At 45.9% G+C, this 144,179-nt stretch overlaps 2 protein-coding genes across 2 annotated transcripts in view; one reads left to right on the forward strand and one right to left on the reverse strand.

The window, feature by feature from the left end:
• LOC115313480 overlaps nt 1-7,028 on the reverse strand; it is a 9,439-nt gene extending 2,411 nt beyond the window's left edge. Inside the window, exons 1-7 of the mRNA XM_040219886.2 lie at nt 6,402-7,028; nt 4,367-4,538; nt 4,140-4,223; nt 3,720-4,065; nt 3,218-3,629; nt 1,372-1,536; nt 1,001-1,187 (exon numbers count right to left, since the gene is read on the reverse strand). Of these exons, the coding sequence (XP_040075820.2) occupies nt 1,001-1,187; nt 1,372-1,536; nt 3,218-3,629; nt 3,720-4,065; nt 4,140-4,223; nt 4,367-4,538; nt 6,402-6,734 (1,699 nt within the window). The 5' untranslated portion in view covers nt 6,735-7,028. The remainder of the gene's footprint in view (nt 1-1,000; nt 1,188-1,371; nt 1,537-3,217; nt 3,630-3,719; nt 4,066-4,139; nt 4,224-4,366; nt 4,539-6,401) is intronic.
• A 10,935-nt stretch (nt 7,029-17,963) lies between these two features.
• Nucleotides 17,964-75,098, forward strand: LOC120842197. Its single transcript, XM_040213209.2, has 3 exons — nt 17,964-18,071; nt 35,436-35,561; nt 74,880-75,098. Exons 1-3 carry the CDS (start codon nt 17,964-17,966, stop codon nt 75,096-75,098), a joined length of 453 nt encoding a protein of 150 aa, XP_040069143.2.
• The last annotated feature ends 69,081 nt before the right edge of the window (nt 75,099-144,179 follow it).

Raw genomic sequence — 144,179 nt, forward strand, 5'->3', positions numbered from 1 at the left:
TAGGACAATTTACTTTTTAGACGCTTTCGTCGAGTGTAAAGTTTGTGCCTGCTGTCTTCGATGCTGCGCAAATAGTTACGGGACGGAAGAAACATCAAAACCCAAGCAGTTTGGACTCCAAGTCGGCATGCGCATGGCCTGGTGAGCGAGATCGTTCCCAACCGCTCTGGGGACGCCACCTCGCCCAACCTTGCCAACCGCGACCGGACCCTGAGGCCGAAAGGCTCTGGCACAGCCAGGAACGGCACCGAGGTTGGAGCTCCTCTTTCTGCCTAGCATGCAGTACTCAGAGCTATCGGCGTCTGTCCTTGCACTGAAGGCTCTAGGGACTCCTTCGGACACGAAGGTCCTATTTCGCGAGGCCTGGACAAGGGCCGCTTTACCGAGCAGATTTGCTATATGTCGCTCACATAGTTTGACAATAAAAGCTTGCGGTTCTTCTCTGGAGAAAATATTGCGGGCGACCACACGGACTGCTCTCCGCCGCCGCCGAGGGTGGCTGCCGCCATGTTCTCAGCTGTTCGCTTGCTCCCAGAGCGGGTGCCTTCCCATAATCCTCCCCGATCCAAATTGCGATGCAACCTCCATTTACATGTTTTGAATAAATGTGCATTCGCCATCTCAATCCACCTCTGTCTAGCGACTTGAATGCGATGCGCTCTCCTACTGTATTGTTTGTTCACATCACCGCATTGAATGCGACAACTGGATTCGATGCGACTAAGCCGCATTCATATAAACACGGCTTATGTTTCAGCTTATATTGTACTGCAGCGAAAACTAGAAGCGCAAGCTCATGGCCTTGGCAGCTGCTCCTGCTGCACGAGAGCTTGTGCCGCCGAGCAGTTGCCATACAGCAAGGAGCTCCCGCTTGTAGCCTTTCCTGCAGTACAACATACGCAGAAACAAAGTATAGTGACAGGCAAGGGTAGGAGTGTTCTGCAATTAAATTTTTTTTTTGTTTTTGCATAACCTGGAACCCCGATTACTTATGGCTCACCTTTTGCAACGTGCCAGCAGTCGAACATGTGCCGAATCTGGGGGTACCACTTGGCAAGGAATGACTTGATCATGGAGTGGCGATCAGTGATGATTCCTCCCACAGTCAATCCATTGGCTTCACAAATCAGTAGAGTCCTTTTCAGGCCCTCGAGCTCCATTGCCCAGCTGCCCTTCGTTTCGTTGGACTGAAGTGACAAATAAAACATTGCATTATCACACCGAACATGAAGTATCCAGAACGAAGTCAACTAGAGCTGTTGAATGAGACAACCCATGTCTGAAACAAGTTGTTTTCGCCATTCATTTTTAATTAATTACAGAAAGGTTTCATTCCAGAAGAACAGAACATTTATAGCAGGGGAAATTTACCTGCACTGTTTCCACATGGAGAACCTTCTTCGTTGACACGTCGACGACGGTGTACGTTCCATATTTTGCTGAGTGCCCGGGGGAGTCTGACCGCCCATCACCAGCGAGGACCAGTTCTCGTCCACTTGCTTGCTCGAAGAGCTCGTTTTGTTTCCTGTTCCACACCTGGAAGTTTATTTGCAAAGACTTTTGTAAACAAACATAAATCCTGAACATGCTTTTCATTTCACCTATAAGTATACTGCAAGCTTCTTTTCTTTATGCGAACGTCCATGGAAGTTCAGCATTTAAGTTTGAATCCCAGTAAATGCGATCAAAGCATTGACAAATTGTAATTCGTCTTTCTTTCTTTTCAAAATGAGGGGATGAAATGCTCCGAGTCGTGAGTATAAATATTGAAGGCACATATGCACTACTAGGTAGATTGGCAAAACACTTTTTTACTTTCTATTATCTATGCAAGGGCTAGTTGATGAATAGCTTTTGACATTTTCCGTATTGAAACTCAAGAAGCATAGTTTTGCACTTATTTAGGTCGCATACACCCCTGCCTGTTCAGGCCTTGTTCCCCTCGTAGCAATCAACAAGGACAGTTTGGCTGCCGAGGAGCCGCCTTCTCAAGAGCGGGCTCGTTTTTTTAACCTTGAAGAAATGCCACCCCGTATAAAAAATAGAGTACTCGCCGATTAATCTTTACGATCGGCCTGGGAAACATTTATTTTTGATTCTTTTACTTATTCCCCAAATCAAAATCTGCCCTTTACACTGTACACTTATCCAGTAGGTGCAATCAGTCACGAAGCAGGAGAATAAGAACTAATTAAAAACGTTGCCTCCACGTTTAGAAACACATAGGGCGACAATTCACCCACATGGAATGCGGCGAGTCTTCGAGCTTGAAGTATGTGCCATGAACCCTGTATATACTTGCTTTGCCCACACAGTTGGTACCTTTCCACCACAGGAGTGTGGTAAAAATAGGTGCAGAGGAACAGAGGACATCTCAGCTCTCCCTATTTACAATATTTTCCAGCACATAAGTTGTTTCTTTCCTCAAATTCCTGTCACTGCATCTTACACAGAGGTGCGACTTACACCGCTTTTTTTGCAAGTATAAGCCATAGCTGTGCAAGGCCGTATCAAAGTTACAACAAAGGAGAATCGGCAGAGCCTGTAGTTTGTATGGCATCGCACAGACCTAGATCCATTAGATGTAGCCTCAGGTGCTGCAGTGTATTGAATCGTACAGACCTAGATCCATTAGATGTGGCCTTCGGGTCGGCGGATCAGCTTTTCCTTACAATTGGAACCTTGGCAATATGCCGGCTTCCAGCAGAGCTTACAGCCGGCCATATCAGAACAAATTTCCCACGGTAGTTCGCAAGAACATTGAAGCTGGCTCTTACTTGTGCTTATATTACAATATACATATGACAGCTTATCAATGCAGTTTTGCCTTGCGGCCCGTATAAAGATGTGCCACCTATAGACGTTTGCAAGTACGGCCTCGGGGCGCCGCCACCTTGCCCAGTTGGAGTGCACTTGGGCGCATTAAATTCGATTACGATGCCTCACTAAGGTGTCGTAATCAGACTATGGCCGCGCCCAAGCACAACCCAACTCGGCAAGATGGAGGCACCCTGAAGACGCACTTGCAAACATGTATATATCAAGCTTTTTGTAAAAACAGCCGTTTAAAGGAGTGTGTGACTTGTAGACAGAAACATATGGTGCTTTCTACGCATGTACTACACCATTCAGGATCCCATAGGAGTGCTGAGCCTGAAATATTGGCACCTAAAATAAACCTCTCACAGGAAAGGAAAAGCTTGAAAACGTGCCATACCTGTCTGATCGCTGGTAGAAGGAAGGCACCCTGAATCTTAAAGTATGTCTCGTACGATAAACAGGGCACGCCCATCTGGTGGAGGAGCCTTAGCACTTTTTTGACGATGCTCCCAGAGAAGAGCGTTGCTGCAGCTAGGAGCACATCGCCCAGGGCCCTCCTATTCACTGATGGTTGGCTGGTCCAGGTGTGTTGGTGGCCATTGTTGCACATTCTGTGCACCCGGAGACATGTCCCTCTGATCTTCTTCTCTGTGATGCGGCACAGTGCAGTGCACTCGGGACAATTACCTAGTAGCTCGTCCAAACAAGACTCGAAAACAATAAACTTTCGTTCCGAGACGTAGTCGATGCTTTTGCTGCTCTCATGCTGACTGAGTGCGCTGTCAGATGCAGTGTTCTGCTGTGCATCCCTGGAATAAAAAAAGAAAAGAAAAAAGCAACCTCTTACACACCCTCTCATACTCGTCACTAAAGATGACATATATCCGACTGATACCAACCTCAGAAAGCCGGTGTCGGACATCATCATGAGGAAGCTAGCGTCAGAGGGGAGGTATAGGCTGTCTGCTTCCACGTGTGGCTCTGGCAGCTCCGTGGGACACTCTTCAACAGACTCTTCCTGGCCTGCACTGGGCAGCTCATTGTTTATTGTTGGCAGCTGTGGTGGGTCCGGTGGTGGAGCTGGTTGTCTGCGCACTGGCGGCTGCGGCGACAGAGTCAGCCCTTCAGGCAACATCCAATCCAATGGAGCCTGGGGGACATGATTTGGTGAGGAGCATCGTGGTGTCACGAGGACAGGATTCGTTTGGGACTTTCGTGATGAAGTCTTCAAGGTGACTTGTATGCCTGTGCCATCATAACGTGTTACAACGATCTGAACAATGCTGCCTTCTGTGAAATTTCTTCTTGCAGATACATACCTCGATTTCTGTAGATGCCCGAGGTCTGCGTAGCAGCGTTCCGAAGGTCAGGTTGAGCCTGTTTGGCATTACTGATGGAGGGGGCTGTTCACAGCAGAGGAAATAAAGTGTCTTTCAAAACAAAATCATCCTTGGCTCATGTAATCAGCAATAGGCTAGATTACCCTAATTTGGCAGAATTCAGTACTAAAATATGTCAGCCGAGTAGTTTCAATTGGCGCACATACCTGAGCTCGAACAAGGTTCTTCGATGCCAGCATTTGCATCATGCATTGGTTCATGTCCAGAGTCAGGACCTTGCTCAGTGTCGTCACCAGAAGGGGTTGACGATGTGCTGACTTCTTCAGCGATGAGTGTGGCCTTTGCTTGTGCCGGTGCCTCCAGCAATTCAGCAATTATCTATAAATGATAGGCATAAAAACTTACAACATGCAAACAAACACACTGTCAATATGCTGCTAACACCCAGGTTCTGCTCAAATGAGGGTGACTGGCCCAAGCCCTTATCTTCGCTAGGCTCATGTCACTCTGTGTACCCTCCTCATCTTGACTTTGCTTGAACTGGTAAGCAAATCACACCGTCAAGTGCACAGTCATGAACACTAAGATGAAACGGTCGAATGACGACCGAGGTTAATTAGTGGCCTTGCCTCGAGTCGAGAAATTGAACAACACTTGTAATAACCTCTTGATTGGGGTGCAATTGTCATAAATGGCCAGCTGGTGTTCTTAGTGAACTTTATAAATAAACACCACATTCCGCGAGATTAAGACAGAGTAACTCAGCGAAAGATTTCGCAGTGTTTATTTTTGTTTTAAATTGGCACGCGTTTAGCAGCATCTATTTTTGGCACTAGAATTGATTTTTGCTGCAATTTAATTCCATACACCACCAGGTTTTTAGGCATTCTCGGCACTTGTCGACGTGAAGCATTACTGCGAGCATGTATTCAATGTATGGGAAGAACATAGACGAAACAAGATCTTATAAACCGGCACACTGTTTACAAAAAAGCCTGCATTTGCCCACACCAGGTGTGGGGACTGTGCGAACGCAGAAACCGAATTCACGTGAAGTGAAGCCTCTGCGCCTGCGCAGTGCCGTCAAGAGTGCCACCGCAGCTGCGTGACGTCAGGGCCGCGTGTTGGTCTATAACTAAGATATCGTCATAGTAATCAGAAATATAAACAAGGGGTGGAAATATGTACCATAACAAGGTTCTCATTAAAAAAAACTGCAGCGCTCTTTTTCATTTATTTTCCGCAGTTGAGAGAAACTGCCTTCCAGGTTAACACTGAACAGATGAAGCGACAGCAGCTTGACCACCTCATCAGGGAGAGCAGACCAGAGAGGAAAATGAGTTTTCCAAAACAGAATGATGTATACAGGCACACTTTCCTAAATGGCGTGGCACTCATACTGTGAGTACCCTATTCCGAAATTCAACAGCATCTCCTTATGCGCCACAATGAAGAATAGCACATGCTCAAGATGCCGCGGAGTTTGCACATCCTGCTCAAGCTCGGAATATACCCGCTGCAAACCAAAAGGAAGTACGTAGATCATCAATTAACCACATTCTCCCAGGAATGGTTCAGCTCGGTCCTATGTGCCATTTTCAGGTAGCCCAAATCAAAATTCGATATTTATTGGTTTATGCCGAATTTCTCAAATTAAAATTAGCTGGCATTTATCAGTAGTAATAAAGATAAATACCAGCCTTCACAACTGAGCCAAAGGTGCCGGCGCAAGCTCGTAGCTTCAAAGCAAGTTTCTAGCAAATGAGCCCAAAAACCGAGTGCCATCGCCGCAGCTACTATACTCCGTTTCACCTTATGTTGTACCGCAACGAAGGCAAGAATCGCGAGCTCACAGCGTAGGCAGCTGCCTACGCTGTGAGCTCGCAGGAAAGGCTACAAGCTCGAGCTTGTAGCCTTTCCTGCGGTACATCATAAGGTGAAACAGAGTATAGCTGCAGTCTCGCCATGTACACGATACCGACAGTGGAGCACCTGCGATTGGCGGCAACCTTTCGTCCGGCTAAGGGCACGATAGCGAGCACGGATATAGTACACACTTACCCTGCGCGACGCTGCTAGCGAAAACGCGATCTCGGCGTTTCTCCGCGCTCGTCTTCAAAGGCGAGTTAGCAGGCTTGCGCTAACAGCGTCGCGCAATGTACTACGCTAATCTCACGACCACTCGCATTCGTGCTTTCCTCTCAGAAACAAGCAGAAAAATATTTTAGTAACTGCGCTCACCTCTTTCCGTCGCCGTTTTTCCACGGCGCCGCTGTGCCGCTCTCGCTTGCGTTTTCGCGTGAAGAGCGATGGCACCACGTCAGGCTTCAAATAGGCCTGTTTTACAGGCAAGCCCAGACTTTGCAGTAACTTCGGGCTCGTCTTGTAGTCCTCGTCTTCGAAGTGCTCCGTGCAAAGACAATCGCCTTTGGCGGGCTTCCATGTTGGCTGGGAAGGACGGGCCGCGCGAATCCACAGCTTCCGCAACGTGGGCTCACTCGGAAACTTGTGCGCAGGCCTGCCGCTGTAACATACGCTGTTCGAGCAGTCTAGTGCAGCGCAGTACCGCGGCATAATTATTGAAGAAACGGGATCAGAATGAGGAACACTCGGCGCGGTTCTCCATTAGGACTGCAGCGGGACAACCGAGTCTGCCAAGGAGCGAGAGGTCTGTGACGTCAGTTCCGCTAGGGCTCCTCCGCGGTGGCGTCAATCGCACCGGCGGCTTCCGGCCGACGGATTGCTCGAACGCGGCTCTTCAATCAAAGAAATATAATAATCCGATCACCATCCCTTGGTATGGTCTTGATTTTTAGGTATAGTAACGTCCCGGGCAGCTCGTCCGGGGCTTATTTTGAAAAGTTCAGATATCGGTTCAGTATCCCTTTAACTGTTTGGTGGAATGCGCGATTTATGAGCTGAGGAGGAAAGCTCAGGAAAAAGTTGGAAAAGCGTTTCATGACCCCTTTAATGGAAGCCGAACGCTGACAGACTAGGCAAGGCGACAAGGTCACCGGCAGAAGCGGCCTTTCCTTTTATGCGTTGTTGATTCCCCTTCGACCTCGCCTTTTGCAAATCCTCCCCACCTGCTTTTTCGTCTTCGTGTGGCTGTCAGCGAGCGCGACAGCCGCTTTAAGCAAATCAAAAGGATGAAGCGAAACGCGTGACTCAGCGTGACCTCTCTACATAGGACGCGTAGGGCAAAAACGTTTGAACGAAAATTTGTCACGTGACTTTCTCTGTCACGCTGATGGGATCTCTGGGGCTGTCGTTTTCGCCGTTTGCCTAGTTATAGAAATAAGCAGGCCACGTAGGTCCGGTTTTCGAACTGGGCTCTTCAGTGTTCTGTTGATTTCGTGCGTTGCAGACGCGGCCGTGTTTTTTCGTCGTAACCGGTCGGAATACGTCCATGCCAATTTTTCGGTAACAGTCATTTTTTGCACCGGAGTTCGTGGAATACTTGTGATGTGTTTGTTAGACACGCTTCGACAAAAACTGCTCTTCGCCGACGACGAGACGTCAGTTGGATGTGCGCAACCTTGTTCCTCGAATGTGTTTGTGGGGTGCCTGAGTTGGATTATGCATCTATCAAGGATTACATGATATCGCTCTTTCATTAGTAAGTGCACTGCAAGCATGATTCTGATAGTCGTCCTGCTTTCCTTTCATTCTCCGCGGTTTTACGTGTGATGAGTTTTGCTTGGCATGAGGACAGTGTTAATTGTATTTTATAATTTGCTTTTCGTTTTACAGAGAAGTGTGACCTTTGTACATATATTGAGAATACACTGCGTGTAATGATAGTTGTTTAATAAACTTCTGGGAGCGATTGAAAAAATTTGTTTGTCCGTATAAGTGATGCAACGTACACATACTTGCACGACGTTCGGCCAATACGAAGCAGACGCATCGTAGAGTTTTCGCACAATATTACGCGAGCGCTAGGCCGGGGCGAAACAGCTGTACGGCAATACCTGCCGGGTATCAAACGGTGGTGCAAAACTGGACAGTTGAGCGATATTGGAACCGACTTTCGGCCGGCACTGGCACGATACTGCAAAGTATTGCCGTGCTGCTTGGGAACGGAGGTGATGACATCTTACTGTAGTAACTGGAGGTTTATTTACATGATTAAAAAAAACGTATGCCGCTGGCTAACCTAGGGCTTGCTTCATGTCGGCTCAGTCCAGTCAATCGCGCTCAGTGTTCTCTCTCGAGCTCGCTCGCGGTCTCTTCGCGAGATCTCGTCTTCTGCCTCTTTGTCCGAGTTACCACACTCCTCCCGCTTTAATTGTTTAGGTGCCAGCGGGAGCTCCAGCATCCGGAAGGCTCGGTGGCACGCCAAGTCGGTCTGGGGGACGCCGGATCCGTTGAGGGTAACGGTTTGAGTGTTCAGTGGCTGCGTCTCCTGCCGGGCCTGGCTGTACCACTGTAGGTGGGGCTCTTCCCGATGAACTCTGCAAGTCTCCAGCTGAGTCCGTCGACACTCTAGGAGTGGCAGCCGGGCCTAAGAGCATCCATGGTGGTGGGCAGGTTGTTTCACGACAAGTCACGACGATCACTTCGTTATTTTGATGTAGGAGATAAGGTCCTCGTGCGAGACGTGAGAGGGAACCAACCCTCTTCGGGAAACAATAACTCCAGGAGACCAAGAGGGTTGGTTCCCTCTCACGTCTCGCACGAGGACCTTATCTCCTACATCAAAATAACGAAGTGATCGTCGTGACTTGTCGTGTGCCAACTGTTGCTGGCGTTGGTGCTTGGTCACAGTCCGCTCCACACTTGGCTTGATTAAATCCAGGCGAGTACGAAGCGGCCGCTTGAGGAACAGTTCAGCCGGTGTTCTCTCTGTGATTGTATGAGGAGTGCTCCGATAGTTCAGGAGAAACCTGGCCAGCCTTTGGTGCTCTGTTTCTGTGAGTGTGTTTCCAGCAGCTGCGTCTTTCTTCCATGCTCGCTTAAATGTCTGCACCGCTCGCTCAGCCGCGCCATTTGAAGCGGGATGGTATGGGGGTGTACGGATGTGCTTCACGCCGTTCATTCGCAAGAAGTTCCCGAAGTCTGCAGAAATGAACTGCGGTCCGTTATCCGAGACAACTTCAGAGGGCACTCCATATGACGCGAAGAGGTTCCGCAACAATTCAATGGTGCGTGCTGCTGTAGTCGTTTTTGTGGGCAGGACTTCGATCCACTTGGAGAAGCTGTCCATTACTACCAGGTAGTGCTGCTTGTCGAGCTCGGCGTAATCTATATGTATCCTCTCCCACGGATTTCTCGCCCAAGACCACGGGTGTAGAGGTGCAGCAGCTGGTTGGTTCTGCATGGATGCACAGGCGTAGCACTGCTTAATGAAATCTTCAATGTCTTGGTCCAAAATTGGCCACCAGAGATAGTTTCGTGCCTTGGCCTTCATGCGACTGACGCCTGGGTGATTCTCGTGCAGCTCATGTAGTAGTCGTTTTCTAAGATTCGGTGGTACGACGACTCGGCTTCCCCATAGAAGACAGCCTTGGTCCGTAGAGAGCTGCTCCCGTTTTTCGAAGTAAGTACGCAGGTTTTTATCTTGAAGGGAGGTGGGCCAACCATTTAGGGTAAAGTTCAGGACTTTGGATAAGGTCGGGTCTCTCCTTGTTTCCACCGCGATTTGATGACTTGTGACTGGGAGAAGTTCCACATTGGAGACCTGAAGTACCGACGTGTCTTCGTCCGGGTCACTGGAGGCAAGGTCTAAAGGCAAACGTGACAGTGCATCTGCATTGCCGTGTTCTTTGGACTTCCGGTACACGATGTCATAGTTGTATGATAGGAGAGTAAGTGCCCAGCGTTGCATTCGTAGAGCGGCTAAGCTTGGAATTGCTGTTTGGGTGTTGAAGATCGCAGTCAAAGGCTTATGATCTGTAATAAGGGTGAATTTCCGACCGTATAGGTACTTGTGGAACTTCTTCACACCGAACACAATACCAAGTGCTTCTCGTTCGATCTGTGCGTAGTTGCGCTCACTCGGTGAGAGCGTCCTAGAGGCGCAAGCAATTGGCACTTCGTCACCGTTTGGCATGATGTGAGATATGACTGCTCCCACTCCGCTTGGAGATGCATCGCAGGCGAGGCAAAGCGGCTTGCTAGGGTCGTAATGTGTGAGCCACTTGCTTCGCAGCAAGCTCTCTTTTGCCTCTTTGAAGGCTTTTTCACATTCTGACGTCCACTTCCAGCGGCTGTTCTTCGCTAGAAGTTGGTGTAGTGGTTTCAAAATCGTGGAAAGGCCCGTCAAAAATCGTTCGTAATAGTTTAACAGGCCTAAAAATGAACGAAGTTCCATCACGTTGGAAGGCGACGGCGCGTTCTGGATGGCTTGCACCTTACTTTCGGTTGGGTGCAATCCTTGGGCGTCGATTCTGTAGCCGAGATATTCCACGCTGCTCTTGAGGAACTCGCATTTTCGAAGATTGGCCCGAATTCCGTTTGCTGTCAGTCGAGCCAGAACTCGGTCCAACAATTGAAGATGATCCTCCAGAGTACTTGACGTGACCAAGATGTCGTCAAGATAGCAAACTACGTGCTCCAGTCCTTGCAGGATCTGATCCATGGACCGTTGGAAAATCGACGGCGCTGTGGATATTCCGAAAGGTAGGCGATTGTACCGATAAAGACCCTTGTGTGTGGTGATGGTAGTGTAAACCTTCGAGTTGGGTTCTAGTTCCAACTGTTGGTAGGCACTGGTCAAGTCTATCTTGCTGAAGTACTTGCCACCAGCAAGCGTCGCGAACAAGTCTTCCGCACTTGGTAGTGGATAGGTCTCCGGCTGAATGCAACGGTTCACGGTGACCTTGTAATCTCCACAAAGTCGAACGGACTTGTCCTTTTTTGGGACCACCACGATCGGTGCCGCCCAGCTGCTTCTATCAACTTTGGTGATTGTGCCGCGTTTTTCAAGGGCCTCCAACTCTTTCTCCACCACCTCACGCAGGGCGTATGGGAGGGGGCGAGGTTTGAAGAAAATCGGGGCACATTCGGGCTTGACGTGAATCGCTACTTTGATTCCTTTCACCGTTCCCAGTTGGTCGCTGAAAAGCATCTTGTGCTTGGCTAGCAGACTGTCTAGTCCGTTCCGAGCAGCAGACTCTGTCAGTGAGAAGATGTTGGACCAGTTGATGCGGATGTGCCGCAGCCAGTTTCTTCCCAGCAAAGCTGGTCGATCTCCGTGGACGACCACCAATGGAAGCGTCAATGTCTGATCTTCGTAGGTTACCGGGACTTGTGCCTCTCCAAGGACAGGAATGGCGTCACCGGTGTACGAGCGGAGGCGAAGAGTCGAGGGTTCTAGTGGCAAACCGCGCAGCGACTCGTTGTATTGCCTCTCGGAGATGATGGTTAGAGCCGCCCCAGTGTCAAGCAGCATTTTTACAGCATTTCCTGCAATTCGCAGCAGGATTTCGATGCCGTCGCCGACACTGTTGGTGTCTCCATCAACTGGATACAGTGTGACGTAGTCGTCTTGGGGACTTTCTTGGCTGGATATCTGGTGTTGGGCACGTGTCTTGCTTTTGCAAACTCGCGCAATGTGTCCCTTCTTCCCGCAGTTATGGCACACTTCCTTCTTACAAGGACAGTCCTGATGAAGGTGATGGTAGCCACAACGGTAGCAGGTGCTAGACGTAGAGGCACTCGACGCTCCTGGCGCCGCCAGCTTTTTTTTTTGTTGAACGCGTCTGAACTTGAACTTTTTGAATTCCTTGAATTTGAGGAACTGCCGTCTGGGTGAGCTGACGAGCGTCTCTTCTGGCGAGCTCTAACCCTAAGGCGATATCGCATGCTGACTTGAAAGTCAGCGTCCTCTCGATGAGCAGGCGGTTGATGTAATACTCGTCTCTCAGCCCACAAACGAACCGGTCTCTCAAGGCATCATTCAGGAAGTCCTTGAAATCACAAGTATGAGCAAGCTTCTTTAGCGCGGCTATGAACTCAGCGAGAGTTTCGCCCTCCTCTTGACTGCGCCGGTAGAAGCGAAATCGTTCTGCAATCGTGATGGGGTTGGGCATAAAATGTTGAATGAGTACTTGTTTGAGGTCCTCGTAAGAACATTCAGTTGTTGTTCTTGGAGATACGAGGTCTCGAAGCAGCTCATAAGTCAATGCAGGAAGTGTTGCAAGCAAAATGTCTGCCTTCTTGCCTTCCGGCACCTCATTAGCCGCGAGCCAGCGTTCGAATCTCTCAATGTAAAGATCGAATCGCTCTGACTTGTTGAAATCAGGAACGTTACCGATGTAGGTCATCCTCACCCGGTTTGTGTCAGCGTCGGCGGGGTCCCTTCCTGAAGTCCTAGCAGTCGTAGCTTCCGCCAGGGTGCTAGAGCAGTGGACGTTCAGGTTGAAGGGGCTTTACCTATGCCGTTGATGCACACGGATGATGGCTGGAACACCCTCGTCGCCAATTGTAGTAACTGGAGGTTTATTTACATGATTAAAAAAAAACGTATGCCGCTGGCTAACCTAGGGCTTGCTTCATGTCGGCTCAGTCCAGTCAATCGCGCTCAGTGTTCTCTCTCGAGCTCGCTCGCGGTCTCTTCGCGAGATCTCGTCTTCTGCCTCTTTGTCCGAGTTACCACACTTACTATCGTGCTTCCAACGCTTATTTATTTTATTTCTCTTCTGGGACGCGTAAAAGAGCACTTCTGTGACACACCAGAGATATTCGAAGCTTGGGCTGGCCTCTCGGCTTTCTTTGCCACTTTTGGCAGTTATTTGGCACTTCAGTGGGTAGCCAGAAAAGAGCCAAACTTCGGCATGCCCCGAATCGACAAATTAAGATTTACTGCGGCAGTTATGGCTCAAGTCTGGCACAACTGTGGCGGACCAGAGAAAAGCCAAACTCGGCGAGGCTGAAATACCGAAATTAGGCTTTGCTTTGGTAGTTATGGCTCAAGTATGACACACTTCGGCACCCTGTGGCGTATCAGAGAAACGCCAAATTTTGGCGTGTCCGAAATACCCAAATTAGGTGTTGCTCTGGCAGTTATGGCTGAATTATTGCATCAACTTTGGCGCTCCTCTGGCGGACCAGAGAAACGCCAAACCTTAGCACGTCCCAAATACCGAAATGAGGCGTTGCTCTGGCAGCTATGGCTGAAGTATGGCACCAACCTTGGCGCTCCTCTGGCGGGCCAGAGAAACGCCAAACCTTGGCACGTCCCAAATACCGAAATGAGGCGTTGCTCTGGCAGCTATGGCTGAAGTATGGCACCAACTTTAGCGCTCCTCTGGTGGACCAGAGCAACGCCAAACTTTGGCATGTCCAAAATACCCAAATTGGGCATTGCTCTGGCAGTTATAGCTCTAGTATTGCACCACTTCGGCAATCCTGTGGCGGACCCGAGAAAAGCCAAACTTTGGCACGTCCCAAATACCGAAATTAGGCGTTGCTCTGGCAGCTATGGCTGAAGTATGGCACCAACTTTGGCGCTCCTCTGGCGGACCAGAGAAACGCCAAACCTTGGCACGTCCCAAATACCGAAATTAGGCGTTGCTCTGGCAGTTATGGCTGAAGTATGGCACCAACTTTGGCGCTCCTCTGGCAGACCAGAGAAATGCCAAACCTTGGCATGCCCCGAATTCTCAGATTAGGATTTACTATGGCAGTTATGGCTCAAGTATGGCACCAACTTTGGCACTCCTCTGGCGTACCGGAGAAGAGCCAAACTTTGGCATGCCATAGGATCGCCCAACTAAGGCTATAGTTAGGCACCGTACTTCGGCACTGATGAATGCCATGGTGCAAAAACCTAACTGCGCCAAAGTTGGGCCCTTATGTTTGCCAGACCTTTGCCCAAGTTGGGCATTCCTCTGGCGTGCTACCTGGGATGCGATACGATCCGCAAGGCTTTAAAGATTTCATTAAATTGTGTCCACGAAGCGTAAGGGCAACGATGGTAACACAGTGCCATGTTTTTTTGTGTATCTGCGCCTACAATGTTTTGTGGTTCGCGACGATGTGTTTATTATTACGGAAAACAATGCACCAGTTTCATTAAATGATGAAATCATAGTGAGATGCCTCTTTCATTCCTCTGTTTTTCGGGACGCTCTTGGCTTGCTGGCAAATCAAGCTCGACCTTGTTAGGATAAGATGATCGAGTCTGAAATTTAGCAAATGGAAGCGACTTAGGTTTTTATTCTTTATATTCCAGTGTAAGACAAGTGAGCGGCAACTGGGGCCCCTCACTTTTTGTGTAGCGGGGTGCTTGTGTAAGCCTATGTTAATTAAAAACGGCTGACGTAATGCGTGCTGCCCGCCAGCTGCAACACCTGATCTCCATGCAATATAGATGAGATAAGAGTCGCACCGTGGCGCGACTGTCTTGTACACCTGTTTTGTCTACTTTAATAAATGAACTTCATTATATCTCATTCGCGACAATACTATACTGGAAATGAGTGCACACATATTCTTTGTTCAAACTGAATTCATAATGTATTATAGTATAAAGTGTAGTCTAGTACACATAAACTTCTCCATATGTAGCCGTTAACAATGAGGACAATGAGGATAACACAATTCTGTTTTAATTGCAGCTCTTTCCACGTGGACGGAATTATAATTAGGACACACCTAGGACTTTCAATCGACAATAGGACCCAGTGCAAAATGACTGGACCAACCGTCTATGAAGGGAGTTCGAACACCTACGAGGTATCAATAGTGAGTATAACTTATATTCGGTGTTTTAACAGATATGCACTCAACACGCAATATTGCCACATCCTCTGATGCGAAGTAGAACAGTCGATAGAATGACCGGATCTCTCGCAGAAGTGCCGGGTTTGAATCCTAGCCGTGAATCCTCATTTATTATTTGTTTACTTTCTGGAAGTATAGAGAAAGAACTTGCAAGTTACCTTAACTTACCGTGTGTTCATAGTGGAATTCTAGTACGTTCTGGGTGGAACGCTATATAGCTACCTTTGCTATAAATGGGTCTGCCGGTGGCTGTGGAGGATCAGGTTTTCGCCAGCGCTCGATCCAGCTTGAATGCAGCCTTGGACGACCACGACATTTGTAACTCTGGTTTTGTTTGGGACACAAGTTATCCATATGAGACGCTTAGTATTTTATTAAATTATTCTTTTCCCCGTCTGTCACTCGTCCCCGTCTGTCACTAAACTTTTCCCCGTCTGTCACTAAACTTAATGTTTAGGTGAAGCAAAATATATGGAGAAAGCAGAGCAGTTACCCTCTTGAAATTGTTGCTGGAAAATAACGTTCTATAAAAGGTTTGGCCTCGTATTATATCACCAGAAAATATATATGTAATTTAGGCCATATAAAAACTATTAGCATCGATTGCCGTTGTATACCTTGGCTGAAAGACACGGTGTTCATATTTGTTTCTTTTTTAAGTGAAAAAGGAAAGTATTAACTGTTGAAGTGATTTTTTATGCATTATTCTCCAAGGAAAAAAAGTCTACTGCAAGAGCCCGTATGGCTTAAACAAGCGCGAAATGTCGGAGCCAATGCGTTACGATAAGCTTTAGAAACACATCATATTTTTAAACATTGTTTTCAATGATGCCCTTACAAAACTCACGGGAGCGATAAAGAAATACTATCTTTATACCAGCAGTGCCCCTGTTTCTCTCGTGATTATATCTGAGACCGTTGGCATGGTATTTTGCACAAGAGTAAACACCATGGTGTTTACTCCACGAGCGCTTTTTATGCTCATTTTAACAGTACGACTAGCCTAAATTCGATACATAAAGTAATATACGAAGTAGTGATGCATTCGCCCCAGCCAGTACAAATAAGGTAAACGTAGAAAGAGAAACGAACACTCAAACAGCCTGTTTATTAAATAATTTGGCCGACCGATCTTAATCCCTGTGCTTAGGCAAAACCAAGAACACGGGACACCGGATACATACTGACCTCTGTAACGCGCGGTATTCAGTTTTGTTGTACATAGGTTGGTGCTTAAAAGTTCCCTTTTATCCTTCTGATTCCTGCTGTCGTACTTCCAAAGTTGATACTCTTCCGAGATGTTTAAGGGCATGCTGTCGATTTCCTCAAAATAAGCTTCCATGTTTGGTGCATAATCGTCGAGAACAACGGAGCGCATAATTTTTAACCTGCGCTTTGTGCTCTCTCCCAATTACAAAACAAGTGTCAAAACCACGTGATATGTGATAAGACGAGCGTGAACGATGATAAGCACGTAGGGCTCCCCGCGTGCGTTTCTCGACAAACATTACAGCTGCTTAAGCTGCCGCGGCAACGGCGGCGTGCGAAGCTTTTCATATATAAGAAGGTTTTGGTACAGTGCATTTACCTTTCGTTTGTAGATCATTTGGTAGACCCCTTTGGCTGTTCACAGTTTGCTGTTTGCGTGCCAAGCGACTTTCCATTGCACCGTCTTTGCAAGACTGTTGAGCTTGCTTAAAAGAATGCTAAACCGAAATCTGGATTCCACAAAGCAGGGCAGGAAAAGCGTGCAACGGGATGCTACAAACGTAAAAACATCACTCATACAACAATATATCAAACGCATAAGCGTATTTTTTTTTTTTTTTTTTAAGGAGGCGCATTTGACAGATGTGCTCACGTATCTTTTCTCCGGGAGGGAAAGGAAACGGCTTCGCGTCTTCTCCGCCTTGCGGCCTTGAAGGCGTGAAACGAAGAGAGGAGGAAACGAGATATCTTGACGTCGCGCGTCGCGTCGGCCTGGTTCAATCTCGACATCTTTTTCCAAAATGCGGCCTCCAATTCGACATATCGCCCTACGAGTAGTGTTGTAGGGATTTTAGCGTCCCGCGTACTGCTTATGCATTGTTTTTTAAACTTAAAATTTCCGTTCACCATCCTTTTAAGTCACGAGGGCTAAGACGCTTAAATGCTACAAGGACAAAAAGTTGGAGACCTAACGAGGGCCCTCGGTTCTACAATATTACATCTTGGTTTACAAGTATACCCGAAACCTTTTTACAGATCTCGCACTTCGTTCTTTTGGCGTTGAAATGGACAGTTGGTGTTTAAATGTTTTATCTACATTTCCAGCACCCGTGTTAATGTGGGTTTTCTTTATTCTTCTTATAAACCGGACGTTTTCTAGGACAAACGGTACAGTGTGGGATTAGAACACCATCTGGTGGCGTTTCACATAAAAAAGGCCGGTAGTGCAGTGGGCAGTCATTGAAGGTGATACCACAGCTTCGCTGTCTAATCACTTTCGCAGCGTGGACTTGAGCCTCAGTTATTCACATTGCATACTATGAACCTGCTGTGAGCTACTAAATGATTGTGAGGCTGTATGGGTTACCTTGGCTCGTCCAGGAAACAAAACGCGCGTTATAGTATTCCTGGTTTCCAACGATCGTGCAAAGAATGTAATTATTTTCGAAGCAAATATCTACAGCCGAAGATTCTAGTTTTACACAGGCTCATGTACAAAAGTAAAAAACTCCCCCCCCCCCCCCCCTTACGCATCGCCCCCTTCCCATGCACTGGTGCATTACGTATGTACTACTGTTTGGGCACTTTTACCGCGCATGTTAATCTGATCAAGATGGAAACGATAAGCGATCACTAATCCCAATCATTATTCTTTTAGACTTCTATAGTGCGGCTAGTATATTTAGCCGTACCACAGGTAAAAAAATATTTATTTACAGCGGTGGGCCGAATACGGCATACAGGTTTTGTGTTTGGCACACCTGTACTAATGCGTTCTGCAGCTGTATTGGTATATATCGTTTATAGGTGGATGCTCTAAACTACACCAGCTTGCACAATAATGTATTCAACAGATCATCGTTGATGATATCATTTTCCATGGTTCTGTGGTGGTTCTCCAGAAAGGACTTTTCACAAGGCTTTGGTTTGGGTACTCCTTGCATCAGAGCTTACTCTTCGACTATAACAAAGGTAAGACACACGAATAGAATGACACAATTTCAAGTGTATACTACAACACTTGGTGTCTGTTCAACGCAGAAAACGTCTAATGGTACAAAAGTCCCCCGATGTTGCAGCGTTGCCGTTGCCACCCAGAGAAATGTCAGGAATGAAATAGAATACAGGATGTTCCTCAAAATGCGTGTGAAATCATCCTTGCAACAAGTACGCTTATCACCGGAAGAGTTGATATAATTTTGATTGCTACTAAAATATCCACTTTTGAAAATAATTAACGTTGGGTACATCCAATGTAGTGAGAAAATTTCGCTAATGTCCCCCTAAATTTAGGGAATATTTCCCCGCTGTATTTAGCGAGAAAATATTTTGTTAAATTCAGCAGGAATTTACATACATCTTCTCGCTGAATATAGCGGGGAAGCTGAATTTGTGCTGAGGGCACGTGACAAAAATTTCCCTGCTAAATTTAGCGGGTAATTTTTTCCGCTTATTGTAGGGGGAAATGTTTTGCTAAACTTCACGTGACGTCACATGTAATTCACATGATGTCAGACATGACGTCACGTCTGACGTCAGATGTGACGTCACGTGTTGCGTCACGAGGGTTAAATTTTCCTGCTGAATTTTGCGTGAAAGGTTTGCCACCAAATTTAGGAGGGAAATCTTCCCGCTGAATTTAGTGGATAATCTTCCCGCTAAATTTAGCGGAAATTGCTTTTCGGATTGGGGTGGCGACAAATGTGACGTCACAAAGGTTTTCCGCTAAATTTAGTGAGAAACGTTTCCCGTCAAATTTATTCCAAACATTTCCCCGTCATATTTATCCGAAAAATCTCCCGCAAAATTTAACGTGAAAATGTTACTCTCGTGACGTCACAGGTGACCTCATGTGTGACGTAATTATGGGAAACGTCCCATAACACAACTCGAGGTTACGCCGATGGCGACGGTGACGCCGCTCGACCGGGAAACGGGCGCCTAAGAGCTGCGCTCTAGAAGTTTAACATGCGGTTGGCTTTGGCCGTGATGAAGTCAATGTGGGCGCTCCATGACAGATTATAAACAAATTTAACACCTAGACACTTTACGACTTCCTGCTTCAGTTTTACGCCGCCGATCTAGCACGTAAAATATACTTGTTGGCGCTTACTAGTCAACGTCATCTGGAAGCATTTATGGATGCTAAGCTTCATTCCCCAATTATCGCACAACCTTGAAATTCTATTATTGTCATCCTGCAAAGCCAGGCAGTCTAATTCAGTCCGGCGGAGAGAGGCGATTGCATTGGTCACGACGGGCACAAGAACACTCAACCGCGGCGTCAGGTTCACGTGGTCCGCAACAGCTCGGACGGCGGCTGGCGTCGTTTTGGATCCTTGCGGAGGCAGTACAGGCTTTCGCGGCGTCAATCTGTTTGCTCCAAGGTCAGTCAGGGCACCGTACTCACGTAGAAAGTGCATGCCAAGATGACGTCCTTTCTACAATCCTGAAGGACGACAAAGTCGACTGGACAGGTTTCGCCGTCAATTTTGACGCGAGCAGTGCCCCCCCCCCCCTCCCCCCCCAAAGAGGGGTGAAGAGGTGTCCTCCGGCGGTGGGCATTTGTGGGCCGTCCCGGGGGCATCATGACTTCCCATAGTCGGTGCGAGAGCGTTCCACTCAAAACGGAGCAATCTGCTCCAGTGTCCACGAGTTCCGACGTTTCGTGGCCATTGATGACAACGATGAGGTTGTTGGGCACCGTTACAGCATCTATTTTCGGATGCTTGTCGTCGGTAGAGTGGGGTTCTTCCGACCTTTGATGGAGGATGTTTCTGCCGTCGTCCTCGCGAACTGCACACCCAGGGGTTGCAGCGCTGAGCTTCCCCGACAAGGAAGGAGAGACAGGCTCTCTCGGCGGGACGTGCGAAGTGGTGATGCCGGACGTCGTGGTAAGGGCGAACGGGATCCCCGGCGGGAAGCAGGTGCTGGTGACGGCGGGTGATGCACGTACTCCTCGATGTCCCGCGGTGGTTCTCCGCTCCTCGGGCAGGGGGTGCTCGGTGGAAACCCGCGAAGCCCAAGCTGCCAGTAAGGGCATTCCAGACACATGTGGTCGGCATCCCCGTAGTTTTTGCACAGCGGGCGTCCGTCAGCCGTGCGCCGCACGTATGTCTTCCTTTGCGCCTGGGGTTCGGCTCGGACATACAGAGCTTGTTCCTCAGTGTGCCGAGCGTAATCTGGCGAAGGGGCTTCCCGTCGAGGAGGCGCCGGGTGCTGCTAATGGCGGGTTGCTGGCGGCGATCGTCGAGCCATGGCGGCGCGGCTCAGGATCAGTTGCTGGAGTGGAGCAGGGTTAACAAGAGCCCGTTGTTCAAATGGCTGTCTTGAAATTCTTCTCGCACAAATTTGGTGACGTACAGATACACTGGGGTGTAGACAGCAGGCAGAAGCTTCTTGAGTTCTTTGCGAACAACGTCGCGGATGATATCGCGAAGCACATCGGCGCTGGTGCTGAACTCGGAGCTGGCCGATGCCATAGTCAAAACGTCATTCAGACGATTGTAGTGGCGCGCTGGGGCCGGTAGCGCCCGTTCGATGTTTGTTGCTTCTGCAACAAATCCGTCAGCGGTCGTTGGAGGGTTGCAAGTGATGCCGCTGAATTTGTCGATTTTCACGGCTGTCATAAGGAAGTGCAAATTTTCTCGTCGGTGACTTGCGTGTCTGCGGGTGCACTTAAGCGTAGCACATCTTCACCAAAGCTCATTACGCTTTCCTTGGAGGCCAGAATCCGTGTTGGCTGCTGATCTGCCGCCAGCTGCTGTGGGTGTTGGCTCGTAAAGTCCCGCTTGAACTCTCCAACATAGATGTCCCACGACCTGAACCAAACCTCGTGGTTCTCAAACCACTGCCTCACAGCACCCTCGAGCGAAAGGTAGAGGTTCTGTAAGTACTACTCGGCAGTCCGTCCCTTGTGGCATGTCACGCGCTCTTAGTGTTGAATACGGTCTTCGACGTCTTTGTAGATCTCTTATGAGAGCCGTAGGAAGCGCGTCGGCGTACAATCGGCGACGGGCAGGTAGGCGACAAAGGTGGTTGCAGGGGTTTGCGACAATTGGTTGCTCATTGTCGGCCTTGTCAACTGGTGGGTTTTCTACGGCAGTGACCCGAATTCCTGGTACAAATCTTAGCACGGCGGCTTCCTCGGGTCAAGGTTGTTTCGAAGAACGATCTTCTTTAGCCGGCTACTGGGCTTGCGTTGCCAGGTTCGGGGGGATACGCTTCATAGGCTGAGGTACCCCGCACCTCCACCAGAAATGTCACCAATGAAGGTGAGGATAGAACGAACAGGGAACTGAAAAAAGGTTTTATCGGCATACTTGTGTCAAAGAAAACAAAGAAAAAAAAAAACAAGCGTAGAAGCAGCAGAAAAGCGGTCGGCGGAGTGGCGGCGTAACAGCAATCAATAGCAAGACTGACTCGGGAAGGTCCCGCGCAGCTCCTTATCTGTGATGTGTCACATTCCGGAATATTCGCCCCAGAAGGTTCGAGGGACGCGCTTTTGGGGCGAGAATGAAGAGGCACATCCGAAAGCAAAAAAAAAAATCTGGACGAAATAAAAAAAATAATCTTGGTTAAGAATAAACACGAAGCTTCTAAAAGTGTATAACTGAGCGTTGCTTGCTCGTCTCTGCGCATGGCAGTATTAAGAACAGAAGAGCCCGAACACCGACCCCTGGGGGACACCTGAAGTTACGTCTACATAATTTGATGTTTTACCATTGAAAAGAAGTGCGAGTTTTCTATTTCTTAAATAGTCTTTAATCCAGTTAAAAAGACTATCGTCGTGGTTAAGAGTTTACAGTTTTGCAGCAACAATTTATGCAGCACCATGTCAAATGCTTTCTGGAAATGTAAAAAAAAAAAGATGTAGTCTACCTGCGCTCCTTTATCAAACGAATAAGGTATGTTATTGTAAAACTCAACTAGCTGAATGTCGGAGGAGAAACCATGGTCTGAATCCATGCTGATTAGGATTGAGAAATTTAATTATACCGAGATGTCTGACAAGGTTGTTGTAAATTATGTGTTCTAGTATTTTCGTACACAAAAACAGCAGGGAAATTGTTCTATGGTTCTCTACTCTATTTTGGGTCCGCTTTTGTTTGCTGGAATAACATGTGCTCTTTTCCATTCACTGGGCAGACAGCCAGAGGGCACTGAGCTTTCAAATAAAACATACGAAAAACATGACAATTTATACCAGCTCAACTCTCCGTCGTCACGGCACTGCGGTGGGGCTGCTGTCGGGACTGAGCATGCGCAAACGCTTTGCCCCTCCCGAATTTGGTTTATGCGCACGCGCAGTGCCCACACCAGGTGTGGGCAAAGCGGGCTTTACTTGTAAGCACTGTCTTGGTGTAGACCAGAACACCCCTTTTTAACGCGACACGATACCACATTCGGGCCTGTAGCCTTGTTTCTTTAAGATTATTTATCATTTTAAGGATCCTATTTTGGCCTATTTCAATATCAGACATACTCTCTTCTAAATTAAAGCGAAACGAAAAGAGGACACCCGCTATAGATAACGTAAATACAGACTCAAAATAACTGTTGAATAGCATCGTCTTATCATTTTCCTTATCTACTTGACGTTTGGAATTTTTAATGCACGGAATACCCGTGAAGTCTCGTTTCAAGACCTAACACATTTCCAAAATATTTTTGGGGTTCGCTCTAGCTTTTCGTCAGGCTCCCTTGACGAAAAGCTAAAGTGAACCCCGCTTTCAAGACCTAACATATTTCCACAATATAAAACACCTTATCCTTCAAGGTGCTGTAAGCTCGTTCAGGCGGACTAGATTAATAGCGTCGCTATTTTGTCGGTACTTTACAAACACAAGCCGTTTTTTTTCTTCTTAATTGTGCAACGTAGCTCTTTGTTAATCCATGACTTTTCGTTGCGCCTTCCGCAGGTTATAACTTTTGACGGAACATAAGTGTCAGTAAGAAATTCTAGCTTTTTTATCTTAAGCATATTCCGGAGTGCCTGAACCTAGACATCAGCACTAAGTTTTTTAAACAAAAAAAGAAAAAAAAGAGAAAATTTTGCCTGCAATAGCCGCGTAGTTTTCTTGATCGCATAGGAAACTTTTCCTTGGGGGCATACGTGTTACTTCTATTTTTGCGCATTTTATTTGTCTCATAACCGCCATATAGTCGCTAATGCCAGAAATGGCTGAAGCAGAAGAAATAATATAACTTTCATTGCTGAAAATCAAATCAAGCGTAGTATCTCCCTTGGGTGAAACGTGTAGGAACCGACACGTGCTGGTGCAGCGCAAAACTTGAAACAAAATTGGTAAAGGCTTTATAAGGCACGTATGGGTTTCAGGTACTCGGTAATCTTTCATTCCATTGCATATTCTGAAAATTGGAATCCCGTCGCAGCACAAGATAGTCAAAATAAATGGACGACAAGGCATTTGTTAATAGCTGGATCGATCCGGCACTAGACGCAGGCGGTCTGTAAAAAGAGCCGAGGACGACGAATTTTCCACTCAGCACAGACAATTTACACCAAACAGCTTCACAAGAGTAATTCGAAAAATCAACAGCAAGGCGTTGTAAGCTGTTGTCTATTAAGAGGAATACCCCGCTTCCATGCTTATTTCTATCCCTTTGGTAAGTGACATATTCTGCCGGAGACACCACTGAAGCCCCGACCGTATCATCAAGCCACGTTTCTGTGCCAATAAGACCACTAGGAGTGGTAGTGTTAATTATGTCGGCAAAGTTATCAACTTTTTTTAAAGCTACAAAAAATCGCAAGGTATTCGACTAAACCATTCACCACTCTTATCTGTTTGCACAATTCCGAGGAAAGAGAACTCGTTGATACTCTGGTCTTTCGTTTACACTCATGTCTCTTCTATCAAAATGGTAAGTTTTCGACCCATTACTAATTCGTTGGAGCCTAGTTGAAATGGGATAATGTGGTCCTTGGTGTATTCTAGAAGCTTTCTCCTATCTTGGCGGACACTTTCAAAGAACTCCTCTCGAATCGATATTCCGCTGTCTTTTTGCCTAACTCCCTCAGACAGTATGCCTTGTTTCATTTAAAAGAGGAAACGATAACAATTATCTTCGAGCATCTGACCTATCTGATCAATGCACATTTTCGCGACTTTTGCTTCCAATATAGCCCAGGTTTAATTTGCATCCTACTCGATGCCGCGAGAGTTTAGATTTTTCGCTGAGAGCGGTTTTTTTTTCAATCATCGTGGCTGGTGGTTAGCCCATTCAAATGCTCAGAAAATGCAGTCGACGTTGCCTTCATTTTCTGCACTGCCGCTTCAAGTGTTTCTAATGAAGCGACATCTTTGTTTAGGACTCCAGCGTCACCATCAGTGATGGCACCTTTTTCTCAGCCGATATTTGCTGTTGTCTCATTGTTGTTATTTTAGATAGAACAACATCTTGCGTGCTCTGTGTGCTCGGCAGCACCTCCATTACCACCAGCATTCTGTGCCCTTTTTCTCAAGTAAGTGAGCCTGGGTTAATCTCAACATCACAGGATACAATCAGCAGCATTCAAATGACAAGAGAGGCCGCGCAAGAAAGCCCGTATACAAAAAAAAAAAAAAAAAAAACCTTTGCTTCTATGTCAAAGGTAACAAGGGCAAACGGGCGCGACATTGACATGACACGTTTGTTACTGTGGTGAGATACAGTTTTATAGAGCAGAACAACCTGAAAAAGAATTCGACGTGAGCGGCTTGTGCACAACATGTTGATGCCGAGCCCCGCATCAAAAGTGCCCCACAGGTTGTTTTGTAGCCCGTGGTCACGTGCCAGCAGTGCAGGTTGCCACGCTGTCCCTCCGAGGTTGGACAGACCCTGCAGAGAAGATGCCATGCGGTCAGCCAATTTTTAGGGCTTTGTGCTATCTTCGTTGTATGGAGGCTAGCAATCGACGCTTGAATATAACCGGGAATGGATCATAGAGGCAACGAGTAGTACCTGAAGAAGAATCCGACGTGAGCGGCTTGGGCACGACATGCCGTGTTTGTCTATGTTTATATATATATATATATATATATATATATATATATATATATATATATATATATATAGGGCATGGTCGCGTAGGGTTGGCCGAAGGCGTGGAGTACACAAAGTTGAAAATCCTAAGTCAGAGAAACAAAAACGCGGAAGGTTTATTTTAACGTTTCGGCAAGAGTCTTGCCTTCGTCAGGAATGGCGACACAGTTCATGTGTGACGCGTTTTATCCAAATCCTTAAAAAAAGAGAGAGGGGGAGGGGAGGGGACAACATTTGGAGGTCACGAGAAAGCATGACCAAGCATGGGGACAATACAAAAAAAAGGGGGGGGGGGGGGGAGAAGCAACTAGACCGGTCAAGATGACGAGGGTTTCACCAGATAAACATACAAAGGGCGTATAAGTCAACAGTACTACAGTAGAAAGAAAGTGGTAACAATGCATGACCTAAATATTGTTCTCAATGCAATATGAGGAGTTAGCGAACGGAAGCTCTTGGAATGGGCCAGAATACAGAACTTAAAAAGAGGGGAGGGGGGGGGGAGAGACACGGACACTGGTCATACCCTGTTTCCAGCCTCAAGTACGGCACCACTAGACAATAGAGTCTGTAGAAGTTTGTGTTCAACACTCTATTACGCCTGGCACATATTGTCTCGGTTTTGATAGCAATTCGATTGATGCGAGCGTTCCGGGGCTTTTGTTTATGCCTTTTTCAATTGTGTTGAAACGATAAATAAGATAGAACTCGCGTTGTTCACGTTCTCGGTTTGACTTGAATCCTGCCTCTAAGAGCGTAACCGTTAGTTTATCGAAGGAGTGTTTTGGCAGGCACACATGTTTTGAAAGAGGAAGATTTGGGACAGATACTGCGTGCGCTCTATGGTTGTTAAAGCGCAATCTAAAAGCTGTTTCGGTTTGTCCTACATATTGCATGTCGCATACGCTACACTGAAGCAGGTAAATAACGTTTGATGAATCGCACAAGAGCTGACTTCGGATCTTGATATTGAATTGCGAACCGGTGCTGCTGGCTGTGCTGGTTTCTCGCATTTGTTTGCATATTAGACATTTAGTGTTCATGCAGGGTTTGCATTCATTATTAGACTGTGACAGATTTAGTTTGGATCTCACTAGGGTATCCTTGAGGTTGCGCGATCGTCGATAAATTACACCAGGTGCTGATGGAAACGCGCGCTTAAGACGTTCACTTTGTTCGAGGATATTATAATGTCGTCTCAAGACGTTATTCACTTGAGGATAATTGCTGCTATATGTGAGGCATAGGTTAGTGCGTTATGTGTCACGTTGCTTTGTGCGGTTCTCCAAGAGATCAGCGCGGTTCAATTCGGAAGCTTTCTTAATTGCGTCGTCAATCACGCGGGGGCGATATTTCTGATGCCTGAGTACGGTTCTTAGTTTTTCTGCGTTTATATCAAAGTCATCCTTTTTCGCGCATATACGTTTAAAGCGATGAGCTTGGCTATAAGGTATGCTATTTTTGCAATGACGTGGGTGGTCGCTCCTATGGCGAAGGTACTGCTGTCGGTCTGATGGTTTGCGGCACAGTTTTGTTGTCAGTTCGCCATTGTCTATCGTTACAGTGACGTCCAGGAAGTTGACACTGGTACTGGAGTAGACGGGGGTGAACTTGATGGTAGGGTGAGCTTGATTGTACTTGTTTATAAAATAACGCAACTCATCTTCGCCATGTGTCCAGATAATAAAAATATCGTCAATAAATCTTTTGTAAACAAGTGGTTGGAAAGGGTAGTCAGCTAGAAATTTTGATTCTAGCATTCAAATAAATATGTTAGCATAACTCGGAGCCATTTTGGTGCCCATTGCAGTACCGCTGACTTGCCTAAAATTGTCGTTAAATTCGAATGCATTTAGTTCTAGCACAAGCCACGTTAAGGTCGCAACGACGTGACTATCCGGAGTGCCTGTTTTTCTGTGGAGCTCATACATATCAATTAAAGCAATTATTCCGTCATCGTGTGGGATGTTTGTGTATAAAGATGAAACGTCTAGGGTGACTAGAAGAGACCCTTCCGGTACGCCGAGTCCTGGTATTTCTCTCAGAAAGTGTGTGGTGTCTTTAATGTAAGAGGAAAGACTTAAAGGTACGTGGCGGATTAGTTCATCTACATAGCGCGAAATCGGTTCAGTTGTTGTGCCTACACCAGATATAATTGGGCGGCCAGGGTTCCCTGTTTTGTGGATTTTCGGGAGCATATAAAAGTCCAAGAGAAGGATGTGCTGGTTTTAAGAGTTTGTGTTCGTTCGCTGTGATCTTGCCGCCTTTCAAGAGTTCCTCGAGTGTTGATAATACGATTTTTGCATAGCGTGGCGTAGGGTCACCAGTAAGGTGTTCGTAGAAGTTTGGATCATTTAACTGGCGATTCCCCTCTTGAATATAGTAATTTGTATTGAGTATCACAATTGCACCACCTTTATCTGCTGGCTTTATCACGATGTCGCTTCTTGTGCTTAAAGATGTCAGCGATTCTCTCTCAGACTTCGTTAGGTTGTGGCTCTTCTTTCCGCCCTTGCGTTATTGTTTTAACATATCTTTCTGTACAGCAGCTATATATAGGCCTAGGCAATTATCACGGCGAGTGTTTGGTGTCCAGTCATATTTCGGTCAAGGTCGGGCATCGTCGGAGTTGGAGGGCTTGTCTAAAAAGTATTCGCGTAGCCGCAAATTTCTGGAAAAGTCATCTAGGTCTTTGAGGATTTGAAACTCATCAAAAAGTCCGGTGGAAATACAGAAGCTTAATCCTTTCGACAGAAGATTTTCTTCATCAGCTGATAAAGGTATACGTGAAAGGTTCACAATAGCGGGACCACCCACTCCATTGATATCCGACGGGTTTACCTCGGCGCGTCGCGTGCTCTCTGCCGCGTTACTAGGCATGTGGGTATCCACATTGTCATTAAGAAATGTGGTTGGAACAAATACGGTGTTCGAAACCTTGTCCCTCTTAAGCTTGCGTAGTTTGATATTCTCAAGTTCGCGGCACTTTTTTTGTTCAAACTCAGTTAGGGCGGTTTGTTCGTCCTTTGACAGCGGGTCACTCAAGCGGAGTAGGTTAGTGATTGAGGTGTCTACTTTATTAACTGCTTCTCACTATTATTGATAACTACTTTTACGAGTTTCAGTGATGCATCTAGAAGAATACTATTCCATGCCGATTGGTCGTTTTGCTCGAGGTTTACAATAGCAGAGGGGAGAGAAAGCAACATACCCTTAGGGGCGACGCCTGCATTAAGATATACTTCCAATGTTATTTTATGTAATTCATGTCTGCCCGTTTATCGGCGAGTTTTCGTAATTTTAGAAAAGAGGTGCCATAGCTTGAGGCTAGAAAGTTGGGCTTACTATTCTTGAGTCAATCCTTCCTTAGATGAGGATCCTGGGTGGCTGTCTTGCGAAGGTTGTAGCCACTTTCCTCGGCGGATCTTGTAAGCGGTGGCGGCTGCGTAACACGGACAGCCCCTCCGGGTGTCCTGGGTGCACCGGGTGGTGTTGGCAGGAGGGGCGTCCTAGCCCCTTGTACGGGGGTCCTGCTTTCTTGTCCGGGGGGCGGGGGGGGGGGGGGGGGGGGTCTTGGCTCCTTGTCTGGCCGTCCTGGCACCTTGTTCGTTGGCTTCGGCGGGTGTCGGGAACTGGATCACGCCAGGGCTGTGGTCGTTGGCGTCGGGTGCTGGCTGGGGTGCTTGACGGTGTCGAGCAGAGTTGGTGAGACTCACTGACTGGCCATCGTTGCGATTAACCCCGCTATCTTCGTGCGGAGGAGCGGTCACCGTGTCCGCTGCTGGAGCGGAGACAACCTCGATTTCCGAAGTCCATCCGGACGTCGCCGTACTTGCTTCTCGCAAAAGGAGGCCCTTCAAGTGTTGTGCTAAAAGGGCGACTCCGGAGAAGCTTGGGTGGAGTCCGTCTGCGGCAAGGAATCGGGTCGGTGGGAGCGACTCAAAGTCATGTTCCAGGAAGGCAATTTTGCCTGGCTTGCGAGAGTACGCCTTCACAGTCTCATTGAAGACAAACGCCTCCCGGTTAAACCACTGAACGAAGCGGTCGTTGGGTTCGTCCAGGCGGCGGTTTGTGTGTCGAGGTAGCAGGAGGGAAACTACCAGTTTCTCGATCTCCGGGCGAGCTCGCAGTGTGTTTTTCACGAGTCGTCGGCACCGTCGCAGGGTCTCGTCGGTGCCAAAGTCTGCAAGTTCGCTCGTTCCAACATGGAAGACCAATGTCGTAACGGTCCGAGGGACGTTGGTCAGTTCACCCCCGTCTACTCCAGTACCAGTGTCAACTTCCTGGACGTCACTGTAACGATAGACAATGGCAAACTGACAACAAAACTGTGCCGCAATCCATCAGACCGACAGCAGTACCTTCACTATAGGAGCGACCACCCACGTCATTGCAAAAATAGCATACCTTATAGCCAAGCCCATCGCTTTAAGCGTATATGCGCGAAAAAGAATGACTTTGATATAAACGCAGAAAAACTAAGAACCGTACTCAGCAGTGTTGCGGAGTTGCCACTCCAGAGTTGGAATGATTTCCGGAATCATTCCGCATTTTCGCGACCCCGGAATGGAATGGGAATGGAGTGGCGGCAACGTTCAGGAGAATGGAATGGGAATGGAATTAGATGCCTTTTGCCCGGAATGGAATGGGAATGGAATGGGCCAGGTGCTTTATATTTTATTTATTTATTTGTTTATTTATTTATCTACGTTCAGCTATACGGAGCCAGTCAGGGAGTCGGTTGTTCATGCTGCAGAAATAAAATGAGCGGGAAACTGCGAACCCGCGTAAGGCCCTAGCAGACTTATGAGCAAAAGAAAAAAATGCAATACAAAAAACAAGCGTCAAAGCAAAGAACAGAGGGGGGGGGGGGGGGGGGGGCGGTGGTGGCGCCTTTCACCAGTGAAGTTCAACACATATCCGAATGCGTCTGCGTTTGTAATATTGCACGGCTGGTACGTTATCAGTCGACGTGAACGTGACCTGCTGCTCTGGTGATCCGAAACCCAGAAAGGAGGCCAGACGTGGCCTCGCTGTGCGGACCCAGACTTCGTACATTTTCGAGTCGTCTCGAGCGCGCTGTTTCTCGAAGAGCTCGCACCTGTGCCGGCCATCTCAGATCGCAATCCCCGACGTCTCTGTTTGAATGATGCTAGGCGAAACTTGAAAACTGCCATTCATGCGTAGGAGGCGGAGAGTCGGCAGGAAGGACCGTCACAACAGGGATGCCACCGTATCGATTTTTCAACCGTAACAGAAGATAATGCATGTGCTTCAGGATGCATCAGGGGGTTCACTTTTCTTGAAAATTCCAAATGCAACTGCCTGCATGGTCTTCAACGAGGTCAGCTACAACGAAAGTATGTATTGTCCTTTCATACAGCAGTGTGGGTAAAGTTTCATGTTCAAGGCAACACCTACAGATTCAAGAATACTAGTTCATCCCACCGTGACGTCATGTGATCAGTGCTGACAGGGGCGCCCCTATTGGACAGGGAAGTGGAGATGTTTTGATGGAATTTATTTTAGAGGTCGAAGTCTTTTCGCATCACTGGTCAGTCAGACAGGATGCTAGGGAATGGACCGCGGTCAATCCTTGATGGAATGTTTTTTAAACCTATTTAGGACTCTTCGTCTGGAACCACTACCTTCAAGGCGAAGTGCCAAGCCTGCAGAAAAGTAATTTCGGGACCAAAAAAAAAAAACAACAAAAAAACAGAAACTTCCACTTCAAACTTAAAGCGTCATCTCAGTTGGCGTCTTATTGAAATTTGAAAAAATGTATTGTATTATCAATATTTATACTTCTGCCCTCCCTAAATTGTATTCTTGTATTTGTATTTCCAAATTTTCCTCTTTTTAAAATGTATTTCCGATACGTATCACGGTACATTTTTATAGATATATTTGAGACTTGAGTATCAGTATCTTAGCAACTATTTTCATCTATCCCAGTATTTGTATTTCCAAATACATTTCTGAACATTTCTGCCCGACACTGCAATGTATAGCAGCTGTCAAGTGACACTTTTAACGTTTAGGAATTGGAGGAATGGAATGGAGCGACTCAGGCATTCCAGGAGTGGGAATGGGCCCAGTGTCCCCATTCCTAGGAGTTCAAAGGAATGGAATTATCGAAAACTCTAATTCCCGGGAATGGAATTGGAATGTAAGGGGGGTGCCCATTCCGCAACACTGGTACTCAGGCATCAGAAATATCCCCCCCCCCCCCCCCGCGTGATTGACGACGCAATTAAGAAAGCTTCCGAATTGAACCGCGCTCATCTCTTGGAGAACCGCACAAAGCAACGTGACACACAACGCACTAACCTATGCCTCACATATAGCAGCAATTATCCTCAAGTGAATAACATCTTGAGACGACATTATAATATCCTCGAACAAAGTGAACGTCTTAAGCGCGCGTTTCCATCAGCACCTGGCGTAATTTATCGACGATCGCGCAACCTCAAAGATACCCTAGTGAAATCCAAACTAAATCTGTCACAGTCTAATAATGGATGCAAACCCTGCACGAAAACTGAATGTCTAATATGCAAACAAATGCGAGAAACCAGCACAGCCAGCAGCACCGGTTTGCAATTCAATATCAAGATCCGAAGTCAGCTCTCGTGCGATTCATCAAACGTTTTAACCTGCTTCAGTGTAGCGTATGCGACATGCAATACGTAGGACAAACCGAAACAGCTTTTAGATTGCGCTTTAACAACCATAGAGTGCACGCAGTATCTCTCCCAAATCTTCCTCTTTCAAAACATGTGTGCCTGCCAAAACACTATTTCGATAAACTAACGGTTACGTTCTTAGAGACAGGATTCAAGTCAAACCGAGAACGTGAACAACGCGAGTCCTATCTTATTTATCATCTCAACACAATTGAAAAAGGCATAAACGAAAGCCCCGGAACGCTCGCATCAATCGAATTGCTATCAAAACCGAGACAATAAGTGCCAGGCGTAATAGAGTGTTGAACACAAACTTCTATAGACTCTATTATCTAGTGGTGCCGAACTTGAGGCTAGAAACAGGGTATGACCAGTGTCCGTGTCTCTCTCCCCCCCCCCCCCCCTCCCCTCTTTTTAAGTTCTGTATTCTGGCCCATTCCAAGAGCTTCCGTTCGCTAACTTCTCATATTGCAGGGAGAACAATATTTAGGTCATGCATTGTTACCACTTTCTTTCTACTGTAGTACTGTTGACTTTTACGCCCTTTGTATGTTTATCTGGTAAAACCCTCGTCATCTTGTCCGGTCTAGTTGCTTCTCCCCCCTTCATTTTGTTTTTTGTATTGTCCCCATGCTTGGTCATGCTTTCTCGCGACCTCCAAATGTTGTCCCCTCCCCTCCCCCTCTCTCTTTTTTTAAGGATTTGGATAAAACGCGTCACACATGAACTGTGCTGCCATTCCTGACGAAGGCAAGACTCTTGCCAAAACTTTGAAATAAACCTTCCGTGTTTTTGTTTCTCTGACTTGGGATTTTCAACTTTATATATATATATATATATATATATATATATATACACCCGCGGTCCTCTTCCCTAGTGGCTGAGACGCGCAACACACGCGCGCCCTATTTCCCTCCGTTCTACGAGGGAGACGAAAGGGTGGCTTCGCGCCGCGACCACCAGGGAGCAGGACCGCGGGCGCAATGATGCACTCCGATGAGAAAATGAAATCTAGAAACGCTTCCAAATGGAGCGTTTTTACAGAACGCCGTGAAATGCTGCCCCGGCATTATATCTTTCTAAGAATAGTTGATTTAGTGGTTTTCGATGATGCTCTACAAGTTTTTAATTAGAAGCGTATGTCTATATTCATTAATTGAAAAATTAAGTAACGACTTTTAATTAATTAGCCGACTTATTGCCAAGATTAGCCGCCCATGTAATGTACGCCTGGCCGTATAACCCACCTGCACAAACAGCATAAATATGGGTTTCACGACTTTTTTAAACAAATCTGAAAGAATCACGAAAAGGTTACAAATTCGATACTGCAAAAACTACGGGTCGCAAAAAAAAAAAAAAAGAAAGGCTTCCGTCATTTTTTTTTTGGGGCCAGGGGGCTAGTTAAAAAATATTATTAGAGTCCGGGATAATTAGATTGTTATTTATTTTTGCGCAATCAACTTTTGTAATATTGTATTTAAGGCATGGTTTCAATTAGAAAATTGCTCAGCATCATCGGAAAACTCTAAATCAACAAATTGCAAACTCTTGAAGGCACGCAGAGCATTTTACGATTTCTTTAAAAACCGCACAAATTCGACGCGTTTTTAAGTTTCGGTTTGCATTCGAAGCGCATATCGGCCGCGACGGCTCCGCGCCCGGTGGAGAAATAGTGCAACAAACCTCTGCTGCGCTGTCCTCGCGCAACGCAGCAGAGGCTGGTTGCCCTATCTCTCCACGGGGCGCGGTGCCGTCGGGGCCGAGATGCGCTTCGATTGCAAACCGTAACTTTAAAACCAGCCGTATTTGTGAGGTTTTTCAGAAAGCCGTAATATGCTTCGTGTGTCTTTTATTGTTCTGCATTTTGTTGATTTAGTGCTTTTTCTATGATGCTGGGAAATTTTCTAATTAAAACCTTGCCTTTAATCACAAAAAATAAGCAAATTAATTACGCCAAGAAAATTAACACACGAATTATCCCGGACTTCTATCATTTTCTTAAATACGCCCCTGGCCCCGGGCTGAAACGAAAGTAGCCTTTTTTTTTTTTGTTGCGGCGAGTAGTTCTTAAAATATGGAATTTGTCCACCTTTTGTGAAACACCCTGTATATATATATATATATATATATATATATATTCAAACGTTCAGGCGAAAATGTAACTAGTTTAGTAACAACTATGTATTTCTGTAATATATCAAGTTATAGAGTATTTTTTGTAAAATGAAGAAGTAGGGATTTGTGCTAAACTATTGTGCTCGTAAGATGAAACGTTGTTCCTTATTATACAAAACCTATATAAGAAATTCGTAAAGATTTACATTACCCTGAAGGTAAAACACTGCGACACCTGAGTTGTGACGTCGCAGCCTCTAAGGAGTCATTTCCAGCAGACGGAGTGAATCAACTTAAAAGCACGAGTGCGCACCATCGAGTCCGCATAGCCGTTCCGTACTCCATCGAGCAACACACAGGACGAAAATTCCTTCGCATTTTGGGACCAATGATGGTGTAATAAGGAAAAAAACATTTCGTGAGCCTGTTGAACAATTTTATTGGACACAACGTAGGACTGACTCATGGTAATTGTAAAAAACTTCGAAAATCGCGCGCTTAAGTTTGAGATCCAGGGAACGACGAAACTGCATGTGTATGCATGAACCGTTCTCTGTCGTGCTGTGGCTGCTTGGCCATGAACAAACACCGACTCTTGGTCAATCGAGAGCACTTTCGAAATTGAGCACTCAAATTTCAAACATGTAGCTCTCCCGAATTTAACGCCAGTGATTTCGCCGGTTTAACACTCACCTAGCTTTATTTCTTTTTTATTGCGGGGGAACATTTTTGCCATAATTTAGAAAAACGATTTATTTTAATCACGTGACGACAGAGTGCCGAGTGACGGCACGACATCACGTGACTCACGGTGTAATCTGACGTCGTTAATACATGTGACGTCACTGTGCAATCTGACTTGACATGAGAGTGTCACGTGATGGTCTCAGCTGACACTAGGAAATAGGAAAAGTTATGCACGACGTTACGTCAGGGTCGTGGCGAGCGGCGTTACGTCAGCAGCGTGAGGTCCATGTAGAATTTTATTCCAAGTCACAAAAAAGTCCATGTTCGAAATGGAGCTCGGTATACGGCGCGAAGCCCAGAAGTGACCCACTAATTGCTGAAGTATTAAAAAAAAACTATTTTCAAATTATTTCGCTGGTGCCTGCGCTCTGCGCCAAGCTTTTCTCTATTTTAAAATGTTGAATTGACTTAACGAAGGTGTATGTTCCACTCTTCAAAACGCAAAACAACAACATTTTTCACATCATGTAGACGTAGTTCATGAAAACGGTCAAGAAACAAGTTCAAACCTTTCTTCGGTATTACAAGTGACCAACTGCGTTGTCAATACTATCGTCAATATCAAAGGAATGTGGAGTATACATCAATCTAAACACCGAAAGTGTTTAACCTATTGAAAACGTTTTAAGGCAAAATAAAAGGCACGAGAAACATATCGTACGAATCCGCATAAAAGCCTAATCTTATAGTACATACTGAAAGTATTTTGTCTACATTCGCGATTCTTTTATCACAGGTGTGCAGATCAAACTACAACTACGCAGGAAATCCTACTAAGCATCCAACGTACACAAGGCTCGGCAGTCATGATGTGACTAACCTTGCGGTAACCTATGACGGCCCTGACGAAATTGAGTGGAAGGTAAGAATTTTAGATTTTCTTGATCCCTTCAAGGCGTCTTCCAAACAGCATTGTAAGTAGCGCATCGAGTTGTTTTCTACTCATAAGAAATGCATAGAAAGATGCAGAAAATATCGGGACACTCCAGCAAGGTATAAAGATACCCACTTTGAAACCCGAAGGTCAAGTGCTGGAAAATTTCTAGTATGTCAAAATTTCAGATCATTTATAATTTTGTAATAATTAAAATATGTCATGGGATCCTTCAAAAAAAGTATTACGTGCGGTTTAAAAAAAAGGGAGTGAAAAAGAAGAAAAAGAATTGCCACAGCAAAGCATAAGACAATCGGTGCCCAACCAAATAAACCAAAACAAAAATACAAATTAGTTAATAATCAGTTCATCCAGTCATAACGACAAAAGCATACAGCATTTCCACCAAATACAAATTATATAAACTCTAAGTGTGCAGAAAAAAAAGAGCTAAAAACGATCGGAGTAAGTATGAGCAGTAATGAATTAAGAGGGTCATTTCTCCAAATGTTAAATTTCAGGTGAAAAATGAGCAGTTCTGTCTGATTTTACGGTACAGGGAACGCGATAGCTACGATATGCCAGGCCGAAGTTGTGGGTCATCGGTGTCGCGTTCACACAGCGTGGGGTCTTGACGGCGACGTCTGAACTGGCTTCATTCTCACGAACCTCACTTTACTGGCTGCGAGGAGCGACGAGACACCTCAGCATCGCCGCTATGGCCTCTTTCAGCGTCTCACAACGAGCGCGACGCAAGCACGCGGTGACGCCAAGACAAACGTGCCTGTCATTAAGCGCCATTGTTTCCTGAAGCGTCAACTCATTTCCGCTTGCGTCGGCTCAGGGATCCACTAACAACTTCCTAATTCAGAGGTCCTGTTTCCTAGGCAGATTTGATGGAATAAATACCGCTGAACACTTTTATTCATAATAGTTAAAAATCGAAACAAAAAAAGAAAAAAGGCATAAAGGAAGACTCAGACACGGCGCTAATTACAACTGAAACTGATTTTCGTGGTCACTCAATATATATACCGACGTTAACAAAAACAAGCTATGAAGCATATACAAGAACAGATTGTTTAAAGGCTAACATTGTGACATCACTCATCGCACAATCTCGGACTAGTCATCCCTGGCTGAGGAACAGTAATTCCTTGTCCGACAAAGAGACAGAGGGTGTGCTGACCACGCTGCAACCCCAATCTACCAATTTCTTGGGCCTCAAATATTCTTATCGTGATTTTGTTTTTTGTTTTTGTTTAATACAGAGAAGTCAGCAAAGAGTGGAATTCAGCCATATTCAGTCAGTCAGCGACAGGGCTCGAGAGCGAAAACTAAAAGAACTTGCATCCGTAGATAACAACAAAGGAGAGAGCCGAAGCTGAAGGGGCGGATCCACCAACAGCGAAGTCACCGGAGGAACGCTGCCACATCGGACCGTTCAGGACAACCGCCACCAGAGCAGCGACTAGAGCGACACCAGGACTTCATAAAGAGGAGCGCCCGACGACAGCTGCCAGTCAGCGACAGGGATCGAGAGCGAAAACTAAAAGAACTTGCATCCGCAGATAACAGCAAAGGAGAGAGCCGAAGCTGAAGGGGCGGATCCACCAACAGCGAAGTCACCGGAGGAACGCTGCCACATCGGACCGTTCAGGACAACCGCCACCAGAGCAGCGACTAGAGCGACACCAGGACATCATAAAGAGGAGCGCCCGACGACAGCTGCCAGTCAGCGACAGGGCTCGAGAGCGAAAACTAAAAGAACTTGCATCCGCAGGTGGGAAGATTTTCGTTTCCTACTAAATTCAGAGCTAATCCCTGTCGCTGACTGACTGACTGACCGTTGCGAGTGTTCACGAATATGGCTAGAGCAAACGATCTTGATGAAAGGTGTTTAAAGGAGCTGTGCAACGATTTTAACGTTGAAAGAATTGGCATTTTCTGCTTTTGATATTGTTCACTGTGTCACAAATGGCAGAAAACACACCTCCTTTCATCGCAATGTTGCGATTCCGCCGCGTAATAGCGAGGCAAAACTTGGAATATTTCCCGACCTGCAGCCACGAGCGGCGGCCATGAGAAACAAGCGGCGTGACGTCACTTGGGTCGTTGTAAGAAAGATAGCAAGTTGTGCGAATACCTGCTCGATAAAAGGTAACTCTTTTTACAAATCTTGTCGTTCCAACGTATATATAAATGCGTCAACACCCTGGTATCATCGACAACTTTTATTATACGGAGTTTTAGTGGCGCCATCTATCCTAGGTCCACAAAACCGCGAACAGCCGCCAGAAGCCGGAGGGGGAGGGGAACAGCGCCGGACGGGCAAGGACGGGTGGTCACGCAGTCGGTAGCGGATGAGTTCTCGCTGCTCGCTGATGGCTCTAAAGAGAGAACTTTTCCGGAACTCCGCGCCTACTCTAGTGACGTCACTGTGCACGTGACCCGGAAGACGATGCACGAGTTGAGAGGCGGCAAAAACCTGGATCTTTTTCATTTTTTTAAGTAAAAACTAGGGTATCCAGGCAAAATCTGTTTTCTGTAGTTCACTGCAGAAGTTCACTGCATCAACTTCCACAATTATTTAAGCAAAGCCCTGAAATTGTTGCACAGCTCCTTTAAGCTGTAAAAAAAGTATTGAAGATAACGAGAAAGAGAGTGTGTTAAAATGTTGCGAGTGTCACTTTTGTTATCACCTTGGCGCTTGCTCGGGTACTAGCGAAAGCACCTTTCGCGGAAAAAAAACGGGATGTAAAGAAACCTGGAAATGTCAAACTTGTCGGGGAGCGAAAGTGAGAACTAGGAGCAATACGGATGATACCACAAACATACAAAAACAACTGACAGAAATGACAAGGATGTTGGCAGTACTCACGCCGCTGAAACAACAAGTAGATGAGTTGATGACTGTAAAACAAACAGTGCTAGACATTGAAAAATCTATGCAGACTATGTCGGACAAGTACGACGAGGTGTTAAAGAAAATGGCGGAACAAGACACCGAAATTAAAGAGCTGAAGAAAAGAATCGCCGTGCTCGAAAAGGAGAAGGCAACTGACGAAACGTCACAACTAACGAAAGATTTAAACAGGCTGGAGCAGTACGGAAGAATGAACAATCTAGAAGTATACATGGGTTAGTGCAAACCCAGGATGAAAACTTGCTCGAAAAGCTGAATCAAATTGCTGACAAAATAGAGGTGCCTAGATTAAAAGTTGATAGCGTCGAAGCGGTGCACCGGGTTCCAAACAAAGGCAGCAAAACGCCCATGGTGATAGTGCGATTTATCAATCGTAACGATAGGAACGTGTGGCTACGAAACAAGAGCAAGTTGAGGTGCGGCGATGATACCGGCACAATTTTTATCTAAGAAAACATGACTGCACTAAACAGAAAGACGTTTTTTGACGCAAGAGCGAAGGAAAAAAGCATGGGGTACAGGTTTATTTGGCACAAAGAAGGTTGTACGTATGTGCGAAAAGAAGAAGGCGCACCAACTATCCGGATTGAGAACGAAGGGGACCAGGTAAAAATAAAGTAAGTGCAATGTAAATGCAGCCGCTACAGTCTATGGGTGACATGGAAAGAAAACAAACGATTTCATCACTCAAGGAATGGTGGAAAGAGATTTCACCAGGAGCAAAGGAAACCAGTTTCATTTTGTTACATGTAAATATACGGAGCTTGAAGAAACTCTGCAGTGAAATGAACCTACTTCTTGATCCATTCATGAACTCTATTGATTGCTTAGTTATATCTGAAACGAACATAAAGGACTGCGACGAAGCATTATTCCAAAATAAAAGTTTTGAAACGATTACAAATAACAGGAAGAACAAGCGAGGAGGTGGAATCATGGTTATGGTCAATAAAAAGTGGAATATAAAGAATAGTAAAAAAATAACTTTTTCGAGGGCAGAAGCAGTACAAATAGATATTGAGAATGAAAAGGAACAGATACAAATTCTGGCACTATATAGGGCACCTCAAGGAAATATACCAGAATTCATTGACGATATCGATAACTGGATAAAAATAGAGAATTCGAAAAATTTAATAATTACTGGAGATATAAATATTGATATAACTAAGCAAAGTAATCTAGTAGACAAGTACCTAAATTGTTTGGCTGAACATGGACTTCAATCAATGATTAAAGATGTTACGAGAGAAGAAGTTTTGGGTTTGCAATTGACAAGATCATGTATTGACCATATTTGCATTAGGAGCAAAAAATACTGTAAAGCTCATGTCATTGCTGAAAAATTGGCCGACCACTACTTTGTGGGAATAGCAATTCCAGAATTGGGTATTCCTGAAAGCGAAAGGGACCAAGTAACTACATATATCAACAACGCAAAAGTAGATAAATACGTGAGAGAGATAAACTGGGAAAGCATAGCCAATGAAGAAGACCCCGAAATGATATACAATAAAATAAAAAAATGCGTTTACGGATATATATAAAAAGTCGTCTGAACAGGTCACCGTAAAGAAAAGGAAAACAGGGAACCAATGGGTGACAAAAGAAATAGATCAACTAATCAGGAAAAAAAACAAAGCGTGGCGACTACTTAAAAGCAGTCCAGAAAGCAGCCAACGCAAGGAAGAGTACAGATCCATAAGAAATAAAGTGACATCAATAATAAAAAAGGAGAAAAGAAATTATTTCTGGAAAAAGTTTGAAGACACCAAGGATCCATCTCAATGTTGGTCTGTAATTAATCAAGTACTGGGGAGAAACACTAGACTGTCAATAGATCAAACAATCAAAAAGAACTTTGGGACATACTGCAATGATGAGAAAATAGCAAATGATTTTAATAACGAATTTATACAATCAATAGAATTACTTTTCAATCATAGATACCAAAATAAAACGGAAACTAGAGCTAGAATTGGAAACTCAATGTATCTCCCTGAAATGACCGAGGAAGATCTAGTAGAAATAGTAAGTAACATGAAAACAAACAAAGCAGTTGGAATCGACTCGATCAGACCGCGCGACATCAAAGAAAATGTAAATATAATTAAGACAGTATTGCTAGCATTGTATAATAAGAGCTTGGCCATCGGGAAGGTACCAAGTGGTTTAAAAACAGCTGTGGTAAGACCGATTTACAAGAAAGGGGATAAAAAAACTCTTCTTAACTATAGGCCTGTCTGTACTCTTTCAGTCCTTAATTACAAAATGGAAAAATATGTCCATAAAGCGTTAAATGGCTTCATTAATAAATATAACCTATTAACAAAAACGCAATATGGTTTCAAGACAAATTCAAGTACAATTACTCTACTAGAAGACTTTAGTGATTTCGTAAATAAGAAACTAGACGAAGGGAATTATGTGCTAGCACTGTTTATAGATTTTTCTCGGGCATTTGAAACAGTAAGGCATGAAACACTAATAGACAGACTATTCTCTTTAGGTGTCAGAGGCAAACTATTAGACTGGTTCAAGGACTACCTTTCTGGTCGGACTCAGGTTGTCAAGATAGCAAGTAGCTTCAGTGAAAAGAGACTAGTAAAACAGGGAGTGCCTCAAGGGACTGTATTGGGACCTATATTGTTTAATATATATATATTAACGATATTGTGAATGTTCATTTAAATAGCGTGTTGTTTCAGTTTGCAGATGACACCGTTATTCTGTATGCAGATAAAGATTATACGACAGCCGAAAATAAAATTCAAGAGGATGTTTACAAATTGGTTAAGTGGTACAAAGAAAATCAAATTATAATTAACACTAAGAAAACAGAGTTGATGTGTTTTAGAAGTCCACAAAGACGAACTCAAATGGAAGGGAATATAAAGATACATAGTGACTCATGTAAAAATTGTAATTGTGAACCCCTTAAACTAACTACGAGTGTGAAATACCTAGGACTATACATTGACGAACATCTCAAATGGAACCAACATGTGGAACACATCTGTAAACGACTTAGATCAGTTGCAGCCCAATTATACCACCTAAGATCGTGTTTACCTCAACCAATATCAAAGATGATATATCATAGCTTAGGAAAATCAGTCTTAGTATATGGAATTACTATATACGGGCACTGTGCAAAGTATTTACAAGATAAAATAAATTCTATCTTAAATAAAGTAGTAAAAAACTTGTATGTAGATGAAAATAGACCTTTACATTACATGTATCAACATTTGGATATTCAAAAACTTAGTGACTTACTGGAATTAAATATTATAATTCAACATCAGTTCAGCGATAAATATTATCAAAGTATATCCCGATAAGAAACCTAAGGCCTAAAAATTTATTCCAAGAACCAAAGGTTAAGACGAAATATGGAAAAGCAGTCATAGCATCATATGTACCTAGAGTGTTCAATAAGCTACCACCAAGAATAATAGAAATTACAAAAATAAGCGAGTTAAAACGTGAGTTAAAACAATGGTTTATTAACAGAAAAGAGCTGCAATAAGCAGAAGAGAAGTCTACCAGGGGTCGGAATCTAAATTCTGTAGTATTGTGTGTGTTATTTTGTAGAGAATTATGGAGTAAAGGTGTATATATGTCTTGTTTTCATTTTTTTTTTGTTTGCAAGGAACTGAACAAATGTAAAAAAAGGGTTTGTTATAAGTGACTAGAGCTCTGTCGCTGCCCTACGCACAAGCCGCTTAGGCTTATGTGGGGTATGAATCTTTGTAAAATTGTATGTGGAAAAGATTAAATAAAGATTATTATTATTATTATTATTATTATTATTATCGGCAGTGCACACCCAGATGCCCTGATACGACGCTATCTACGTTGTATCGAACGTTCATTCAGGCAGCGGCCCGTCTGACTCAAAGAGTGACGCCCACATGATAATGGGACTGAATAAACGACCTCGTCTACGCACTCAACGAAACAGGCTTCGTGCTTCTTGGAGCTGCTGCGTTCGCCTGCCGTGTTCGAAGTGAAGTTCACCTTGCCCAGATGCTAGCTAACTTTGCAGCGCTGAAAAAACGACAGTTGTCTCGCAGGTATTGATCGAAACTTGTCTAGCAAGCCTAAAACATTATGGAGTTAATATTTTTAGATTTATAGAAGATTTTTTGCTCCTCTTGGGACTGCAATCCGGATGTGTTCGATGAAGTGATGTCTCCGATCCTGCATATTTTCAGCGACTGTCTAAATTCGCTGGCGGCTAGCGCATGAAGTTCCGTTGGGGGTGTCCATTCGGTTGTTTTACCCTTAGCTTGACTTTTAACCGGAGCGTTTAGGCTGGAGTTACAAACCGGTGGGGGGGGGGGGAGAGAGGGAGGAGGGACGGGGGACAAGCCTATAGTGCCTTTCGCATCGGCACACTCGAAACTCGTGAATAGGGTAACCCTTAATCGCTCTTTCCGTAACGCTTTAGCAAAGTCATCATAAGATCGACGAAAGCTTTAATAATAGGGTGCATGGGTGATTTCATTTGAATTCGACCAAACTTGTCGGGGAGGGTCTTTAGATTTAATCGTAAAAAATATATATGATACCCGAATCCTTGTGATAAAAGAAACTGCCTTTGAAAAAAATTAGAATTGTATAGTTTGAGAGAAAAAAATTCTGAGGCGCTGCAGGGTAGAACACGTCAAATTCCCAATTTGATTTTATCTCGACTTTAGCCGCCATTTACAAAATATCGAATTCTTGCAGAATTATTATATTTATTACGCAATATTTACGCAGACTTGGCTATTTTTAGAGGTAAATTTCTGTCTTCTGTTATTTTAAATTAATTTTCTAAAAAATCTCAAACATGCAACCTAGAGCAAGTGTGACGCAACTTCGGACAGCTATATAAAACGAACGGTAGGGCGCAATGACGTGAGACAGATATCTGTGCGTAGCTATCAATGTAAGCTATCGATTGACATGTATTTTCTGGTTATTGTGTTTACCGTGTTGTTTTTATTCTGCCACAAATATAGACAAAAATGAAAAATATGCAAATTTTGAAGTCAATTTTCTCAAAAAAGCCATTTTTTATTTCGTTCATACTTTTTTAATTTATTGCCCAGATTCTGCTTAATAACCGGGTATAAATATTGCTTGACCTTTTTTTGTTGTAGTTTTAGGACAACCAGTTGAATAAGTCATTTTTATCGCGTAATACCAACCTCCGGCTCCGGTATGCGGGCTTCACCGCAACATTGATAATTGGCTCAGCAATATCAGATTTCACTGACAACCACTTTACCTCGTTGCATTCCTAGTAATATACTTTTTACAAAAAAGGAAATGTCACAAAAAAATGACAGAAAGCAAGTGGCGTTGGCAAATTTTTTTTTCTCTTTCAAACTTTTTTAATTGATTTCCCGTGTGTTGCTTACCAGCTGGGTATGCACGTTTTCTGGCGCTTTTCTTTATGTTTGTTTTTACATCAAAAGAAAGAGCCATGTTCGTTACATCAGTTGCAACTGGTCCAGTTGTTAGGTGAAGTATAGGTTCAGTAACCTCTTCGCGAGCGCCAGCAAAAGGCTGCGATTCTAATCATGAAGATTACCATGCGACTCTTAGTTGACCTCGGCGTGCGCCGTTAAAAGAGGGTTATACTAATCTTGTTAGATTGGAACTCGCGTCGTCACAGGCTGTCGCAATGCATCACAGCGAAGTGGAACTGTGTGAAGCAGTCCTTGTCCTTCTCCCAATAAATTTGTGGGCGGAAGCTTGAGACTCTTTGGTGCCCGAAGTTTCTGTAGCTCGGCTGGGTCAAGTTTGTCAAAAGGAGAAAACAAATGCAGTAAACACTAGACATTATCACGCCGGTCGATGGAGTTCTAACTGTATACATACAGCTTTTGCGGATACTTATTTGTTTCAAGGGTGGCAAGTTATCACCAGTACAAACATGGCCACAGTGTCGGCAAGAGCATCAGAACAAAAAGGAAGGTTTGGTTGGCTTATCATTTTGTGTCTTCGTTGCAGCGCTTTTCTCCGGAACTAATGTTTGTAGTCCTCTTTGAGCCCCTGGTGCAATGGTCTGTCTGTTTCTCTTATCCATTATTTATTTTTACTTGTAAGCGAATAACACGCACCATGACATTTCTGGCGTCCTTAGGTTGATTCGCTAATCAGTGTCTATATTTGACAAACTCATCTAGTATAAGAGAATAAAAAAAATATAAGAAGAGGGCTTGCAGCAATGAATTTGTATAAGAGAACTGCGGAACTGCGTCGAAAGCAGAAAGCCGGAACCTCCCGAGGAATGAACGCGTTATTTTGAACTCAGTCATGGCTGCAGTTTTCAGCTTTAAAAGAAAGAGTTGCGCGGACTACTTCGAGAGACATAAGCGAAGCGTATACTGCAACCGACGTTTTCGTTATGTCACCGATCTCAACGTAGACGCCTTGAAGATGATCCTGCCTCCATCGAAAGCCGCGGCTCTTGCGTTGGATGACGTGCTCTGCCAGAACTGCTTCCAGTACACCGGTGAGAAGCTTTCATCATCTGTCAGTGATCCATGCTCGAGCTCTTCAGCAAGCTGCATCGAAGAGCACGAAGAAGTGGAAGGTCTTAACGAAGAGATTTCTGCTGCTGGGCTTGAAACAACTCCTTTGCGCATGCCTTCTACAGTAAACCCGAAAAGCCGTCAGGCATATGCTGAAAGAAAACAGCGGGAGATTGAAGGATCACACAGCCGACAGGTACGAAAAAAGTTGGCGACTGCATATACCTTGGAGCCAAGTGGGTCAAGTTCTCGCAGTGATCAACCATGACTCGGCTGCGACGGGTGGTGGGCAAACATCAGAGAGGCCTTTGTGAAGGCGGCATCTTACCAGGAGAGATGTCAGCTCCTCACGCTTGTGCCCAAGGGCGTAGCCACTAGGGAGGTAGAACGGCTAATTCCTGAGGCATCGAAGTACCTTCTGAAGAAATCAAAGCAGCTTCGTGAACGGTTCGGCGTATGGGAGCGTCCGGAGCCTTATCACGGTGGAAGCATAGGCGAGGACACCATACGGGCAGCCACGCAATATTACACCGACGACGATCTCGACTGTTCTCGGCAGAGCCCAAACAAAAAAGATGCTGTTAAGCTTCTGAAGGATGGCGAAGAACATGTGGTCGTGAAGCGGTATATGACAATGTCTGTCCGAGAGACGTACAGGCTGTTTAAGGAAGCAAACCCGGACTCAAAATTAGGTCTGACTAAATTTTACTCGCTGCGGCCAAAGTGGGTCAAGCTAAACCCTGAACAGACTGTCTGTGCATGTGTGTGCTGTACGAATTTCGATTTGTGCTTTTCCACCCTGAACAGCATGCGAGAAGAAAAAATAACAAAAGAGGAGACTCACGCTTTGTGCCTCTGCCCTGAATTCTCGTCCGAATGTTTCAGAGGCGAATGCAAAGACTGCCCCTCGACTGACAGACTCTCCTTAGAATCATTGGAAATGGTGCCTGAAGAGGAAATTACATTTTTCACATGGGAGAATGGTAATTTGATAAGCAAGACTGCTGACTCCAGCGCCTTTTTGAAAGAGCTACAGAAATGGGCCACAAGGTTTTCCACGCACGATTTTATTCGTAGGACACAACGGGAAGCCATACGGATTGAGAAGTCTAGTGTGACCTCAAGACACATCGTCATGCACTTCGATTTTGCGGAGAACTGGACGGTAATTTTGCCACACGAGATACAGGAGTACCACTGGCACAAGCGTCAGCTCTCTGTGTTCACGTGTGTGGCATCCACGTCGCAAGGCTCAAAATGCTTCGGCGTTGTCTGTGAGGACTTATGTCATGACACTTCCCATGCGCTGCTGGCTCTGAGACTTATAGAAGACTGGCTGGAGGAGCACATCCCAATTTATGCTTCACTAACGTACATATCTGACGGGGCACCTGCTCATTTTAAAAATAGATTTCAGCTGCATGAGTTCGAACGAGTGGGCCATACCCAATTGAAGTGGATATTTTCTGCCTCTGGGCATGGTAAAAACTCTTGTGACGGGGTTGGAGGGCTTCTCAAACACCACGCAACGGTGCACAACCTCCGTTCACCGGAGGAGCAGCTCGTCCGAACATCAGTAGATTTTGTGGACAAGGTTGGAAGGCCTGTCAAAAACGTAACTCTCATGAACTTAACCGAGAAGGAGGTGAGTGACTTCCGCAGAATCAAGAAAACAGAGTGGAGTTGCGTACCGACTCGGAAAGGCATCCGCGCTTCGCACGTGTGGCGACGCGAAAGGGGCGAAGTGCAGCTTGAGCGAACTGTTCTATCTTCGTCTTAATGCATGAACCTCTGTGGTGCACGTGCGGAACTCTCAGATGATCTACGGCTTTGTTTTGTTTTGTTGTTAAAGCCTCTTCTTGTACATTTGCGCTTCTGTGAAAAATTATGTGTTTCTATAGGTGTGCCTTGTTAACCCAAATAAATTACTCAATAGAGTGATTTTGTTAAACTGTTACCTATGAATGTTTTATTGCATACTGCCAACAAAAGAGTATGATTACTGTAAGCTGAAAATCAACTTCCGATATGCTGTGCGTAGCCCAAAAAATTTAAACGTATGCAACAAGTAGTCCAAAAGCCGAAGGATGGACAAAATGTAGTCAATTTTTTTTTTCACGTACCTCGGAATACTAAGGGCCAATGAAGGATAGGCAAAAGAATGCCATGCGGTAAATTTAAAAAATTCGAGCCGATTTTCCGATAATGTTTGTATAAAATAAAGATTGTCCGAAACGCATAAACGGGGATATTGTTTTTCTGGACTGGATAGTGCCGTAGAATGCAACCCGACATGATCGAAACGGATGAAGCGTCTTGGATCTCTCCACTCGCTTAGGCTAGTTAACATTGATGTTAACTAAATTTACTTTTGTTGTTGTTTATCACGGCACAATGTTCAAACAAATAATTTAAATATATAAGTTTCGTGCAACCTCAGTAGTAAAACGTTGTCGTGGCGACGTTCGAAAATGCAAGCTGTGACTTCGCAGACATCACTTCGTCAATTCAGCCATCTCTCATTTCTTTATGACGTTACTGATTTTTTTTTAAATATATTAGTAAAAATTCAACGGGGTCAAGTAGTTTTCAGTGAAATCTGATATTGCTGAGCCAATTATCAATGTTGCGGTGAAGCCCGCATACCGGAGCCGGAGGTTGGTATTACGCGATAAAAATGACTTATTCAACTGGTTGTCCTAAAACGACAACAAAAAAAAGTCAAGCAATATTTATACCCGGTTATTAAGCAGAATCTGGGCAATAAATTAAAAAAGTATGAACGAAATAAAAAATGGCTTTTTTGAGAAAATTGACTTCAAAATTTGCATATTTTTTATCTTTGTCTATATTTGTGGCAGAATAAAAACAACACGGTAAACACAATAACCAGAAAATACATGTCAATCGATAGCTTACATTGATAGCTACGCACATATATCTGTCTCACGTCATTGCGCCCTACCGTTCGTTTTATATAGCTGTCCGAAGTTGCGTCACACTTGCTCTAGGTTGCATGTTTGAGATTTTTTAGAAAATTAATTTAAAATAACAGAAGACAGAAATTTACCTCCAAAAATAGCCAAGTCTGCGTAAATATTGCGTAATAAATATAATAATTCTGCAAGAATTCGATATTTTGTAAATGGCGGCAAAAGTCGAGATAAAATCAAATTGGGAATTTGACGTGTTCTACCCTGCAGCGCCTCAGAATTTTTTTCTCTCAAACTATACAATTCTAATTTTTTTCAAAGGCAGTTTCTTTCATCACAAGGATTCGGGTATCATATATATTTTTTACGATTAAATCTAAAGACCCCCCCCCCCCCGACAAGTTTGGTCGAATTCAAATGAAATCACCCAATAAGCATTGACTCAAGTCAGCGAGGTATCCGGTGAAACTGAGGTTCCAGGAACACAGATAAAAAAGTAAAAAAATGTATATAAGCTGCACCTATTTTCAACAAAAACAGTGGTGGTGGTTCCGTGTATACACATTATTTTCTACAATCTAAAAGATGTAGCCAATAGCTACAAAGTCCACTTGGCGACGTAAGCCCCACTCCCCCCCCCCCAAAAAAAAAAAAAAACAACAAAAAAAAACTGAATTTACGTAGAACACACAGGATGGCCTGTGAATTACCGGTTAAGGGAAAACAATTTTTCTCTGAATTCCACGGTGGGGGGGTCACCGACCACTGCATTGTGAAGCGTGTAAGTGTAAAACATTTTACAAAACAACTCTACGATTGGCAGATTCCACAAAAAACACATTAAGGGAATTTCTGAAGCTTTTAATATTCTCCGCCTGTTTCACCGTTGTGTCAGCCAACCTTCTGTGACATAAACGTTTTAGTATTGTGTATAGGAGCAAACGCAAACCCCCAACTTTAGGGTTAACGTTGTGTCCTCCACACTGCGCAAGCGCCCTACGTACGGACTGCAGCGAGCTATGCGTACGTCGCTCGCTACCGATTTTGGCGAGCGTACGTAGTGGTCCCTTACGTGCCATTCTCGGTGCTCTCGTCGCGCACGAGAGAGCGCGAGACTAGTTTTAAAAATGGAAGGCGGTGAGGCAAACCAGTGGAAGTGCTACTCTCGTTGCACGGGCTCCCTTCATCATTGAAGACGACCTCAACGTCCTCAAAGAAATCAACTCGACGAACCCTTTCGAGTGCCCACAAATATGGGTGTCGATAGCCAAGAACGTTGGCGACGCCGTCGAGCCCAAATTGGTGTTTACCGTGAGGTCGGTACGTGAGCGGTGCGACCTATTGCTGGCATACTTCAAAGCAAATGACGAGGCCAACATAAGATAGTAGGGATCTCACAACAAACGGGAGGAAACCATAGATCAAACTGTTGGTCGCACAGCCCTAAAGTAAAAAGACAAAACACATTCACAACAGGCACCCTGAAAGGTTCACGCACTTCGCAGCAAAGTGAGGAGATTCGCGGCGTTGGATTGGTTTGACCCAATACCCGCATTGGATTGTTTGAAGCAGTTTGCAGGAGCATATCTAGATGGCGTTGCAAGTCTTTACGTATCCGTTTGCCTTCCGCTGTACTAAAAGAGCTTGTTCGACGCGCTCCGTAGCATTTTGTCCGCAGCTTGCCTGCGTTGTACGCAGTGCTGACGCAAGGGTCTTTACGCTATTCTAAAACTCTCTATTAGCCGACAAGGAAATCGCATTTCTACAATCGTTTAAATCTTGTTGACACTGTGTGCCCTCCGCGTGCTCGGGTGCCCCCGTGCCAGAGTGCTCGGCTCGAGCTGATACTGCCGCGTGTTCTTTTTTCTTCTTTCAATACAACGATTTGTGAGTTCGCGCTTGTCTCTATTTTCCCCTCTGTTCCTTTCTATTAATGTGCAATTTTAACCATATTGATCCGGTCACTTTTCTATCAGCAGTACCCGAGAACAACCTCAACAAGATGAAGAATATACATATAGGGTGGTCCAAGTCACCAGGCTCGATCTAAAATGGACCGTAAAAATCGACGCCCGCACGTAGCCAACTAAACTTTTCGTCAAAGGTGTAATTCACATGTTGGTTTTTTTCTTGTAAAATTACAAAGCGTAGCTCCGTTTCTGTAAAATATCGGGCCAAAAAACTGGCCAGGGTCAACAGCGGGAAGCAACGCAGACGAGAGTGGTCCAGGAGCGGGGTGCGTTTGGCGTTCGTATTGATAGATGGCGCTACCTTCTTATCGTGACGGCTCGCGACCACCACGGTTTTTTAAATTGAATATAATCTTTTTGAAATGTACCTTCGATTAAAAAATAAATGCAGACAATAAAAGCAAAACTTGAAGCAAAAAAAAAAAAAACGCGTCTGCATAACGACGGTGCTTTTACTGCCAACGGATTTCGTCTGCGTGTCGTCTGCTATCTTTCGCTGGTCGGCTGCACCACTGATCTCTATGTCTATTTGCCGGATCGCGTTTGACCAGCTCCTCCTATGGACCGGAATGCGGTCACTGGCGGCCATCTTTAGGTAGAGTTATATCATCTCTAGCCATCATAGTAATATGGCGGACAGCGCAATGGCGGCGGGTGCCATAAAATAGCCGTTGATCTAGTACACCGTACCGTGGGAGATATTTCGTGCTTGATTCGAGTTGTTCGACGACGCAGACTCTTGAAACCCGGCGTAAACGGTAGCCTCATCTTTGAGGACCCGGAGAAAGTTCTACGAAAGCGCAGCACCGGGGGAGAGCAGCGCAGCTCGCATCGAAAGCAGACTCCGTACCGGCGTCTGCTTTTGATGCTAATTTTGATGCGACTTTCGATGCGAGCTGTGCTGCTTTTCCCCCGGTGCTGCGATTTCGTGAAACTTCCACCGGGTCCTCAAAGATCGGGCTACCGTTCACGCTGGGTTTCAAAAACATGTTTCGTCAAACAATTTCAATCAAGCACGAAATATCATCCACCCTATTTTGACGGCAGCCTGCCACCACACCTGCCAAAACGCTGTCTGCCATGGATGGATTACAGTGGCTGCAGGAGCTGTACCTTGGCTAGAGGTAATATAACTCTAGCTAAATATGGCCGCGAGTGACCGCATTCGCAGAGCGGGCAAACGCGATCCAGCAATTGTCATTGAGATCAGTGGGCTGCACCTTCAGACGCTGCTCCCGACGCCATCTATCAATGCGAACGCCAAACACACCCCGCTACTGGACTTGGTCGTCTCCGTCGCCTCCCGCCGTAGACCCTGCCAAATTTCTTGGCCCTATTTTTTTCTAAAAGAAAACTACGCTTTGTAATTTTCAAAAAAAAAAAAAAAAAAAAAAAAACGACGTGTGAAATACACCTTTGACAAAAAGTTTAAATGGCTACGTGCAGGCGTCTTTTTTTACGGTCCACTTAGATCGAGCCTGGTGACTTGAACCACCTTATAATGACGGAACGAGAGTACAGAATAAGAAAAAAATTGAAAAAAGTAATTGTATTTTCATGCCTGCATCCACGCGGGGTTTACGTTTTTTCAGCCTCTGTGCAGTTAGCCAGCTTGTGCAACAAGCTAAACTTAAAAAAAAAAACACTTTCGAACTCACGTGCCGCTTATTAGAAGGTAGGAACCACTGCACAATGGCGCAAGAACTGACACCGCGGAAATTCATTCCATAAGATAGCGAGCGTCTGAGAGCGGTCAACGCTAGGACCCAACGAGTGAATCAAACAGTGTCGAAAGTGCAACGTCACTGGGCTCATCACCTTTTTCTGTGGCTGTGTTTTTGCCTTCTAATGCAACCCAACACATAAACTGCGTCGTGACGCTACGGCTTCTGTCCGCCATTGCAAAGGGATTCCACAGCTGCCAACAGAGGGCTGTCTTTCGATAGGGTTCTATTTCAACACGAAAGGCGGACGCAGCTTCCCCAAGAAGCTGAAAACCTGTTCGTTGAGTGTGTTTCTAGAAGAGGTCGTTTATTCACTCCCATTATCATGTGGGCGTCACTATGTGGGTCAGACGGGTCGCTGTCTGAATGAACATTTGGGATATACGACACTATCTACAACGTAGGTACTGATACGACACTATCTACAACGTAGAGTGTCGTATCAGGGCATATCGGTATGCGCTGCTGAGGTAATGGCTGCATTACACTTTTTGCAGGCTGTGCTTTACTAAGTAGAAACAAAACAAAATCACAGGGAAATATTAGAGGCTTAAGAAATTTTTAGATTAGGTCTGCAGTGTGTCAGCACATCCTCTGTATCTTTATCAGACAAAGAATTACTGCTCCTCAACCAGGGGTGCTAAACTCGTCGAACACAAAGTTTGGGCCGAAGTTCACGGAACGCACCGATTGGACGATCCCGACGATGACTTGGCGCTTTTTTCGGCGGCGTCCAATCGGCGCGCTCCGCTAACTTCGGGCTCGAACTTTTTGTTCCACGAGTTTAGGGCCCCAGGGGCCCTAAACTCGTCAAACACAAAGTTGGAGCCGAAAGTTTGCAGAGCGCGCTGATTGTACGTTGGCAAAAAAAGCGCGAAGTCATCGTCTTGATAGACCAATCGGTGCGTTCCGTGAACTTCGGCCCCAACTTTGTGTTTCACGAGTTTAGGGGCCCAGGGGTGATTCTCGGACAACTCCAAGGATGACCGTTTGAATGTCTGCTGCAATAAACGTTTATTACCTATCTACCAAAAATGACTAGTGTCAGATAGTGTGATTAGTAATGTAACAATTTTTACCTTTTCACGATATGTATTTGTATATTCTTCTTAATTTGTATTTTTTGGCGTAGGTATATATACACTGAGTGACAACGAAAATAAAGCTCAGTTGTAAGTAGTGCTGTGAGTGCGTATTTCCTTCTGACCGTTTTTCTGTTGCGCTTTTTAACCATAAATAATCGCCAACTCGCCTAACTCTCCACCCTCGTCAGGCTATTATTCGCGCAGAGGTAGCTCGTGCCACATAAATGAAGCTGCCATTCCAAAACTTATATTTCAAAATATTTTATAATATATATATATATATTAGATGTCACAGCACTTCTGGCCGTCTATCCCCCACTACACGCGAGACATAGACACATGTGTGCTTTCCGAATTCCGGAAACAAAACATTGTCACGGCTGCGGCGCAGCTTTGCGGCACGATGTAAGTTAGATATTCATATAGTTGAGGACACAGAGCATGAAGAATATTTTGACGCCATCGACAAGATAAAAGTTTATCGGAAGGCGCCCCTGTAGCCTCAGCGGACTGTGTCTGCCGCCCGGACAGCGAAACGTATGCCGCAAACAAAATAGGGTCTCGAGCCCATGGATCACCGGCGCCAGTTTTTTTCTCTTTCGGGGTGACTGATGGGACCTCCATGGAGGAAGGCTTGAGCATGGCACCAAAAATGTCCCCAATTTAACGAGTTTATAAAACAATTGTTTCCCCTGTTGAGGCCCAAACTAGGATCAATATAAACCAGCGACTAAGCCACACTCGTAGGCCTAGTTCCAAGTTCCAAATAACCTGGCGCACCCAGAAAACATCTTCCAAAACAAGCATGTCTCCCATAGGAAAGCATAGAAAGCAGGTAAACAGCGTGCTTTCAGTAATTTCTTACCGAAGACTCATCTGGTGGCACCGCTTGCAACCATTTTATTTGCAATCAAGGCGAGGATTTTTTGCGGGTGCTAAGCGCGGGGTGTTTACACGTATATATATCGACAGCGTGCTCTGTGGTATCGCGGCCCCTTATCTGGCTGTGGACACAAATTTAATTCCTGAATGCACCAGCTGGGGTGGGGGACGAGTTTTTTTTCAAGCAATTGTCTGGATTGACGATTGACGCTCTTTACCCTACGGCAACGGGACGCCCTCTGCGCGGTAGGAAAAGCCTATAGTAACTATCGGTGGATGATAGAGTAAAAAAAAAGAGGTGGTCCAGGTGAAACGATCAATTTTCTGACTTTTTAGTGCGAGGCAAAAATATTGATGACTGGAGATCATGACGACGAATGACGTCGAAACTTTTTAAATCGACCTCAAAAATCGGCTTCTTAACTTACCGCGCTACGATTTTCAGCAGCGTTGCCGACAGTTGTGCATAATTTCTCTGAAACCTGCAAAGAGCAAACTTACCCCAGGAAAAAGTAAAAAAAAAAAAAAAAAAAAAGCTTAACTTTTATGGAACCACAACGAAGCCACCGGTTTTCAAACAGTAAGGCGCCGTTTGGCCCGGGAGATACAAGATGGCGCAAGCGGTCGCGACGCGAACTGCCCGAATGAACAGCATACGGCGCCGAGAGCCGGCGTCATTAGCAGAGGGAACAATAAAACAACGGACAAAACAAAAACAAGTTGTTGTTTTGTCCGTTTTTTATTGTTCCGTGTCTCCGGTTTTCAATGGAAGTTCTTCACCAGCTTGCCTGCGCTTTTACCCTTTATTAGCAGACGCCCTGTTCGAGTCACAAGCTGCGTGAGCTTTTTTGATGTCAGGTGTCAATACTTGATTTTCTCATCCTTACTAATAAACCACATTAACTGTACACTTAATCGACTAAGAATGGTGTGTCGAGTTATTTTGATTTTTTTTTTTCGGTGTACTTATGTCATCTGTTTTGCAGTTCCCTGTGGTTATCGCGCCTGTTTTTGTTATGAGAATATTATCCACGCCGCCTTCAATGTTTAACGTCGGTATAATACATTCAACTCCCAGCGAATGATTTAAGGTCGTACTTTGGTACGGGCAGTGTCCTAGGAACAAAGAAGTCCGCTTCCGAAAGGAGTTCAGGCGACAGATCGTATGCTATTTGGCGCCTGCTTTCGACGCCATAGGCTCGTTCTTCTGCGCAAGTTGGCGTCGTGAACGCTTGGACCATCCTTTTGTCTCCCGTTCCAAACGGTGACCTTTTGTTTGAAGGCCGGTAGCTTCACTGCGTTTCCATAGGATTTAAGCATTTTTCTTTTAAGAGCGCAGCTCTTAGGCGCCCCTTTCCTGCTTGCGCGACGTCGCCGTCACTGTCGGTGTAACCGCGTTTTGCATAATGGAACGTCTCCCATATTGACGTTACAGGTGACGTCACGAGGGTCACTAGGGTCACGAGTGACGTCACGAATGTCACTCGTGAAGGTCACTCGGGAAGGTCAAAACCTTCACAGTTACCTTCACGAGGCCTTCATGAAAGACGTCACAAGGGTAACTAGGATCACGGTGAATGTCACCAGGGTCACGAGGGACGCCACGCGAGGGGGGGGGGAGGGAGGAGGGGGAAAGAGGGAGTAGGAGCATGGAGGAAAAGAAGGCGTGAGGAGAAGAAGAGGAGGAGGGATGAGGAGAAGAGGAGGAGGGGAGAAGAGGGAGGCGGCGGGAAGCCGTAGAAGGTAGAGAGGAAGAGGAGGGGAGTCGTAAGGAGTACACAGGAGGAGGAGAGGACGCCCCCTCTCCACACCTTCTCCTGCTCCAGAAGATCTGCTCTTTAATTCGTCATTTCAGGGAACTGTAAACCTCTTTTATTTTTTAGTTTTACCTCAGGTACGTTTGCTCTTTGCAAGTTGTATAAATAATGCACCACCTGTGGGCATCGCGGCACAAAATCGTAGCGCGATAGGTTAATTAACCGCTTCTTCCGGTTTGTTTAAAGAGCCTTGTCGCTATTTGTAAAATCCCGCATAAAATGCGGTGCACAAGGCATGAACCAGAAAATCTTCGTCATAAGACCAACTATCGATGTTATTTTTCTTCTTTTCTTTGACGTGGTGCTTAAATGACAGGAATACTAAACAAAAATGTCACTCAATGATGAAAAGTTTCTATTTTTATTATGATATATGCATAATGAAAATCTCATATACTCTCGGCGTATTTTAGAATAGGCCAAATTGTTGAGATATTTTGTATTCCTAATGGAACGAAGATAATAATTCAAATAATAAGGAGATATATTTCAAGACGACAACATGGTTCGAATGCAATATAACCATGATACATTTAAGGTTCGGCTTAAAGACAGATTTTTATATGAAGGAACATATTATATGCAGCTACACTCAAACTTATAGCAGTGTTTGTAAAATATTGATTTCTTAAGTTATGTTTGAAACTAGAGGGGTTAACCTTTATGAAACAACTCGCGCACCACAATTTTATTTTACTGATTACTTCTAGTCGATTGAGATAGTCATTTCTCAAAATTTGCTCATATAGCCCGCAACCTTCGTAAAATATAAGACTTCAACAAGATACACAAAATGGCTGAATAAAAATGCATATTAAGAGTATTAATAATTACTGAGCTTCACAGACCAACGAAAATAACGTAAATACTTTATAAATCACTAGAATATAAGGCAGTGTATCGGGTTCAGCCCTAAAGCCAATTTTCGCTCCAAAGAACCCTCTTATCCGATTTGGATTGAACGAGTTCGTGGAACAAACGCTTTGGTGGTACAAGTTTAAACACTTTTAAAAATAAAAGAATCGCAACGTTAGCCAAAGAAGAAATGTCTATCAAAACTTGAATGTCGCGTACGAAGCCTACAATATTAGTATCGCGCATAGATGCCCCTTAGGATAACCATGTTGGTGTCTCCAGCTTCGACAGCTTCCCTGTCCAAGTTGACCGTGATCTTTGAATGATTGTATCCAAGCAATTGGGAAGCTGACCTTGTAGTTAATAAAGGCCGATAGATAAAATGACATTTTTGATCATGTGGATTAAAGGGGAAAAACTATTTTGCCTACCTTCCAGTGAGTAATAGTTAATTATGTAAGCAGCGATTGTAAGCATGCAGTCGACAACATAGTACTGTCAAAATTACTACTGTCGACAAGTAGCTTGGACCACATTTTATCGTTGACTCGTAAAAAAAGTCTTAGGTTTTATTTTGCTTTAAGATTCCGAACGAGCTTATTACAATATTTATCTTTTGATAGAGTTCAAGCAAAGAAAATAAAGGGAAAAAATAACTTCCCTCAAAAAGAAAAAAAAACAAAAAAACTGCAGGACAAGTGGTGATCAAAGAAAGCAGCATGTACAAATTCAGACAGTAAAGCGTCAAACACATGTACGACGAAACCGTCCGATCCGACGTCCGATCAGGCGATACGATGGTCGGAGTCGAGGGTTTTTGACGCCCCCCGGTGCTACGAAAGCCCTGGCCCCCGGAGGTCATTCCGTCAGTTCGCACGTCGGATCGGACGGTTTCGTCGTACATGTGTTTCACGCCTAAGGTTCCTGATTTATCCGACAAGTTCGGGTAATTCAACGGATTAGAATTTTCTGTAGGACAAAATGCTGCAGGCTTTGTTTGTAGCGTACTTGGAAGGAGAGTGCCTAGGTAAATGTCTAAAAAAACAGATTTCTGTTCTTTTTTTTGTTTGTTTTAGATTCACTCGCATAGTAAAGAAATTAGGGATGCCGCGAACCACTCGAGGTTCGATTTCGAAAGGTTTCGATATTTTCGAACCGAACGGATGTTCGAATTCGAAAGGTTTCGATATTTTCGACCGTACGGAGATTCGAATTCGAAAAATTCGCAACTTTCAAAAATCGTGGAGTTTCGAATTCGAAAAGTTCGAAGCTTTCACAGTTTCTAAAAGTCCGGGTTCGATTATTTCGAATATTTTTTTACTTGAGGTTCGAGGAATTCGAATATTTCGAACTTTCCCTAGCTTGAAATTTGAGAGATCCGAATGTTTCGAATTTTCTTTGGATCTGAAATTCGAAAAATTCGAACGTTTCGAATTTTTAAAGACATAAAGTTCGATAAATTCGAAGGTTTCGATTCTCTTTTAGCGCTAAATTTGAAGAAAAAAAGAAAAAAAACAACAACTTAGGTTTCAAATTTCTTTCAAGTCCAAGTGAGCAAAGTTCGAAGTCCGGTTTACATGTTCCGCCACAGTTTCAGTTTCAAATAAAAGCCCGTTCACACCCTTGCGACCTGGTAAGACCGAGAGAGACCAGACCGGTTTTTAAGCCTCTTGCGATCTCTTAGGACCAGATCCGCTGCAGCGCATCTAATCCTAAGAAGTCGCCAAAGGCTTAAAAACCGGTCTGGTCTCTCTCGGTCTTACTCGGTCCCAAGAGTGTGCACGGCGCTTAACGTTTTCACGCCTCACTGGTTTTCACGAAATCAGGTTTAGAAATGTTCGGGTGCGGTATTTAGACTGCGCGAAGTTGGTCAGGCAATTAAATGGGACGACGAGTGTCCCGCATGTGCTGGATTATTTGCCAGTGCAGAGTGACATGTGCAGATCAGTAATTGTGACCGCCAGCCCGGGGGGGGGGGGGGGGGGGGGGTTTAACGTGCATTACACAGTAGTGATCACGCGAACGCACTGTTTAACGATATTCATCCAGTTCGAAACGGCCAGGGGCAGGCATGTGGTTGAGGCTCAGAAAAACCTTGAAGCGACCTGGAAAACTGCCTCCTTGCCATCCCCCCCCCCCCCCCCCCCCCACCCCGCACGCTGGTAGTAATCCGCTCAAACGCCGCCCGAGTGATGCTGGCATATAGTAAGTTTAGCTTGTACATGATGCAAAATCCTGATACTGTGAATGAAATCGGAAAGAAAAAGTGTAAAAAGACAGAAAAAGGGGACAGGACAACGTCTCAAGCTCAGCTCACGACAACGTCTCAAACTCAACTCAGCTGAAAACTCAGCTCAGGACAGCGTCTCAAACTCAACTCAGCTGAGTTCGAGACGTTGTCCTGTCCCCTTTTCTCTTTCTTCTTACACTATTTCTTTCGAATTTCATTCCCAGTCTCGGGATTTTGCATCATGATCAACATACACCAGCTCGCCTGCACCTTGACAATTCTTTAGTTTGGGATTGCTTTGGAGGTTTATTTTCCGAGGCGGAAGAAACGCCGAGCAAAAACCACAGAAGCTGCATTCTACCACACCAGTACCGTCGGAAGAGGAAAAACGTGGGGAAGGGGGGGGGGGGGGGGGGGGGGGGGCTCCAGCCTATCTCTCTTTCTCCCCCCCCCCCCAGATATTTCGGACTATTAAAGAAAACAATACGGGGAAAGAGGGCATGGTCGAGCTTATTTTAATCTGAAATTATTTATGCATATGTATAGCTACTGTCGCTCTTCACTGCATAAAAGGTTGCGTAGATGGTCATTGTTAGAAACGCGTTGTCAGAAGGCGCTACTCGTCACATGCTCGGTAGTTCGGAGGTTCAAAGCTATCTTTTCGACCTAAATAACTGTGCCAGTGGTAAAAACTAATGAATAAATAAACATAACAATAAATGCAAAAAATAAAAAGCTGGAGAGAAAAAAAAAAAAAAAAAAAAACTCAAGAATCCACCGGAAGTGTTGTATTCTCGCATATTCACAGGCCCAGAACTACGAAACAAGTTTCTTCTACCAAAATGTGTACAGGCTAAAAAAACCATGTCCCAAAAACGTGAAAAAAAAAAAAAATATATATATATATATATTCTTCCTGACGAAGGCCGGCCTCCGGCCGAAACGTCGAAGATTAAATCGTCCGTTCTTGCTGTTTTTCACTAAGGGTTTTTTTTCTTCTCAGTCTTATATATATATATATATATATATATATATATATATATATATATATATATATATATATATATATATATATATATATATATATTGTAGGGTTCGGTGCTACTGCTCACCCGCAAGAAGGACCAACGAGGCAGATCTCATAAACACACCTTTACTGTCTGGCGGCAGCCAACCGACTGCCCAGACCCCCGAGCCTCGAGCGTGGCTCGCGCGCACGTTGCGCGCCGGGCGCGGAGCACAGGTTCTTTTGCCCGATGATGGGCCGCAAATCCCACAAACTTCCCCCCCCCCCTCCCCCGTTCTCTGTCCTCTGGCTCCGTGGCTGTTCTCTCTGGTTGTTGGTGGTAGAGGAGGAGGGGGTTGTCACGATGCAGGCGGCCGGATGCGGTTTGTAGAGGCCGCCTCCGGATTGGTGATGCGGTTGTTGCAGTTGCCCATGAAGTCCTTGAAGGGCGACGCACTCTCAGGATGCTTAAAGGGCCTTGCTCACTCCTTGGCAAGGTGATCCTCCATCTGCTCGATGGCACGGCCGTTCCTGTTCTTCGAAAACTTGATCTTGACGACATCGTTATACAGGCAGAGCAGATTGAAGAGCTTCTCGGTGTTCATCTTGTCAGAGTTGAGCACCATCACCGGAGACCCCTGATGCTGGTCCGCCGCTTAAGGACGAGTGGGTACCCCCGGGGCCTTGGCTGGCAACGTAACGCTCAGGAGGACCTTCGTTGCGGTCCTGGTCTCCGTTTTTGTGTCCCGTAGCCGTCGTTGTAGCCGCAACCGGGGCTGCTGATCTGGCGGCGTAGTTAGGGCCGGTAGAGGGTCCTCGGCTGCCCACTGCGTTGCCGTAGTCCCCGAAACCACGTGGCTCATCGAGGACGTTGATAGAACCTCCCGCAACGGTTGGGGCAGTAGCGGGACATGTCGAAGGTTCAAAAAGAACAGAAAAAAAGAATCAACAGTTGTCTTCTGGAGAGGCTTCTACAAGAAATCGTTGGTAACGTTGGGCGCGGCAATGGACTAGCTAAATTTGCGAGCACACTGTCGGTGTATATCGCACAGAACTACGCGCACAATCTGTATGGTGCGGAAACTAGTTCTCGTCAGAGCCTATTGCAACGCGCATTTTCTAAGTCTTCGTCTTCGTCTTCGTCACCAACATCAAAAAGAGTCCTCGCAGAATTCAGTTTATGTTTAATTATAACCCGGATCGGCATCACTCTCCACCTGCGAGAGAACTTCGTCATCCGATTCATAATACCGTTTGAGGTTGGTGACATGAACGGGTCCAGCAAGTCGTCCGGACTCACAATGAACGAGCGTGTACGTGAGGCGTGAGACCTTGTCTCGCACTCGATACGGACCATCCCACCTGTTTGCCAGGGAAGCTGTGAAACCTCTGGAGGCGTCACTAAGTGGGTGTGTCCGCCGGAGTAAAAGATCTCCAACTTCTAATTGCACGTCCCGGTGGCCACGATTGTACTGCTCAGCCTGCTGAAGCCGTGCGGCGTCCAAGCTCTCCCGGGCATCACGAACGATGTCCCTGAGTCTGCGTCGTAGGCTTCCTGCAAACTGACCGTATGAGCGAGCAGCGCCACGGTTGTTGGTCGTGTAAGTGTTTTCCAGCGGGAAAGTCAGCTCTTTTCCGAAATTAAGGCAAGCTGGCGTAAAACCTGTAGACCGGTTAACGGTTGTGCGAGTTGCGAACGCGAGCTCTGAGAGCTTTGCGTCCCAGTCAGGGTGACGTTCGGTGTGAGCTATTAACATTGATTTCAGGTTTCGGTTCACCCGCTCTGTGATGTTTGCCTGTGGGTGATAGGGAGACGTCCGCTTGTGTTGTATGCCCAATGCGGCACATGACTCTCGGAACACTTTGCTGGCAAAGTAAGTAGCGTTGTCGCTAATCAATTTCGCCGGAAATCCGAAGCGTGTGAACGTCTCCATCAGACACGACCAGATTCTTTTGGACGTCAGCGACCGTAATGCAAATAGCTCCACCCACTTGCTAAAGTGGTCCGTGACAACCAACAAGTACTGGTCGCCACGCGGACTGCGTGGGAAAGGGCCCATGACGTCGACAGCAACGCATTCCCATGGGGATCGACTCACGACTGGCTGCATGAGACCAGGGGGCTGACCACCGCACGGTTTGGCTTTCTGACAAACCGGGCATGAACGAGCGTACCTCAGCACGTCCTGACGAATTCCTGGCCAAGTTGCAGTACGGCTTAACTTTTCAAAAGTCTTGCAGCCACTACTGTGACCAGCCAAAGCAGAGTCGTGGTAGTATCTAATGAAGGACGTGCGAAGTCGGCGAGGTATCACGGCTCGAAATGGAGTGTCTGTGGAGCCACCCTCCTCGTCGTCGATCTGAGGTATGTACCGGAGGAGCAGACCATCTTCGGCCAGCAAGTACGAGTCAAAACCCATGTCAGCGTCTCTGTTGCCACGTCGGTCTCGTGAAGATAACCACTCAGAGACCCTGCGACAAAGTCCATCGTTCTGCTGTGCAGCACGAAGCTCATCTCGGCTAATCAAAGTACCCCAGCGCGAGCCAGCATCTACCGCAGCCACAACATTGGCATCCTCGAGCACGCGCTCTTCGCCGAGCGGAGCGCGCGACAAAGCGTCTGCAACTTTGTTTTGTGAGCCTGGTTTGTGCACAATAGTGTAGTCATATTTCTGAAGCGTTAGTACCCAGCGTGCTAATCGTCCTGCCGGATTTTCCAGCCGCTGAAGCCAAGACAAGGCGGCATTATCCGACTGGATCACAAAGCGCGCGCCATCAAGATACATGTTGAATTTCTGCAGGGCGAATATGATGGCTAGGCACTCAAGCTCGCAAACGTTGTAATTCCGCTGAGCTGCTGTCAACGTATGGCTAGCAAACGCTACGGGTCGTAAGACACCATCAAAGTCTTGAAGCAGCACAGCACCTAAACCGTAGCCGCTCGCATCGGTTTGCAGCACAAACGGACGGTTGAGGTCTGGGAGCTTCAAAGATGCTGTCTCAGCAATAGCTCTGGACAGTTGAAGAAAAGAATTTTGCTGTGCCTCCGTCCAACACCATTTGACGCCTTTGCGCAGCAGTTCGTTCAGAGGCCGCGTTATCTCTGCACAGTGGGGAATAAACTGGCGGTAAAATCCAACCATGCCAAGAAATCGCTGCAAACTCTTTGCATCATGTGGGGGAGGAAACTGAGTTATGGCCCTCAGCTTGTCCTCATTAGGGCGAAGCGATCCATCGTCGATTACAAAACCGAGCAGATTAATCTTAGATGTTGCCAGTTGCATTTTTCCCGGGTGAACTGTCAAACCAGCATTCCGCATGCGCTCGAGAATAGTCCGAAGGTGCACAAGATGTTCTTCAAACGTGCGTGAAAAGACTACTACGTCATCCATATATGCCATGGCGTAGTTGTGCCGTGCGTCTCCAAGCACAATGTCCATAAGACGCTGGAATGTGGCAGGAGAGTTGCTCAAGCCAAAAGGCATGCGCACAAACTCGTACAATCCTTTGTAGCATGTGAATGCTGTTTTCTCGATGTCAGCGGGTTCGACCTCTATCTGGAGGAAACCGCGACTGCAGTCAAGAGTCGTGAAAAAACTCGCGTTTCCCAAGTTGTACATGATCGACTCAATCGAGGGGTATGGGTGCGCGTCGCGAACGGTTACCGCATTCAGGCGCCGGTAGTCGACGCAAAGCCGAGCCGTTCCATCCTTCTTGGGGGCAAGGACGATCGGGAAGGCCCAAGGGCTCTGTGACTCACGTACTGCACCCGTGTCGATCATCTCTTGGAGCGCCTTGTCCAGCAGGGCTCGCTTGTGTACGCTGATTGGTCGAGGGTTGCAGCGTAGAGGCCGTGTATTCCCGGTGTCAATTGAGTGCTTTAAGACACCGGTTCTCCCGGGGTTCTCCGTGAACATCGGTGAAAACTCCTCAAGGAGTCTTTGGAGACGCCGCTTTTGCTGGTCCGTAGCAGGACACTTCTGCAAAGAATCGCTTACCGCACATGGGAGCCGCAGAGCAGGCGTTCTAACGCCAACGTTATCGACACTGACGACACAATCCTCTCGTCTAGTAAATGGGATTAGTTGCGCGTCACTACCCAACCGGTAGCCTTTGTTTCGAAAGTCCAGAACCAGGTTCTCCCCGAAAATGAAATCTCGCCTTAAAATAATCGGTACCGTGAGACCAGGTAAGCAAACGAAACGCTGACGGCGTTTTTTCTCGTTAAACCCGATCTGTAACCTCACGGCTTGACTCGCGAGCATTTCTGGTCCTGACGCTAGCTGTAAGCGCACGTTAGTCTCGCGCAGGTTGGCTTTCTGCTCTTTGCACCGTTCAATCAGGTAGTCCCCAATAAGCGACAGACTCGCACCGGTATCAATCAGCGCTGCCACAGCTATTCCGAGCACTGTAACTGTCATACGAGGCTCAATTAGCTCAAGGTCAGGCTGAATTCGACATACCGATGGAAATTATGCCGAGTTGTCCATGGTCATCGCGGCCGGCAGGCGTTCAGGGGTCAACGCCACCGGCCGTACTCGTTTCCCGAGGCTGCAGGGCTGTTGCGCAGTAGGTCGGGGCAGTCACGCCGGAAGTGGCCATGGCGACCGCAGCCGAAGCACCGCACCGAGTTGCGCCGGTCAGGGCCGTGCGTCGGGCTTGCTTGCGCTTGTCGTTGCGGCCCTTCTTGGTGTCCCTCGTTGGACCAGCGATCGGCGCCCCGGTTGGCATTGCGGGGGAAGGACCTTAAACGGCTTTCACCCTGCCGTAGTCTCGATCCAGCCGGCCGGGCACGTAGCCGGGGGTCCGAACCATCGAGTGGTCTCCCGCGCTCCCATTGCCCGAAGGCGTAGGAGTCCAGCGCACGGGGGGGACAGACCGCGCCATCCAGGGTTTGGCGCTGAGTCGGACCTCTTCTGGGCCCGGGAGCTCGCCAGGCACAGGACGGCTCAAGAGCTTCTTCAGGCGGTGGCGGGGGCCGATACTGCAGCTCGGCCAGGAGCGTCTCTTGTATGCCGTGAGCGTCCCGGGCCAGTTGCTCCAGGGTGGAATACGTGCGGCCATGCAGGTAGGGCCGGAATCTTGGGTGGCTCTGCTGCATCACCCGAGCAACCCTGTCCGACTCCGACGTCGTTGGGCAGGCTCTTTCATAGAGCTCCTGCATCACCCGTACATATTCGACGAGGGTCTCGTCCGGGTGCTGGGTCCGGCGCTCCAGTTCTCGCTGGACTCGAGACTGGTACCCAGGTGGAAGAAACTCATCTTGAAACTTCCGCCGAAAGTCTTCCCAGGTGAGGAAAGGGGCCACGATGCGCCACCAGCGCGCGGCGCTCGCCTGGAACGCCACGGGGAGAACCCGCGCAAGGACGTACTCGTCCGAGGCTCCCGTGGCGAGCTTATAGGCCGCCAGCTCGGCCAGGAAGTCGGCCACGGACTTCCGGTCGTCGTAGCCCGTGTACAACGGAACCGGCACTTGGGGTCGTGGCCCTTGCCCTTGGTGTCCGTGGTCAGCCAGGACCAGGCGTTGCGCGACCGTGTCGCACAGGTTGGCCACCCGAGCCATCAGGTCCATGGACGTCGGGTCAGGCCCTTCTCCGGTCTCGCCTTGGTCTGCTGCGGCTCTATGGCGGGTCTGCATCGCAGTAGCAACCGCAGAAAAACAGGCAAACAGAAAAAAACAACAAAACAAAACACAAAAGAACGGAAAAACACGCAATATACTACAATATGCACACTATTCACAACGGCCAAGCCCCGATGGCAAAGATGGCGTCCGGTGGCCGAAGCCTAGTCGAACGACCACGTAGGCCTATCGGGGATGGCGAAAGCGAGAAAACCGGGCGAACACGCCTAAAACGGGCTAAAAGCCTGCGGTACAACCCGCGGGCGAGCAGTAGGCCTCGCGTGGAGCGCCAAATAATGTAGGGTTCGGTGCTACTGCTCACCCGCAAGAAGGACCAACGAGGCAGATCTCATAAACACACCTTTACTGTCTGGCGGCAGCCAACCGACTGCCCAGACCCCCGAGCCTCGAGCGTGGCTCGCGCGCACGTTGCGCGCCGGGCGCGGAGCACAGGTTCTTTTGCCCGATGATGGGCCGCAAATCCCACAATATATATATATATATATGTACATATACGTGCCGGGTTTGAACAATATTAGAAATATTTTTCCCTGAGTTAATTTATTCCTCAACATGAAAATAACAATATATACATTAATTTGTATTATGCAGATGTTAATGATATGTACTGTCCGTGGTGTTAATTTAAAGGCGATACCTCAAACAATTTCGACGAAAAAAATTACCAAGTTTAGGGCATAATTGCCCATAGATACATGTTTGGATATTTCTTCGAAACTCGTTTTGAAGAATAGTAATCATATCTTAAAACTACACTTACCTAGGCTATACATAGATCATTCTTAAAAAGTTGAACATCTATACCATAAATATCTTCGGCTTTAGCGCGCTTCAAATATGGCACAAACGACAATTGTCAAAAGCCCGTGGTCCTTCCTCGCTCCTTCGGGAATCTATTTCTTTAAAACCATGCATGCCAGACGATTGAAATAAACGGCGTTGCCTTTCGCAAGTAATGCGGCGCCACATGTAAAAAGGCGAAAAAAAAAATTACGAATGTACCTCACAGCTGGAATCCAAATGAAACCGCCCGCCCGTCTTTCGAAGTTCGTCGAACTTTTGACTTTCAGGAATCGGAAGTTCGACAATTCTCTAATTCTTTAGATTAACAAGTTCGAAAGTTCGAAAATTATCGCAGTTCTTAGCGTAAGTAGTTCGAAAGTTCGAAAAGCTTCGACCTTTTTAGTGCAAGAAATTCGAAAGCTCGAAAATCATCGAATTTTTTAGTTTATCAAGTTCGAAAGTTCGACAAGCATCAAATTTGCTGCGTAATAAGTTCGAAATTTCGAAAAACGTCGAACTTTTTTCTTTAGCAAGTTCGAAAATTCGACTTCCGTCGAATTTTTTTATATGGAAAGTTCGAAAATCGAAATCTTTCGAACCTTTCGAACCGCTTGAATCGATCATCGAACTTTCGATTCGAAAAAAGTTCGCGGCATCCCTAAAAGAAATGGAGAGGACGTAACTTAGGCCCCGACCTTACGGCAACCAGACCATTTTCATCGCCAGGTCCTTTTAGCCGCTGTACTCACATTGCGTTCCCTCAAGTTGTTGGTTGCGGTTAAAGCATCCGGAATTGGGAAGAACCTTAAATCCCGTCATAATAATGACGGCCACACTAAGCCCAAAAAATTCGTCCCAATTGCTACCCGAAGAGTAGGCAGCGACCACCGCAAGGTCGCAGCAAACAATGAGAGAGCCTGTATCACAGAAATTGTGCAACTGCTCGATGTGTGTCACGTAGTCTCTGGGCCGCGTTCGCCATAAGAGCTACAGGGGTGAGCGCGTTTGTCGTCCTCGACCATCTCCGCGTTTCCGCCTGTTTCTTCTAGCGACGTGATAGCGCTGCGCATGCGCAATTGCGACCAATCTCCGATGAAGGCGTCAGCCAGTAAACTGCAAACGCTAATCATGTTGAATTAACCTGAGATTGGGGTAGAGAAGAAACATCAAAACGTAGAAGGAACAGAAAATAGACAGGACGACGTCTCAAACGCTGCCCATTGGTTTCAGTTGGACACTCTCTACAATCTAGGCTCTCTACGATCAATAGTCGAAAAGACGACGCCGCCGAAGTGCTCCTTTCCTCTGCACGCAAGTTGAAGGAACTGTCACGTTCTTGTGCTCATCATTTCCTTCAAGGTGTCAATATCAATGCCTTGAGCTCATACTTTATCCTCGAGTAGAATTGGGATGTTGGTGCTATCGGCACCACGTTTGGGTAGCGCGAGAAAAAAGTAGCGTCTCGCATTTCGGCCGACAAGTACTTCACGCTTGAAACAATGGTGGTCTTTCTGTTCCTGCCCCCATTCCCCATTTACTTGGCATAATTTATAGCAATTTTTGTACTTTCTCTTTTATTAGCGTCACTAAAAGCCTCAGATTTGCAAGTGCACAATCGACTTCTTCCAGAGCATACTGGCATCCCACTAACGTAGGTGGTTCAAACCTGCTTTTTGCTTCTTTGTCCGGAGACGATCTTTGCGGGATTAACCAGCTCGCCTCTTCGACAAAATGGATACAAGCAATACATTCATGAGAAATTGGAATTGGAAAAATTAACCGAATTGATCGATAAGAACAGTAAAGTTGAAACGTAGCTAAGTTCTGAAATTATTGTCCTCCTTCAGGAAACAGGGCGAAGGAGCATTCGTGTTTTGCCTCGGTTTCATAAGTTCTGACACAGTGTTTTCTTCAGGAGAGCACTAACATTACTCTGAGAGCTGCACGTACGTCTTTCCCACGCCGAAAAAATTTCCGTCACTCATGAGTAGCAACTATTTTATTAAGATTCAAAGCAGCGAATACCCATGAAATAATTATTTCTTTTTATTGGTCACCTTGCACGGACATAGGCAAAACAAATGCGTTGCGGAGAATTCGTCTGCTTTCGGAGACTCCGAGCTCGCCAGGGGAACTGCAATCGCTTTTCGCCCGTGCTACGTGGGAGTTGCCCGTATTGGCTTCGAGGGTATTTGATTCAGACTTACTGATTACGCAAGAGGAATGTCAAGTAGCGGCCGAAGTTCTTAACGTAGTGGAGCAATCGCCTTTAAAGAGCACCACAAGCTATCGCTTTCGAGGACATCATTTATTTATTTATTTATTTTACCCTCAGGGCGTGAGCATTACAGAGAGGGAAGTGGTTGCATGAGATATCGAAAAAAAAAACAAAAAAACACAGACACAGATGCACAGGAAATACAATCAATGTAGATTAGAAAAAAATACTTTCCAAGGCTTTTTTAAAAAGGACGTGATCTATGATCGAGACTACGGTTGCAGCCAGGTGGTTCCAGTCAAAGGATGTAGACGGTATGAAGGAATGGTGAAAGACGTTGGTGCGAGCATATGGGATGCCAACTTTGTGTTGATGGTCAAGTCTAGGTGAAACGTAAAGAGGAGGTGTAATTAGCTTATCACGCAGCGTCTCATTAGTGAAATAAATTTTATGAAACAAACTTAGACGGGCTACTTTTCTACGAGTTGATATTTCAGGGAGAGAAAGATTAGACTTCATAGTGCTTACGCTGGCTGTCCGATGGTAATTCGAAAATATAAATCTAACAGAACGATTTTGGACGGCTTCAATCAGATCAATTAGTATAGACTGACCAGGGTCCCAAACAGAAGATGCATATTCCAGCTTTGATCGTACAAGGGTTTTATAAAGAATTAGCTTCAAAGACTGGGGTGCTAAAAAAAAATTCCTTTTAAGAAAACCTAGCATGCGATTAGAGTTGTTAATGATGTAGTTAATGTGAGTCCTCCATGATAAATCCGATGTAATATGGACTCCTAACTACTTATAGGCCGTAACTAATTCAAGGGGATGGTTATTTAGCGTATAATGGGGCTGAGATGAAGTACAACGAGACACTCTCATAACCTTACATTTGCTAGAGTTTAGTACCATAGACCACGAGTCGCACCAGCTGGAAACAGAGTTAATATCGTTTTGTAGTAGGTTAGAATCAGAATCATGAGTAATGTCTCGATAAATAACGCAGTCATCAGCAAATAAAGACATTTTTGAGGATACATGAGAGGGTAGATCGTTAATGTATAAAAGGAATAATAACGGACCAAGCACAGAACCTTGAGGAACACCTGATGTTACTGATACCATAGTAGAGCTTGTGTTATTCACGTTGGCAAATTGTTTACGGTTCGTTAGAAATCAATGTATCCACGTGAGTACCGCCGGATCAATATTTAGTTTACTAAGTTTGGACAAGAGTAAGGTATGGGGCACTTTATCAAAGGCTTTAGAGAAGTCTAGAAATGCGCAATCTACTTTGGAGCAAACGTCAACGATAGAATAAAGGTCGTGCGTGAATGATACAAGTTGTGTTTCGCATGAGAATGTCTTTAGAAAGCCGTGTTGAAAGGGGCAACAAAACTTATTTGATTCTAGAAAATTGACTATGTTAGAATAAATGATATGCTCTAAAATTTTGCTTGGGACACTGGTCAATGAAATTGGGCGAAAGTTTCGAGGGTTGAATTTATCACCTCCTTTGTGAACTGGAACCACCCTGGCTACCCTCCAGTCGTCTGGCGAAATACCTTGTTCTAAGGATTGAGAAAATATACTCGCAAGGAGGATGGAGGAGTACATTCTAGTATTCTTCAAAAACTTGGAGTTTATACAGTCTATACCACATGACGAGGATAGTTTAAGGGAATCAATTATCTTCACAATGCCTTCAGGACTAATTGATATGGGGTACATGGGGAGATAGTCATAGGACATGTATGTTTGATTATTACTCATAGGGAGGTCAGAAAAACAGCTGACAAAAATAGCATTGAGTTCATTGGCATACTCTTCACAAGAAATAGGGCTACCATCATCGGCTCTGAGCTCTACAACTGTACTACTTTTCTCTTTCGTGGTGTTCCAGAACTGGCGGGAGTTACTAATTAGCCTAGATTGTAATGTACAATTAAAGGAAATACTTTTCGTACTACACACAGCTGTCATGTACAAATCAGCAGAGGCATGGTATGCGTCCCATCGGTGAGCTGTGGGATCACGCTTAGCGGCACGGAAAAAACGTTTTTTCTTGTTCCTAAGTCTCCTGATTGTTCTAGTAAACCATGGTTCATTCGAGTTCAAGTAAATTCTTTTGAGTGGGATGTGCGACTCAATGAGCTCATTTACTTTTAGTTTGAATGTATTCCAATTTTCGTTAACTGAACGCCTGAAAAAGACACTTAGAAAAGTGTCTAAAAACAACGCCAATTCACTATTAATAGCGTTAAAGTCTGCTTTACCATAATCCCGAATTGTTTTAATAATATTAGAAGTAGCTTGCAAAGGTATATTTAAATCAATATGTAGTAAGCAGTGGTCACTCAGACCAGCCAGGTACAAAATAAATGATACTAAGTTTGGACATGTCGTCAACAGAAGATCTAAAATATTTGCGAAGGTAGAAGTAATTCGTGTAGGTTGATCAACTAGTTGAGAAAGATTGAACTCAGAACATAAATTAATGAAGTGATTTTCTTCTGAGGAAAATGGGTGTACAGTAGGCGGCGCAGTAGACCACTTAATGCTAGAAAAATTAAAATTACCGAGGAGAACAATTTGTGACGTGGGAAACCGACTAACGATTCCATTAACCGAATCATGCAAATGTTCACAAAAGGAAGACGAAGCCTTCGGTGGCCGATAGCACACACCCAAAATTAATTGCTTGTAGTTTACAGTTACGCTGACCCAAAGCATTTCTAAGTCAGTTAAAACATCGACAACGTTTGAGATTATACTATCGGCCACAGCAATAAGAACTCCCCCACCCATTCTTTCACCTCGATCCTGCCGATATATGTTAAATTTCTTACCGCACGTAAATATTTCACTGCTCCAAACTCTACTAGACAGCCATGTTTCAGTTAACAGAATAATTTCGCAATCAGAGGACTCAATAATTGAACTAAGATCGTCCCGGCAGCGCATGACGCTTCGAATGTTGCAAAAGAGTAAAGGAACATTACGTGCCTTGAGGCAGCGGCTTGAACCAATCCCCCCAAAATCCTATCTGGACGTCGCCCCGGCCGATGCCGAAGCCCCGCTGTTTTCAGCTTCGTCATTAACTGCCCGCACGGCGCCAGTGGTAACGACCTCGTAAACGGTGTGCTTAGTGAAATCGTATGCGTATATCTTTTTGTTGGTGTGCAATTTGTTATATTTTAGTTTAAACGCAGCATTTTTTTGATTTTCCAAAATCGATTAGTTTAGATCTAGCTTGGCGTGTCGCCGGTGAAAAATCTTCACTGACCGATAAACCGCTACCTTTGATAGCAGCTCTCGACTGAAGGACACTATCTTTTGTTTTGAATGACTCGAATTTGACGATAACAGACCGACATTTATCTTTACATAAGGAGCCTAATCTGTGGGCGCGGGCAATGTGTTCGCAGGGAATTCCCAGATCGGAAAGAACATTGACAGCCTTTCTTTCAGTGAGTGACCAAGTTTCAGCGGGAGAATCGGCAATGCCATGAAATATGAAGTTGTCACGACGTGACCGGTCTTCTATTTCATCAAGACGAGAGCGAAAAACAACAGCTTCATCCTGAAGGTGCTCGATGTTCTGGCGCGTGGCACTTAGCTCCCGCTGAACTTCGTTAATCGTCAGTGCTCCAAACTCGACTGACGCTAGTCTCTCGTCAATAGAGCTGAGTCTAGTTTCAATCTTCGTCTGGTTTGCCTTTAATTCGTTCACTGTACTTATTATGCCGGCCTGTCCTTCCTCAAATTTGATTGAACGAGTGCTTAGCTGTTGTAACAAACAAAACATTTCATTGAATTGCTTAGCCTGGGCATCCGACATAGGACCTGGATTTATTTCCACATCCCCGGATAGCAATAATAGTTTCAGAACATCAAAACACTGACATGCTAGAAGCAGTAACGTTTGTGCGCATGGGAACAGAATAAGTAACAGGTCGTCTGACTTCTTAGAATGTAAAGAAGGAATAGAACCAACCTGCATGAGCAAGAACGAAGGGGTGTTATCCATTAGCATGGTGCAGCTGTTCCCATGCCCACTACGAAGGTGAATGCTCTCCCAAGCGCTTTTGTTGAAGATCGGAGACGTTGTCGATGTCGATGAAGATGCCTTGACGATGCGATGCGAACTGAAGAGGCCAAAAGTGCTGATCGGCCCTTCGCTGAAATCCTTGGGCGTTACCGCGGGCGACGTAGCAAACACGTTTGCTGCCGGACACTGATATGTCGCCCCGCCAGCCAGGGGAAGGAAAGCGAGTATCTGCATGAGCAAGAACGGAGGGGTGTTATCCATCCGCATGTGCAGCTGTTCCCATGCCCACTACGAAGGTGAATGCTCTCCCAAGCGCTATTGTTGAAGATCGGAGACGTTGTCGATGTCGATGAAGATGCCTTGACGATGCGATGCAAACTGAAGAGGCCGAAAGTGCTGACCGGCCCTTCGCTGAAATCCTTGGGCGTCGGTTTCCAAGAACTTTAAAAAAACAATGCAACGCTTGCAACAAGACAGCGCATCATGCGAGCGTATGTAAATACAAGATGCAACCAGGCAAAAGCAACGATCCTGGACTGGGAAAAGATCGCCCTAAACATTCTTGTTCACATTATGGGCAATTCTAAACCGCAGTTCACGAGTTAAGCACCCAAGACGTATGACTTGTGGTTGTTAAATCTACCTGGACTTCACCTCACTTTCTGACGAATCTGTAAGTTGCAGAAAAAACACCTCGAATGAAAATTGACACCGGAGCCAGCACCTCCATTATCGGGCTAAGGACATTTCAAGATCAATTCCATAAGCTTCAATGCGAGCCTCCTGTCGTCGTCTTAAGACGTTATCGCGGTGACCTTTCTGGGTTCCCAGGAAACGTCGTCGTGCACGTGCGATCTCTGAGCAGAGAAGCAAGGCTACCTCTATATGTTCCATGTTATCAGACGTCCACACAACGTGGAAGAGACTTAATCAACGGCCTTAAAATGAGTTAAGCCGATGTCATGAAACTAGACTCCGTGGTAAAATCCTTTCTAGAAAATTACAAAGAAGTCATTTCTGTCGGATTTGGTAGGCTTAAAGGTGATAAAACAAAGATCGCTATTCAAGCGAGAGCATACCCCGAGTTTTTCAAACGGGGCGAAATTTCGGTTGCGCCTGAGCGCACAGTAGAAGATGAACTGCAGGAACAACGTGATGGAGTTACCTGTCCTGTAAGAAAATCCGAGTGGGCAACCCCAATCGTGGCTCTTTTAATGCTTGACAGGACGGTAAGTGTTTCCAGATATTTTAAGGCAACTGTAAGTCCTGCAGCCAGTCTCGAAAAATACCCAGTACAAAGATTGGTAGACATGTGACAAAAACTTCCGGGTGGTGTCAAGTGCACTAAACTGTACCTCAAATACGTAAAAGTAAAATACCTCGTGACCATTCACATTTAAAAATGACTTTTCAAAACACCCGATTTCTGATCTTGAGCTTCTGCCACTTTCCAATGAGAGATTGAAATTCTGCTGGAGGACATATCACCCGTCGTCGCATGTTTCTGATAAAATCCTCGTGACTGGACTCGATGACAAAGATCATCTCAAGAATCTCGCAAAAGCTACTACACCCTCTAGTGGAAGCCTGTTCTAAAATCAAGCTAAAGAAATGTACGTTCATGGCTTCTGGTGTGGAATATCTCAGTCATGTAATTTAAATTAGAAGAACGAACTTCCCAAACGGTAGAAGCTGTCGTAAATCTTCAGGACCGGTTGATTTGAAGCGGCTTCAAAGTTACCTTGGGCTCATCAACTACAGCTGTCGTTTTCTTCCCAACTTATCCTCAGTTCTTCAACCATTGTATGACCACTTCGATGATAATACAACATGGCAATGACAGCAAGAAAATGAAAATCCTTCACAGAAGAGCAAAAGCTGTTGCCTTCTGCCAAAGTGCTTTACAACTTAGATCCTAGCAAATATATATATTTCAGCTGCGACGAATCTCCATATGAAGTTTGAGTTATTCCCGCCTATCGAGATTTAAGTGAAGAGGAACGCCCTATAGCCCTTGCCGAATTTTTTCATTAATTATTCTGAGTAAATCGGGCTTAGAAAAATAAAGGCCAACATCGTGCCAAGCGTGTAGTACACACAGAAATACGTCGACAGTTTGTTAGTATTACTGAAGTTGCCACAACACGCACACATATTTCTACATATGTTTCTTGCATTGATTTCACACTGAAAAAAAACAAAAAAGATTAATCCCCGAAATTGTATAGCTCACGAGTACACGTTTAAGCCAATATTCTTCTCCGCTCTACATATCAGACGAACCTATTGTCGCTGAAAGGTTAAAACCCGCATATATGCGCCTTTCAAGCGCGAGTTTTTTGGCCTTGATAGCACGCTTTCGCCCACATAGCCAAAACCCGGATGAAAGATCGGACTACGTACTGGTGGCGGAGCTCCTACGCGGCTGTTAACCTGTTTCTGACTTCAAAGGTTCGTTATATCCGACATTGAAACTGCGGGAATAATACAAAAAAAAAATGTAGATATCCTATTTCCTGCATTCATTCGAAATATATTTAATGATGCATATAAACCTAAGACCTGTGCAACGCACAAATACAAAGGATGTTTGAGCTCTTTTATTTGAATGCACTAATTTCACGATCTACATATCTGACTCGACAGATCTGCAGTGCAACGAGGCAATTCCCGAACATCGCAATCGGTATGGCTCTGTTTAACTTGGAATCCGAGGACACCAGGGAAGATTGCAAAAGCACATATTTCGGTTATTTCCAATTCGCGGCTGGTTACTGGCGAGTTTCTCAGGTGACAGATTACTTCAGAAAAACTGTGAAGCACCCGAATTTTACGCAGTCTGGTCCAATGTGCAAAGAACCCTAAAATTTTGAGTATCACTTTCCAATGGAAATAAAAAGCATTTGTGCTGCTAATGCCTATTTTCTATGCACGACTTTCATTCAGTGTGGCATGCGATCAGACCAAAGATGTTTTGTCATTACGTGTATAGGTATGTGTATTCCGCAAACATCTTCTTAGACTAGTTCAATCTGCTACCGACGTCTTATTTTTTTTGTTTAATTTGAGAGACCCCTTGTTGAAATCAATGTCAAAGCAAGAAGGGGAATCAAAGATAATCAAAGAAAAAAAGAAAGAACGCGATAAGCATTCACTGTAGCATTCACTAAACATGACCGTAGATGTTCATGTTTACCGGTGTTGCATGAAGTTAAAGGGTTCGTGGGCTATTAATTTTTTTCGCAGCACAACTAGATTGTATCGTCATTGCTTTTAGAAATATTATCCCGGAAAAATGTATTCGAATTTAAATCTTCTTGCGCGCAAGTAATTTTATTTCAAACGAAGCCCACCAACTCAGATTGAACGTAAGCCTTTCGGTGGACATCCCCCTGGTGAGGAATGACAGTGAATGAAAGGAAAACTCTAACCAATAAATGATGAGGAGCCCTACGTTTCAAGGTTACAGCTTTCCTTTCATTCAACATCAGAAGCGCTGACGCAAAATCATGGTAAAAAAGCCAGGAAACCTCTTGACTGCTTTCTCAGTGAAACAACGTCGTCCTGAGGACGACAAGATTTACGGTGATCTTTTTACGCACAATTTTTGTACGCACCGTTAAGCATGTTGATAAAAACCGGGATTAAGTCAACGTCAAAACCTCTTCCTTGCCGGGTGTGACGCCACGACGCGACCAGTGATGCATACTTGGGAAATGTTTGCATGCAGTTGCGTATCGGTATTTGTAATTCATTTAACAAAGATTGGAGGCACCTTTTACAGGAATTTTATCAAATATGACAACATTTCAACCACCTTTACGTGACTAGCGCAAAAAACTTAATATCTTCCGGATACCGTCGAGCAATCTCTTTTAGATTATTTAAAAATAAAAAGACAAAACAAGCTGAGACCTGCAGGTACATGCGAAACTCGGGATAAAGGTGAACACTTTGAGTGAGGCATCAGTTACCCTTTCAGACAAAGTTTGAATTTAACAATCAACGAATAATCTTTACGAATAAGCAACACTTACGAGGCGCCTCGTGTTTCTCTTCCCTTTTTTCGTCCTTGTTAATTTAGGATCTTTTATGCCTTTTAAAATCAAGAAGGAACTAGGCCAAAGAATTATATTGCTGTATCAAAGTACTGAATCCTTATTTTAATACATTTTTCCAAATTTTTTTATATTTTATATTAAATATTGATTTAATAAGCGCTTTTAGTTAATAAAATAATTTTAAGATTTTATGAGCTGCAAGGGACATGGTTCATCTTTTTGGAGTAATGTGACATTTTTATCGGAAACTGTTAACATTGAATAAAATTTCATACGATGCAATGTGAAACCTTAAAATGGCATTGCAAAGAAATATGTACTTTGCATAGATACCCCTTAGACTAAATAAATGACTACGATAACCCATGAAACAAGCCTTCACCATTTTTTTGGTGTAACACACGATATGCGAAATTAACCAATGTCTGGCAATACTGTGTGCTGCCACTTTGTTACGTCTCGATTCCTGTTCTGCTTGTCGATTTGGAAGAGGTTTCGCTAACCATCGAGACCTCCGGCTCACACTCATCGATCCTGACAAACAACAGCGAGCGAAGGGTTGGTATAGCTTTACGCTATACCCAAAGACCCAAAGACCGGCGAGGCGACGTGTTCGTAGCCTCGCCGGTTTTTGGTTCTCGCTGTAACCAACATAGCGGACACACGCTTTAGCCCAAAATTTGACTTTGAGTGCAGGCAAAGGCACAGGCACGGGGGCCTGGTTTTCGAAAGAGCTTTCTCCGCGCAAGCGCTTGCTCGAGCAAAAGAATTTTCCGAACTACGGTTTCCTGCCCTAGGGTGCTATCCTTGTTATAAACACCAACGAGGAAGCACGAACCCTCCTAGGTACCTCGTGCTCGCATCTTTCACAGCCAGCTCCTCCTAATCAGCTTTCAAGACTGCGCGTCACGTGACATGGCGTAAAGTCCGGGTGACCGGCACGGGCGCCGCTTGCAACCGAGTGCCGCGTAAGCGTTCGCGTGTGACCATGTGAGAAACGAGCCCCACGCGAACGCTGACGCGGCACTCGCATTCAATCAGCGCTCGTGCCGGCCTCCTGGATGTAGCGTCATGTCACGTGACGCACAGGATTGTGCGTCATGGGGTGCCACAGCACGTGTGATAGATTCACGCGGTTGCCATGGGAACGTTCGCAAACAACGAAAGCAGGCGTTTGCCATAACTGTCGCTTTTCGAGCTCGCAACGTTACTACAAAGTGAAGTATGACCACATGTGACCTACGCAGCGCATAGCGGAAGTCACGTAACTAGATTAACCTCGGCATCACTTGACACACCCTAGTCTCTTCTTCACCATGTGTGCGAGCTAGTGCAAGCATGGGAGCTGCAAGAGCCTTTGAACGTCTCTGTCGAGCAAGCGGAATTGCGCAATGGAAGCCAACGTTCGTGCAAGCATCGTTCGGGGCCACGTGTTCGTGCTTAAAATTTCAATATCGACTGCTCGAAGTTTTCAAGGTTTTCGAAGGATTCTGAAACCTAAAAAAAAGGCGGCCATGCTTGTTGCTTAACGATGGCTCGATCAACGCGCGAAATAATGTGTTTTCCGCGAGCACGAGGTTGCCTTCGCGATACACTCCAAATAAAAAGGATGTAGTCTTTCCTCCATTCGGTCCACAAAAGGCATTATGAGACCTAAGTCACTCGTTCGGCACACTGCTGTCGATCTGATGACCCGAACATTTACGGAGGGTTTAATAAGGTTCCGAAATAACTTCATAAACAACTGAACTGCGTAGCAAGGACTGCAAAAAACAAACAAACAAAAGACATTGAGGATTTAGCGTAAGGCCCAAAAAACCCCGATTATTAGTTTTTGTATACAGTAACAAGTGCATTAGCTACTTTAATAGCTTTTTAAAGAAGCCGCTCTTAAAAATCGGTACCGTCGGTTTCACGTCAGTGCGCTCTAAGCGAAACCGAAATTTTGGTGTGTATTTTGTGTGACCGGGTGTGTAAGTACTTCGTAGCCTAAATCCGATAGTGTACACGACGACTGATTCTGGCGCCAATACCACCTGTCGAAAACCTCAGGGGGACTGCAGTGTGACCAGCTGCGCGACGAGAGACGGCGACTTTGAATACCGTCAAGCAGCAGCTACCAATTGAATCGCGCTGTGATTTGTCGCAACGGGAAGCTACAATTCATGGTCGCCACCGATTATCATATCGCCAGTACGCAGTCGACGGTGGTCAGAGCCGTGACGGCCGTTGCGAGTGTCGTTGTCAATCAGCTGGCAAGAGACGGCTGGGCCGACGAAACCCCGAACCGAGGCTACCAAGGCATGCGTTAAGGAAGGCTTTCGTTACCAACCCGGCAAGCTCACCGACGTCGTGGGGCGCACTGACAACACCTAGAATCTAAATGAACGTTCGTTACCATCATCGGTGTAAAGGAGGCCATCAACGTTCTAAAGGCCTCCTTCATTTTGCCGCAAATACCACTTTGCCGTTAACGGCATGGTATAGTAACTTGACGTTAAAAAGAAGCGCCCCCCCCCCGCCCCCCCCATGAGGTACTTGAAAAAACGAATTACAGAATAATTGTAGATTATTTCTTCTCGTGAATTTGAATATCTTGTTGTTGTTTTTTTCTTTTGTTTTTGCCAGAAGATGGAAACCCGAGAACACGTAAAAAACACCATTCAGTTGTTACGTCTAAAATGTGTCTTACGGTCGCCAAGCGCTTGCCACTCGCGTGAACAGAGCGTGCAGTTGGAAGCACGCCAGGAATATACGTTTTCACTGTTTACAAAAATCAGAGTACACACGTGCTAAATCACAGTCAAGCCAGCGCTTGCTCGTAATGGACCTTTCTGGAAAAGCCAGCTTGACCAGCAAGCGCTCCGGGGCATTATGAGAACCGTGACGGTGTCGCGCCCTTAAGTCAAGCCAAGGCTAGCCTAGTCACGTTTTTGCATTCTAAGTGGTGCACACCACCGCTTGAACTGCAGCATAATTCTTACTTCCTTTATGCATTCAGACCGGAAACGGTTTTCGCACGATGTTAGATAAGCTGCAATGTTCTTTCTTTTTTTTTGGTTTTTCCTTGTTATTGATAGGGGAAAATGAAATGTACAAACTTGGTCTGCTCATTTCCGCAGCAAAATTTAAAACAAACGCGTTGGACGCGTTTGTTTTAAATTTTGCCCACACGCAATGGCCCGTTCCCCATGAGTGTTGATGGGAAAAAAACTTGCTCACTTACTAAAAAAAAAAAAAAAGTGGTTAATTTAGAGCAGACTTGTACGTAATCCGTTTCAAGTAACGAAATTACTTGTAATCCCTTACATTTATCAGTAATTTAGTAACGGGATAATTACATATTTTCTTGAGTAATTTTAAAGTAATTCCCTTACATTTTTGACGTAACGAATTCCTTGGGAACATTTTTTTTGTCAGAATTCTTAATATTTTTTTTTTTCATTTTTGTAAAACCGAGCGCAGTGACACTGTCACGCGAATCGACCAGCGCAAAGGGAGACTTGGCGCTTATGGCCTGAATGTCCAACGAGACTGAATGTCCAACGAGCCTGAATGTCCAATCGGTCACGTGAGAGGCGAGACGGAATGTACAGCGAGACGAAAGATCCAATCGAGACGGAATGTCCATCGAGTCTGAATGTCCAACGAGACGAAAGGTCCAATCGAGACGGAATGTCCAACGTGCCTGAATGTCCAACGAGACGAAAGATCCAACCGAGACGGAATGTCCAACGAGCCTGAATGTCCAACGAGTTTGAATATCCAACGGATATAGAATGAACCTTGCAAAGAGTTTAGAAGACATTTCTTTGTTGAATTGTAGGATTACTGATATTTACGGCGGTGAAAAATGCGTTCGATGAAATGGGGAACCGGACATTTCGGTGCGGAGATATCGGTACGCGATCATTTCGGTATTTGGTCGCTTCGGCACCGGGCTTTTCAGTACCGGGATTTTTGATGCACGGCTATTTTGATAAGCCGCTGAGCTTGTCCCACTGACGTTGCCTCTGTGAAGTCCCCAAAATGAAATTAAAATTATGCTCGTATATTTTGTAGACTTCATAAAATCCCCAAAACAATTTATTTATTGTTCGTTTTATATATCTAAATATAAAGATGATATCTATATTTAAAAAAAGACGTTTAAAAGGTCACACATGCTACAAGATCAAAGACCGAACTCGTTGACCATTGACAACCTGTCACGCGTTTGATTTTAGAAGGTCGTACCTCTGGAGCGGAAACAAATGTGGGACCCACGAGCGTCCTCAGCCACCGTTTCTCCGTATTGTACGAGTTGCTGTATTTTTCTTTTTCGTGTCCCTAGTCCCGCAAAGATGATGTCCCTCGCATGGGAGAAAAGCGCCTGATTGAATTTTTAGTATTATAATTATGATTAGGTGAAGTCGGTGTAGTACGTGTAATTACTCTAAATTGTAGTTTTTGTTTTCTTCTTTTTTACGGAGCGAACGTGAAAGATTTAGACATTTCTGATTGGACTTCTCGGTCCCCAGAAACAAAAATTCGATCCTCATATCAAAATCAGTGATAGAATACAACGTTCCTCCCATTAAGCCTTTGTGCAGCTAATCTCCTCAATTAGTGAGCTTTTGTCCGGTGATTGTGCGTTGACGCTTATCGCGAAGATTAGTTTTGCATGCTTCGGCCACCAAAGCGATTGCTGTCGCAGTGAATTATGTATTAAGCAACTAGTAGGTAATATTAATAATTATTACAATATTTTTTTAGGGTTGGCTTCCGTCGTTTCTGCCTTTCCTGGTCACGTGGCATGCAGCAATCGCACCGATACACACCCAGGTAGCATACCAAGGCGTGTTTCGACGGAATGGCGCTGACGGGGAATGAAGTGTCTGACAGCGCTCCCCCGAAGGGCGTATGCGGCACGTGTGCTGTGCGTTTCTACGGGAAGCAACAGTTCCTCATCTGCTCCGCCGGTTGTAACCGGCGTTTCCACTGTAAGTGCATAAACGTAGGCCAAGAAGAGTACAACGTTTACATGGCAAGTGGTAAGAGCACCTTCAAGTGCACGGGCTGTACCAGGAGACGCAGCCTGTCACCAACGAACGCCGGCACGAGTTCTCCTTCGGGTGATGTGAATACTACTGACGCAACGCTGGACGAGGATGCGCTCACCGCACTGGCTGGAAACTTCCCCCCACCCGGTCTTGTACGTGTCATCGAAAGCCTGTCAAGCAAGCTCGATGTACTGAAGGCCGAGATCATGTGCCTCAGGGCTGATAACAACAGTCTTCGTTCAGTGGTACAACAACTGCGGAAAAACGTCATGGAAAGGATGCCACTCCCGTCATCCTCGCCGCCCCTGTACTCCTCCGTGACCGCACATTCGTCTGTCGTGTCATCTGTCGCGTCATCCTCGAGATCGACTCGGGACGCGCCAATTCCATCGTCTGGGCCTCCTTCAACGCGTGAGGCTTTCGACGCATCTCCCCGACGGCCTGCTGGGACCACGAACCCGGAAATACTTTCTGGAAATGGTGCGCATGCAGCTACCGAAATCACCGACGATGACGGCTTCACCATGGTTAGACCAAGACGACGTACCAAGCCGTCAACTGGAACAGCTAAAACAAAAAAGGTGACTGCTGTTCCTCGGTTAAAACGCCCTTCAGCGTTGTTTGTTTCTAGGCTTGCTCCGGACACGAGTGTCGCCGACGTGATGGCACTAATCGCTCCTTTCTTAGAGGGAAAGCCAGTCATCTGCTCCAAGATGATAGCTAAATTTGATTCCTACTCTTCTTTCCACTTGTCAGGCGACGAGTCAGTGTTTAATGCTATCAACAATCCTGAAGTGTGGCCAGAGGGCAGCATTTTTCATCAGTTTTTTGGCCGACTTGACAGCTCCCGTGTTCACCCTGTTAGCGAGGTAGATAGTGGAAATGGCCCAGAAGGTTAGTGTTTTCTATCAGAATGTAAGAGGCTTACGTACGAAGGCTGCCGAGTTTATGTCAAATTTGGTAGGTTCTCCGCACAATATTTTTTGTCTTTCTGAAACGTGGCTTTGCAATAGTTTACCAGACACTAATTACTTCAGTCCGAAATTCAATGTATATCGCCGAGATAGAGACTATTCTTGTACAGGGCAGAAGCTAGGCGGTGGTGTTTTGATTGCCTGTGAAGTCTCTGTTGCCTCGCATAGAAGGTTTGACCTTGAATCTTACTCGGAATGTGTATGGGTGGAAATTAAGGCAAGTGACGGTTTTAATTATCTTTTGGGTACGTATTATTTTCCGCCTCTTTCTGACCAGACAGTTTTTATTGAGCATTTTGAGGCAATCAGAAAACAAATTAATTTCGATAAGTATCGTGTGCAAATATATGGAGACTTTAATTTACCAGGTGTTGACTGGGCACTTCAAAATGTGAATAGCAACAGCATCACAACTAACAAAGCATCTTCGTTATTATCTTTTATAAACTTCTGCGGGCTCGAACAGCATAATACGATAAAAAATAGCGTAGGAAATATTCTTGATCTTGCTCTTTCGAATATACCGATTTAAAACTTGAGTCCTGCCTTCGATCCCCTTGTACAGATCGATGTTTTTCATCCACCTTTTATTGTCCAGTTTTATCTTCCCTTCAGGTCACGAGTATCGTGTATGCCATCAAATTATTGCTTTTCGAAAGGGGATTATATGAGTGTTTATAGATCTATCGAGAATTTTGACTGGAGCAATGTTCTTGCTATGTCGGATGTCGATCGCGTTAGCGAGACGCTTACCTCAGTTACTAAAGATGCTATCGATAGCTTTGTGCCTAAAAACATAAACAAAATTTCCATCTATCCTAACTGGTTTTCGCAAGAACTTAAAATATACCTGCGCAAAAAAGAACATTTTCACAGACTCTTCAAAAAAATGGTTATACACTTTGGTACACCAAATTTAGCATATATCGTGCTTTAGCAAAAAAATTGTTCAAGCGTGATAAACGTTTTCACCTCGATAGCGTTGAGACTAGCTTGATTCGTCGACCAAAAGAGTTCTGGCAGTTTGTAAAACACCACACGCGCGATGCAAGTCAAGGCATCTGTTTACGTGATGATGTAGTGCACACACCGGCCTATCATTCGTCGCCTGATGACGTTGCAAATATTTTTGCCGATTATTTTAGCAAATGTTACACTAGCTGCCACGGGTCTTTCCAGCCTGGTGACGATAAGATAAGCTGTCATGACTTCTTGCATTCCGTACAAGTGGATGATGTCGAAATTGCGGAAGCGATAAGAAAATTAAAACCAAAGTTTTCAAGTGGTGTTGATGGTATACCGAGTTTTATAATCAAAGGATGCGGTGATTTGTTTATTCCCGTTTTAAAGCACATATTTAATCTTTCGCTTAGTTCTGGGGTCTTTCCATCTCTTTGGAAGAAATCAGTTATTGTTCCGATTTTAAAGAGTGGTGATGCCTCGGTTGTTACGAATTATCGTCCTGTTTCTCTGCTCTGTGGGTTTTCTAAGGTTTTCGAGATTGTTGTACATACCCGGATGCTCTTTTATTTCCGTCAAAAATTAACACCTTTGTAGCATGGGTTCCTGAGTGGTAGGTCTGTCCAGACTAATTTGTGTACTTTTCTTGATTTTTGCGCTCCATTTGTTACAAATAGGGGGCAGGTAGACACAATATACTTTGATATGACTAAAGCTTTTGATAAGGTCAGTCACAAATTACTCTTGCATAAATTATTTTTATATGGTCTATCCCCAGAGTTATGTCAGTGGTTCCAGAGTTACCTGTCACTCCGCTCGAACTCTGTTCGCGTTGTTGATAGTTATTCCCATAGTTACTTTTCAACGTCAGGTGTTCCACAGGGGTCAATCCTGGGCCCTCTCTTGTTTTTAATATTTATAAATGATATAGTATCTTGTGTCCAGAGTTCCCAGTTGTTACTTTTTGCTGATGATATCAAGTTGTTTAGAATGATTCACTCTCCTGTGGACTGCGAGATCCTACAGCGTGATGTGTCCCTCATTTTTCAGTGATGTGAACAAAATCTATTATTGCTTAATCCTGCAAAAACAAAGGTCCTATCCTTGTGCCGACGCCATGTGCCTTTCAGTTTTACTTATCATCTTGATATCATGCCAATTGAACGTGTACTGTGTGTGAAGGATCTTGGCGTGTACGATGATAGTGCCTTGTCTTTTAGAAATCATGTATCTTTTGTGGTAGGAAGTTCTATGAGAGTTCTGGGAATCATATCACGTTTGTCGAAGAATTTCAGGAGGCCTCATTGTTTGTTACATCTTTACAAATCTTTAGTTAGGTCACGTTTGGAATTTGCCTCGGTAATATGGAACTCAATATCTAGGGCACAGGCCTTGACCATCGAAAATGTTCAAAAAAGATTGATTCGTATTGTTTACGATAGGTACTTTGAAAGGCGCTGTTATTATGACTATGAATACATACTTAGGTCATTTTCGCTTACACTCTTGTCTGAAAGGCGAACGATTCATGATTTTGTATTTTTGCATAAGGTTGTAAATAGTGTAATTGATTCGCCATCAATGCTCAGCAAAGTTAATTTTCATGTTAACTTACGCCATACTAGACATCCTGTATGCTTTGATGTACGTTCACCTTGTTGTACTTCACCGCTTTCTCGGATTCAGACATTATACAACAGCATTGCTCCTAAGCACCTCGATTTCTGTACATCCATTTCATTGTACCGCCATCAGTTGAATAACCTTGTAATTTACTGATAACATTTTGTTTGTTTATTTGTTTTTGGGTGATCGTAATATACCAACGTGTTTCTAGTATTGAACAGGTGCACCAAAGTGAAGACCGCTGTGGTTGTTTTTGGGCACTGAAAATAAAGTCATTACATTACATTACATTACATTACAAGGCTGCGATCGGATTTCAACTGGTTCTAACTCAGTCACAGAGCCGCTGCGACAGTGCGACCGTTATTTATTCATATGCGTACATTACAAGTGCACATATGACCACGGCATCAGGAGGTCAACCCCTCGCTCGGTCTTCCCAAATTCCATAATGCTAGAGTTGCGGGCGAACATACTCACGGAGAACCCGACTTTTATCATTTTGAATAACCCGGGTATGATTCACTATCGGACCCTTGCCAATTCTGAGAGCTGTGTTTGTCATCCTCTCTTTTTTGAAAAGAAGGTCTCACTGTTGACGCCCACTGTCACCGGCAATCTACACACCCAACCCTAATCAACTCTTTACGACAGTTCGACAAACGGGGACTTTCGCCCCATTCTTCATTCTGCGAATCGGGACGAATTGTCCTTCTTCCAGTTGTCCAGAGACCAATAAAATTTTGACGAAGTGGCCAGATTCGTGGTGCAATACGCTTACCCTACAAGAATAGAAAGCCACGTGGAAGGATCTATTGTTATATTCACACATGATGCGGGCTATTAGTACATCCGGGTGTGAACCTTCTGCTGCACGCCGAGATTGATGCGTTCGCTTCCTTTATCAGCAGTCAAGCTCCCACCTACCAAGACGTCATGAACTACCTCGACAAAATGGCGAGCTTTGGAGTGCTTCCAGAAGCCAGTTAATTTACATGGGCTTCTGAAAACCACTCTATGTGACATGCACTATATGCATGTCACATGCAAAAAAAAAAGTATGCGTACTGTGTGATACTAGTATTATCGCTCTACTCATTGACATGCAAACCTATTGGTAGGAAATGTATGCGTATGTAAACTACTGACGACTGAAGTGTACAGTGAGTAGTTGCCTGTTTTAAAGATAAACGAACAAAAATAAAAATTTCTCAAATTCACACAAATGTTCCGCATTTACTCAGGAATTGTCGGGTCACACCAGCCATCACCCCCATGCATTTACAGGCACGTTAGATGTAGATTTTATTTAAAAAAGAGATATCTATATTTTTTTATTGTGGAAAATTACGCTTGTGGAAACTCTTGATGCCTCGCACCCACAGCTCCCAAAGCTCATTTTAAAAACTTAAATATTAACTTTCCGCATAGTCAGTGGCGCTGGCGGGCCGTCATGTGTTTGCAATGCGGATCTCCGTATGTAGCTCATCTATAAATCGAAACGGGCAGGGATGAGTACTGAACTAGAAATTCCTGGGTTCTAAATCGCGGCTTTTATAGACGTTCGCCAATTTCGATCCACTAGAACACCCGTACTTTGCATTCCTACTATATATTTCAATTTGGCTGACCTATGTCATCGGAATATTCCAAACATTTGAACTGTTAATATCAAAGGGGCGTTTAGTGTCGTAAAATCGACACCTTTAACCGATTGGTACATAGCTGCGCATCGGCACTCAGCTAACTAACCATCAAGCCTTCCAATAGATGAGATTATAATATTTGTGTCTGCTCTGTTTCTTTGTCGGCCCGTTGAACGTCGGCTTTTGTGGCACGACATTTTAGTATGATGTATCTACGGCAATGCCTGCAGGAACGCGGACTAAATATGCACACAAGTTTGTGCATTTAAGAAGGAAAATTATTCTAGCACGTGACAGGCGAGACGGAATGTCCAACGTGCCTGAATGTCCAACGAGACGAAAGATCCAACCGAGACGGAATGTGCAACGAGCCTGAATGTCCATCGAGGCGAAAGATCCAACCGAGACGGAATATCCAACGAGCCTGAATGTCCAACGAGACGGAAGATCCAACCGAGACGGAATATCCAACGAGCCTAAATGTCCAACGAGACGGAAGATCCATTATTGGATCTTTCGTCTCGTTGGACATTCAGGCTCGTTGGACATTCCGTCTCGTAATCGCGGCTTGGCACTCTTCAGTTCCGCAAAGCCTTTTTTTTTTTTTTTCAAGATCAAGCCCCTGAATTTATCTTGTTTTAGACCCTAACACTAATGTCAAAAAAATCCAAATAAACAATTCTACAAAAAAAAAAAAGGGGGGGGGGGCAAGTCATTTCCGCTTTTTTTTTAGACCTTTCGATTTTTCTTTGCGATCGAAGACGAGGAGAGGAGGACACCAAGCGATTGTGCGCCTCTTCGAGAAGCTCGAGGCGGTAAGTGCACAGAAAATAATGAACAATGTCCTTCTCGGTTATAGTTTCATAATGTCACAACACGGGCCAACGCTCCGTCTACCCTACCCTTTTTGTGAGTCAGCTTTTTGCGAGCACTTAGAAAATGGTAATAGTCTCCCTTTCTTCTTCGTCCTGTTTTGTCCGAGCAGGACGCATCTTATCTCAAGCAGATATTTTTACAAATAAAACATAATGGTAGCTGACGTAGACTTGATATTCTGGGCTTGGGGAGACAGTGAAATTCGTGAGTGGGGCCATAGCGCGGCTTACTTAGTTCTCTACCCTTTGCTGCCCGTGGCATCAGCGGACGTCTATCTGGAGATCACCGGAGTAAACTGAAGTCGCGGTTCGTGCTCCATGCGTTTTTGAACGGCACCAAGAAAGGTACACACGACAAACGTGCGTTTACATTTCCTTGTTTTAACCGACGTTCTGGTTAGCCATTGTTATGAGTGTCCTTCTTTTTGTTTAATTACTTATATTTACATACTAAAAACTTTCTTTTATTTACCAACGTCTCAAGTAAAACTCGAACTGGTCAGAAACAAACGAAGAATATCGAGCCAACCCTTATTTATTATTTAATTATCCCCTTACTGTTACAGCTATGTTTTGTTATTGATGACTTCTACAGCTTCGCGATTTAGACAATGGAGAGTTGTAGTAGATGACTCCAATAACGATATCCGATACTTCGCCGCCGTCTTTGCGTATGTATCATATCGTTATCGGGTACCGATATCGCGGGTATCGGAGATATCGGAAGGATCTACTAAATCTCTCGAATAGCAGGCAATGGCTGCAACGACGAAGCGTTGCTCTACATTCGAGGTAAATAGTACTTCCCTTGCTTCGCTGAAAAAGCTCAAAGCTCACGAATGCATGAAGCATTCGTGAGGAACAATATGGCACTCCCATCCAGTGCCTCAGCTGAAATGGTGTTCAGCGTAGCAGTCGACATATTGAATGAGAAATAACGCAAAATGTCTGGCGAGACTCTCGAGCGCCAGCTGTTGCTCAAAATACTCAAGGTCACAAAATGGAACAGGTGGCAACAATAAGAGCTTGAATAACCTGTTTCTTACTTGAGGACAGTAATGTTAATAATGTTAAGTAACGCCACAAAAGTAACGGATTACTTTTTGGGGTAACGGTCAGTTTATTTCATGGGAGGGTAATTGTAATTTTAATCAATTACAATTTAGCCTTGAGTAAATGTAAATGTAATTCCTTACTATTTTTCAGTAACGAGTATAAGTCTGATTTAGAGCGATGCCCAAACAAAAAGGGGGCAGTGGACAGACGTACCTGTTACTGAGGGTTTCTCACCTCATCTGGGCAACGCAGCGCAACACACACGCTGCAAAGATCGCTATCGCCGTACACTGGAAACCAACGCGAACGTAGGCAACCAGGTTCTTGCAGGCGGAACAGCAATACCAGCAGCAAACCTCTCTGTTCCTGTATTGCCTGACGTCCACCACACTTGAGGGAACGCGCTAATTGCTAGAAACGCCCATCACGGCCAGGAAGAAAGTGCGCGTGCCTAACACAAAAAACAACAATGAGCGCTCCCTCGTACTCTCTTACGAAAATGTTATATTCCCTGGCACTGTCACTGTGACCTTTTTGAATACAGCATGAGCGCGCGTGCATAGATTTCATAGGCGTTTAGAATGCTCGAGAGCTAAAACTGCGAAAACTCATTCAATGACGTAAAGCTCGGGGAAGGCCAGGCTGTAGCAGTACATTGAAAAGATTTTATAAATCCTCCCGTACCAAATAAAAAAAAAATAAAGATAATAAAGAGAATTTAAAGGTTTTACCTCAAATGCAAGACAGCTTTAGTTACGTTTAATACTTGTGTTTATACCACTTCGAAGTTAGTGCACGCTTAGCACTAAAGTTTACAGTTGATCATTTCTTGCGGTTTGTAGCTACTGTCATTCAAGCAATAAAATCAAAAAGGGCTCTTGATCGGGTTTTATCGTATCACTTATATATTTTACCTTTTACGCCATGCTTCTGTAGTTGCATGCCAGTCATCAAACAGTCCTAAGAACGACACCTTTGACGCTCTGCAGTGCGCTGTGCGAGCAGCTGAGTTTTAAAATGTGTCGTTATTTATTTAGACGGAAGGGGTTTAGTCGGCCAGAATATGACAACATTGTTGCCCACTATAGACAAAGGATATAGCTAGTGCAATGCTGTGGATGGTTGTCATATCCGTGACAAAGAAAAAAACAATCAAATACATAATGATCCTGCGTCGAACACATGTATATTTAATATAAATGTTATGATACGAATTAAGTAGATTTTTGTTTACAAAACTGTCAACAGCTCAATGCAAATAAATTAGTATGAAGTGGATTTCTGGCATTTGAATGTGTTGATAAACAAATACGCAGGGTTGACCTTTCACCTTCAAGCATGAGGGGCAAGAAGAAGCAGAGACGATGAGGGGAGAATATGCCAACAAAGGTACTAAAGAAAGAACGACTACATAACATGAAGCATGTCTCCAACAATCTTAGTCTTGCGGAACTAGCTTTTCCTTTATGCATAAGCTTATGACCGCGTGTGACTGAGATTCTCCCCTGAATTGTATCAATCAGTGACTTAGCCAGGGGACTGGGAGGGGCTTCTTGATCTTCAGCACACTGTCCCAGCCCACAAATCCCGTCGCCCCTACAATATACAAACAAATTTCGACAACCCCTCCCTTTCCTCCCCCAGCATCCCAGGTCATAAATATCCCATCCACCTTCAGCCCCCCCCCCACACACACACACACACTTAACCACGGAAAAGGTTCCTGGCTGTGCCACTTGTATCAACAACACTCTTTAGAAGGACAAGTTCGTCTGCTTTTTACACAGTGGTTGCGGTTACGTCGGAATGACCCCGAGCTCTTATTGGCCGATTGAAACATACAGCGGGTGTACCTCACGGAACCTAGCGCAAAGATCAATCCACTGTCCTTTTATTGAAAGCGAACCAGAGCTCGGCGTCTTTCTGACGTCCCTGCAACTCCTGCGCAAGACGCAGACGACTTGCTCCCCGCATAGCCAGTGTAACAGCAGCTTTACATGCATGCAGGAAAAACAGACTTCATAAATCACTTCAGTGAACGCTGCGTTTACAACGCAGTCCCCATCAATCTTTCACAGCGTTAGCGAATCGAACTAAAGTGACGAAGCGGGCGAGTTGGTTCATGGCTTATAAAATCAAAAGCGCTAACAATACACGAGGACACAGAAGGAAGGCGAACAGGACTTATTACTCAGGTTTACAGTGGATAATTTCGTGCGGTTTGTAGCTACTGTCATTCACGCGATAAAATTGGAAGTATTTGCTGTTGGGTTTTCTTGTATCAATTATATACTTTACCTTTCACGCCAAGCTTCTGTAGTTGCACGCCGGTCATGAGTCTGTCCTAAGAAAGAAACCTTCGACGGTCTGCAGTGCACTGTACGAGCAGGTGAGATTTAAAATCAGTCGTTAATTGTTTAGACAGCAGGATTTTAGTCGGCCAGAGCATTGAAACATTGTTGCCTTCGGCAGACGAAAAAGTTTATCCAGCGCATTTCTGTGAATGCTTGTCATCTCCGTGACCGAAAAACGACAAAGAGAGAATCGTAATTGTCCTAATTTTAATACATGTATGTTTAATGTAAGTCTTATAGACCAATTAAGTGAATTTTTTTTCACAGGTGAAAATAGCTCATTGAAATATAAGTTTTCTGAACTGGATTTCTGGCATTTGCCTGTGTAGCTAAACAAATACGCTGTGTTGACTTATCACCGGCAAACATGAACGGCAAGAGGAAGCAGAGCAGATCTGGGAAGAAAAATCAAACGCAGGTGGTAAAGAAAGAAAGACTACACGTCAAAAAGATTTGATGTGCCGCTTGTGCTTTCGACGCATGTGAGCTGGCTCAAAAATGCCCGTGGATGAAAAAAAAAACACGCGTTTTTGCAAGTTTAAATTATGCCAATATATTTGTGGAATGTAACGTTGGTGCGGTGTACCATAGCCCCCACTATACTCATAAAGCCTGGCAGTTCGATGACGGCGAAACAGAGTGACCGGTCGCCGATTTGGAGCGTGAGGATCTGGTAGCACAGAGCGTTTGTCGGGGAGTCTGTAGTCAGCGGACAGCTTTTGCAGCGGCGAGGACCCGAAACATGGTTTTCCAGCCTAACAAAAAAAGAAGCGGCAGCTCGAGGAACGCGAGAAGCATGAGCGGACATTCCATCACTCGGGACAGGCGTGTTTCGGCGTCTCGCCGCAGCGGGTCACCCGTTAAGTTCCTTTTGCCCCTTCCGATCTAGCTTTTCTCTTTCCGCAGCCGCGTCTCGTGGTGATCTGCTAGGCTTTGTCTGTCTAGAGGCTATGGGTGTACATAATACCGTTGACTTGCGCTAGGATCTACATTGGCCTGACAGGACGGTGCATAAATGAGAGGATGCGCGAGCATGACCTGTCATTCTGTTTAACAACAGGAGGACATCTGCCTCTTTATTGCAGAAATTGTTTGTGCCAGCCAACTTCCAAAATACCATGATCGTGGGGAGGGCCGTGAAAAAGTCACAAGTGAAGTGCTAGAAGCGCATGCTATAAAGAAAGAGGGCACTGAAGGCTGCGTCAGCCAGCCGTCAATATTTCTGCATAAAAAAGGGTGATTTTATTGACACATGGAGATGAGTGACGTCGCTGATTGATTCACTGTCTTTTTATTGGAGGTGGTTTGTTTTAGCTGTTTTTTAATAAATGTTCAGTGGAGAGTAACCGCCTGTCCCGTTCGCTTTCCTTTTATGTCCTCGTCTATTGTTAGCTCTTTTAAATTTATAAAATAACGAATTCCATGCACTCAAATTTCAACAAAACGCCTTAACCCTAAAAATTATGTACGGACGTCCTACGCCCATTCTTTTGCCGTTCTATTACCCCTTTGTCGATCCTCTGGATTTCTGTAGGCAGTTCTTGGACCCTGTATAGACCGCTGGTTTGTGCATAGAAGGGCCACAAGAACGCTATAGGGACTTCCGTGAAATAAAATGTTTTTCTTTCTTTCTATTTCCATGCTGTGGTCCTGGTGTGTCCATGGACATTCTAGTGTCTCGCTATTGTGTGATCTATAGAATGGTAGATTAATAAAGTTAAAGAGTTGTTAATTAAGCGCCGGGCATCAATATGTTACATTGATATCTGGAGACATGCCCAACCTCAGGGCATAATCAAAGAGCTGGTGGAAGTGTATACAGTATGTACCGAAATAATTCTTACCATTTATAGAATGTTCCCTTGGGTAGTAAACAGAATCATTAATCGATGCAGAAGGCTTGTAATTCAAAACGAAACAATTCCCAGAGGATCAGACTTCATGAAAACAGTTGATAGAAGATATAAGCCACAAAGAATATTGGCATCACCAAGCAATTTAACTAAAAGAATCGGAGCAAACACTGATTCAATATAGAAAATAGGAAAGAAAAAACGTAAAACGAATAATATCCATTTTAGAAAAAAAAATTGTAAGTTGCACTCTGTCTCGTTTTTCTTGCTCGTCCGTGTCTCGTTGCGCTTTTTAAATACTAAAATGGTACGTTCACCACACTCGAGGATTGCTAGGTTATCATGACAAAATAAATTCAGCCAAAACTCGTACCATTTAGCTCGAACTCATACCTTGACCGCGACACGACTCATTCTGAGTAACAATAGGTGTCTATAACTGAGTAACTAAAGATGTCTAAATCTGACAATGTTGAATCTTCATACTCAATGCGGACGACAAAAAAATGTGTGGATCTTTTCATTAAACAAAAAATCCCGGTGAAAGAACGTCGAGAAAATTGATATGTGTGGAGCGAAGGTCCTGAGCAGGGCTGCATGGCCTTCCCACTTAGGTTGGCTACCTTATTGTACTGACAAAGGAAAAAAAACACTTTATTCTACAAAGCTATGAACAAATGTGAGAATAAAAATATGTGCAAACATTGCCGATCTCCGAAAATAATAAAAACCGGTCGAAATTTTACAATTGAAAGCACCCGAATTTTGAGTAACTCAAATATCCCCGAATCAGCAATATTTTTACTGGCTCATATTCATTACATTTTTGAAACATCCATTTCAGAACACAAAACCACGTAAATGACTGATTTTAAATGCGCAAGGCAGTATCATAGTTCACCACTTGAAGGGGAACTTTGTAAAAAAAACTCTTAAGAAGTTTAAGCTGTTTAATATGGCCTTGGAGGTGAAAATGGGCACCCTACTGAAAAAGAAACCTGTACAATGTATACCGGCCTATACCGGTTCATACCTGAGTCCTGTATTCTCGTATCGGCAACCAGTAGCTCCGTACCGGTGACCTGCAACCACGTTCTGACAAACCAATACGCCGTACCGGCTGCCCATACCATGTACACGGGGCCGGTAAACACGTACTGGCAAAGCCGGTACGCCACACGGGTAACCGGTAACCACGTATTGGCGATGCCGATGCGCCGTACCGGCTGTCCATATCATGTACAGGCGGCGAGTGGACGCGTACAGGCGAAGCCGGTAAGCCACGCGGGTGGGCCGTAATAACGTACAGGTGGCCAGTAATCGATGCGCGGCCAACAGCAACCACGTATCGGAGCGACCGGTAACGCCTTACAGGGGCCGGCACTTAAAATGGCGGCCGGTAACCTTGCACAGGCTCTTCCGGTATAAACCATTTAACGCGACCAGAAATTCAGACCTCGACGGGAACGCGCGCACCGCAAAACTAAACTGTGATGTTTTCTTAACGAAGAATTTTTATCAGAAATTCACATATTACGCCATTTCAAATTTAGCAGTTTCAGCTATCAAACTCAGCCATTATATGTCATGCATGTATGAAGTCATAAAATGCGAAAACGAAATCCATGGGAAGCGAAGCCTAGTTAAACGGGAGTTTGCTTATCAGCATAGCTTTGAGCCCTGTACCCCGGCCACCTGTACAGTGTTTTTCTTCCCACATAATATGACCGATATCAGTTTGATACCTTTGAAAACGATGAACACTCAAATATTCTTTAAATTTTAGCAAAAATTACCTTAGTTTCGGTTCATAATTTTTTACAAGAAATGAACGTAATATGGTAATTTTTTTATCATATTAAATGTCTCAGGAGGTATTTTGAGTAATAATAGTAGTAATATAAACTAAGGCAGAATGTTATTTCAATCCAGTCCAATCCAACATATACCTTGCCTAATATTTACGTACCCACGCCGCCCCGCGAGCTGGCCAGTGCTCCCCTGGACCAAAGCCGCCTGGACGTTAGGACGATCTCAACTGTTGTGTATTGGTGTCGATATGTACTATCGGGGAAAAATTAAATGCGAACAGAGGAGCGCGTGGCTCGCGGTACAGGCTGCGCCGCCTGGAAGTGAACCTAGGAGCGAGGGTGCGTCGCCTACTCCGATGTGTTCACGCCCCTCCCTCTGCACTCCCCAAGCTTCAGCAGTGCGCCTCTTAGTGCGCTGAAAGCTATCACCGCTATCTTTGCTGGCTCAGCGCGTGCGGTGCGAAGAAGCTCGCCGCACTCGCCGAGCAGGCAAAGATAGCGGTGACAGCTTTCAGCGCACTGAGAGGCGCACTGCCGAAGCTGGGGGAGCGCCATTTGAGGGGCGTGAACACATCGAAGTAGGCCACGCACCCTCGCTCCTAGGTTCACTTCCAGGTGGGGCAGCCTGTACCGCGAGCCACGCGCTCCTCTGTTCGCATTTCATTTGCCCCCGATAGTACTACGCGTACGTGATTTATGTTGGTGGCGCGAAGGCAATAGTCAGCGTGAACTGTATGAAGAAGTTCAAACCTGTGAGCGTTGACTACTTCGACTCTGACGTGCCGAAAAGCGTCTACTGGATAGCTAGGTTCGACATTTGAGAAAAGGTACATGGAAGTGACGTAATGGAAAGGAGGAACGTATCTTAACAACACTCACGTGGCGGTTCTGCCCACTTTGACGCCGCTACGTCGTCGCAACTTGACACTTGTCACTCGTTTTAGCGATGTCCAGAGCCAACCCCCGACGAGCGGAAGGAGCTACGCATTCCCCGAGGCGTCCCTATGCGCGGGATACGAGTTAGAATTTACTACAACCCGGAGAGCAGTTTCTGCTTTTAGTTAAGGAACGGCAACCAATCCTGTACGTCGCTGGCCGTCGCATCTGTTCTAGTACAGGTAAAAGTATTGACAAACAATAAAAGCCTGTTGGGCGCTGTTAAAACAAACCGTTTTTTGTGTCTTTTTGCAATGCATTTAAGAGTTAATTGGAGAGAAAGTTGTTGCAATATTACAAGGAATGCGGGATGCGCGCTTCGCGCCTTCTTTAAAACAACATGTCGGAGCCAGCCAGGATTGCGGGGTTGATGGCTGCACACAAAGAGCTCCCTTTACCAGCGTTCCGCGGTCCCGGCGCTTAATGAAGGCGCGGAAGCAAGCAGACGACCTGGACAAAGACGCCTGCTTGCTTTGTTGAACCCTAGAAACATTCGGTTGATATGACTTACCCTGAGGCAGGGAATAAACAAGATTCGTAAGAGGAAGGGTCAACAAACAGCCTCTCCAAAAACAGCTGTGTTCGGAGACGCGCCTTTCTTTCCCCCTGTCTGAAGTCAAGGTATGCCCACTTTTCACGAGCTCGCCCGCGCGCTCACCTTTCTTGAGAGCTACATTGTAGTCATAACCTGCAACAGCAACTACTTTCATGATGTCTGGAATACCTCAGTAGCAAACTTCGCCACGTCTTTTTTGTATATACTGTAAACGACTTAATTTTCGCGAAACGCCTCCAATTCGCAAAAAAAAAAGAAAAATAGGTCCCGCGAACAATTCCGGTACGATGTCAATACATTGGAATCTATATTGAGATCCCATCGCGTCGCAAAAATTAGAACCCGTGAATTATTTCAAAACTTAAGCTTTAACCTAAATCGCGAAATATTGAGCCCGCAAAAAATAGGTAGCTTTAAGTATATTATTGTCTAGCTGCATTTAATTTTGTCCCCAATATGGCAGGCCTTCGTGTATATTATTAGATATGTTACAAAATACAACCTAGAAATATTGTGTTCAAAACGTGTTGAAATAAGATATCAATGTTTGACATAACGTATGATTTAAGAATCTCCAGGTGTTTACTTTGCGCTATGCTAGTATATTCATTTTTACATTCTAGAATAAAATATTGCGCAAAACCTAGTCTCATATCTGTTCATTGTTCGTCAACTCCAGTGATGGAACCACACATGTGCTCGTCAGCCATGTTTATTGCCCGACGCCTAACCGCGCTGCCGCCACTCGCCACCTAGCGGGGGCCAACAGAAACAGCTACAATGCCATATTGTAACATCCCCTTTCTTTTGGGAGTGTCGAATTATCAGATTCTTAAGGTACATAGTCCTTCAGATAGTTCGGTACTCGGCGTTCACTAACTGGTCGGGTACTTGGGCTGCTTGGATCCCCTGATGTTGCCTTCACCGGAATGCCCTGCGGCTCGGCGACTCAGCTGTCTTCCGCTGGGCCTTCATCCTGATGGTGGCTTTCGGTGTCGTCGTTGTCCACTTCGGCTTCTTCGTAGCCGTTCCACGTTGGGGGTGGTACCTTCCGCAGGAAGACTCTAATTCGCCGAAGCACATTTCCATTCGTTTCAACATCATACGATCTGTTCTTTGCCCTATGCACGATTACTCCCTTGTCCCATGTGCGTTTTCCTGTAGGTTGGATGCGCACATTGTCTCCTTGGTGTAGTGGCGGTAGATCTTTCGCCTTTTCGTTGTAATAGTTCACCATTTTGTTCCTCAATAGTTGTTTTTCACGCTTGCAGTTGATGATCCGTGGACGTAGCAGCATGGTCGTGGTAGGGAGGGTGCTTCGGGTTCTCTTTCCCATCAGTAGCTGCGACGGCTGGCATTTAGTCCTTGTCTCGGTGTGTTCCGATACTCCAGCAGTGCTCAGTAAGGGTCACTTCCATCCATCATTGCTCGCCGTAGTATCTTCTTTGCTGTTTTTAGAGCAGCTTCAGCCATGCCGTTGGACTGCGCATGTCCTGGGCTCGATGTCACGTGTTCGAAGTCCCATTCCCTTGTAAACTTTGCAAACTCTTCACTCAAAAATTGCGGACCATTGTCGCTGACAAGAACTGATGGACTGCCATACCTTGCAAAGTGCGCTTTCATTTTCCTGATAACCGCGGCTGATGTAGTCAATCGCAGTTGGTCTACTTCAAAAAATCCACTGTAGTAGTCTACGATCACAGGGAATGTTTTTTCTTTGCATTCCATGAGGTCTGCACCCACTCGCTCCCATGGTTGGCTTGTCATAGGGTGGGGCTTCAGAGTTTCCTTCTGTTGTCTCGGAGTGAGCTTGGCATATCTCACATGCCGTGATGTAGTCTTTCAATTCCGAGTTCATCTGTGGCCAGAATACGCACTCTCGTGCTCTTAGAAGTGTGCTTTCCACGCCCATGTGCGATGCATGAAGTTTCTTCTTGATCTCGTCGCGCAATGTAGCGGGCATGACAAGTCGCTGTCCTTTGTAGATGATGTTACTTTCAACAGTTAGTTCGTCCCGAAAAGTGAAGTATGGCTTCTCCTGCGGTCGGACGTCCCGCTTCGTGTCAGGCCATCCTCTTAGGATTGTTGTTTTCACTCTCTGTAGAACTGGGTCTTTGAGTGTTGCCTCCTTGATCTTCTGTGTTGTCTCTGCTAACATTGGGAGGTAGTTCACAACGTTGACATCAGCAAACTGTTCTGGCGTTCCAGTCTCTTGTAGATATGCCCTTGACATAGTGTCCGCCAGGACGAGCTCTTTCCCTGGTCGGTACTCTATCGTGATGTCATACCTTTGAGTCTCGAGGAGCATTCCTTGCAGTCGTCTGGGGACCTGATCTAGTTGCTTGCCAGAGATTGACTGTAGAGGCTTGTGGTCCGTGATGACTCTCGTGTGGCGACCAAAGGTGTACTGATGAAATTTGCCCAGTGCAAAGACAACTGCCAGCATCTCCTTCTCGATTTGTGCGTATCTGCACTCAGTTGGAGTCAGAGCTCTGCTTGCAAACGACACAGGTTGTCCCTCTTGAAGGAGAGCGGCTCCCAATCCCTTTTCGCTTGCGTCGCACTGCACTGTCAGTTCCTTTTCGGGATTGTAGTACGCGAGGATCGGAGCTGTCATGACCAGCTGTTTTCCTTCCTGGAATGCTTGTTTCTGCTCCTTTCCCTATGCCCATGGCTCGTCCTTGTTGGTTAGTCTTTTTATGGGTTCCAAGATCTGCGATATCTTTGGTAAGAACCTTGCTAAGTAGCTGATCATACTGCACAGTCTCATGACTCCTGGGACATCTGTCGGTGATGGCATATTCTTGATGGCTTTCACTTTTTCTGAATCCAGCCTCAGCCCATCCTTTGTCATTTGGTGTCCCAGGACGACCATCTTGTCTCTTTTGAACTCAGTCTTTGTCTCGTTAAGCCTGATGCCAAGAGTCTGGCATCGCCGCAGCAGGTTCTCAAGATTGCGATCATGATCACGCTCTGCCTCTTCCGTGCTGGCTCCTACACCACATAACAGGATGTCATCTGCTACACAGTGGACACTCTTCAGGCCGTCCAGCGCTGCTTGTAGACACTTTTGGAAGATCTCACTGCTCACCGCAACTCCAAGCGGAAGTCTTAGCCATCTGTAGCGACCTGCTGGGGTATGGAATATTGTTAGCATGCTTGACTCTTTGTCTAACACACAATGCCAATATCCATCTCGGAAATCCAGCTTTGTGAAGACCTTTGCTTTCGCTAGCTCCGGCAAGATGTCGTCTAAGACGGGGAGTTGATGCCGTTCTCTTCCTAGTGCTTTGTTGAGTGCTTGCGGGTCTATGCAGATTCGCAAGTCACCTGCCTTCTTTGTTGCGATCACCATGCGGCTCACTCATGTCTTCGGCTCTACCACTTTTGTTATGACGCCTCTTTCTTCCATCTTTTGCAGCATCGTTGCACGTTGAGGTTTCACACTGACCGGCACTCTGCAGCCTGTCACTGCTTTTGGTTGTGCTTCTGGGTCAGTGACGAGATGGACTTTTCCTGGGAGTGTTCCTAGGGCTGATCCAAACACGTCTGGGTACCTCTTGACAATATCATTTCTGGTGGCTACACTTGCCGTTCCATTTTCTACCTTTGCCACCAAGCGATAATCGATGGCAATCAGGCCCATCTTTTCTGCTGTTCCTCTCCCAACGAGAGGTGTGAGCTCTCCATCCACGACAATGAATTCCCCCTTGTGTTTCTTGCCATTTTTCGAGGTAACGTCCAACTTGCACTTTCCTGCTGGAGCGACTGTGCTGTCATTCCACATTCTCAGAGTTGTTCTTGTGGGCACCCTCTGTTCAGGTCTCACATCCTTGCTTGTGATGACGTTTACAGCAGCACCGCTGTCGACTTGAAATTTCAACTCATTGCCGTTGATGCGCAGTGTTGTGAATATCGATTTCTTTGTGTCACTCCTGCTTATGGCCAGGATCTCTTCATCTGAGCTCTCGCTGGCTTCCACATTTGCCACATCCTTGGATCTACACTGTGCTGCAAAGTGATTCTTTCTCTTGCACTTGTTGCACGTTTTCTTCCACGCCGGGCACGCTTCCTTCGTTCTCTCATGGTTCCCGCCACAGTATTCACAGTTGTGCTGCTGCGGTGTCTGTTTTGGCGGCTCTTTGGCGTTGACTCTGTGACGCGTTTCCTTCAAGCCATGCACGCTGTCGGTCGGGGTAGCTCCGTTCTTGAATGCCTTCAGTTGAGACTTCGTCGTCTCTTGTGCTAGGCAGATTTGCACCACCTTTTCAAGCGTCGGGTTATCAGTCTTCAAGATGTCGGCGCGCGCTTTTTCATCGTTAGTACCAACGACAACTTGGTCTCTGATCATTTTGTCCCGCTCCGCTCCAAAGTTGCAGTCTCTTGCTTTCAATTTGAGATCCGTAAGAAAACTGTCGAACGTCTCTTGTTGTTGAGTGCGGAAGCGGAACACATACCTGGAGTAGACTTCGTTTTGCTTCGGCGCAAAATGGCTGCCCAGTTTCGTGAGCACGTTTTCGTAGTCGAGCTCTGGGTGTGGTCGTGCCGTTGTTGGAGTTCCAAAGTCGATTGTGTTGTAGGCATCGAGTAGCGCTGGACCGCCGACGGTTAGAAGTATAGCCACTTTCTGTTCGTCCGGCTTGCTTGCCGCTTCTGTAGCCTTCAGATAGAAGTTGATCACCTGCTTGAACGCCCGCCACTGCTCAGCGGTGTTGCCGGAGGCGGAGAACTTCGGCGGTGGTGCCAGTCTCTCCATCACTTCTTTATCGGGGCACAGACGGTCAGCAACTCACTCCTTTTCCTTTTCTCAATGTTTAGGATCGACGATGATGACCACTTCTGACACCATGTTCATTGTTTGTCAACTCCAGTGATGAAACCACACATGTGCTCGTCAGCCCTGTTTATTGCCCGACGCCTAACCGCGCTGCCGCCGCTGGCCACCTAGCGGGGGCCAACAGAAACAGCTACAATGGCACTTTTTTTTTGAGGGAGATGAGAAACAACAACTGATTGAAATCAGTTGTTGTTTCTCATCTCCCTCAAGAAAAAGTGCCAAAGTGTTTTTCAACCCACAAAGCGTGTGGTTCTTCCGTTTTTTCACCAGATTTCGCATAATCTTAAATCTATTGGTAATAAGTATGGTATTAGCACGGTTTTCAGCAATGATTACAAACTGAATCGTTTGACTCCGTTTGCTTCCGCCAGAGCAGGGTGCACTAAAAAACACAAGGAAAAAGAGGTCAGTTGCGTGTCGGGAGTAGTATTCAGGATCCCGTTTGATTGTGGATTATGCTACATAGGACAAACCAAGCGCTGTATAAACGATCGTCTTACCGAACACAAACGTTGTGTCAAAAACAAAGATCCTTATTCGGAAGTATCAAAACATGTAGTTGAATGCAATAATTGTCTAGCCAACTGGGACTAAACAGCAGTCATCTTATCAGAAAAGGATGATTGGAAGCGTTTGATAAGAGAATCTATAACAATCATGAATCATGGGAATGCGGTAAATAAGCCATCCCTCACAATAGATAAAGAACAAAGAAAGTTTTTACAAATTTGATGTCTGCGCGCCTTGTCAATTGTTGTGTTGAAGCCTTTCTCCGATTTTAAGTATTTTCGCTTTGTTGTTTCCTGGTCGCTTGTTCGTTGCGTCCTTCCTGTTATAGTGTTGGGGTTTCTTGAGGACTAATGCACTTTGGTCCTTCTACTTTGCTTTTGTTTTTGTATAAACGACCTGTTGTAGTGTTGGGGCCTCTTGGGGACTAAGGCACTTTAGTCCTTCTACTTAGCTTTTGTTTTTGTATAAACTTCTCAGTTCTATTGTAATGCTTGTTTTTTGTTGTACTGCTTGTGGCACGGGTTTTCCCAATTCTCAATCTTTTTATTTCGTCTCTTTTGTTTGTGAAGGTTTCTCCCTCTCTTTCCTTCGTCTCTTTTGATTTGTGTAGGATTTGACGCCTATATAAGCACCCTTCGTTGTCAAATAAAATTCAGCTCTGCTTGACACTTTGTGCTTGTCCGTCCCCTTTTTGTCCCAGTCTCGGGGTTTTTGTCGAAATGTTTCACCACCACCAGCTCGTTTGCGCCCTTACCTTTTGTTCACTAGGTTATCTATATCACCGCCCTGCACTTAACAGATATCTGGGCGCAGTACCGTCCATCTCTGAACACACCACATCAAACGCCTGTGAACAAATCCATCACGTTCCTCGACCTCACACTGGAATTTAAAGATATAAACTAATGCTGGAAGTATGAACCAAGGTCGTGCAAAGGATTTCGTTTGTTTGCTTCTGGACATCCTAAAACTATAAAACACAGTGTTTCCTACATTGCTCTGGTATCGGCCTTAAAGAAATACTGTCACCAGAATAACGGGCAAAGTTTTGAAAAGCAATTTTCCTGCCTACGTGCATTCGATTGGTTTCCTGGGAAGCGCATCTGAAAACATCTGCACCAGACTGTAACACATCTCAGCTGACAAAGATATGGAAGAGAAAAGACAAGAACTAAGCAAAACATTGTAGTGCCTTACATAAATGGCATAACCGATAAATTAAAAGGAAGTAGCTGCGAGACAGGGCAATAAGGTTGTGTGCTCTGCTCCAAATAAGGCGTATTGTGTGGAGAAAGGTATGAAACGCAGGCGAGCTGGTGAATGACATCCATAGTAACCCCGAGACGTAGGAACAATAAAAAAACGGACAGAACAATGAGGGTATCTAACACAGCTTGAAATTTATTCAACAACTATCGCCTTGTATACATGTTCCAGACCTCTTTCGCAATTTAAACGACCTCCTCGCCCACTACACTGTGTACCCTAACAAGACAAGACAAAGTCAATTGCAACTTCAATCAGATGAAAATGTGCAACATTTCTTACAAGACATAATATGCCCCGTGTGACACAGGGGCTGTTTATCACATTTCCCTATCACGTGGCAAATATCACACCGGTGAAACTGGCAGGTGCTTAAATTATAGGACTAGAAAGCATGCAGCACCTACCAACGAAACTACAGCAGGTCATTGCCGCGCCTGTAAATGCAGTGCTGTGTTCAGCAGCATCACCATTCTTGCAAGAAACAAAAGTCTGTATGCACGAGAAATGCGAAAACATTTAAAACAATGGCTATCGAAGGAAACAATACAGTATGCTTCAGCGTGCCTTCCATCAAACTCTACAAGAAAAGCAATAGTGTTTGGAATGTTTAACATTTTGCTGAAATGCGGGTCATTTCACACTAAATTGTATCAATAGCGCTCAGAATAAAGAACAAAAAGAAGCGGATAGCTGAGGCACATGAAGAAGGAAGAAGTATTAAACCATAGTTGGTAGCCCAGCAATATGTTAAGTTCAAGCTGGCTCTAGCCAATGGCTGTGTGATGAACTGCGCAAGGAGCACAGTTCGTCACACAGTGTGTTGGAGCTGAAGACACTACATAGCTTGGACGGCCATGACTGCGGAGCAGGGAGTGAAATCTGCATTTGACGGATTTCACGGGGAGGGCTTCACTGACGGCAAGGGAACAGGCGGGTTTTTGGTGGTCGGGACCGCAGTCATGGTGGTGAGCGGCTCCCCGTCGCCGGTGGCGTCCGTGCTGGGCATCACCGTGGCCAGGGCAGTAGAGGCACCCCGACGGCGTCCTTTGGGGCGAGACCAACGTCGTGGCGACAGACCCCTTGATGCCGGCGGCGTCCCGCATGGGTGGGACTGCAATCCTGGCGTGTGTGGCGCTGCGCAGGGGCGAGGCTGCAGCAGGTCTCGAAGCGGGCGACAAGGTGTTGCCTCAAAGGCCTGTCCGAGAGGCCGACCGGAAAGTTGGCAGGAGTCAGCCTCTCGCCATCAGACGCTGACCCCTCCGAGCTTGGCCCAGACTCCAACTGCCACTTTTCAGGGTCAGAACCTGACTCCGGTTTCGGCTCACTCAATACAAGGCAGGCGTTGTCCAGCACTCCACGTGCCGTTATAATGGTGGTGGTCATGGGCGTACCAACCGAGGGGGGGGGAAGGGGGGGGGGCAAGGGCGGCGCTCGCCAACCCAGTTCTAAAAGCGGAAAGGGGGGGGGGGGGGTGGCAAGGCAAGTGTTTTTTTCCCGCCTGAAAAGGCCGCCACTGGGCAGGGCAAAAACTGGCCGGCGGCGCCCAAGGAATACCAAGGGCACCGTCCCCCGACCCGCGCGGGCATATTTTTAACGCACAGGTGATACAAATTCTAGCAACGGTGCTCAGACCGGATTGGCTGGCTCGTGGAGATAGGCGCTGCCGCCATCACCATAGGCAGCGGATACAATGCGAGTTTCCGAAGAGGTAGCGTGACTTAGTGGTAAGATGTCTGCCTCATACGTATCAGACCCAGGTTCTATTTATGGTGGGGGCTTACTTCTTTTATTTTTTTTACTCGAGCATTTTGTTTAGTCGAGGCATTTGGCGATATTTACATTTATTTTTTACGATTAACACTGAAAAAAAAAACGAATGTTGTTGACGATGCATTGCTTAACTAAATCGTATGGGACTCTATTTACGGAAGTGCATGGGGGACAGCGGGGCTTGGGTTGCCAAATGGACGCCACAAAGCGGCGTGTACGGGGGGGGGGGGGGGGGGAAGGGGGGAGGGCTGAGAGGGTTATCAGATTTGTAATTACCAGCCGCACACTGTCGCCACGAAACGGCGTGAACGCATACGTGGGGGTGGGCTAACGCGCTTCGAGTGATACACGCGCAGTCCGAATCTAAAATTTAAGTTCCCGCGCGTTGCCGAGCAGCCGATCCGGCGTGAGCGTCGTTGCTAGGGGTCTATTGCCAGCACCGTAAAAGGAGCCAGTGACCAAGGCGCCCGGCGTGCATACACAATTGGCCCTCCCCCCCCTTCTTTTACAACGCTTACTCACACACACGCCGTAAAAGTTAGTGATGGACTGAACCTGCCGAACTTCAGATTCGGCAAAGTTCCGCATATGCGGATATTTTGAAGGAAAGTTCGGCAAAGATTCGGCAAAAATTTGGCAAAAATTTGGCAAAAATTTGGCAAAAATTTGGCAAAAATTTGGCAAAAACTTGGCAAAAATTTGGCAAAAATTTGGCAAACATTTGGCGAAAATTTGGCGAAAATTTGGCAAAAATTTGGCAAATGTCTGCGCACGCGCACGAACGCGACGGGGCCATGGATCGCAAATGGACGTCGCGCGGTCGTGCGGTTACCATCGCGCAGTTTAGTACAACAAGCGGTTACGGCGAGGTCTGGAGGAGGCTACACGGGAACTGTGCGTTTGTGAGCTTTTGCGAGTGTGGTTCTCTTCAATATTTTCTGCCTCAAGAACAGAAGTTCAACCGTTAATTTACGCAGTCCACACTCTAAGAAAAAGTGAGCGCCCCCCCCCCTAGTCATCGTGTGTTTTGACGGCTGTAACTACCCCACAGGCTTACCTAACTACCCACTGGGCTCGAGCCATTGAGAGTTAGCACCCTGTTGCAAGGTGACAAGCATGGGGTAGTCACGTTTTATTAACTCTTGAATTGAACATTCAAGTGCATTCAGTCGTTTAATAGTAAAAGTCACTTCAAAAATCTCAAAAAGTACTTAAAACTTTTTTTCTTTGTGCGTCGGTTATTATTTATTCAAAATTAAACCGCTCGAAACAATCGTGTGGCTCATTTCGCCTAAACTGGCAGAAAACAAACAAGTACAGGCAACATTGGTACGCACCTGCTAAAACCCGAGGCAGATAAAAAGTATCGCGGTTGTCCTTTTTGGTTCCGTCGCGGGTTTTACCATGTACAACAGTAAACAACAGCTGGCAGCTGGCGTCGTGTTCGAGGAATTTAACCAAATCTCTAGAAAAGCACAGAAATCTACGCACAGGCGTGAGTTGACTTGAATGTTCGTCGGACGAGATACTCTCGTAGTCTTTTATTGTGCGGTTCAGTAAAGAGCGTGCTCTCAATAAAGGTGTGATCGGTCAGTTCCGCGTGCAGTTCAGTTGCAAATGGCCTCCTCGGTTCCGCCCTTTCCGCCGAACTAGCGCTCCTGATGTACCCAATTTTTTTGCTTGCAAGTGCAGTGAAGTATGAAGCATTGCACACATCGACTCAGGCCGGACAGGTCGAACCTACACAGATATCTGCGATCATGTTCGTGTGTTTCACTATTTCTCTGTCTCGGGATACATGATTCACTTTCACTGGCTCATTTAGCACATTTCAACGAGCGTGCTCGATAAAAAAAAATGCTCAAACAAGTGTGTGTCATCCAAGGCGGAGTACTTCGAAAGGGACTAGGATTTCAGGCCTTCCAGCACGCGTTCCTTTTATCTATATAAAAGATTCCAAGTAAATACCCAAAAATAAGGCATTGGCAAACATATACGTGCTATTTGTTTTAGATTTTTTTTTTTTTAGAAAAAGTACTGCTGGAGACGACAGCAGGTGCAGCGCAGAGAACGATGTTCTCGGCGTTCTCGGATTCTCAACAGCTCATTCACACTGGAAGCGGATCCGCATTCGCAAAGCGGTTGTGAGCGCGGTTTTATAAAGATCCAGTCCGATTGCACGCGCACTTGATGTCATGGAGTGCGCGTGCAATCGTACTGGATATTTATACAACCGCGTTCGCAACCGCTTTGCAAACGCGGATCCGCTTCCAGTGTGAATGAGCGGTAAGGCCGGTTCAGACACTTGCCTTTGAATGAGTTTGACAGCTTTGCGTCGAGAACCGAAAGCGAATCACCAGCACGACTGTGCTTCGTATGAAGCGTGGAATTCAATTCAAGGAATCATCTACGCACGCGATGTAAGCAGCAGGGATGCCCTGGTTTCTCGCTGCCGCAACGCAGTCAGACGCAGTCAAACGCCACTGTCTGAACCAGGCTTTGCATAATTTAGCATACGTATTTCGCGTTCGTTGCAGGTGAAGGCACGGGCCCGAAAGCGGCAATTCTGCACTGTCCTCTTGGCGCGAGCGCGAGCGCATAGAACGCATATTTGAAAGACACGCGCTTAAGCAAAAACAATTGTAGCGAAAAGAAGAAAACTGAAACAACGCTTCGGGGAGGACTGGCCGACGGGCTTCGCTAGAATCACCTGCGTGCACCTGCGCCCGCTCAATGTACTCAACATTCACTCAACCGCCGCTGAAGTCATTCGGATATGTAAAAAGAGAAAAGAAAATGCATCAGCGTGTCCAGAAAGTTGTGATTGCAGAAAGTGTTTTCGATAATTAATACAATTAATTAAACAGGCTTCTGTATACTTAAAGTGTAGGCTAGCGAGAAAACGAAACTGATCAAAACGTGACGTGTAGCGACTATTCAAATTTATTCATAACCTGCAGTTCACTTTTGCAATGAATTACATTAGAGATACGAGCGTTTTCATAAGGGCATTAGAGGAAAATAATATACGCGTAAACCTTGCACAGTCTTTTCGTATTTATGGAAAATATGACAGTGGTCACCATCCTAATCGGTCACAGAAAATAGAGCAGTATATAAGGTGGCGGTGTCGACTAGACGTGTGTATAAGAATGTAGAGTGTCAATATCTCATGTAGCATGTAGTACCTTGTGCTGTGTCTGAACGCGTTCCTGTGTAGAATGCTATGGTGTCTGTATGTCGTGTATGTGTGAAGTGTGTAGTAGAATATGTACATACGTGAATGTCTGGCGAGGAGCTCAACACAGACTGTTTGTTCCGTTTTTTTTTCTAGTTTGAGCCCTGTTCGTTAGGTGGCGCGTGGCGCCGCCCAATTCAAGGAGTCGCGCGTTTATGTGTCTACTTATTTGAGTGAAAAACATGGAGGCGTTCCATGGCTCTACGGAGCAGCCCCAAAGGGTTCGGTTCTCAGCCTCTCGTCCCAGTGGGATCAGTCTCATAGCCAGTTGAATGGGTGTTCCGTGCGGTGAATAGCGCTAAGTCCGTGCACAAACGAGGTGAGGATTACCAGGGACGTGGAAGTGGATAACGAATGCTAACAGGTGAGCAGGAGCATTGAACGATCGGAACCGACGCCGCTTAAATCGGTGATGCTTCGCCTCGCCGCTGTCAACCGAAACCGCCGGATCACTTGCGGCAAGCACAGCAAGGAGACGCTCTGTTCAATAAAGATATCATTCCATTTGTCGCTATACGATTCCTTTCTTGAATGTTTTCTGGTCGCGAAGTAAATGCAGCCGGCCGCGCGAAAGCAGTCGCGGACACCCCCCTCAAATGCCCCCCCCCCCCCCCCCCCCCCCTTCCTTTCACATCATCGCCTCTACTCGTAATACGTGCGGTGCCCGTGGTTCGAGGCGCGTTTTGGAGTGCTTCAGTGCGCACGGAAGGCCGCGAACGGGCGCACGCACTTGAGAATCGTATTTTAGCAAAAAGCAGTCCAGCTCGCTAGGCCTTACTCGTACTGCTCCACTGTCGCTTGCCAGCCGCCATGTTGCTTTTCGGGGTGCTCACTGTGACAGCCTGTTGATTGCGTGCTGTGTGATTACCCGTGGGGTTGTTAGTATAACGAAGGTGGGGTAGCGATATCTGTGACGGCTTCTGACTACCCCAAAGTTAGTACCCCACGACAACCCTTTTGTTGGGAGTGCACTGCGTAAGTGACTAATCATGCGGTGCATTCTGGATAACGTGATTTTCATTTGACCTCTCCATTCGTGCAACGAGGTTGGTGAAACATTGACTGACAACTGACAATTACGCTCAGTGTGCGCAGCCCACTGCCGACAAACGGGGCAGAGTCACGAAAGCTTGCCAGAATGTATGGGATGCAGCTGGCATCCTCGTCAAATTGTGATACATGTTTTCTCCTTTCGTTCTTTCCTTTTTACATAGCTTCTGTAGTGTGTATATTCTCTACATTTATTTGTCTGTTTTTGTATATGTTTTGGCGTGCTGGCACAGGCAGGCGCTCTGTGTAAGGGTTTTCACCTATCTGCATAGAAGCGCACACCACCACATGTGCCCCTTCCAGTATGCCCCTATAAAAATGGCTTCCGCCATTCAATATACATCTGACTGACATTCTATTTCCCCTATCGCCATTCGACTGCTCTAGCTTAAAATTTATGGACACGGTATCGCCCCTTTATTGAAGCTTTGTACTTACGTGGTAGACGATAAAATGGCGATCAAATGGCGAAAGAACGCTTTAGCGTCTTTTTATTGGCAGGTGTCCATACAGAATTCGGGTATGGTCTTTTTATACTCATCCTATTGTCAAACTAGCGCTCCCGGTGGCAGTGTAATAGCAGCCAATTTCTGCGCAAGTAAAGCAAACTTTAAGTACAAACCATAGTTATTATGTACGCTAGAGGTTTAACTGGCTCTTGTGTTCCGCGGCAAATTGAAGAAGACCATACATGGGAAATTTCTTCCAAAATGTAATTGAATTACAATTACATTTATTTTGCTGCAAAAGTAGTTTAACCTTAATAACAACTACTACAGTTTGAAAAAAATATTTCATTACAATTACAAATTACATCAAAAGTAATGCAATTACTTTACAATTACATATATCTGGGAGCGGCCATTTTCGTTTATATAACTTCAAACAACATGTTAAGAATGCAACGCATTTCTTCATTCCTTGCCCAAATGTTTGAGGAGGCTTAAGCATCGCCAAATATATGTGACGAATTGTACATTTCTTTTGTGAATTTTTTAAAATTAATGAGAGAACTTAAAATTTTAGGATAATGAAATCCTACGTTCTTATATTTTTAATAAATAATATTAAATTAGATTATATACTCGAAGACTCCAGATCACTAAAATAAAATTGGTTGACACACTTTTGTTAGCCAGGCAAATAAAAATGTGACAATTAGCCATATCTAAATATTTTAATAGTGGTAATATAAGACTACAATCTACAGGGTGAAACAAGGAGACGGTAGGCTCTTTAAATCGACCGGAAAATTCGGTTTCTTAACCTATCGCGCTACGACTTTGTGCAGCGTTGCCCACAGATGGTGCATTTTTTTTTTGTAAAATTTGCAAAGAGCGAACTTACCTGAGGAAAAAGTAAAGAAAGAAAAAGGCTTACCTCCTATGGAAACGCAGCCACGCCACCGGTTTTCAAACAACACGGCGCCGTTTCGCACGGGACACAAGAGATGGCGCAACGAACGCCGCCAACGAACGAGCATACGGCGCCGAGAGCCGGCGTATTTAGCAGACAAGGAACTGCAGTTCCTCGTTGTTACCGCGCCTGTTTTTGTTTCTGCGACTGTCGCCGCCTGCGGAACGCGCGTCGCTTTAGAGTCGAAAAGATTGTCTGCTAGAGACGCTGGCTCTCGGCGCCGTATATGCTCGTTCGTTGGTGGCGTTCGTTGCGCCATCTCTTGTGTCCGGTGCGAAACGGCGCCGTGTTGTTTGAAGACCGGTGGTGTCGCTGCGTTTCCATAGGAGCTAAGCCTTTTTCTTTCTTTACTTTTTCCTCAGGTAAGTTCGCTCTTTGCAAATTTTACAAAAAAAGAAGAAAAAAAAAAGCACCATCTGTGGGCAACGCTGCACAAAGTCGTAGCGCGATAGGTTAAGAAACCAAATTTTCCGGTCGATTTAAAGAGCTTACCGTCTCCTTGTTTCACCCGGTACATCCACGCGCGCTAATTCAACTATATTTACAAACGAACGTTTAATTTTTTTATAAATTATTTACATTGAGTTGAAATTACAATGGCTTGAAATTTATAAGACCCGAATTTGGGTTCCTGAATCAATCATGACAATATCCACCGGTGAAGTCAGCTGCAAAATGCTTATGCAAATAATATCCGAGGTGAAACCAACAAAAAATGAACTTGAAAAAAATACAAAAAAGTGTGAGAGTACTCAAGAAAGGGCGCGAAAAACTGGCAAACAAATAAATAAAAAAAAAATACTTCAAAAAACATTAAAAACCTCAACCTCGGCTAAAAGGTGAACCTCAAGTTTGTTTCTGTCAATATTTTAGCATGTTTGTGCTACTGTTTTCGGCTCGCAACACAGACGGCGCCGCATGGCGCCGTTGAGGTAGGGTACCGCAGCGTAAGCATCAAAACAACAAACAACGCGACGCTGTTTTTGTTCTGCGTGTGTGTGAGTGCGTGTCTCTGTGTGGTGAGTGTGTCACCGAGCGCTAGGCCACTTGTACGAGAGCTGAGGCTTTCAGAGAGGTTCCGTCGGTACCGTAAAGTCTTGCAAAAGTAGTTGTAATTGTGCCTGAAATTTCGCAACTACAGAGGCTAGAAACTAATTAAATTACAATTCCGTTGCCGAAAGTAATTATTACAGTTACAACTTAAAGGAAGTTAATAAATTACAGAAATTAAATTAATGTAATTGAACTACTACCCAAGTATGAAGCAGAGTGCAACCAGTCGGAAATTGACTTCCGGTAATGCATTTCATTGGGAATAAAAGAGTGCATTCTCTCCTTGCGCTTGCTTGTAAGAGCAAATATCACGAATATTTCGTAGTGCAACAGACCTCTGCTGCGCTGTCATCGTGCGACGCAGCAGGGGCTAGTTGCAGTATCTCTCCACGGGGCGCGGCACCGCACGGGCCGAGATGGGCTCCGATAGTAAACCGAAACTTAAAAACCTGGCAAATTTGTGCAGTTTTTTCAGAAAGCCGTAAAATGATGCGCGTGCCTTCTATCGTTCTGCAATTTGTTGATTTACTGCTTTTCGACGATGCTGAGCCATTTTCTAATTGAAACCATGCCCGCTCGTCGGCTGCGGCCACGGTGACAGGGGTATCCGGCAGGAGCGCTCGCTGAACCTCGTCCCGAACAATCTCGGTAACGGAGTTTTTCAGCGTTTTTTCAGCGCCAGCTTCACCGTTCGCACTGCCCGCTCGGCAATTCCATTCAACTGTCACATGTCACATGTCACACACCACTGTGGGATGCGAAGTCTTCGAAGGGTTGCCCTGCGGTGACGGGAGTCCTATTGTCCGAAGCGATGCAGTGTGGTATTCTGAAACAATCAAAGTCCTATCAGAAAAGACCTCTACGGTCTTTTCTGATGTATCCTTTATCGAAAACGCCTCGATCCACGTAGAAAAGCTGTTTATCACAATTAGCAGCATGTGTCCATCGACTGGCCCTGCATAGTCGATATGGATGTTTGATCAGGGAATGGTTACTGCAGGCCATGACAGTGGCTCTCTTGTAAACGGCATAGAAAGCACCTGCTAGCATGCCAGTCGCAGGCCATTGTTTTGATTTTGCTATCCATGTTTTGCCAGCAACAGAGTGACCTGGTCAGGGACTTCATCGCAGCCATCCCAGAGTGGATATAGTGCAGCTTCCGCAACATTGTTCGTCCCCCCCCCCCCCCCCCCTTTACGTGGAATTACCACTCTTCTTCTCCACTCTACAAGTCCTTTTTCCACCGACATCTCTGCTCTGCAGGTCGAAAAGGGGTCGAGAGTGGGATCTTGTAGCTTATGTATATCCTTCCAGGGTCATTCGAAGTTTGCTCAATTCCGTATCTGAAGCTGCCAGGTCTGCAAGTTGCTTCAGCGAAAGAGGTCCTGTTTCTAGTTGCTCCATGAAGGCCACTAGCTCTGGGCTCGTCGGAGGTTCGCTTCTTTTTTTCTGTGGAAAACGGCTTAACCCAACTTGCCGAAGATGCAGGTGCACTAGTGGGTCCTCTATTTTGCCATCTTCTGGCTTGCGCAGCTCGCGAAACTCTGTCTTGAGTTCGGAGAAACTGTCTTCAAGTCAGCGAAGTTCATCTTCTGGAGTAGACATAGCGCTCCAATTACGATCTGGCCGCAGACTTGGTTAATTGCAGTCCAAGACGTACACTTACGCCTTTGCACCCTGTCCTTTGTGTTGCACTGTCGTGTGGAGAAGTCCTTTAACTGGCAGGGCTCCTAGGTAGCATGACAGCTTCAACTGGAAAGGAGTGATTTTCGGCCATGGCTGATGGAGTTGTAATAAACACTCACAAATATGACTGACACTTGAGAATCGCTGTCGACCTCCATGCTGACAGAAACTCAGTTCCAATATGCAACAGAATAGTCTATGGCTTGTAACTCACTGACACTGCTAATCGAGAGAATATGCAATTGCTCCTCGGGTACCAATTCTGCCACCATGATGGTGTTGGTTTAACATGTCGTACCACAGAACTTGATTGAGAGCATGACTTGCATACCCCCAGAGCCTTTTATACTGGGAGAGTTCGGCAGGTGGGAGGGGCTTACGGCCCGCTAGGTCTAGCGGACTCAGCGGACGCCGCTTCCGCCACGATGTGCCTCCCGGCGAGTGGGTCCCCATGGACATGCGATGTATACGCGTGTAGGTTTTGCCGTTTGCGCTTTTGCTGGCGTAAGGGGAAAGTCGAAAAATCAAGCATTTTGTTACGTTAATCATACGTTAACCATAAACTTACCTCGCACAATCGAGAACTTGGCTTCCAGTCAGCCCTTCTTGGTTTGGTTTCCCAGATCTTGTGCCTTGTGCGGTTTTCTTTTCCTTGCGGGAACCGGTACGTCCTGAACCCCTTTTTCGCGTTGTTCGAGCACCCAACGGCACTGCAGCCCCCATTTTGTTTTCATCTAACGTCTGGCAGAGCGCAGAACGATCATTTTCATCGTCGTCTCTCGCTCCATAGACTCTAGCAAGCCGACTGCCGGCTCAAGTCAGTAGGGCGAACGGGTTTTATCAGCCGCCACCAGCCTTACACCAAACAAGGGTGAAGCTTGCAATTTAAGGTTATAATTATAATGCAATTAAATGCAAAGGTGCAATCAAGCTAGACGGCAAGGCACATCATGGCGGATGCGCACAGTTGCCAGACTGTTTGATCAGTGCTGCCAGACTGGCGGCTGGATCAAAGAACCGCCGAACTCTCCCAGTATAAAAGGCTCTGCATACCCCTAGCGAGATGTCCTCTTTTTCTTCATTTAAAGCATGAACTTGACACAAAATCAGGACGCTTTTTAGCGTCGTAATTGTTGCCACACTGGCTGCATTTCTTGTGCTGTTGCAGTTGCGATTGCGGTGTTTTGCTTCGTGTGAAGCGCCCCACATTTTGTTTCCTTTGTAACTGTTCCGCTCACCTTGATGACTTCCGAATCTTCCAGGCCCGTCCCTTTGGAGTCATAAGCGTTCTAGCTAGCGGTTTCAAAAGCCTGTGTTATCCGCATTGCTTTTTCCAAGGTCATCAATGACTGCCAGCAGTCTCTTCTGCACCCCTACGTCATGCAGACCACACACCAATTGATCCCCGATCATGATGTCGAGGGTGTTGCCGAAATTGCAGGACTCGGCAAGTTTCAGGAGAGCTGCAAAAATTCCTGGATATTTTCCTCCTTCTGTCGGCAGCGGCTATCGAACTTGCACAGTTTATTATCTTGGACGGTGTCAGCAAGAAATATTCGTTCAGGGTCCCCAGCAGCTCCTCGAACGTTTTTATGCTTGGCTTGATGGGAGTCATAAACTTCAAAGCAACTAGTAGGTCTACGGTCCTACACAAGCCAGAAAGATCCCGGTCTTATGCTTGTCGTCAACAGTGCGATGGCCAACGAGGCAGTGCTCCAAGCATCTTGTGCAGTTCCCTCATGGCTCCAACTCCGCGTCATACCCAGGACCAGTGCCAATCGTTGCCCTCTTACTTTCAATGGCAAGCTATTTCCCCGAAGATGAAATCCCAAATCGCTGGAAGTTGCATTGTAAGTTGCTGGGAGCCTAGTTGTGGGCTTTGTTGTTCTCGTCACCATTTCACTTGTTTTTAAAGTGACGGTGGTGAGTCCCGTTTATGATTAAACTAAGTTTATTAGAAAGAAAAACAAGCGTCAGTTCGAGACCAGCGCAAAAAAATCTGCTATTCAGGAGTCTATAAATGTTCTGCCAGTCCCCGCTTGCAGAAGCATTGTGTCGGGTGACACTCCGTCTTCTGGTGTTCATGGCACGCATGCGGCAAGTACCTTTAAGCTTTTCTGCATTCTAAGTATTCCTGGAATTTCAAAGAATCAATGGTGTGCACCCTCGGCAGCTGGAGACAGTTTCAGAGCAATACATGGCGTCACTTCTGACATTGGCGGGGAACAAAATTGAGACAGTCAGCGTGGAGCTGCTGAAAGAGGCAAAAACTGTCCCTGATGGAGGCTGTGAGAATACAATCAACTGAACTTTCTTATATTTGCATGCTTATATATTTCAATATCTATATGCTCTGACAGAACCTTACAGTTTTTGCCCACTCCTACTCCCAAGGAATGAATACATTGGCTTTTCTGCTCAATCTGCCAAGGATGGGAAAAGAACGGCCATCCTTCTTGAGAACCTCAGTAACTATTGAAGTTACCCTTGCTCCCCCTTTTTTAAAGTCTTGCTGCATGTGCATATTTGTACGTGTTCTTGAAAGCTTAAAGCAGCTTTGGATTGAACTAAACGTGGGTATGTTCATGCTTTGAAACACACACAGAATGCACAACCACAATAATGACCCATAATATAACTACTTCCTAATTGTCACTTCCAAATTTCCTTCATTTCCATGCCCAGCAGGAATATGTTAGCCCCTTTTTTCCAGGTCCCGTCTCTATTTATAAGTGACCCACAATAGACAGTACGCCTCACAATTTAAATTGGTTTCTAGGCACCATGGTTCGCTGCATATCCACTTGTTGTGTAGACCAGCAACTTGGAGGACGTCGGCCAGTCTGTCATCCAAGTGAAAAACTAGATCGAAAAACACAGAGAACCCAGCGCAGGTCATCATTGCTGCGTTCTGCTTACATTGGAGGCTGAACTTTGTGTATGAGCTAGCATCCAAGGCATTCTACACAACTCAGGAGCACTTGCTTAACATCACTAACACCAAATCTACAGGCATGGTCCTAAGGCGGCTCTCTAACCTGGACAAGGTAGCATGAAACTAAAATAAACCATTGAAGAGTTAATAAGAAGGCCCTTATTTAACTTTTTATGTTTACATTGTCACATACTGAAATTCATGAAGTCAGTTAAAATTTATACAGAGCGCTTTCGACAAAGGCAGCCCCTTCCGAAAAATAATTGTGGCTACGTCACTGCTTACAACCAGAACGTATGTGGTTGAATAGTAGAAATGGTCTTTCAAAAACAAGTGTTTATTAAATGAGCTCAGAAGTCTAGGGGAAAAAGGGACTGCTACCAAGCACAATTAATAATTTTCCTATCTTGTATAGTTTGAGGGAATGTGGAGAGAATCATAGAGGTGCGTACCCATCCCCCTCCTGAAAGAAATTCTTAAAGTGCCACTGCAATTGTATATGATGAAACAATGTTCGTATACATATATGAATTGCAGTACATTTGGGGAATTATGGACGGTTTCGAGGAATGGGGGACCGGAAATCATTTTTATTTCTTTCTACGTAATGTGCTATGTACGTATTAGAAGTGATATTTGAAAATAGTAGTAATATCAAATTTGAGTGTTTTATATACCAAACAAAAACTGTGGGCATCATGGCACATACCAGCGAAGAACTGAGGATTAATTTTGATCACAAGGGATCTATTGACGTGCAACCGAAAGCTAGCTACAAGGGCACCTTAGCCACCTCGGCCAGGATTCAAATATGTCAACTGGCGATCCGTAGGTCAGCTCCACGGAGCCACCGGGGAAAGTGTTTCAAAATGTGAAGCGATATAGTGGGTTTAGATTTTTTCTGAGTGGGAGATGTTCCAAACACAAAAAAATCAAGATGTGTAGCATGAGTGCTGAGTAGCAGCACTTAATACCATGTTAAAAATTTCGAAGTTTAGCAACCATGGATACTTTGACTGTAAACAGTATGGTGTTGTACACCTTTTTCTGTTTTAGAGGTTGCACTGCCAAAATTTTATTAGCTTAATTTCCCCACCTCCCGTAATTCTTACCAGGGTATGCGGCCGTGGACGGTGCTTGTACCGCACAAGCGCGCGTGCTTGGGAGGGACACTGAAAGCCCGGAGCTCGCTCTTGTAGCTTCTGCTCGGACGGATGCGTTTTAGAGAAGTCAGTTTTAGCAAACGCAGTTTTACCGACCCGTTTATCAAATCCCTTTATAGAGAAAGCCAATTTAGAGAGAATGGCGATGAGTCTTCGTTTAGCGAATTCGACTGCCGCGAAGCGGCGTCTACAGGTGGGTCAGGTGAGTTAACATTGTTTTAATGAGCCGCCGTAGTCCGCCGCCGCGAAGCGAGAACGCAGCGGGAGTGATAAATACACTCACACTTAAAGTTTCCGTCCTCTCCAGAAATGTAAAGCCATAAACCGACTACAAAAAATAAAGCAAGAAATAATTTTGCATGCAGCTTTTAGTAACGGTGCGGAGCGTCGCGTGAACGGAGCGTAAAAAATTCCGTTACGAAGGCGCAGCTTAAGTAGCGTTGCGGACCTAGTATAAGACACAGTATACTCAACGAACTACTCTGGCTCGCTCAGTCGTCCCCGTTTTAGGAGGTACTTTGTGGGGAAGCGGTAACCGGTGGTCCTGTAAACGGCTTAATTTTCGCAAGAACCTAATTTTCGCGAATTTCGCGAATCGCCTACAGTGCGCGAAAACTAGGTCTTGCGACCAATTCCGCATTAGAACCCGCGAATTATTCCAAAACTTCAGTTTTAACCTAAATCGCGAAGTATTGAGACCACGAGAAATAAGTCGTTTACAGTAATTACGTCGTGTACATTTTCTTTCTACTAGGAGATACGTCCCTTGACCCCTTTGAAATACATTTTAATGAACAACATTCGTAAGACAAAAAAAAAGCATACCTGTAACGTTAACCAATGCTGAGCCGATCACTTACGAAGAAGTGCTGCCAAGACGTCGAGTATAAAAAACGGATGCGCTTAGAACGGAGTCGGTGAGTGGGGTATGGTTACTCTGTGTTTAGGGTGTCTGTGTAATCTGTGCGTATGTGTCACATGTGCCTTGCATTTGTCTATGTGATGTAGTTGTGACATGATTGAAGTCAGAGACGCTTGAGGCAAAATGTGTGCGTTAAAGGCAGTAAAATGCAGAAAAATACATTTTTTTATTTGACAAGGTGAACGGATACAGCAAGGCAACTGGGATTCTTGAAGTAGGCGGTGGCTAGCGCCATCTGGCCTAGCTGGTTTCAGTTGTTTGCGTGTATGTTGCTTGGGTCTGCCATCTGGCGGCAACTGGTGTAACTTCACGCAGCAGAATTCTGCAAACCGTGCTGACCACACTGCGCACACCGCCGGTCCTTTGCTGCTTTCTGTAATCTGATTGTGAACTCTTTTGAGATCGACTTTTGGTACCACGAATTCGACTATTCTTTACCGGTTTTTCGTAACGTGCGATGCGTGACAAAGGGATCGCGAGGCGAGGAACAGCAAAGGTAAGACGCCGAGTACGCGGAGATCGTCATTGATGTAAGTGTTGCAGGGTTGACGAGCCTTGGCCATTTTCGCATAAACCTCCTATTGTCCACGATGCGAGGTTGGGCTCAGAGCGCGAACTTCCTCACTTTCGCGGACAGCCGCCTTTGGCAATAAATAAGCATACGCGAGAGCTTGTGCGAATGTTTTCATTTGCCGTCGAAAGACGCCATTTTAAAATGCGGCTGAAAGAGAGACCACATTCCTCCATCAGCGTAAATCGTGTAGCAAATTTTGCTCCCCTCAATGATGGAAGAAATTTGCTCTCCTGCTTGCAGGGAGGAAAGTTGCTCTCTTTCAAAATGAACCTAGGTTACAAGTTCGTTCCTCCTTTTATGAAGAAATATACAGACCCTTTCTCCTAAGAGTGTAGGGCGCAGAACAGCAGCACCACGGTGTCGTCTACGCACAAAATCTTCACAAAGCGGCTGCCGGTCTTGCCACTACAACTCTCTAGAACACTCTAGTGTGACACTCGATTCGGGCTCGAGATAATCAATAGCTAAAAAAGCATTGGGATAGTGGCTCGTGCACGGTCCCTAGAATGACGAGAATTGGCGAAACATAAGACTGTATGAAAGTCAGCGCAGTTCTTCTGCTTTACGAACCCCAGCGCGTTTCAATGATAAACAATACTGCGGATCGCCTTTCCCACGCCAGCGCTGCGTAGGCTGGCTGTCCAGGGCTATCAATGCCCGAGTCTCGCTGCGGAACCACCCCGGGATCGTCATAGCCCAGGTCATATGGCCCGGGCTCGCCGCTTCCACCGGTCTTGCTCCAGACCTCGCTGGTGGACCGCTCCGGGCTTTGTTATGGGCCAGGCCAGGCCAGCTTGGCTTCGACGTTCATTGTCCAGCTACCAGCCTCGCTCAGCTCGCACTGTCTCGCGCCAGCTCGTGACTTCTCCGCCGACCGCCTGTCACGTGCCCTCTGCCTTCTCTTTAACCCTCGGCTCCCACAAGCTTCACCTCCTGCAGCGGTGGAGAAACGTGTAGAATGGTGTACTTCCGGTGGCATCTCAATATACGTACCGGAAGTATGCTGCATTCCTCATTTATGCACCGGTGCAGGAGCTGGAGGGAAGTCGAACGAGCCTATATGCAGCATGGTTATTCCATGCTGCGTGGTTATTCCACAACCACACAGTTAGTAGAAATGACACATGACTTTGCATCCTCCATAAATAAAGGAAATCAGATTGATGTTATTTTTTAGATTTTGCGAAGGCCTTTGGCAATGTCTCGCATAACAAGTTAGCAACCAAATTACGCGAAATTTTTAAAAATGATCAACTTGTAAATTGGATCGTGAAATACCTTTCTTATAGACAGCAATACGTAGATTTTAACAATACTTCGTCGTATAAGGTGTGGTCGAATTGCCTTGCTGCATACCCGACCCGGAGGAATAACACGGAGCCAACGGTTTCAACAACAAGAAACTACATTTAATTGGACATGGACAAGACGATTAACATTGCTACCGGCGCTGCCGGAGTCCAGGCAGCGACTCCCCGTGCGCCGCCTCTGATCTGCCTTATCAAGGCGGCGCATCCGATGTGCGCGTGGCTGGCGTGACGTCGCCGCCACGCGGGAAAAGTGCGGCTTGAGCCTCGCAGTCGGGCAACTTGGCTTGGGAGCCGCCAGGGTGCCCACACTTCCCCCCCCCTCAAGCTTCGTCCGGCATGTCGATGACGGAGACGTTGTGGGCGTCAGGGGGTGGATGGCGCTGTTGGGCGGACTGACGTTTAAGTCCGGCCGGCGCCTGCTGGACGAGCGCGGCGGCTGCTGACGAGCGCGGCGGCTCGGTCAGCTCCAGCTTGTCGCTTGTTCGGGATCAGGGCTCCACCAGGTGGCTGCTTTGCCCGTGGTCCTGTAGCGGGTGGCCGCGGTCCACGATGAGACCGGCCGCCGTGTCGTTCAGATGGCGGGTGTGGCGACGGTTTTGCCCATGAGTCAGCTTCGTAGAAAACATGGAAGCAGACGACATGGGACTCAGTTGAGGGCTGAGCCTGACGTTATTTTCGGACCCCTTCCAGAAAGTTTGAAATAACGGATCTGAGGTGGGCACACAATCTTCTCCCCCCTCTCTTGAAAAAGGGGCAGATCCGTGGAAGTAGAAAACTACCCCCAAAATGCGAAAGAGGCCAAGGAGACAAAAAAAAAGTTCCTCTCTCTTTGGTGTCACCGACGTCGCAGGTTATACCGCCGCCTTGGTGGAGACAAGGGGGTTTCCGGAACGGGACTGCCGTCAGTGTCGTTCCGGTCCTGCGAGGAATCTTAGTCTTCTGCTTGGAAAAATCGTTTAAGGTCGGTGACATGAACAGGTCCGGTTTCCTCACTAGACTCACAGTTAACTAGTTTGTAAGTGAGTGGCGAGCACTTTTCACGCACGCGAAACGGACCTTCCCATCTGTTGGCGAGGGAGGCTGCGAAGCCTCGAGCGGCGTCACTCAGTGGGTGAGTACGCCGGAGTACAAAATCTCCCACCTCGAACTGCAAGTCACGTCGCCCCCGGTTGTACTGTTCAGCCTGCTGTACCCGGGCGACGTCGAGATTTTCTCTGACCTCTCGAAGGTTATCGGAGAAGCGCTTTCGCAGGTCCTCTGCGAACTTCACGTAGGGGCGAGGCCTTCCTCCAGACTCTGTAGAAAGGAGGCTGTTAGAAAGCGGGAATGCGAGCTCCTTGCCGAAATTTAATTGGGCAGGAGTGAGACCCGTTGACCGATTAGTGGTTGAACGGGTCGCGAATGCCAGCTCGGGCAGTTTCGCGTCCCAGTCCTTGTGGCGCTCTGTGTAGGCCACTAGCATCATCTTAAGGTTTCGATTTACCCTTTCCGTGATGTTTGCTTGCGGGTGGTACGGGGAAGTTCTTTTGTGCTTGATTCCCAGCACCGCGCATGCGTCCACAAACACCTTACTCGTGAGATAGGAGGCATTATCGCTTACAAGCTGTGCGGGAAAGCCAAACCTAGCGAATGTTTCGAGTAGACACTCCCAGATTTTTTGCGAATCTAGCTTCCGCAATGGAAATAACTCAACCCACTTCGTGAAGTGGTCGGTTACCACGGACAAGTACTGATTGCCGCGGGTACTACGTGGGAAGGGGCCCATGACGTCACAGCAACAAATCTGCCAAGGGCTCTGACTCGCGATTGGTTGTATGAGACCGGGGGGCTGGCTACCACGTGGTTTTGCCTTCTGGCACACCGAGCAGCTACGAGCGTATCGGACCACATCCTGCCTCATGCCTGGCCAGGTAGCAATTTGAGATAACTTTTCGTAAGTCTTGCTCCCACTGCTGTGTCCTGCCAAGGCAGAGTCACGCATGTATCGGATGAAAAGCTTACGTAGCTTGCGGGGTATCACGGTCCGGAACGCCGACAGGTAAGACGTCTGGCACCGTGGTGAAGTGGGCTGCAATGGTCGGGTTAGGGATGCAGTCCTCCCATTTGGTAAACGGAGTCAGCTGCGGTTGTTGTCCCAGCCGGTATCCACCACCAGAAAAGTCGAGCGTCATGCTTTCGCCTGTAATGAAATCTCGGCCCAAGATCACGGGTACCACAAGTCCTGGCATATAAAGAAATCGCTGACGCCGCTTCTTTCCATTAAACCGAATCTGCAGCCTCACGGCTCCTTCAGCTGTTATCGCTGTACCAGAAGCTAGCTGCAAACGGGTTTCGCACTCCCGGAGGCTTATCTTTTTTGCTTTGCAGAGTTCGAAAACGAAATCCCCTATGAGCGAGATAGCGGCCCCGGAATCCAAAAGTGCGGCAATGGGAAAATCGAGCAGTGAAATCGTCATGCGCGGTTCAATGATATTAGGCTCGGGCTGGATTCGACATACCGATGGAATCTGTGCCGCGGCCTGACCGCTCCCAGGGACTGCACCGGCCGTCGGCGAGTGGCTGTCTGGTTTCAGCGTCGCCGGCCGTAGTAGTTTCCCTGGTTGTTTTGGTTCCGGCCCTTTGCCGCCGTCTCGTGCCACCTCTTGTTTGTAGTGTCCAGAAGTCTTGGACACTGGTTTCGGTGATGGCCGGGCTGCTCGCACTCGTAGCAGCAGTCCGACGACAGTTGCCTGCTTAGGCCACCGGCACCGAGGTGCCCGTCGGACCGCCTCCAGTGATCGGATAAGGAACCACTATGGGAGGGCCTCCACCAGGCTTGCGACTGGCTGTTGTGGGGAGGGCTTGTTCCGTTGCGGCGGGGGTCAATGCTGCTGGGCTGCGGGTTTGCGACCGCACCGTGCCAGTTTTCGCCAGCACTTGCAGGAGCAGACTGATGAAGATGGTTCGCTTGGGTGGTGATCTCCGTTGGGCCCCAGCTTGCGATAGGGCACGGCCAACGACCTCCCACCTGTCGTGGCGACCCCCGCCCGAAACCCTCACGGGCCTCGCTGTGACCTCCGGGGACCTCTCGGGGAGAGTTAGGCGAACATACGCTTATCCCGCACGGGAGTTCACCATGCATGCCACGCCAACTCTCCTGGTTGACGTGGTGGGGAAGGGAGGTCTCGTTCGGACAGTCCACTTGCGTGGAGGCCTCGGGGCCCCGCCTTGCGTATGCCGGTTCGAGCGCGTACTTGGCTGGTGGCGGCGGCACGTAGTTCCGCTCGGCATGAAGAGCTTCCTCGATGAGGCGGGCGCCCCGGGCTAGCTCTTCAAGGGTCTCGAAGGTGCGGTTGATCAGGTAGACGTGGTACCTGGGGTGACACTGTCTTCTGACCCGAGCTACTCTGTCCGATTCCGGTGACTTCGGGTCCGCCCACTTGAAGAGCTCCTGCATGACCCGAACGTACCGGACCAGACTTTCATCCGGGTGCTGCGTCGCGTAAGCATTCCTGCAAGCACAAAAAAAAGAAACGCCCCCAAAAACCCAACACAAGCGCGCAAAACAATTGCCGCCAGTCACAAAGGCACATTCACAAACACGCCAATACAACAAACGTGGACGTGACGGAAGTACGAAACAACGATAGGAAACACGGGGAATATGAAAAAGGCTTACCGAAAGAAGAAACCAAGCCCCGTGAAATTCCTGCGAGTGGGTAGCATACCACGGTTGGGCGCCATTGTGGTCGAATTGCCTTGCTGCATACCCGACCCGGAGGAATAACACGGAGCCAACGGTTTCAACAACAAGAAACTACATTTAATTGGACATGGACAAGACGATTAACATTGCTACCGGCGCTGCCGGAGTCCAGGCAGCGACTCCCCGTGCGCCGCCTCTGATCTGCCTTATCAAGGCGGCGCATCCGATGTGCGCGTGGCTGGCGTGACGTCGCCGCCACGCGGGAAAAGTGCGGCTTGAGCCTCGCAGTCGGGCAACTTGGCTTGGGAGCCGCCAGGGTGCCCACAAAGGTGACTGTAGACTCGGGGGTTCCGCCAGGATCAGTTCTGGGACCTGTTTTATTTTTGTTATTCATTAATGACATTGTGAATAATATTTTTGTTAAACTGAGATTGTATGCTGATGATTGTGTAGTTTATTACGAAGTAAATGATTCTAGTGATCAATATAGGTTAAACAAAGACTTAGATTTGATTGATAAATGGGGTAGCTCTTGGCAGATGTGCATAAATTATGAGAAAAGTGTTTTTATGTCAGTAGGTAAAAAAAAGAAGCCCCTCCAGTTTAAATATAATGTAGGAAACCACAACCTAGTAGAGGTTTCAGAATATAAGTATCTAGGCATTTGGATAACCAACCGTCTCAGCTGGAATAAGCATATTGATTACGTTACTTGGAATACTCTTCGTAAACTCTTCTTTTTGAAAACAATTCTAAAATACTCCACCTCCGACACGAGAGTACAAGCTTATAAAACTATCATTCGGCCTATGTTAGAATACGGTAACGTCATATACAAAATTTACAAAATTAAATTTGACAAAGCTAGAAAGAATTCAGAACAAAGCCACAAGGTTCATATTTAATTCATATGGGAGGACATCAGTACAAAATCTTGTCCAAAGAGCTGGCCTCCAGCCGATCACTGAAAGAAATCGGGTGTACAGATTAAAATTTTTTTATCAGGTTATTCATGGGTATTAAAAAATGAATGTGCAAGATTATATAAGTTTTTCACAGGGCTATTCTACGAGACAAAGACATAGTTTTTCCATAGTTCCATTCATGCCTCGTAATAATTGTTTTAAATATTCGTTTTTTCCACGGACCGTGGAGAAGTGGAACGAGCTTCCCCAAGAGACAATTGAGCAGGGATCTCTGGATTTGTTTGCCGCGCGTTTAGTATATTAATTTTTTTTTTCTGTCTGTTATTGTGTGGCGGAGGATGTGAGTGCCTGTAGAGTTGACTTTGTGTATTGTGTTTCATTATGCTTGTACCCCACCTGCTATGATCTCCATGTGAGATTAGCAGTATTACTAAATAAATAAAAATAAATATAATGGTCTCTAGATGTCGTGACCGCGTGTTCTAGCGACTAGTTGAGAGAGACAAAGCAACCCATTTATCTTTTATTTTTGTGACTACGATAGACCACATGGGAAATGCAAATGCGAAAAACATCGAGAGGGCGCCGAAGAACATGTTCCATCTCATCGGTTGGCTTCGGCGCTGGCCAATGCCACGAGTGCAATCCCGGTCGCACACTGGAACATGACGTACTTAGAACGTTGGGGTGGAGCCTCAATACAAAAAAAATATTTGTGTTTGAGGCTGCTCCCCAGAGTTCGGGATCACGCACGCGGAAAGCTACAGTCTGACGATCCTCCTACGTTGCGATGACGTGGCCACGCAGCCTCTAAGAAAAATAATTATGGGACGCTGCCACTAAATAAAAGCAATAAGTGTTGCTAAGGTTGAAGCCTGGGCGAGTTGGTGTGATATACTTAAAAGGTTAAAACAGCGCAAAAGACAACGGGCAGGGTAAAGAAAGACACAGACAGAGCGCTGACTCGCAATTAAATTTTTATTTAACTCAACGGTGCAATATATACGCACAATTGAGACCAAAAAGTTGTGCGTATGTATTTATTCAATTGTGCGTATATACTACACCGTTGAGTTCAATAAAAATTTAGTTGCGAGTCAGCGCTCCGTCTGTCTCCTCCTTTACCCTGTCCGTTGTCTTTTGCGCTGTTTTAACCTTTTAAATAAAAGCAATTTAGCCTATTAAAATATTGTTAAGCAACCTTTGATACTGGAGGAGGCAATATCTCACAGTCACAAGTTGTCATTGTCATGTGCACTGTGTTCTTTCCAGAATACCGAGATTGTTGCAGACATGTTTGACGTTACGCAGTACAGTTTTTTTTTTTTTGTCACGTATACTTTTTTTTCGTGCCACATCTCTGAGCAGAGACTACGGAGATGTTTGGCTCTACCAAATCGTTAACAGATTTGCTTTTAATCATAATACAAATAAACTGCTAGTAATAAAAAGAAGAAAAAAAAACGGCCGTGATGCTTCTTGGTTTGACCACAACCGGGTTTCGACTTATGTATCGGTGGCTTCACCAACGCGCACCGAAATGCTTTCGTCATTTTCATTGCGTCTAATCGGCGGCAATACCGGGTCGAAGAGCACGGTAAGATGGCGTTAGATGGCGCCTGCATAACCCTTGGCGAGATCCAAAATTCGGCTTCTACGTCTGTTGGTATTATGAAGCTTAAAAATGAAGCTGCTTGTGGTGGCATATAAGGACGCGTGGCTGAAACTCTAAAGACGGGAAGAGACCTTTATTCAATGCTTTTACACGTCGATAATGCAAACCTCTATCATGACATCAAGCAAGCAATGCTTTTGCTCGTACTGAATGCTACTGCGAACGTTTCTAGAATAACTTGGGGCGACTAACGTCAGGAAAGGCGAAAAAAAAGACAAAACGAGAAACATGGAAACATTACTGGGATTTGTGCAGATCTTACTTCTGATCCATCAGACGACGAAGGCTGACAATGTTGACTGCAATGTATGTTTGCTAGCGCTATGTAAAACTAACGCGATTCGTTAAAAGTTCGGTGTGTGCAAATTGTTCATGCCGTGAAAGTTTGATGGGGACAGCATTGTGAACGCAACTTTCACAAAAGTATTTTTTGAAGTGTTTCATCTGTATTCATGTAAAACTACTGTATCAATGCATATATGGTGCCCTCAATAAAGGTGTTTTTACATATTGTGATAACGATGATGATTTATTCAGAGCTGTCCATACCAGTGGCGCAGCAAGAAATATTTGCGGGTGTGAGTGTTGAGGGGGGCGGAAGTGGCTGGAGATGTTTGACTTGGGATGCCGGGGGTGTTACGTTCGTGTATAGACGCTTTCAGGCAGCTGCGCATGGGCGCCGCCAAACCGACTTTCATGTTTTGTTTCCTCGTATTCCGTTCCCCTCGCTTTATCATTACCGCAGCAGGACAGGTTATCGCCACTTTAGGTGCTACTGCGTCCTTATCTCCAGCATAGTCCACTGTAAAGGCTCATAAACACCCGTTTCAATGGCTCGGCATCTCATTATGACAAGAGAATGTCGGCCCTGGGGCTCAATTTGGCGCGCGATGAAAGCGTGTATATTATAGACCCATTTTGAAAAACAGTGCGAATAACGTACGGACAAGAAGGAGAGAACACACAGTACGGGGCGCTGACTATCAACTATATATGCAGAAGACAAGCAGAGAAATTCACACGAGGACGACTTCTTCTTTTTCCTCCTCCACCAGTCATTCGCCATTAAGCACGCATCATTGTAAATCATATCAAATTAAAACACACCAGTACATTTAAGCACACCAGTACAGGTGTAAGTCATCGCGTCTTCTTCCTCCTTTCTTCTTTCCTCAATCTTCATTATCGATCTCCAATTCTCTGGTCAACCCATGCCCAAAAAGCTATCTCACTGTCCACTAGGCTAAAGGATGGTTGGCTCACTTACCCGGGTTTTCGTTTTGCTATATAGTAAACTTCTACTACCTCCCTCGATAGCTGGTCTTTGTGCTTAAACAGCACGTTTGTGTCACTAAATCTTGGCTTACATCCACAATCACGGCAGTGGACAGCTAAATGGGAGTACGCGTTGCCTTTTAATGAACTGTGGTGTTCGCGTAGACGAATGTTGAGGCGACGTCCCGTCTGACCTATATGAGTGACCACATGAGAAATGTATTTCATAAACGGTCACTTGTACAGAGGACACGAACTTCATGCCATACTTGACGCGACAACCAAATATTTTAGGCTTATTTTTCCTGCCAGCACGCTTATTAACCACGTTTATAATCCTGCTCAGTTTGCTACGCGCTGAAAAAATTACGTTGACCCCAGACCACGAACCAACTCCCTTTAACCCGCTTGAGGGACGATGGATATAAGGAATAACGGCGACGTCCTTTTTGTCTATCTTGGCTTTTTATTTGTCAGTTTTTTTTAATCAATCTTGATGTACCGAGTCAAGTAATCATCTACATATCTAAAAACTCAGAACACGCTCCGCAGCCCAGTGGACAAATATGGCGACGCGCAGAAGGCGACTCACCAAAAAAAGTTCTTAGATATGTAGATGCTTACTTGGGTTTCGCAGAGAGAAAACGATTTTAGTAGAACAATGAGGGCAGTGTTAAGGACGTTCGAAGAGGAAGGGTTAGGACTTAACTTCACCTCCGAGACTCCTAAGGAGTACAAAATCCAGTTTTTAGATATCCTAGTTGACGTGAAAGAAGATCATGTATGCTGGACGCACCACCCCAGATCCACGAAGAAATTACTAGACGATCGTTCGGCACACTCAAAGCTCGTAAAAAATGGTATTGCGTATTCTAGCTTACAGTCAGCGTTGACAAAAATCTGTTTTCATAAGATAAAAGAAAACCTCTCAGCACAGATCGCTAGACTCAGAGACTCTAATTTTCCCGACTCAGTTATTACTTCAGCCTGTGATAAGGTGACTCGGTACACCAAGATTGATTCTAAAAAACCTGACAAAGAAAAGACCAAGATAGGCAAAAAGAACGTCGCCGTTATTTCCGTTATTTCTCATATCTATCGTCTTTCACACGGGTTAAAGGGGGTTGGTTCGAGGCATGGGGTCAACGTAATTTCTTTCAGCGCGTAACAAACTGAGGAGGATTATAAACGTGGTTAATAAGCGTGTGGGCAGGAAAAATAAGCCAGAAATATTTGGTTGTCGCGTTAAGCATGGATTAAACTTCGTGTCCTCTGCACAAGGGACCGTTTACGAAATACATTTCTCATGCGGTCATTCATATATTGGTCAGACGGGACGTTGCCTCAACATTCGTCTACGCGAACACCACAGTTCATTAAAAGGCAACGCGTACTCCCATTTAGCTGTCCACTGCCGTGATTGTGGATGTGAGCCAAGATTTAGTGACACAAACGTGCTGTTTAAGCACAAAGACCAGCTATCGAGGGAGGTAGTAGAAGCTTACCATATAGAAAAACGAAAACCCGGGTAAGTGAGCTAACCATTCATTAGCCTAGTAAACAGTGAGATAGTTTTTTGGACATGGACTGGCCAGATAATTTAAGATCGATAATGAAGATCGAAGAAAGAAGAAAGGAGGAAGAAGACGCGATGACTTATACGTGTGCTGGCTAATGAACTGGTGTGTTTTAATTTGATATGATTTACAATGTTGCGTGCTTAATGGCAAATGACTGGTGGAAGAGGAAAAAGAAGAAGTCGTCCTCGCGTGAATTTCTTTGTCTACTGAATATATAGTTGATAGTCAGCGCCTCGTCCTGTGTGTTCTCTCCTTCTTGTTCGTGTGTTATTTGTGCTGTTTTTTCAGAATGGATTCATACCAACTCGCCCAACTTTCCATTCTAGTAAAATTATAGACCCGTCCAAAAAAAAGCACCATCTGTCGCACGCAACGGCAACCAGCGCCAGCCGCCATCCTGCAGGGTAGTGGTGCATCATTGCATAAGGTGCATCGGCCGTAAACGCGTCTTTTTCGTAAGTTCCATGGCCCACGATGCCAAAGTACTGCTGCGTACCTTTGTGTAAGCAGAGTGGGTACGTATTCGTAAATTTACTCGCTATCGGTTGACGACGAAGGTCGGGTGGGAATATTCAGCGGTGGAGCCGCGCAGACGTTCGCCTGCTCAAACGCAAGAAAGGAACACGAGCCAATAGACCGATCTCACTGCTAGTTTGAGTACGCCACCGCTGCCGACATGCATCGTGGGAGCTGTAGTCTTTCTGCACGTGCGACAACCCTGCTGGAGGTCTGCGCGAGCAGAGCACGAGGCTGCATGAGCTATCTCGTGAACTGGCGTCTGCCTCATACGAACTATAGTTATGGCGGCGTCACGCATGCGTGGAGCGCTTGGTGGCATCAGTCTATTCTGCAGAATGCTCTTTATGCGTTTGAGTTTGGTGTTTTTAATCTCACTTTGTAGCCTTTTCAGGTTGAGTTTCTACCCTTCAACTGTTTTGAAGAAATCAAAGCGTGAAACACAAAAGTAATGTTGCTAGCGGTACCGCTTCTAGAAATGTCAGCTTCGCGAGCACGTAGCTTCACGAATGCGCGAGATGGCAATGCTCACAACTTTCGTGTTAAAATTATGTTGGTAGGTACGCACGAAGCCATAGGACTTCACGCTTTTAGCACGCACACTTGTGCAGCGGACGCTGTATGCAAAGTAACCTACAGTTGCTTGCAACTTCTGCTTCCATACGAACCTGCTGCTCTTCCACTACAGGCTGTTTCAAAATAAAGTTTCGACTACATACCTCCAATACGTCTTTTATTGGTATAATTTGTTCATCAATTTAGGAAGATTACTTCCAAGTATAAAATATAAACACGAGGTACAAAGATGGCTCCAAAATTACAGATTTTTATTTTCTATCTTTGCTTGTAGTTAAAGCAGAAACTTCAATTTTCATTGTTGAAATGAGACGAGTAAAGTACGTATTTGAGAAAAGTTTCAGCTTGATATGCTCAGTTGTCTAGTTTTGACGGGCCATTAATCGCATCTTGCAAATCTATTTTGAGACACTAGACAATAGGCGGCTCAACATATCAAGCTGATACATACTTCGAATACTTATTTTACTAGTTTCATTCACAAACCGTATGTCGAATACGCATTTTAATAACACCATTGACACATGAAAAATATTCTGAACCAAACAGTTTAGTGTCCATTAAAAGGGGCCCATGTTCTTTCCACGAGCCAGCAGCCGCCGGTGTGCGCGAGGGCACGGAACAAAATTGACATCATAGTCTCCCATTCGCGCTTATGATGACAGTAAAGTGTATGGGCTTAGGGCCAAAGGAGAATAAGGAGTGGCGTTTTATCTCCGCAGGTGAAAGCTACGTGCTTGTTAGACCAATTGATAGCTTACCTTTTAAACCAGACCCCACTGTAGAGATGAGAAGATTGTCTTTACTCTCATTTTCCCTGGAGCCCGCGCATTTCGCTGTCATCTTAAGAGTTCGATCTGGATGAGCATCATACCGACGTGGGCTCGTGTATCACTACTGCGTGGAGTACGTTCAAGACCCCAGGCTAGCATTCGCACTGCGCTGGCTAAATTGCTCATCTACAGTGGGCGAAAATGTCGTTATGTTCTGGCAGGCTAAACTCCTGCTGTATCAACAGCTGACGGCTATTTCTTTTTTTGGAAGGGCGGGGGGGGGGGGGGAAGGGCGGGATTGTGATGTCAATTTTGTTGCGTGTATTCGCGCATACCGGCGGCTGCGGCTTCGTGAAAAGATCGTGGGTCACTTATTATAGACACTAAAATGTGCGGTTTAGAATCCCTTTAAAATTTCAAATATCTACTTCAAATATGACAAAAATAAAAAAAAACTAATCCAATTAAAAGTATAGTGTTTTTTAGATTTGAAATTGGGATTTAAAATTTTAATGAGTAAATCCGTGCAGAAAAATAGGTATTCCCTTCAAGTTCCTGCTTGATATGCCGAGTCCTTGATTTTTTCAGACGATTTTAAGGTCGAAAGTTTATTGTGAAACACCCTGTACAGCGACTTAAATCTATTTGTTTTTGCATTCTTATTACACACCACCTTTGTCCTACCTGAAACCCCTGATGGCCGAATAATAACGATGGCTGGTGTGGGTTGTGGGAACCACACTCTAAGAAAAAATGGAGGAAAAAAGTAGCAACGGCGCGTCTTCCTCCCTTCTACCGACGCGCCCCCAAGCGGACACAAGAAAAGGGGAGGAACGAAACGTTTTTCTCCTTCTCCAGGCAGACGGGTGAAAGCTTTCGCCCTCCCGACTCATCGTCTTCGGTTTCGTTTTTCGAGCAGGTCGCGCATGTTGTTTAATAAATTAATGTTGAGTTGATTGAGCTTCAGCAGCAGCGAAGGCCGCCTGTAATTCCGTCTTTTAGTTTAAATGTCCTGAACATTTCGGTTGCATTCACGTTTTTATCACTAATTGTATCAAACCAGCAAACGAAGCCGCTAGAAACAGCGAAGTTCCGGAGCAGTGCCAGCAGCGCCACGTACACTGGGGGATGGCCGTCTCCGGATTACGTGACTCGCGCGGCACGGAACTACAGCCACTACAGCACTACAGTCACTACAGTCACTACAGTAGCGAAACCACGCGGTACTATATCGACGTTTTCGACGTTATGGAAACCGCAGGAACTGCGTCCAAGACAGGCAGGTTTCGCTGCCGGCTGCCTGGGTGCCTTCCCCCCTGAGTTCGGTTCTGTTTTCCGATGCCGAGTGCAACCGGCGTTCAACGTGGTTCTGTGTTTGTGCGTGTCAGCAACATAGCTGCAGCATCGTGATGGCAGTGTTGTGGGTTGTGAACAGAAGACTGGAATTATCGCCGATGTGACCATGTGTTCGCGTATCAGTGGTGTAACGGTGTAACAAGAAGATGAGATCGTAAACTGTTGGGCATTGATGCCGCTGGTCGGGTTGTTATCGGAAGGGGCGGGTATCGCAGGTTGACATTCCGCTTTACATTAAGAAGTTTAGTACCACATGAGGGATTACGAGCAATCGATCGACGTGCGGATACTCATGTTGGAACGCTGGTAGAAGCTCCTATCGTACAGTGGCCAATGTGACTGTCGGAATTGTCTCGTCCCCGAGAGCGATTGCGCTCAGGGGCAAGGACTGAACAGTACGAAATCGTGACGTAAAGTACGTATATTTACAGTATGGAATTTCGGCATTAAAAAACAATAGTAGGTAAAATAGAAAAAAAAACTACCCTTTATTTTGCTGTTTAAATATACTACGGTTGCTGGAGAAACTGCCCTCCGTGGCGCGCTGGGATGAGCGCTAGAAGTTTTCGGGCTCGCCACGGCGTAGCTCCGTACACTTAACACCTGCCGCAAATCGCGGCTTTGACTGCATTCAAGTTGATCGAAAAGCGATTTCTCAGTCCGTGAAGCATCACTTCCAGCTGACTGAATATCCGCTCTACAGAGATTAATTCAAGACGGCAATTGCAGCTTTGCGCGAACAGCACAAATAGAAAAACAAATAGAAATACAGGCTACGACGTGCCGTGTGGGGAAACAAACTCTTGGCTTCGAACCGCATTGGAGCAACTTGATTTATTGGCTCTCAAATAATTACGGCATGATCGAGCGTTTACTTTTTAATAAGAGATTCAACCCCTGAGCCATTCAAAATACTCTCAGAGGTATGACATTGCTGGGAAAAAATCAACATGCTGTGAATATTTTTTATTGCTTAGGGAGTCACCGAAAAGTTCCGTACGTTCAAAACGACCAGTATAAAAGACTGAAACGCAGAGCACGGGTGTAGTGTTCGGGTTGGTGTGGTGTTCCGTTGTATTGCTATTTGTGAGTACAGTGTATGAGCGGCTCTGTATGAGCTTAATGTATGTTCACCTGATGCTTGTAAGAAGTGTAATGGGTGTAATGTGTGTATAGACCTTTTCACCCTCCGCCGCATGGGCGCTGCCATCTTGGAATCACGTGGTGCGGCCGCCATTAGGTTGCTTCAACTTATTGCTCCGCTCTTTCGTCCGCGCCTTGGCGGATGCGTTGAATTCGTGTTTTTTGTCGCGTTTCACCGCGGCTCTTGCCTTACTCCGTAAAGTGTCGTCCGATACTTATACTTACCATGCAATTGCAGTACATCATTGTGCGCGCAACTTCTGTAGTTAATTTTGTAACACGTTTTGAATATTTTTTTTTACCGTCGGCGTGCGGGATACGTGTGAAAAGGCTTTATAGGAACAGGAATCAGCGTTAGCACTTGAGCACATTGAATACATATATGACTTGAAGAGAGCCTCGAGGGTTCAAACACCAATAACTTACGAGAACTGAGGTTTGGTTGCTAATAAAGGCGGAACATTTCCAATAGGTAGCCCAATGTTATTATATATATGAGTGCGCATTGGTGTCAAGGGAGGAAACAAAAACACTCAGCGTAATTAGCCACGTGTTTTTCCTAAAAGCATGGTGTTTTGTAGTTACAACAGATCGAAAACAGTTTTTTTTATTACACTAGGGAGCTTGTGGACAAGACGCAGGAACAAACGTTTAGTTTGAATTACTTTTTATGCTGTAAATAGTGGTACCTTAACATTAGGCAACTTGTTTGTTCGCAATATCACACCTATATCTGTTTTACGTTCTTAATCGCGTGTGTGATATAAGCAACAAGCATTGGCTTTATCGGTATATTTATGAATTCCACGGAATAGTATATCGTGCTTGGTCTTATGTCCATAGTCTTTCAGTTGCTTAGGTCATTTTTTAATATAACCATGCAGTTTCAATTAATTCATTTCAACACAAATATTTGGACTCCCCGCGTAAGAAACTGCCACAGACAACTTGATAGTGCCTATGATTCACAAAATGTGACGCCGAAAAGAATCCTTCTGCATGAAAATCACCTGAGTGCAGCCTGTTGTCGACGGCGAAATAGGGAGTTACTTTCAGAAGCTGGCTACGTCAAAATGTGCAAAGCGCATTGTTTCAATCAGTGAACAGCTTTCTACACAGGTCCATTGGGTGACGCCTGGCGTTCGACTTCAGCCAAACTTATCGCAGATCATTTCTTTTGCGCTCTCCAATTTCATTCCGCAAATTTTATGGAAGATGAATATCAGAGTTTATTTGAAGACTGGCCATTCGCTTATCTCACCATTCTCATACCTTGAGAACGCCGTAAGCAAATGTCCATATAACAAAAAGTTTATTTCATAAGGCCAATATTTTGAAATGCTGTAAATGAGTACTTTAGTTAAAGAAATTTTCTAGTCAGCCGACGCTGGTCTATCAAAAGATTTCTCGAGCATTTAATTTCTTTAAATAAAACAGGCAGGGACGATATCACTTTTTTATATTATCTACGTGATTATATGAAACTTTTCTAGTCATTATAAAAGACGATTCCAGTTTAGAAGTTAGAAAAGGGTGGTGTACGGAAACCAAACATCAAACAGTAAACTTGTCAGTTCATCTGTTTTTGGTGATTCAGCAGATTGTTAATCATGTTGTCAACCTGCTTTTTCACTAAGCACTGATCCAATATAGTATGTGGCAATATAAGATGATCAGTTCAATATCTGACTTGAGCGCGAGCTATCTACCTTCCGTACCACTCGGTGCACGCACAGCCAAAGCACAGCTGCAAGCAACGAGCGCACGCGGCAGGCGGAGCTTGTCCTGCTCTTTATTTATTTATTTTTTCTGTAAATTAGTGTCCGCGGGTACGGCCGTGGACAATGGTACTCCTCCCAGTGCATCAGCGCAGTTGTTTCACCGCGGAACCTGGCCGAAGTTAACGATCGACGGAATCGGACACATATAGTGTTCGTAAAAAAAGATCGCAATTTAGGCTTGAAACTACTTCGTGGTTTGCCAAGTGGCTCAATACTATTGTTTCATTCGCTGTGTGCTACAAGAAAAAAATTTATATCGCAAAATTTATCGAAAGTGGCATGAAACAGCATCCCAATCGCGTGCACGTTGAAAACGAAACCGGCCAAATTGAAGCAACCTAATGGCGGCGAGTGCGCCAGCGCCCTCTACCCGGCGGTCAAGCAACTACTGAAATGAAAAGGTCTATAGTAGAGGGTCCTCAAGCGCAGCAGTCGCCTGAAAGAAGCATATTTTTTCTGTAGAACATGAATTGGGCGGTGCCTGGCGCCACCTAGCCTAGCTACTTGCCATTACTCTGCTTGACCCCGCCATCTGATGGCTAGCCATTTAACCTTCTTTCACGCTACGTGATAAACAGCGGCTTCGAGTTTGTTCTTTCGAGAGCGGCTTCTGGTTTCGCGGAGTGAGTTCGCCCTTCTCCGTGATGTGCGGTTGACGAAAGAATTGTGACTCGAGGAACACCAAACTTAAGACGCAAAGTGCGCGAAGTGACTGGGTATCGGTTGTCTCCGTTTAACATCGCAGTGCTGTCGACGAGAAGGCTGAGTAACTGCTTTCGAAACGCAGGTTTCTGTACCTGTGGGGGGAATCTGGCTTCAGAAATAAACACAGTTTGCGGAAAGCTCGTGTTACGCTTTCATTCGCTGCTGCTCTCGTCCCGTACAAGAGACGTAGCGTTTTCGTTAAGCCTTATTGGGCTCGATTTTCTCGATTCGGGGCCGCCATATTGAGATGCAAGCGACGGAGGAACTTTGCTCCCCTGCATCAGGGACGAAGGTTTCTCCCTTTCTAAAGGAACATAGGTTACAAGACCGTTCCTCCCGTAAGGGAGGACTATCCATACCCTTTTTTCTAAGAGTGCATGGGGTTCCCTCTATCCCTATCCAGGCCTAGCTTCGAGCAGGCCGTGGGAGCCGTCGTCACCAATGGCGTCGGCCTCCCGGGTACAAGGAACCACGAGGCCGAATTCCCCGAAGGGGCCGGCTCTCTCTTGCCCATTTTGGGTGAACGCGCCTTCGGCACGCTCTTGAGAGTTACAATGGACGCGACTGCTAGTGGCCTCCCCGGGCGCGTCCATTCTCCGAGGCTACATAAGCCTGCCCCGAAGGTGGGCCAGGGGCTCTCGTCGGCGGAGGCCCTGGCTCTACGGAGCTTGGTTTTTCTTTGTGGGCCTCCGACTTCCGGTGAATCTGTCTAATGCGGCAGCGCGGGAAACCGACCGGGTGATACTGGCAATTGAGCCAGCGCCCAGACTTTTCATTGTCTAAGAGCGAAGCGTGCTGACATTGCAGTCAATTAAACACGTCTTTATCCGGACCCAAGGAACCTTCTAAGTGGTAACCCCCCCAAAGGGGAAATCCCACATCTGGCGCCCCAACGTGCGGCTTTCCGTGGACTGCAAAGACAGCAGCATCCATCTCGTTTCGCTAAGATAGCGAACCAGGTCAATTTCCGGCCAAGGATCAAACAGGTGGACAAAGGGAGAGGCGAACCCCCGACACCCGACGCCACTCAACGGCTTAGTGGCCACGTCAGCCACGCACGGACACAATGCAGTGTCTTTTCAGCCGAGCTCGGTTCCAAACGGAGGTGACTAAACGCCCGGAATACGTCCGAGGCATTCCCTTTCGGGACGACGCCAGCCTACTTCGGTGGGGAGGCGCACCTGCGCTTTTCGAGGTCAAGCCCGTTCTCGAACAAAGCACGGTGACGCAACACGAAGCAAGTGCAGCTTTTTGCCTTCGAGACGGCTCGCGGGGCCCACCCAGGGTGGACACCCCGTCAGCGCACAAACTAAAAGCGTATCTCGGAGCGAGAAAATGCGCTGTGCCTGCAACACCGGTCCCAGTCTAGCGAGGTTGCGGAGACCGCCGATGGTGCCCTTCGTCGCCGCGTCGACGGACCAGTAGCCATCAGGTCGACCAAGCGACCCCGGAACAAAGGCCCCCCGGGAAAACTGAGTGAGTCAGAATGATTTCCTTTTTACTCCGTCTTTCCTTCCCGCTATCAAGGGACCGAGGAGTAGCGTGAGCATGGTTTTCGGTTACTAGAATTGAGTATGTTCCGTTTACCCGCGATCTACTCCGGCCAAAAGTCAGTGAGCGTCGCACGCAACAATAACGTTAGGAACCTTGGGGGCCACCTATCAAGTTGCAACCCCGTAAAAGCGACGTTAAATGTGAAAACGCCGCGGGGTCCGGGAGCCGTTCAATCGTGCTACCGGGCAGTACAACAGGTTGAACAGCGTCCCGAGATGATTGCGTGTCCGATTAAGGTGACCGCCATGCGGTCACTGGACGAGATCATGAACCACGGCACTCGAGGTGGTCGTTGGGAATCGACGGTAGCATGAGTTTTTGACGCTCAGCAGAACGATCCGGGGTGTAAATATCTGAATAGTTGTAAATACTTTCGCGGACTCTGCGGAGTCGGGCGGTGCGTCCGCCGAGCGGTACGCTCGCCACTAACGTCGCTAAGCAACCCGTATTGTTGCAGACGGGCTTTGGCAGCCGGGCAGCGTACTCGCCGGGTCGAGCAACTCGTGTTGTTGCCGATCGGTGCCGTAAATAGTCTGGTATTGCTATTGGCACGGGGTTTCTTTTTTATTTGGGATCGGTTTCTGTTCTTGCTGATGCGGATAAACTCGTGCTACGGCGCTTGGGCCTCTACGAACATTGCAGTTCAAGGCGGCTGTCCCGCGCGGCTGGGAATTCGGTGCTCTTCTTTGTTCGCGTTGGCCAGGGTAGCACGCGGCTCCAAGACTTTTCGAAGTTAGGTCGCTGTGCTATACCTGGCCACGGGCATTTGTGTTTTAGCCTAAGGTAAAAGCTAACATGTTTGAAAAATAACAATGTTGGCGAGCCTGCCCGATTGCAGGCCTGCATCGTTTCAATATCACAAGAAAGGACAGGGTGGTGCATTTGACACTTCATTGCGCCCGCAAATCGAAGCGAATAGGCATCGTTAGCAAAAGCAGCTACAAAGAACTTTGCCTAGTCGATCAGTCGCCAACAAATCTATTGTCCGGGGTGACGCGAGTCAGCTTGGTATGTGGACATCCGTGTTCGCATTAAGCGGAGTCGTGGAACTATTTTCACAATAACTTCGCGAGCCGAGCCAGTGCGATGCACGTGACTCACGGCAGAAAAGACACTTTTGTCTCTGCCTCTTTTTATCTCTGGGTCCTTGAGCACCCAGGGATTGGTCGAGTGTCCTCAGTTGGACGGCTTGACCTTGGTCGGAATTTCCGACGTTTCTTGGGGAAAGAAACGGGAGGGGGGGGGGGGGGGCAGAGCGCAGGTTGCATTCCAGTACCAGGCGGGTGTGAGTCATGGCGCGGCCCACGAGGGGGACAACAATGCCGGGGCAGCGTCATCATTCGCCGGGGCAACATCATCATCGCCGACGCTGCCTGTCCCCCTGCCGGCTCGAAAAACTTGGTCACTTCCGCTGTGATCAAGATGGCGTCACGTGTCCTCCTGCTGCCTGGTTCCGTCTCCAACCCTGGGAACCTGGAGCTGGGGCTTCGCTGCCATTCATGGGCTTTGAGTGTCATTCCCCGACACACTTCGCCGTCACGGCGACCCTGCTGTTGCCCCAATCTGCGGATTCCCGTCCCGATGCCTGGAGCCCGCCTGCAAGCCACATGCACTGCGGGTGGGCGCTCGTGCCAACGCCAACGACAGGGCGCGTCGTCAGGGTACGCTCCGGCGTCGTCATTCCTGGACTTCGGCCAAGACATCGTCCTGTCCCTGCGCCATGGTGAGCCACGGACTTCAGCGCCGGGAGCGTCCCCGAAGATATTTCATTTGTCAACCCTAGCATGTGGGGGTCGGTACCGGACGCGGTAATTTTTTTTCGGTTTCGTTTTTTTTTTTATTTTGTTTTTGAGAGCCGGTAGGCCGTTTTATTTTTTTGGCCTACCTTAGCCTTGAGAAGGGGGGAGTGTGGGAACCATGGGGTTCCCTCTATCCCTATCCAGGCCTAGCTTCGAGCAGGCCGTGGGAGCCGTCGTCACCAATGGCGTCGGCCTCCCGGATACAAGGAACCACGAGGCCGAATTCCCCGAAGGGGCCGGCTCTTCCTTGCCCATTTTGGGTGAACGCGCCTTCGGCACACCCTTGAGAGTTACAATGGACGCGACTGCTAGTGGCCTCCCCGGGCGCGTCCATTCTCCGAGGCTACATAAGCTGGCCCCGAAGGTGGGCCAGAGGCTCTCGTCGGCGGAGGCCCTGGCTCTACGGAGCTTGGTTTTTCTTTGTGGGCCTCCGACTTCCCGTGAATCTGTCTAATGCGGCAGCGCGGGAAACCGACCGGGTGATACTGGCAATTGAGCCAGCGCCCAGACTTTTCATTGTCTAAGAGCGAAGCGTGCTGACATTGCAGTCAATTAAACACGTCTTTATCCGGACCCAAGGAACCTTCTGTGTTTCTAAGTGGTAACCCCCCAAAGGGGAAATCACACAGGGTCTACGTATTTGAACACGAAGAATCAATGTGCAGTGTATAGATTTGAATGGGCCGCAAACAGAGGGAGCGAATTTATGGCTCTTAATATGAAGGAATTAATCAAAACATCAAGGTGTCGCAATCCCGATGAAATCAGCCAGCTCGGTCAAAGAAATGTTTGGATTTTAGTAGCACTTAGTTTTCTACTGGCAAATTTCAATTCGTAGACTCCGAAAAAATACGGAGAACTACAAAGATTGATAGCCGCACCTCAACGAGGAAGTTGTCGCTTCTGTGACATAATTGCTCTGACTCCGATCGGCTCTTGTAAAAGCGATATGTACTTCGTGATCTTCAACACCTTGGAGTTGGAAAATGTCGTTTACTTAACCCGTAAACGGGAAAATGCTCCCTGCAGCCATGCAGAGGCGAAGGGCTAGAGGAAACGCAAGAACGCCACAGTGTAAACATCTTAACCAGCCGCATCAAAATCCCTCACCATGACGTCGGCCGCCGAATATTGTTGGGCTCGTTCAACGGGTTTTCACGGTTGCCAGATTTTTTTTTTTTGGAAATGGTTCTAAAGGGTCGACCGGATTAGGGGGAACAGGGGGTTTCTAAAGCTCCTCAAGCCCCTTCACCTCCCCAGGCTACGCCACTGGTTGATCCCAAATGGGGGAGACTTTTACAATCACAGGCTGTCATAATCTTTTACAAAAACTTAAAGTTCATACCACAATACCAAGATGGTAGCAGACATGCTCCACGTAATGTAGTATTTCTTTCTTTAATACCTGTGCTCGCGCTTGTTATTCCCACACCTACTCTGCTTAGGGCCGGTTGCACCAACGCCGCTTACCTTAACCCAAAGCGGCACTTTCCTAAGCCGGCTTAGCGCCCTAAACCGAGCTTAGGTAAGCACGGGTTTAAATTCCGGTTGCACCAACGTTAAGCCGGCCTTACAGATGCGCCCCTAGCTAAACGCTGGATTTGCGTAGGGAATCTAGGGACAAACAGAGCAAACTAGGGAACGCTCAGAGCGACGAATACGATTGGCGGAAAGGAATCACGCGATGTAAATAAAAAAAATAAAATTGCCGTAGTAGTCGTCGTCGGCGTCTGCTTTTCGCTGTATTTCTTCGGTGAGTAACAAATTAAAGGTCTCCAAATTCAATCATTTTTTCGTTTACCTTTCAATAACAGAAGTCAAAGCTTCAAATAAACACGAATGTTCTTTACATCTGTGATTGTGTGTTTAATATCAGTTGATAACAGGATAGTTTGACAGTGGTATGTAGTTTTCGTGCTCACATTTTGAGGTGAAGGAGCCATCGGGGACTCTACTCGCTACATCGCTGAAGACAAAACATCATCGATATAAGTAGGCAGGTAAGATGACTACTAAAATCAAGTCAAGCCTGAGACCGATGAAGTTCAAAACAGTGACGAACTCGCCACGGCAGCTGCGAAAATGCCCGGAAATCGTCGAATAGAAGTCGTCGAGAGGTCAGGTCACGAGACCTTGCATCGACGGTATTCTTTGCTATCAGCAAGGTGACAGAACTGCACTGTACCGTCGTTGAACATCCGCTGCAGCCTCAAACGGACTTCAGTGTCACACTGTCGAGTACAGAAAAAAAAAACTCCCACTAATACATCACTTCGTGCCGATAACAACGGTCGTCTCTTCGCATCACCTGCCCCAGCCTGCCCCGATACAGCAATCAACGAATCTAACATAGTAGTCGTTACGATTTGTCGTCGCCACGAATGAAAGATATAAAGCAAAATATTCCTAAAAAATCGCGATCACCAAAAAAGTTACGGAGGACACAACAAGGCGCAACTTTCAACTGAATTTTATTGAAAACGTGTTCCGGTATATAGTCTCAACCATCGTCGCAATGACAACAAACGACAAAAGTAAGGGGAAAACACCATCACAGAGCACAACTCGGAAACGACAGTATCTCGTTCTCGGGAAACGAATGAAAGATATAAAGCAAAGTATATAAAAAAAATGCGATCACCAAAAAAGTTACAGTTATGGAACGATACAGTTTTCTGAAGCCAAGATTCTACTCGCGAGATAAGGAAAATTCACTGAAGATTGTCTCAAAACTCAGAAAACGAAAGAAATTCGATTTTCACTGTTTTATTACTTAAAAGCGCCGCAATCTAATGCAAACGGCAGAGGTGTCGACAATCAGCTGATCGCCGAGATCATGTACTGCCACTATTCAACGCGCTGATCAGATTGGATGATACGCGCTGCAAGTGTAGATAAACAAGGTGGTAAATAACAATACGTTACAGCTATGCGAAAATTAGTAAGTACATACGAATAAGCTCGTTGACAGAAGAACCAACGGGAATACAGACGTGAGCCCCACAGCTCCGTACGTTTCTCGGTTAGGGCTAACACGCCCTGAAAGTGGTGAGCCAACTTGAAAACAGGGGTCGATAAACACTTCACGCGACAATATTTTGCATCCTTGTCACAATCGAAAGTCATTTTGTCGAGACTTTCACGATGATGTAGCCTAAAACACTTTGCACAACCAATTTCGTCCACCGCGTCGACCGTGACAAACCAGCCGCCATGTTTTTAATCCAGGATTAAGAAACAACCAAAAGCAAAGAGCCCAATGTTGAGCGCTTAAGTTAAGCGTAGTTTAGTGCTAGGTTTAGCGATAAGCGAGTTTGGTGCAACCGAACGAAGCCGAAACTAAGCTTAAGTTCCCGGCTAAGCTCCGCTTTGCGCTAAGCGATGTTGGTGCAACCGGCCCTTATTGTTGTCGTTTATGCTTGACGACGGTAAGTGAACACTGCATATTTGCGCAGCTACACAGGCAAATGCCAAAACTCGAGTTCAGAGCATTTAATTTCAAAGAGCCATTATCAATTTTGGAGCAACAATCCACCTAGTTGCTATCATAACTTTTACTAGAAACATACACGTGTTAAAACTTAAAATCAATACCATTATGCATTTTTGTTCTTCTTTGGTCACGAAGATGACAACCGTTCACAGGAATGCACTGGCTAAATTTCTCGTCTGCACATGGTAGCAGTGTTGCCATACTCTGGCAGACTGAGCAACTGGTGTCTAAACAATTAACGACTCATCTTCAGACCCCTTTGTTCGTACAGTACATTGCATAGTGTCGAACAGGCTTTGTTAGGACGGTCTGATGACTGGAATGCAGTTACAAAAGCTTGGTGTGAAAATAAAATAGATATTTAATGAAAAGACGTCAACAACAACCCCTCACGATTTAATTGAATTAATGACGGTAGCCAGAAACTGCAAGGAATGTTCAACTGAAACATAAGTACTAAATGTGCCCTCTCTTCATAGCAAGAGATACAAAAGTCTTAAAAGGAAATTAAAGTATACTTCTGTATTTGACTTAAAACACCCAAATTATCTCCATTTGACCCCAGAATCTCGAATATCAAGATTATCTTTTAATTTGTGCACCGAGGCTGCAGAAAATCATTTTCAAAGCACCACTGCATCCAATGCTTCCCAAGACGCTACGTCATAAAATGGGTTTTCGAAATTTTCGCTCGCGCGCCTTTCAAGCCTTTATTATAGATTTGCACGCGCACTGATGCTACATTCAGAAAGGTAAAAATGAGGCGTGATGGCTAGTGTCAGTGCCGTGGAATGTACACCTTTTCATAAAAGAGTATGAAAGCGCGTTTATATATATATATATATTATTTTTCTGGTCATGCACGGGCACTTTTTGGCAGGCCAGGATGGACCTTTCTAGAAAAAAGCGCGCGCCTTTAAGTGGCGGGGGTGAGGCATTATGGGACAGTGAAGTTTGCTGCTCTGTCATCTGCTGCTACCGTTGTTCCGCCTGCGAGAACCACGTCGCCTACGTTCGAGTTGGTTTCCTGTGCATGGCAGACGTCAACCTTTGCAGTGCCCTGTGCTCTGTTGTGTTGGCCACATGAGGTGAGAAACCCTCAGTCAAAGCACGTCTGTCCATTGCCCTTTTGCCCTTTTTAATTGGTCCATCGTTCTGAGTGGGACATCGTCTTTTTTTGCTTGACGGGCCATCCCTCGTTCACGTGTGAAACTAAGCAATCACTTCAGCTAGTTGGTAGATTTTAATTTCCTTCTTCAATGAACAAAAAAATTCAGCTCGTCGTGTTTTAACTGGGGATGCCTGAATAAATTTATAATGGTGCTGCATATCGGGCGGTAGTGCGGACGACCAAGCATGCAAATAGGTTAGACTTGGCTTGGCTAAAGGACGCGACACCCTTACACTTCCCATAACGCCCCGGAGAGCTTCCTGTGTACTCTGGCTTTTTCACAAAGGTTCATTGCGAGGGAGCGTTGACTGGACTGTGATTTAGGAAGCGTAGACTGTGTTTTTACAGTAAAAATGTATATTCCTGACAAGCTTGTAATTGCACGCGTTGTTCACGTGAGCGACAAGCGCTTAGCGGCCGAATGATCAGTCTTGGACATAATGACAGGTCCGAGT

The sequence above is a fragment of the Ixodes scapularis genome, unplaced genomic scaffold, assembly GCF_016920785.2.
Source record: "Ixodes scapularis isolate PalLabHiFi unplaced genomic scaffold, ASM1692078v2 PGA_scaffold7__128_contigs__length_106722199, whole genome shotgun sequence".
In the NCBI taxonomy this organism is placed as follows: Eukaryota; Metazoa; Arthropoda; class Arachnida; order Ixodida; family Ixodidae; genus Ixodes; species Ixodes scapularis.

Coding starts and splice junctions, on each gene's coding strand:
- LOC120842197 (XM_040213209.2), top strand. CDS start 17,964: ATGATATCATTTTCCATGGTTCTGTGGTGGTTCTCCAGAAAGGACTTT. Junction 18,072..35,435: donor ACTCTTCGACTATAACAAAG/GTAAGACACACG, acceptor CTTTTATCACAG/GTGTGCAGATCAAACTACAA. Junction 35,562..74,879: donor CTGACGAAATTGAGTGGAAG/GTAAGAATTTTA, acceptor CTGACTCGACAG/ATCTGCAGTGCAACGAGGCA.